At 41.8% G+C, this 131,203-nt stretch overlaps 1 protein-coding gene across 4 annotated transcripts; it reads left to right on the top strand.

The window, feature by feature from the left end:
* The first annotated feature begins 39,975 nt into the window (after positions 1-39,975).
* LOC140691460 (N-acetylated-alpha-linked acidic dipeptidase 2-like) lies at positions 39,976-101,569 on the top strand. 4 transcript variants are annotated; one of them, XM_072955090.1, is made up of 16 exons: positions 39,976-40,127; positions 41,615-41,700; positions 42,168-42,288; positions 42,944-42,982; positions 43,580-43,645; positions 44,443-44,506; positions 45,863-45,930; positions 47,880-48,011; positions 49,417-49,524; positions 51,407-51,517; positions 51,897-51,959; positions 54,185-54,269; positions 65,297-65,422; positions 72,803-72,955; positions 73,710-73,817; positions 101,298-101,560. In XM_072955090.1, exons 3-8 carry the CDS (start codon positions 42,172-42,174, stop codon positions 47,925-47,927), a joined length of 402 nt encoding a protein of 133 aa, XP_072811191.1. In that variant the 5' UTR covers positions 39,976-40,127; positions 41,615-41,700; positions 42,168-42,171; the 3' UTR covers positions 47,928-48,011; positions 49,417-49,524; positions 51,407-51,517; positions 51,897-51,959; positions 54,185-54,269; positions 65,297-65,422; positions 72,803-72,955; positions 73,710-73,817; positions 101,298-101,560. The 4 variants fall into 4 exon arrangements, 3 of the variants coding, with proteins under 3 accessions (XP_072811191.1, XP_072811190.1, XP_072811189.1); XM_072955089.1 differs by lacking the exons at positions 39,976-40,127; positions 41,615-41,700; positions 65,297-65,422; ... (1 more) ...; positions 73,710-73,817; positions 101,298-101,560 and adding an exon at positions 57,174-57,356 and having other exon boundaries at positions 42,003-42,288; positions 51,453-51,517; XM_072955088.1 differs by lacking the exons at positions 39,976-40,127; positions 41,615-41,700; positions 65,297-65,422; ... (1 more) ...; positions 73,710-73,817; positions 101,298-101,560 and adding an exon at positions 57,174-57,356 and having other exon boundaries at positions 42,003-42,288.
* The last annotated feature ends 29,634 nt before the right edge of the window (positions 101,570-131,203 follow it).

The following is a 131,203-nucleotide window of genomic DNA, read 5'->3' as shown; positions in this document are numbered from 1 at the left end:
TTGGCCAATGCTCCTTAAGCTAAAGCCCTTGCCTGCTACAGCCTTGTACCCTCTGCCATTCATTCCTAATTGCAGTTATGTTTAACCCAGTTTGTGAGATTTTAATTAATCCTTCAAGCCTTCCTTCAAGCAAACATTCCTACTTGAAGTATTAATTTACTTGTGTTTGTAAGATTTTAATTAGATCTCCAAGGTTGCTTCTTTTGAACTTTCTCTTTGACTTCTTATTCTGCTGCCATTTTTCTTAGATTCTAAGATGCCCTCAACTGTAAGATGCACTGTAAAAAGAAAAAAAAACTTTTTTATGTGGGAGATTGACAGGATTGAATTAAATGTCTATATTTCCTTTTATAAAATAAATGCACTGCCAAAATAATGTATTTATCCTTATAATTGCATAGCACTTTCTTTTTTAATATGACAATTAAAATTTTGATAAGAAAATCTTTTCTTTAGACAGAATCCAAAAAGTCTTTTCAGTTTCTTTTAGTCACTGACAGTTAGGAATAGCCTCAGAGTAGCAAGATAATATTCATAACCTGTGCTTATGTCAGTTTGGAAACTTCTTTGCTCTGATCTTTTGTATGTATTCTGTTCATGTTTGAGTTTGGTATGCATGTGATAAAATGTGCAATAAATAAATTTTGGAAATGTTACTTCTTTTCCTATGCTCTGAAATAATTTCATCACAAAAACAATTTCTTGCAGATTTCATGGAAAAACACCAATAACAGTTTGTAGGGTGATGTCTAGTCGTAGAACTTTTCAGTTTTGTTTTCTGGTTATTTATTAATCATATGTCTAGTATTTTTGTTCCATTGTTTTCCTTAAAATGGGTCATTTAATCTAGGTGTCTAGATTTGTTGATGCAAATTCATATAAGTAGTATCTTATAGTCTTGTTGCCAGGCCAGCATTTCATTTTATTTTTCAAGTGTATTTTCACTTTTTTGCCTACAATATTATGTTTTTTCCCCTTTATCAATTCTTTCCTTCTACTCCTTTTCATATTCTCTCTTTACCTTATTTCATTGTATACTTAGCTTATTTATTTTAAGCTAATTTTTTTGTTTGCTAATGTGGTGGGAAAAATTTGCATTATTTTTTACATGTGCATGCACTTACGTGTTTTTGCACACACACATACACACTTCATTCATCAGAATGGGACTGCTCAGTTTAAAAGCTAAATCAAGGCTGACACACATCCATGGAAATAACAAGAACAAATATTACAAAGCTAATGAAGTTTGTTATTATTTAAACTTGATCTAATTTAAGCAGATAAGAAATCAGAGACACCACAACATAGCAATGAGGTTCCACAGACCCTTAAGTTCTTAGTAGGTTTCACCTAATAAACAAAATACTATTTTCTTGGTATGGATGCTACCTAAAAAATCTTGCACATTAATTGGAGCCCATCCTCATCTTCATCCGCCTCCAAAATGTGTTCAACTTGGGGTAAAAAGCATTACTGTTTGCCCCACAAAAGCTGGACACCCTTCTAGGCTACAAGACTTCACCACATGGAGCAAAGAATGGCACACATACAACCACTTCATCTTAAAGGAATAAAGTTTTCCTACAGGAGACACATGGACTTTGGCAATGAAATAAATTAGAGAAAGATAAAAGTTCTGTGATCTCACTTATATGTGAAATCTAAAATTAAAACTACAATTACACAAAACTGAATTTTACCAACACCCCAAATGAGTTTGGAAGCAAATTCTTTCCAGAGTCTTTAGATATGAATCCAGGAAGCCAACCCTTTAATTTCGGCTTTGTGAAACTCAGAGCAGAGAAACCAGTGAAGCCTACTGGACTTCTCACTTACAGAACTATGAGAAAGTAAATGTATGTTGCTCAGAGCAGCTAAGTTTATGCTAATTTGTTACAGCAGAAATAGAGAATTAACATAGGCACTAACATTTTTTTGAAAATTTACTTATGCAGCAAGTACTTTCTGTGTATTATCTCATTTAATACAAACAACCTTCTGAAGTAACAGCTAGCTTTATTTCAATTCTGCAAAAGAAGTTAATTAGCTTAACTACTGTTGCACAGCTAGTAAGTGGCAAAGCCAGGATTCAAACCCAGGAAGCACAACTCTAAGATGCCTCTTTTGGAATAAAGACAGTCTCTTCAGCAAATAGTGCTGGGAAAACTGGACAGTAGCATGTAAAGCAATTAAGCTAGAACACTCCCTTACACCATACACAAAAATAAACTCAAAATGGATCAAAGACTTAAACATAAGACAAGATGCAATAAACGTCCTAGAAGAACATATAGGCAAAACATTATCTGACATACATCTAAAAATGTTCTCCTAGAACAGTCTACTCAAGCAGTAGAAATAAAAGCAAGAATAAACAAATGGGACCTAATGAAACTTACAAGCTTCTGCACAGCAAAGGAAACCATAAGTAAAACAAAAAGACAACCTACAGATTGGGAGAAAATTTTTGCAAATGAAACCAACAAATATATAGGCAGCTCATATGACTTAATAAGAAACAACCAAACAACCCAGTCCAAAAATGGGCAGAAGATCTAAACAAGCAATTCTCCAAGGAAGAAATGCAAATGATCAATAGGCACATGAAAAAATGCTCAGTATCATTAATTATCAGAAAAATGCAAATCAAAACTACAATGAGGTATCACCTCACACCAGTCAGAATGGCCATCATTCAAAAGTCCACAAGTGACAAATGCTGGAGAGGCTGTGGAGAAAAGGGAACCCTCCTACACTACTGGTGGGAATGCAGTTTGGTGCATCCACTGTGGAAAACAGTATGGAGATTCCTCAAAATACTAGGAATAGACTTACCGTATGACCCAGGAATCCCACTCCTGGGCATATATCCAGAAGGAACCCTTCTTCAAAATGACACCTGCACCCCAATGTTCATAGCGCCACTATTTACAATAGCCAAGACATGGAGACAGCCTAAATGTCCATCAGCAGATGACTGGATAAAGAAGAAGTGGTATATTTATACAATGAACTACTATTCAGCCATAAAAACTGACAACATATTGCCATTTGCAGCAACATGGACGTTGCTGGAGAATGTCATTCTAAGTGAAGTAAGCCAGAAAGAGAAAGAAAAATACCATATGAGATCACTTCTATGTGGAGTCTAAAAAAACCCAAAACATAAATACCAAACAGAAACAGACTCATAGACATAGAAAACAAACTTGTGGTTGCAAAGGGAGTGGGGAGTGGGAAGGGACAGACTGGGATTTCAAAATTAGAATAGATAAACAAGATTATATTGTATAGCACAGGGGAAACATATACAAGATCTTGTGGTAGCTCACAGTGAAAAAAATGTGACAATGAATATATATATGTTCATGTATAACTGAAAAATTGTGCTCTTCACTGGAATTTGACACAACATTGTAAAATGACTGTAACTCAATAAAAACAATGTTTAAAAAATAAATTAAATTAAGTTAAATTAAAACAACCAACCAAAAAATGACAACAACAACAAAATAAAACATAACTCATAGAAATACAGTGTAGAATGGTAGTTTCCTGGGACTGGGGTGGGAAAAATAAGGAGATATTAGTCAAAGAGTACAAACTTTCAGTTACAAGATAAATACCTTCTGAGCATCTAAGTTAAAGCATGTTGACTATAGTTAATAATACCATTCTTGAAAGATACTAAAGGAGAAGTTTTAAGAGCTTACTACACACTCACAAAAACTATGTAAGGTGGCGTTAATTGACCTTATTGTGGGAATCATTTAGTAATGGATACGTGTATCAAATCATCATGTTGTACATCTTAAATTTACACAATGTTTATGTTAATTACATCTCAGAAAAGCTAAGGGAAACAATATCAACTAAAAAAAGCTAGATGTAAAAAAGAAAGTACCTTGGGTTTCACCTTCAGGTGTTAGGTTAGGGGTGAAATGTACTGAAAGGATACATACTCCCAGTCTCTAAGTGCTTTTCTGTTGAGTTTCAAGGAAAATAACCCTAGTTACATATTTTTTTCATCATCAGACAGTACCTCCAGAAATACATGTGTTTGTTAATATTGGTAACTTGGGGCTTAATAAAAGTATCTTAAAGACAATGACATGGAGGCTGAATCTTGAAAAAGTAGTGAGTTTTACCGATGTGGATGAGGAAGAAAAGGCCTAGGAAGAGGAAAGGTACAAACAAAGGTGCTTTCATCCACTTTGAATACAAATTCGACTTGGAGAAAGCAGATGGAGCCAGAAATAACAGCTTTATTCTGATGGGAGTGATGTAGGTGAGGTGTGTGACCATGAAACACCTTCTGGTGCTCTCATGGGGCAGACAGCTTCTAACGTGGCTCCCAGTGGTGCTGGCGTACATCCCGTGTGCTCCTGGTATTCTTGCCCTTGTGTACTTCCCTGCTTTGAGGGTAGCCTGGACAAGTGGCCTGCCTCTAGTAAATGGAGTCCAGCAACAATCAGATGTCACTTCAACTGAGTTGTAGGGAAGCTCTGACTCGCATATGCTTTTATTCTCCCCTTTTTTTCCTGGCTCTTCTCTGCTTGCTCGCTCTGTTGGAAGAAGCTGCCTTGTTGAGCGCTGTCCTATGGAGAGACACACATGGGAAGGACTTGACAGCAACTTCTGGCCAACAGCTGGCAATGGTATGACTAAGCTAGGGAAGGAATCCTTCCCCAATCAGCTTGGAGATGACTATAGCCCTGGCTAATACGTTAACTTCAACCCCTGAGAGAGTGAAGCAGAGGATAAGCCAGACCTGGATTACTGAGCTCCACAAGACTGTGAGATGTTAAATGTTGTTTCATCGCTAAGCTATAGGCTAGTTTATTAGGCAGGAATCCACAGCTAATGAAATTCTAGAGAGCACAGTCTCACCCTGAAAATAAAGTTTATGTACAAGGCGAGAATCCCTATTACCAAGGTGAGACCGGGTCTGTTGGGGAAACAAAACAAAATGACTTAGAAAAACAAACAAAAAACAGAACACGTCAAGCCAGGTTCCTACTTCCCAAATTCACCAATTAGGTAAATATTGCCTTATCCTCCAGGAAATCTTATTCAAGGAGTAGAATTGCCCAAACATGACCCTACGTTGCTTGGACAAGAGGCCAGCTAGAATTTGGGAGCTCACCTTTCTCCCAGCTAAAAGGGAAACCTCCAAGTTTAAATTTCTAAGAGATCAGGACCATTCTCTTCATGGTCTAAGAGACAGCAACACCCCACCGACCTCAAGTTCTAGGTGCAGGGTAGCTGGCTTGTCTACACAATATTGTAAACATCAAGCACTACAAATCTAGCATGCATACTGCTAAGTAATGTGTGCATTTTTCCACTGACAATGCAATTATTGCTTTCTTGTCCTATAAGAAGAGGCATTCCTGGGGTTGGGGGCATGGTTCCCCTGAAGCAGGACTCATTCAGGGTTTAGTAGATGCCCAGGCTGACAGGCTTCTTACTGGGATAATGAGAACTTCACACAAAACTCTGTCTTTTTGTCCCTGGCTTATGAGCTGTCCTTTTTCCTAATAGAGTCTATTCCACAATTTGTGCTGTGTTAAGTTACAGAATTCTTCCAACCAGTTGGATAACTCCCTCCTCACTCTCAGCAAGACAGAGAGGAGTAAGAGATGAAGATATGTCAGAAGTGCTTCTTCTGTATTTTTCCACCTATTAGAGTGGAAGTGTGAGGAGAGACAATGAAGTACCCCTTCCCCATCTCCCACACACATGCATGTGCGCATGAACACTGTATTTCCACCTACACACGTCAATGGAAAGTAGGGAAATATGAAAAATAGGACAGATTTGGGAGATGCAGGTGGGTCTGCAGGATAAGATGAAAGGTTAAGTTCAAGGACGTGGTGTGGTAGAGTGCCAGAATGCCACATTAATAGGGCCAACCTGTTGCAAAATTCCATGTTGCCCACTCCAGTAGGAGTGGTGCCCCTCGAGCTGTACAACGCGGTGGCCTTACTGAACCCTTCAATGATATCAGTCACTCATACCTCCTTCTCTTTTGACCTGTCTTATTTTAGGGGTGGCAGTTTATAGGCACAACTGAAACACAAACAAACAAAACAAATCAAACACAAAAAGTCTAAATGAGTCCAAGACCTGCCACCACGGCACTGAGTTGCCTCTCACCTTCCTGTTGTATTTGTGGGCTGCCCAAAATAAGCATCAGGATGATTCATCACCGCCTCTGGGAGCTGTCTGACAGCGCTCTATTCTGGTGTCTGACTGAAGCCACTTATGTCGTGTGTCACTTTCTGAAGTGACTCAGTTTCAAGCAAAGATGAATGAAGTTGGAGCATTTTGCAGAAATAGTAAATCACCCCTGCAGCTGATTGCCACCTCGGAGCGGCCTAGCCTGTGAGTCATTCAGGGGGCTCTCCAGCATTGCCGTCATAAACAGATATTGTTTCACTGATTGCTAATTATCCCTTTGGAAGTTAGAACAGGCCCAATGCCAGGCAAATAACAAGGTTTTATCCAAAGGAGCTAAAACTTTGCAAGATGCACAAAATGTCAAGCTGTTCCCAGTGCCAGACTTTTTCATACAATGACGAACACCGAATGTATAATTAGGAAGTTTGTATTTAAAGCCACTATCTATCTAACTCATCTAAGCAGTCATTTTTGGTAATCAATTGACTAAATTATTTAATTTTTCAGAAGTCTCTCTTTTACCATGTTGGCTGAATTTAGCAGTGATATCTTCCTGTGTCCAAATAAATGATAGCCACACAAGGAAACATCATAAGGAGATTTACCAGGAAGACTAATCTCTCTTCACTTCTCTTATTACCTATTCCCAGAAGATGATGCTTCTATAAAAAAAATAAATTTTAATTTATAATAACCCAATCAAAGCTTTGCCTGTTTGTTTTTTTAACCATTAAAGATCTTTTAACCAAAAGCCCTTTTAGAAAAGTGTGCAGTACATGGGGAAGACTCAAAAGGTCTATTGAATAGTTGGCTTCAACAGTCCAGTAGGACCACATGACTTTGAACTTTTCAAGGATGCTCATTTAGAGGTGAGAAACTTTACCTAATGGTAATAGATAAAGAAGTCATTTCACCTGAAGCCCTCATCGCTCTCACTCCTGGACCAAGACTATTTCGAGTTCCAGCTTCTTTATTAGATTCAGTGCTCCCAAGAAAATTTGTATTTCAAGTGCTCAATCAATCTCTGAAACAAAGTAGAGAGGAATCATCCTTGCAAATATCAACCTAAAAAACTGACCACATCAGACACCCTTTCTTGCTTGGTTTAGCACAGCCAAGATGTTAATGAATCAGTCCCAGTCAGGCGAAATGTCTTGAGCATCTCCTTCTCTTGCTTGCTGTCTCAAGAGGCTCAGTGGCTAACTGTCTAGTTGAAAAGGGGCATGACTAGACAGGTGAAGGGAGAAGAGCTGCCCTGGTAAACCACAGGCAAAAGACTTCAGAGAAATATTCATGTCCATCAGCTACCATAGGTTACATCCATAATGTCTAAGTTTGCTTCCGTTGTTGTCATTCCGTCTTCTCCAACATCAAGTCTTCTGTCTTTTCTTCTCCATAGTTGCAGAGTTTGAATTATGTGCCCCATTCCTCTTCCCTGTAAACTGGGGGCAGACAGAAGGGTGGACAAGGCTGGGGCACATTACATAATGGGTCCAGCGGGCTTAAGGGGGTCCGCCTCTTCTTCTTGATTATCAAATTCAATTTAAGACACGTACCCTTAAAACTGTCAAGTTCAACTGGCAAAACACAAATTCCCTTGCCAGTGCAAAGGACCTGCACAGATCGGAGGAACTGATGCGCGGGACCGAGATATTTGAAGAGCTTAGGGGCAGGGTGGCTAAGTGAGCAAATGGAGAGTGACTTGAAATGATTCCAGATGTATGCCAGACACTCCCTGAAGGTTTCAGTGCGGTAACCTGTTTGCTATAGACTGAATGTCTGCGTCCCTCCAAAATTCATATGTTGAAACACTAATTCCCAGTGTGATAGCATTTAGAAATGGGACTTTGGCAGGTAATTAGATCATGAGGGTGAAGTTCTCATTATGATTTTACTGCCCTTATAGGAAGGGACACAACAGAGCTTGCTTTCACCCTCTGCTGTCCACCCTCTGCTGTCCACCACGTGACGGTACAAGGAGAAAACAGGCATCTGCGAACCAGGATGCCAGCCCTCACCAGTGGATCTGCTGGCATTGGTGCCTTGATCTTAGACTTCTCAAGGTCCAGAACTCTGAGAAACAAATAAATGTTGTTTCAGTCACCCCGTCTAATGTGATTCATTATAGCAGCCTGAATTGACTAAGATACCATTGGAGTCCATTGCTTGGTTGGTCTCATTTAAAGGACATGCTAAAAAAGCATTTATCATTACAGATAAATCAGTCTATGGTGTCATATAACTTACATTTTAATCATTCTTATTTTATGTATCTAATACAGAAAGAGGAAAGCAGTTTTTATATCACATTAGTCTTTGTTTCTTATTTGTTTGAGTTTTTTAACTTGGAGCAGTAAAGATGGAACAGACTTGCCCTTGAAAACTAAGGCAGAATAATTTGTAAGTAGCACCTCTACTTTTGTACTGTCTGAGAATGAACCATGGCTTCAATATTGTACCTGAACGATCACCAGGAAGCTAATGTACTTACTGCATAAAACCTAAACAACCTGACAACCTGTAGCAGCACTGTTCAATATAACTTTCTGCAATGTGGGGAACAGTCTATAACTGCAGTGCCCAATGTACGACTATCAAGCATTTGAAATATGGCTAGTGTAGCTGAGGAAATGAGCTTTAAAGTGTACTTAATTTCAGTGAATTTAAATTTCAACATCCACTTGCCTAGGATATATTGGACAGTGGCAGGTTTATGGTTTCAGTATTGTCTTTTGAATTATTCAAGCCAGGCAAAGTATGTCTTAGGCCAGTTCTTCACCATTGTGCTGGCTGATGAACCCAATTAAGATACCAGATTTATTCTACCTTTGACTCTCATTTGAAACATATTTACCTTATACACACGTATATGCATGAGCACGCACACACACACACACACACCCTTCCATCTTACTTCCCAACATGTTTATATAAAAAACACACAGTCTTACTGTTTAATGTTGAAAGAAAAATATCCATAAACTTCAAAGGAGATCTTACAGTATCTAGGCAGCTAGAGCTTTCACTCCTGTTTATTTTGGAAAAAAGCTATTATTGTCAAGACCAACATTTATTCAGTAAATTTCTATTCTAAACTAGCTATAAATACTAGCAAATCATATGGGAAATTGAGTTTGTTAAGAAAGCTACAGCAGAAAAAGTGAGAAACGAGGCTTTGTAAAAAGTATATATGTATTGTGGTTCCTTGTGGAAGTACCTGTGGAGAGCCATCGTGGCTCAGAGAATCAGTGCACCCCTTCCTCAGGAGCATGATAGCCTGCATTCCAGCCCAATTCTACCACCTATGATGTGTGTGATGACATTGGCCAAGTTAACGAACTTCTCTGAGTCTGAGATTTCTTATCCGTACAAAACGATATTAGTTCTGAATCTTAAAATCATTAGAAAGATTAAATGAGATAATATATGCAAATATCTTCATATCGAGTAGACTTTAAGTATAGTCATTCTTTGCATTTCTATTTAAGGCAAATATTTTGAAACATCTGAAGATTAATTGAAGTGATGTTCATTCCAGAAATATCCAATCAGTCAGAAATTTCTGTGAAATAAAAGTTCAGTGTGACTTTGCAAGTAGGCTCTATAAAATCAGAATATCTCCAGGCCCCAGGCAGATGGTCACATTCTGAGGGGGAGAAAAAAGCTGCTTTTTCAGAAAATCCTTTTTGGTTGATTCCTGCATTATGATTTGGCAAAATGCCACCTACAACAGATGGACATGAATGCAGGCAACCAAAGAGGCTGTGCTTGCTCTGCAAGTCTTGGCATATGACACGGATGCTCTCTTCAGGCTGTCAAAACAGCTGTTGTCCATTCTCCCCACAAGCAGTTACAAAGCTCTGCCAAGAGCATCCCAGCTTGGAGAAGAACCTGCCGTTAGGAGGGTCTCCTGGATTAGAAGCCATACCTATTGCCTCTTGAGCCCTTTTCAAATTTTTCTTTACACTCTTTGGGAATGAAGGGATATTTAACCATGCAGGTACATTTATCCTTTCATTAATACTAACTACTATGAATAAACAACAAGTATAGCACAAGGAACTCTATACAATATCTTCCAGCAACCTATAATGAAAAAGAATATGAAAACAAATATATGTGTATGTATGACTAAACTATATGCGATACACCAGAAATTGACACATCATTATAAACTGACTATACTTCAATTTAAAAAAAAGGAAAAAAATAACATTGAGGAGGCAAGTCTTGGTAGAAAAAAAGTGGACAGAGAGGCATTCAAATCACAACCAACAATTTACTTGCAGTTCAGTAAAGTTGTTTAACATCTTTGATCTGCAGTTGTCTCCTTTTCAAGTGGAAATAAACAATACTTGATGGAAGGGTAGTGATGATTTGGAATACTGATGCAGAGGAAAGTCATGGTGGTCACAGAGCATCAGTGGTGGTTACAGGTGCAATAGCTAACATTTGCTGACTGTTTATTATACGTGAGATATGGTTCTAAATGTCTTAGAAATGTTCATCATCCTTTTGGCCCCCTTACAAACAGATGAACTGATAAAGAAATAGATGAAGAAACTGAGACAGAAGGAGTTTAAATAACATGTTCAAGACTATAAAGCTAGAAAAGAATAGAACGGGGATTGAAACCCAGGCAGGCTGGCTCCACAGGCTGCACACTTACACACTTACACACTGCAGGTGTAAAGGGAATGGTAACTATTCTTACGGGAAGGGAAAAGAGTCACAGGAAATTGAATATGTTAATGAAATCTCCATTGGTGAAAAGCAAATGACAGCTATAGAGTCTGTGAATGATTTCTAACTGGCACTTTTTGCTTAGGCAGGAAAATCCGCTAAGAGAAGCATAATTCAAAGTCACTCCTTTTTATGAGAAGCCAGAATTAGCGCTACAAAAGTCAGAAACTTAACAGGCATATTACAAAGAAGTAGTGTAATTTAAGCAATTGAGCAAATCCCCAAAGAGTTGTTTTTATATTTTAATTGCTCACGGGATAAATTTAGTTAATGGGTTTTATATTTTTAAATGTACATTTGATATTAATGCTACTCTGTATTTATATGTAATTTTACATACAGCACATTAAACACAGCCTGATCAGATGAAACTGATTTTATTAAATCTGGTAAAAATTAACCACTTGTTGAAACCAGATTGATCTCACACATATATGTGAAATGTTTTTTAACCAGGTAGATTTCTTTCTTTCTTTCTTTTTTTTTCTCTTATCAGGGACCATAGACCTAAGGGCAGAAATATCAATTGAGAGCTAAAACAAAGTTAAGAGTAGATATATTTAGACATTTTTTAAACCTACAGAAATAAAATCTTCACTGTGCTACTTTGAATATTTAGATAATGCAATGCATCCTTTATGTTATAAATGCAACAAGTCTTAAAATACATACTTTGGTGCATATAAACCCTGTTATGAGAATGTTAGGTAACTGGAGATAGATTGAGATAGAAACCCATACAAGTAGGCAAAGGGACCTTAAGAGATAAAGGGAACAGATGAAAGAAAGAAGATAAAGATGCAACACAGAAGAAAAAGACCTCAACCTCTCCAATTTCTGTTCTCTCTTTGTTCAGTTCAGATCTGCTTGAGTTCTCCCTCCCTCTGCCTCTGTCCAGAAAGTACATCTAAGCAGAGACCTAAGGCAATTGTAGGGTCACCTTCTATGAAACAAGACCTCACTCAGAGGTCTCATTTCTGCCTTGCCTCTCTCATAGTGTCTGCATGTTGCTGGATCATACACTTTACATAGGTTCGTAGCTATTTATGCTGAAAGGTGTGATAAGCCAAAGATGTCTGTGTCCTAACTCTGAGGACTTTGACTGTATTACCTCAAGTGACAAAAGGAAAATTGCACATGTGAATAAATGAATGATCTGGAGATAGGGAGATTATCCTGCATTATCTGTGGGCCCAGTTCAGGGTCTTCATGAGAAAACAAAGGAAGGTCAGAGTCAGAGAGACAGAAATGTGACAAAGGATGCAGAGGCCATGAGCCAAGGAGTATGGGCTACCACTAGGAGCTCAAAGAAGGCAAGGGGACAGATTCCTGTACAGAGCCTTCAGAATACATGTGGACTTACTGATCCATTTTGGACTTCTCACCCTCAGAATGATAAAATAATACACGTGTTATTTTAAGTCACCTAAGTTTGTGGTAATTTATTATAGAAGCAATAGGAAATTCCTTAAGAAGGGCTAATCCATGATCAATTCTCCATCACTACAAAATGTGGAAATCTCTGCTGATAGAATTGTATTTGTATTGAAGTACAGTCAGCTACAATGTGTCCATTTCTGGTGTACAGTGCAATGTTGCAGTCATGCATATACACACATATATTCATTTTCATATTATGTTTCATTAAAGATCATTACAAGTTATTGAATATAGCTCCTTGTGCTATACAGAATAAATTTTTTAAACCTATTTTTATATATAAGTGGCTAAAATTTGCAAATCTCAGACTCCCAAATTCGCCCCTTCCCACTCCTTTTCCTCCCGTATCCATAGGATTGTTTACTATGTCTGCAAGTCTATTTCTATTTTGTAGATGAGTTCATTAGTGTCCTCTTTTTATATGAAACAATAGATGTCAATTGTTCACTAAATCAGTAACAGTCTTTCTTCATCTCAATCACAAAAAGAATCCTAACACATAAGAAAAAAAATGGATACATGCCGAAGGAGATATTGCAAGTGATACATCCATCCTGGGGAATCTCTGATAACACAATAGTAAAATCATTACTGAGACCATCATCTATTATTTCAAGGACTCAAATATTGGGCTCATTATAGCTAAAGTTTCAGAGGATTCGGTAGAAAAATGTCAGGTGTTGGAGTCTGTTGGCTCTTTCCTGTGTCCTTTGGTATGGGGAAGACAGGTTAGCACTACTGACTGCAGACAGAAAAGAGCAGGAGAACCAATCTGTTGACTTTTCAGGCTACAGTCAATGATCCCTGACCACCTAGAATCACAGAATTGTGTGCCTGTTAAATTGCACATGCCGTGTTCTCTTCTACATTCTAAATGGGTGTGCTACCCAGAAACGTAGTTACCAAAAGAGCCAGAGGAATTGGCAAAGCCTGATCTCAGCAGACATCTACCAAGCAACCCCTGCCAGGCAGAGGCAATAATGCCTGGCTGCGCATTGCACTGAGAGAGCTGGGTGCCGCCTAGGGGCAGAGTGCAGGTTAGCTCTGTGCCAGTATCCCAGTCAAGGCACAAACAGAGGCTGAGGCACAGAGAAACACTGTTAGGACAAGGCTGCAAGGACACAGGCATGTTCCTGGGGCTGTTACTATTTCAAAGAGTTAGTGAGGTAAATTGAATCGGGATGAAAGATTATGGTTAAGTAATAATTGGTAATTTGTCATCTGCCAATTGAAACTCATACAATGAAGTCATCTCACGTTTAAGTTGGGTTTGAGACGGTTGGATTGCCAGCAAACCTCAGACTTGCCAAGGCACGTGTATGATTACTCTCCTGGCCCAAGGCAATCCCCAGACTTTTCTCTGCTCATTGAAGGAGTGAGGCTGATGAATCCAAAAGTAAGGCTCTGGGATTGCACTACTGATATGGCAGCTAAGAGCCACTTGTGGGTATTAAATTTATTATTTTTTTAGTTTTAAATATTAAAGAATCCATTCTTCAGTTACACTAGTCACACTTCAAGTACACGTGACTAGCGGCTAACACATCGGTCAGTGTGAGAGGACAGTTCTAACATTTTCCTCTGCTGGATAGTACTGCTCTAGGAAGTAAATGGCCAAACCTCCTGGTGGCTGAAGACAATGAGAGCCAGCACACAAAGTGTCCAGCCCAGAAGGTGGGATCTGGGATAGCCACACTGGCTCAACATGTACTCAGCCCAGAGGCAGGACAGGTTCTCAGCAGGGTCTCTGCACCTAAGGCCTCCTAGCCTGATTGTTCGCAACACTCTCCCAGGCCAGGGGAATATGATGATATATGTTCTGTAGTAACTACCATTACAAGCTCCTTTCTCTTTCCCTCTTTTGTAACAGGGAAATCTTACTTGGATTTTTTTTTTTTAATTTTCTCCACTCAAATATTTGGGAGGCAATGCAAAGTCAGGAAATACGGGAAATGAGTAAGAATTGACAAGAAGAATCTAATCAACCAGAAGAATGTAGGGGGACAAGTGGGTCAAAGAATCATATCCTGGCTACTGACAATTACTACATCACCAAAAGAAGGGAATAGAGAATTCTACCTTCTCCATTAATTGCAAGAGTACTGTCACAGTTTTCTGATAAGTAGATGCCAGTGAGCAGCAGTTATGAATGAGCCCAGCTGTTAGAGAAAGGAAATTCAAATGCAATCAATATGTAGAAAGATAAAGCTCCTGGAGAAAACAGAGAAACTGGAACAAAGAAACACAAAAGGAAAGACAAGACGAGATCACTTACAGAGACTCAATCAGAGCATAAAATAGTTTTCTGGAAATATATAGTTATATGTTTATCATTTAAAATATAGTTGATAATACAAAGGAGAGAATATCCACCAAGACCTGAGTTAGTGTCCTGCAAGATAAAGCAGAAGAAATATTTCAGAGAAGATAGCATGAATTCAAAGTAATGGTAATAATAAGGGGAAAGAATCAGATACCTGAATGCATTTGATCAAAACCTAACTGATCAAAAAAATAAAAAGGATTGCAGAAGAATAAAAAGGAACTGATGGGCAACAGAATATTATTAAACAAGTATAAGAAGGAAACGTCTCTAAGTTGAGGAAAGATATGCATCTACAGTTTTAAAGGATACAATAAATTCTGCGCAGATTTGAAGAGGGGAAAAACACTACACAGCTGGGTAAAATTCCTGAATTCCAACATAAAGGAAAATTCTAATAGTTTTGAGAGGAAAAGCACAAAGTATTTATGAAAAAAAGTAATTCTGGTACCAAATTTTATAAATCAAAAATATATACTTTTATTTATTTATTCTTATTTTTTACAAAACCTTATTCAGTCACCTTTTTCAAAAATGTTCCATACAGGTCAAATTTCTGGCTTCTAATGTCTAAGGTTTTGTGTGTTTTTTGCTTTTTTTTTTTTTTTTTTTTTTTTTTTGGCTATTCCACTTGAGATCCAGTTTGGGTGCTTATACAATTTGAGCTAAAAATGATTTTTCTTATTCCCTTAAAAGTTATATCTCCACTATCTCCTAGCTTTCCTTTTACTTAGAATGCAGCTTACAGGAGTGATGTCACCAAGATGATGGAGTAGGACATCCCAGTCTCTGTCCCCTGACAAAGAAAATCACATAGACAGCTATCCACGAACAGCAACAGCTCCAGAAGCACACAGGAGTCCCCTTAATAAGATTCTGCAACACAGTGGAGCAAAAGCAAACAAACAAACAAACAAAATAAAAATGAGAACAAAACTCTTGCGAATAATTACATAAAGCCTGTAGGAAGGATAGTTCTTTTTGCATCCTGCCATCCCCAGGCAGGCAGTACTGTGTGACAGGATGGAAATTTTTCTCACTAGGAGAAGGAAAACAGGGTGAGCAACCAGCTTCCTCAGCTTTCTGGGGCACTGCACCAAGGACCTGCCTCAGCTTCCCACCACCCAGAGACCAGCTAAGATGCCTAGTGACTCACAGGGACAAGGAAGAAAGACAGGGACTGTGAGTATCAGGCATGCGGTGGAGTGGCTGTGGTTCCCAGTGGCCTGCTCAGCAGAAGACCACAGCATCCTTTGCTGCTGAGGATCTTGGTAGCCTGTGTGGGTGGCGTGGACTCCCACAGCTTACACAGTGGGGACCCTGTTGTGGAACTCAGTGTACTGTTCTGCAGAGGACCCCAGTAGCTTTTGCCACTGAGGAAACCAACGGCCAGCATAGCTGCTCCAGATACCCTGAAGATTTCAGCACTGAGGGCCCCACGGGTTTCTGTGTTCACAGACTCCACCTGTTTGAGTCCATCCCCACCCTGCCAGCCAAAGCTACTCCAGACAGCAGTGCCATGAATGCCCTGGGACCTGGAGTTCATGTCTGAAGACATTCCTGGCTTCTGTGGCTACACAAGTGCACAATGCTGGCTCAGGCCTCTGTGGGGAACCCCCACTGCCATGCATGCATGCACCTGAAGCTAGCCCTGCAGTCACAGGTGTGCACACCAATAGCCCAGGCCCCTGAAGCTGCTCAAGCACCCAGAGCCAGCCCCAGCTTCTGTCATTGGTTTTCACCGTATGGCACACCTGCATGTCACCAGCCCAGACTCTCATCACCAGCCTCCCACATGCTTGTGACTAGCCCCTGCAGGCACATGAGTGCATGCTGACAGCCAACTCACCAACAGCCGCTCGTTTACCAGGAGCTGGTCCCAGTCACTTTCTAGACCTACACCAGCATGCATGCCTCCAGCTAGCATCTGCTGCTGCACAAGTGCACACCAATGGCTTGGGTCTCCACAGCTGCTCATGCACCTACAGTTAGCCTGACCTCCATAACTGGTCCTGACACTCACTACTACACATGCTCATGCAACTGGTCCTTGCTGCCATGTGGGAACCCACAGCCAGACTCCACAGTCAAGTGTATGCACACCACCAGTTCCAGCCACCACTGCCACCTGCCGTGTTCCCTGGCCACTGAGACTGGAGGTGACACCAAGGGCTTCAAAAGCCCTCACCATGGACCTGCTGCATCTCTCACCACTAAGGACCATGCAGTTACTGATGTCATGGGCCCCAGCTGTCTTAGCCAACAAGGCACTATGAGGTGACTGCTTCTTCAAATATACAGACAACTGCACAAGGCAATGGAGGCCACAAAGAATCAGGCAAACATGATAACACCAAAGGAACACAGTAAACTTCCAGGAACTGACCCCAAAGAAATGGAGATCTATGCATTGCCTGACAAATAATTCAAAATAACTGGCTAAAAGAAGCTCAAAGAGCTCCAAGAGAACACAGATAAATAATGTAACAAAATCAGGAAAACCGTACAAGAACAAAAAAGTTCAACAAAGAAATAGAAAACATAAAAAAGAACGAAACAAATTTTGGAGCTGAAAATCAGGAGTAAATTAAAAAAGGCAATAAAATACTTCAGCAGAAGACTTAATCAAGCAGAAGAAAGAATCACTGAACTCAATGATAAGTCATTTGAAATTATCCAGTCATAGGAAAAAAAAACATGAAAAGAAATAAGAAAGCCTATGGGTCTTAAAGGACTTCAGCAAATGAAATCATATTTGCATTATGGGAGTCCCAGAAAGAGAAGAGAGAAAGGCAGAAAGTTGATTTCAAGCCATACTGGCTGAAAACTTTCCTAATTCAGGGAAAGATATGAACACCCAGGTACATGAAGCTCAAAAGTTCCCAGTCAGCTTCAACCCAAAGAAGATTTTACTGAGACATATTTCGATAACTTTGATTCAAAAATCAAAGACAATGAGAGAATCTTGAAAGCAGCAAGAGAAAAAAAAGGCTCATCACATACAAAGGAATCCCTCCTCCTACCCAAGGATATCTGTAGATTTCTCAGCAGAAACCTTGCAGATCAGGGGAGAGTGGGATGATATATTCAAAGCACTGAAAGGAAAAAAAAATGTCAACCAAGAATACCTTCAACAACAAAGCTATCCTTTTAAATTGAAGGAGAGAGAAACACATTTTCAGACAAGCCAAAGCTGAAGGAGTTCATCATCACTACACCTGCCTTACAAGAAATGCTATAGGGAGTTCTTTAAGCTAAAAAAAAAAAAAAAAAAGGATGCTAACTAGTAACTGAAATCATATGAAAACATAAAACTCATTGCTAAGGTAAATATATAGTCACATTCAGAAGACCCTAAGATTGTAACAATGGTGTGTAAGTCACTTACAATTGTAGTACATAGATTAAACAATAAAAGAATTTAAAATAACTATAGCAAGAGTAATTTGTTAATGGATACACAATGTAAAAATATATAAATTGTGATATCAAAAACATAAATATTGGGTGGGTAAAGGTATAGATAGAGCTTTGGTATGCAAACAAAGTTAAATTGTTATCAGCTTAAACTATACTATTAGAAGTATGACATATTTTATGCAAGCCTCATGTAAACACAATGCAAAACCCTATAGCAGATACACTATATACTATGGTGTATTTCCTCTGAGAAAGGAATCAAAGCATACCATTATAGAAGACCAACAAATTATAAAACAAGACAGCAAGAGAGGAGACATGATCAAAAGAGCTACAAAACACTTGGAAAACAATGAACAAAATGTCAATGAGTCCTTACCTTCTGCAAAGCCTGAAATCAGTTTCCTTCCCCATATTCTTTGTCCACAGTTGTCACGAAGTTTCTTAAAACTTGCTTTAATCTCTGTTTCCAGCCCAAAGTCATACTAAGTCAGGATACTGGGGGAGAGTGGCCCATATGACCAAGATGTTCAGCATGCTTTCCTTTAATTACGGAAATGTTTAAAGAATGAACTCAGTGATTTATGTTTTCAAATGTCCCCTCTGTGACCAACGGTAACACTTAGTAGTTCTTTCATTAACATTCTATGGATTATAGCTCTGTGGTGTTCACCAAGTTCTATGGCAATTGCCCAGAAACTGTCTCCTACTTTGAGTATTTGTAGATCCTTTGTGAAAAGTTAGTCCTTCTTTCCTATATATGTGTGAGTTTGGATTTTCTCTACCCTTATTTATCCATCAATCCATCCTTATTTACTTTTTTTTTTTAAATTGAACATGGTCATTTTACAATGTTGTGTAAATTTATGGTGTACAGCATAGTGATTCAGTTACACACACACAAACACACACACACACACACACACACATATATATATATATAAATTCCTTTTCATATTCTTTTTCATTATGAGGTATTGAATGTAGTTTCCTATGCTATACAGAAGGATCTTGTTGTTTATTTATTTTATATATAGTAATTTGTATCTGCAAACCCCAAACTCCTAATTTATTCCTTCAACCCTATCTTTTCCCCCATTAATCATAAATTTGTTTTCTATGTCTGTGAACCTGCTTTGATTTGTAAATAAATTCATTTGTGTCATTGTTTTAGATTCCTCATTCTCCATTACTTTTTATCTTTCAGGAATTTTCAAAATATATGGACCATTGATCATGTCTTTTCTCATTTTCTACTGCTATTACTTCTTATCCTTTTAAATTTCTTTTTTGTATCATATAATTTTGCAGGGAAGAAACATAGTTGTAGATGTTTAATTTGATATCATTTAATATTTAGTGCTTCTTTTGGAATGAAAATATGCCTCAAAGGTATTTTCATTTTGAAAAGGGAAATGGGGAAAATTTGTGCGCTTGGTGGTGTTCCCAGATTTGCAACATAGTGGCTTCTCTCTCAAATGCTCTTCTTGGCAAAGATGATATGGCACCTATCAGTAAATCAATTTGCGTGGTGGCTAGATAAAGCAACAGATAATAAAAAGTGCCCTCCGGCATGGAGCTCTCCTCATGCACAAAGCATCCAAAGGACTCTGTGCTGAGGAGAATCCTCTTGGTCCAAGGCTCCTCCTCTGTGGCTCAGCTTTCTGTCTTCTTGGTTACTCACTGATTCTGGCATCTAATCCTTCATCTGAACTGGGAGAATAAGAGTGTCAGAAGCAGAGCGAATACACCCATTCTCTTTTTAATCAAAAATTATTAAGAAGTAAGAGAAACAAAGAAAAATAGGGAACAGTCACTGATAGACAATTTATATTAAAAACATAAGAATGGCCCCAGACATGAAAATACATTCAAACTCACTCATATTCAGAGAAATTCAAATTTTTAAAAAAACATAATTTCTCACATATCAGACTAGGAAAACGTTTTTAAAATATATAACAATATGTTCTGTGGGTGAAAATGTTGGAAAACATGCACCCTTAAGTGGGAAATGTTTCGCCCTTTTGGTAGGAAACTCATCAGTACCTAATAAAATTACATAAGCCCCAACGTTTGATTCAGGAGCCTCACTTTTAGGAATCTACCTTCAAACTAAACCTCCAACACTATAAAAACACACATGCTCTAGGTTATGTATCAAAGCATTGCTTGTAAATGTAAAACACTGGAAATAATCTAAATGTGTGTGTATGAATAAGATACACCCACACAGTGTGAGCTATACAGCTGTGAAAAAATAATAAGAAAGATCTCTATGAATTGATATGGGGTAATTTATAGGACATTCTGTTAAATGAAAAAACAAAGCATAAAAAATTATTATAGCATGTTATTTTTGTGTAAGAAAAGAAGGTGCATAAAATGATACCCCCAAGTACCTGTTTACTTTGAAAAAACAAATACAGGAAGGATATAGCCAGAAACTATAGAGACTATTTATCAGTAGGGGTAGGTAGGAAAGGAGAACTGGGGAGTGGATATAAATATATATACATATATTTTTCCACATTAAAAAAAAAAGGTTATTTCTGAAAGTCTTAGCAGCAAGAAGAGTAACAAAAGGAGAGATGGACCAACAAAACAGAAGGAGGTTGTGTCCTGTAGGACTTGACTTCATTCTTCAATCAAGTTCTTTATAAGAGTGAGCAAACATGACTTTTCACACAGTGGCTCAGTGAGCCTCTGTCTCATGGGGTTCCTCCTGGTCCAGCCTGCAGCCTCCACTGAAGCCAATCCAGGATGGCCACAAGGCATGCCTCTTTTCTCCATCCAGTCATGTGCATTTTGTATAGCTGTGACTTGGAACAACAGTCATGTTTCATAGACCCTTCATATATCTTAAAATATAAATAATCTAAACCAACTGGGATGTGGAGATTATAAACTCTCTCCCCAAACTAAGAAGGAATTGGGCCAAGCAAATCTTTTGTCAATAAAGAATGAAAAGTTAAGTAAACATTAAGCAAATAATTGGTCCTATTTAAAAAGTCAATAGCTTTTAAGAATAAAATTAATTCATGGGTTTTTGAAGAAGTATTAAAAGTCTGTTTCTAAATCCTGCATGCCACAAGAGACTGGAATAAAACTTACACAACATCTTTTTTTCCCTTTTGAAGGAATATTTAATTCAACAAAGGAAAAACAACATGGATTCTCTAAAATAAGTAGGAAACATGGAATGGTCATACAATAGAGAGATATGGAAGGTTTACAGATTATTTTAAAAAAGCAAAAAAAAAAGTGCCATATTAGAACTCCAAATGACATTCTAAAGCACTACATGTAAACCACATCAATATTTGAAATATAAAATAGAAAAAACTGCAACCTGATGAGAGAGTTAAATTTACAGATTGAAAGACCCAGTATAAAAGGCAATGTTACCAGAACTAAAACAAGAAGATAACCTATGGAATGGGAGAAAATTTTTGCAAATGAAACCAACAAAGGCTTGATCTCCAGAATATATAAGCAGCTCATATGACTCAATAATAAAAAAAATAACCCAATGCAAAAATGGGCAGAAGACCTAAACAAGCAATTCTCCAAGGAAGACATACAAATGATCAAAAAGCACAAGAAAAAATGCTCAATATCACTAATTATCAGAGAAATGCAAATCAAAACTACAATGAGGTATCACCTCACACCAGTCAGAATGGCCATCATTCAAAAATCCACAAATGACAAATGCTGGAGAGGCTGTAGAGAAAAGGGAACCCTCCTACACTGCTGGTGGGAATGCAGTTTGGTGCAGCCACTGTGGAAAGCAATGTGGAGATTCCTCAAAAGACTAGGAATAGACTTACCATATGACACAGGAATTCCACTCCTGGGCTTGTATCCAGAAGGAACCCTACTTCAGGATGACACCTGCACCCCAATGTTCATAGCAGCACTATTTACAATAGCCAAAACATGGAAACAGCCTAAATGTCCGTCAACCAGTGACTGGATAAAGAGGAAGTGGTATATTTATACAATGGAATACTATTCAGCCATAAAACCCAACAACATAATGCCATTTGCAGCAACATGGATGCTCCTGGAGAATGCTATTCTAAGTGAAGTAAGCCAGAAAGAGAAAGAAAAATACCATATGAGATTGCTCATATGTGGAATCTAAAAAACAAAAACAAAAACAAACAAACAAACAAACAAAAACAAAATGTAAATATAGGACAGAAATAGACTCATAGACAGAGAATACAGACTTGTGGTTGCCAGGGGGGTGGAGGGTGGGAAGGGATAGACTGGGATTTCAAAATTGTAGAATAGATAAACAAGATTACACTGTATAGCACAGGGAAATATACACAAAATGTTATGATAACTCACAGAGAAAAAAATGTGACAATGAATGTGTATATGTCCATGAATGACTGAAAAATTGTACTGAACATTGGAATTTGACACAACATTGTAAAGTGGCTATAAATCAATAAAAAATGTTAAAAGAAATCCATGTTTACAAAAAAAGCAACATTAATTAATACATAGCTTCTGAAACAGGACAAATTAACTGGGGTCATATGTCAAGCTTAGAAGCTTAAAGGAATTGCCATAAAGCATCTTTTGATTCAACACTGATGCTGAATCACAGTCAGTTTCTCCAACAAGATAGATGCTTAAAAAGAAAAAGCTGGTGTTTCTCAACGAAATCAGTGTGATGAAATGCTACTTTGTTAATTACAGAAGTTAACACTTCACACTACCAACCGTTAGGCAAACATGATTATTTTTTTCAAGAATATCTTATTTTGAATTATTCCACTCTTATGTTAAAGCAATTTTCTTACCAAATTTTGGACTCATTTATTTAGCTGCTTTTAATTTAGACATACACCAAAGGTAATATGTTTATATGTCTTTTCTGACATTTTGATTACTTACCTCTAAAAAAAAAAACTGTATGTTGTATTTCACAGGAACTCTTTAATTCAAACATAACATCCTTTATTGTAAGTTATTTTTAATTCTAACATTGCTCAAAAATTAAAAGCAATAATCACAGACATGGTAATTTATCCAAGCTTTATTAAATTAAAAGCCACTTACGCCAGGCTGTGAGGTTTTGAATACTGGATAGAAAACTGAACTGGGTTTGGGCTTATCATTTAAGCCAATTTCCAGAGGGTGTTTTATTTTATTTTTACACTTCTTTTAATTTACAAAAGCAGGACACTCAGATTCAATGTCTAGTCCCATCAGACAGGCATGCCTTGGATATGACATTAATGTGAGCCAGTAAAAGAAAAACAAAAGGTTGAAAGATCTTAATTGATCACATCAAGGTCCAAGTATCTTTGTGATAAAGTCAATTGAAGCTAAACTAGAAATTCGAAATTACGCTTCACTTCAAAGTTAATGGCATTAACGTGGTGATGAGCTTAATGAGTTACTAAGTGAAAATGTCAACAAATCAGTTATGGCAAATTTAACTCTTGTAAACCCATACCATGCAACAAAGATAATAATTTCAGACCAAAAAATGTCTCAAAAGGAATTTTCATGGTGATAATCAGATCTTGTGCATTTGTCCTGTGCTTTCATAGCAATTGCTTTTCAATGGCTCTCCCTAACTCCAGCCTCCTTCTCCTTACTGTCTGCATCTTGTGATGAGTAATGAATGTATAGGAAATATTTGGTGAGCTAGTGCTTCCTCTCAAATTTTTAAGAAATATTTGGCAAATACTGGTGTTATCCTATAGCAGAGAGGTTATTTTTCATCAAAAGGCCAAATGCTTTAGAGTTTACTTTTTTCCTTTCTTACATATACCAGAAATTAAGCTTCAGATTATTTACTTTTATTACTCAGATAAATAATTGAGAATTTCAAATGTGGGTGTTTCTATTTTGATTAGGCCAGGTCTGATCTGACATGTCCAAGATTTCAGTCTTCAAGCCAGCCAGTATTATGGGACACTCCCACAGCATAATGACACTGTATTTGCTCCTCAAGAGTTAATATAACAAGATCTGTACATGCTAAAAAAAATCATTTTAAAGGAAAAAAAGCTGAAGAGCTCTAGCTCACAGCCTCTTTGTTTGGAGTTTATACTACCTTGTTATCCAAGTTTGCATTCTGAGAATAGGAAAAAAATTACTCTCTAAAGTTCTAAACTAAATTAAAAAAAAAACTTGTCCTGTATGTGATTATTGAACTTACTTCAATTTAATTAGGAGAGTTATAGCTTGATGCCACATTTATCCCATAGCTTCTGCTCCGAGTAATAAGTGGGTCATATCATTTAATTCTCACCCTAGACCCCAATTCAAACCAGTAGCTTGTCTACCCATACAGAACCAGGCACCACTCTGAGAACAGAAATCTCTGTGTTCATACTGCATCACAAAATGATACTTACAAACTTGAGGTTTGGAACCATTCAGATATTTCAAACAACTCCAACCTTAGCTTACGTGGAGAGCTAGAACAATGGAAATAACATCTTAATACCTCTTAATCTTTTATTACATATGAAATAAATTGAAAATGTTAAAAGATAAATAAACAAAAATTTTGGCTGGTCCTGCTCTCTTGATATCCTGCAATTCTGGAAACTTCTGTCTCAATCAGATGAAAGCTAGCCTAGGTCTGAGGGACAACTCTGATTTCAGGGGGATTCCAACAGGGTCCTGTGCATGTGGGCGTTATCCACAAACAAACTGTAGTGCATCATCTAAGCCTGTATAGCTTCTCTAAGTCAGCAATTTTACAAATGCCCTTTTTTGGGTGAGAGGATCATGATAATGAAGATGAACTTGATCCATGGACATTGCTGCGTGCATTCCCCTAATACAGAGAATATACTAAGTTCCCCAATGGTGGTGACAGTGGAGACAACAGAGGTCCTTGCAGTCTGAATAAGACTCAGAAACACAGAGAGACACTGAGTAATAGAGAGACTCAACCCTAAAGCACTATTCTTTTTAGCTTAAAGTTAAGATTAACAGTTATTTGGATTACTGGTCTAGGGGCACAGATGCCCAGTGTCCAATCTAAGTGTGTAACAATATTTATTACAGTGCCTTTGGTACCTAAGCCATGTCAGCCTATAGCCTACTTAGCCTTATATGGCCTAAATCTTAGCCTCTTTTATCCACAACAGAAAGTTGACTGAGGCAATAGCCTAAGTACACATACATTGTTCACTCACATTTGCAGTGAGGCATTTAATAGGTCAGCAGCAGTCCTGGAGCCCAAGACCAGCATCTCAAGACTATGGGCATATTTTACTAAAGGATTTTTTTTTTTAGTAATCTTACTTATTTCATATGCTCTCCCCATATTTGCTCAATCTAAGTTACCAATGGTCATTCTTAGTTACCTGGTGCAACAGTGATACAGAGTTCTGCAGGAAAGAGGAAATAATGGATAATCTAAATATATTAATATTTGCCAATAGAGTAAGTTTTTTTATAGAAATATCAAATCATTTTATAGAAAAAGCAAGTATTCTTCCTTATTTTTATTAATTCATAATTGAATTAGCTTTGAAGTTTTGGACTAATAAAAGTTCTAAATAACATGCCTGAATACTTCTAGAACATAAAAGTTTAATAAATACAGGGATAAGGTGACTATAAATCATTCATAAAATGACAAATTCTTAATTTAGTACTCTTTAAAATGCTTAATAAAATGTTAATGTCAGAGGTAACCATTTTAGAGCCCTGTGCAGTGTGAAATTCTCAGCTTATTCTCAGGATCACCTAATTTTAGAAATGCAGGCAACATGGATGGTCTAGTCCAGGCTTTCTCAAAGTATGTTCCACAGTCCCTTGTAATATCTCTGTGAAAAATGTCCACTGGTTAATAGCTTTGAGAAACCTTGCATAGGATTATTTTCTCGTCAGAGATTTATACAGTAGTAGGTATATTAAAGGAATGGGAAATCTTGTAATGAGGAAATCTTTAACCTTGAAAGGAAATACAGCATAATAGTTTAAAACACCATGGATTCTGGAACTAAATTACATGGGGGAAGCCCAGCTTTGGCTTCTTAGTGGTTTTGCGAACTTGAGGTAGCTGCTTGACCTTTCTGTGTCTGCTTCCTGAAATAAAGATTATAGTAACATCTTCTTCAAATACTGTTCATGTGAGAATTTAAAGGAGTTAATATATATGGAAACAGGCTTAGTATCTGACACATCGTAAAGATCATAGAACATTTTAGTTGTCATTTCTCAGATTTAACTGACCCTGTGTGTGTGTGTCTTAATGGCCCAAAGAACATGAACTTGTCCAAGATAATTTTTAAAAAGGGAAAACCACATTCACACACACACACACACAAATCTTATTACAGGGATTCCCAAGGAGTAGCTGACAGACGGTACTAGGGCTCAGACCTCCTTCATCTCTATCCAGTCCTAGTGCATGGTGTCATTTCCAATTTTCAGCTCGCTGTCTTCTAGACTAAAGCACCTTCTGCCTTATATGTTCCCATTCCTTACAGGGAGTTAATTGATCTGTATGAACTTCATCTTTCCCTAAATTTCAAAACCCCAACATTTTTGAAATTTATGGGCAATATCTTGAAGTTTCAGAAAGGGTTCAAAATCTTCCCTAAAATTTTCATGATAAATTGATATTGTTCAGTATTGGAGAAAAAAATGTATGTCTAAGCTTTGCAGAATTTTCTAGTGTTTATATTATAAATATATTTGGAGAAAAATGAAACCTATGTTTTTTTTTTCTGTGAAGATTTTTTTTTAATAGAAGGGCCATTAAAGAAATGGTTTTGGTTTCATTTTGATTTTCACAAGGTTCCTCAAAGTCTAGTTGCTTTCTTTTCTTTCTGATATTGTTCCTGCTCCTCCTGTACCAGAGACCCAGGCTTCAAATAGCACTGCAGCTTTAAATGAAAACAATGGGAGTCATTGCCCTGGCAACAGAACCTCATAAAGTCCCCACACAGCACTTCTAATTACACAAGGCTTGAAACTCAATAGCATGGAGGTTGGAGATCTGGCCTTGGACACTTTCAGTAAAAGAATTCATTGCAATTGCTATTACAATTAGGCTGTTTCACGTGAGAGCAGAGTGTGGGAACCTCAGTTGTCTACTGTGAATGTGACAAATGTAGATTTGTGCAAATGAATCACATTTTGTCACATGACCAACTCTAGGTAAACATCTGCTCTTTACATGTTTTAATGGAAACTGAGTTTGAGGAAGCCTCACACTTTAGGCTGTAAGGAATAAAATCTGTGATACTGGAAAACTCACCATATGTCTTCCACTCCTAGGCATCTTTCTTTTTTTTTTTTTTTACTTTAGTTCTCAAACTTCCTCTCTTAGGGCATATGACAGAAAATACACAAATTGTAAAAACTTCTTTAGTAGAAGGAACATGAAAGTGTTAGTTCAAACCCCCATTCCTTTTATTATTCAGTATTGTGCATTATCACATAAATTGGAAGTTGAAATTTGGAATTGTAGCCATGTAGTAGCTACTTCCTCACTCCACAGTCAATCCTACTCCAGTGGCTGGAGTTCATTCATTCACTGAGTCATTTGTGCATGAAAGTAAAGTGAAGCAGGTGAGCCTGTTGTGTTTGCTGCTTTAGAGGTTCAACATGATGGAACTGATACAGTAAAATGGGATGCCAGAGGAGAGCTGTGTCCCAGACCTCAGGCGAGTCCCTTGAACATGCCCCATCAGGTGAGGGTCCTTGGCTTTGCACAGGAAAGAATTCAAGAGTGAGTCATGGTAGAGTGAAGGTAGATTTGTTCGGAGGGACACATACTCCATAGACAGAGTGTGAGCTGTCTCAGAAGCCCAGAGAGGCCAAGAGCCATGGGGATGTGTGTTTAGTTTAAAGTAAAAGTGGATACACACTCTAGATAGAACCCAGGTCATCTCAGAAGGTAAGAGAGCAACCACAAGGTTTGGGTTGTCAGTTTTCATGGGCTCCATGACTTCATGAGCTGACAAGTGGGAGGATTATTCTAGCTGCCTTGGGGAAGGGGCTGGGGATTCCCAATTCAAATTAGGGCATCACCCACTTTTTGACCTTTTATGATCAGCCTCAGAACCTTCCTGGTGCCTGTGGGAGTGCCATTTAGTGTCCTAATATGTTACAATGAGTGTACAATGAGGCTCAAGGTCTACTAGGAGTTGAATCTTCTACCCTCTTGGGCCTCAAGTTCTACTGAAGTTGAATTTTTAATGGTTGTGCCCTGACCCCTTCCCTCCTGTCACAGAGTTGTTAATGCTTGGTAATGGTTATATTATAACATTCTTTTGAGGATTTTAGCAAAAAATAAGCAAATGAATATAAATAAAACCCCCATTCTCCCTCCTCCCTTCCTAACCTACTTGAGATCCCTTTGCTACAAATTAAGCTTGGCCTATGAGTGAGGGAGGGAAAAAAATTCTTTGAAGGCAATCAGGGAGTTTTTTTTTTTTCTTCAGATGAAAGCTGTGTTATGAAATTGTTAGCATGAATGAAATTCAAAGGTAAATGAATTAATTAATGTTGATATTCACATAGCACAGGTAATATTTTCGCTTTAATTGATCTAGCTTTAATGGAAATTATATGGTTTTGCTGCACTGCAGTCCAAGTCTTGGTTGGAATAGAAATACAAAATTTATAAGCATTCTGGTAAGAGAAGGGAAAAAATTTCCAGCATGAATTATATGTCACTTCCTCAGTTCCAACTGTGAGAGATGATGATATGACTAGAAAATATGGATAGAAGCAAGCAGAAAACATGAATTAGGGTAGACATCCAATGTGTAGGAACCAGCAGACTTTAAAGGTATAAAGATCTAACCCTAACTCCCACCCTGCCCCATCCAAAGATCATTTAAGTAGAATGTTGTCTATTCTGAAAAAAAAATTAGTTCAAACATATGTAAGTACTGTTATGGAAGCACTGGTAAAAACTGACCCCCAAAGTCTAAAATCCCTCCTCTCTACTCCACCTGCCACAAACCTTCAGACATGCTGAAGTAGGAGTGTCTCACATTTCTCCTGCAATTAGGGAATCAGATCAGACTTAGCCAACAGAAGGATCTCACCTTTCTTTTCTCTTTGGTAACTCTTCCTCCTGTTAATGTTTGGTCTGCCTTTGCTTGGTGTATTAGTGTCCTGTGGCTGCTGTAATTAATTGCAAACCAGGTGGGCTAAACAACAAAGAATGTATTCTCCCTCCTACGGTTCTGGAAATTAAATCTCCAAATCACAGTATCAGCAGGTAATACTCCTATAGGTCTAGAGAAAACTCTGTTCCTTGTCTCTCCTTAGCTGTTGGTCCTTTCAGGTGTCTCTGAGTTTATGACGACATCACCTCAGTCTCTGCCTCGATGTTCATGTCACGTCCTTCTCTCCTCTCTTCTGCCTCTGTCTTACAAAGATGCATGGGATTGCATTCAGGATCATTAGAGCTGCTTTTCTCAAAATCCTTACCTTAATTACACCTTTTGCCATTGTAAGGTAATATTTATTCTTTGGCCATATAAGTGTCACAGGTTCTGGGGATTAAGGCATGGATATATCCTTTTTGGAAGCCACCATTCAACCCACTATTCTTGGATACGTTGCTAGAGTGGAAAAATTAAGATTGCTTCCAACGGAGCACATTGTGGCTTCATACCCCACATGGTGAAGAGGACATCATGGTTTCTGGGCTGCAGTGCTGGACAGTAGCCACAATAGCTTTCTTTGACCACTGGCCCCTTGGAAGCCTGAATGGACAGTGTATCAGGTGCTAAAGTAATTAAAACTGCCTAGAATAATCATTCATGTCGAGGACCCCTCTCTTGTTCTTACATCCCCCTAAAACTGAGTACTAATTCTGTATTTGCTGGGTTTTATGTATTGTATCCCCCACATTAAACTTCTGCAGGGCAAGAATTATGCCTTCTTCATATTGATGTAACTTGTGCCCCAACACATTAGTTGATATTTAGTAAATGTGTGTTGAACTGAACTGAAATCAAAATTAGCAAGACATCTAGTCTTTTGAAAGAAGTACGGCCACTGTGAAGATGACACAGAAGAACCTTTTGTCCTTTTAGTCCACAATATAAGAGTGTCTTTCTTCTCTTCCTAGGATACACATGGCATTAGAGATCTCCTTGTCTTTCTGTGTTGTTCCATTTGTTGAGACTTATTGATTGCCAGTCATTCCTAAATTATATATTTCTCTTTCTTATCAAACACAATCAGTACACACACTCATGAAAATTACCAAGGAGTTTATTGATTTTGTGTTTTCAACATTCTGGGCTGTTCCCTTTAAGTCACTTGGAGGAGTGCCCTTTTTGAATGCTTGATAGTAAAGTGATGTAAACAGGCAGCCAAAGCTATTAGACAGCCCTCCCACCTCCTGCAATCAGCCACTTTATAAATGCCTATAGTTTCTTTAAAAGATGGTAAGGTTTGGGCAGACAAAAGGAATGGACACCAGCTTCCACACAGGGGAAAGAAATCTTGGGGCATTTTCATTCTTTTTTTTTTCCAAATTTTAGATTTATTTTTTACTGAGATAAAATTGATTTATAACATTATATTTCATGTGTACAGCACTTTATTTCTACTTTTGTATACCCGACAGTGTGTTCACCACCACAATTTTAGTTTCCATTTGTCACCATTGAGCTAATCCCCTTTACCCCCAACCCCATCCTCTGTGGTAAACTCTATTCTGCCCTCTGTATTTATATGTTTGTTTGGTTTGGTTTTGTATAACCATTTTCATATATAAAGGATAACATACTTTGGCTAAAAAGGCCTGTCCCTTTTTATTTTTTCCCTCTGCTACTTATTTTAGTGTGCTATTAGGCTCAGCCATCTAATTGGGTAGATTTAATTCAAAAGGAACTGAACAAACAGCATAGCAAGAATTTGAAGTTATTCTTGCTAAAAATCAGTATTTAGAGGCCCTGGATACCTCAAAACATACAATTAGCACTCAGAATAATTATACAATATGCCTGATTTGTGTTTTGCAAGGAATGAAGCACTGTAGTTAGATTTGAGCTTCAAAAAAAAAAGTACACTGACATATTTATTTTTTATTCAATACATTATGCAAACTGCTTTATTGTCCTAAGTGTTTGCTTAGAATGACCCTGCCCCCAACAGAAATGCCATCACCAGAGAAGAGTAATGGATTAAGAAAGCCTGCAGCCCTCACCTCCTCAGCACATCTCGTTTTTATGTCCACACAAAGCTGCAGGCATTTTAACAAGTGGGGAGCTCAAGAAATTCTGTTAGGTGATGCCAATCATTTCTAGGAAGCTTTCCTCATTCATCCATCTCCTCAATTTAAGTTTTTATCATGTGGCATTAAAGACACCTCCTTCATGCTTTATCTACCTGGAAGACCAGGCTTAGGTGGAATGGTCAGGATGGAGATGAGAGAAGAAAAACAAAGATGGAAAGTGTACAGGCAATATTTTGGATGCTATGAGATTGCAGACAGGAATCCAAAACTTAATTCACATAACAAAAGTAGAACTGTGGATTTACATGGGACAATGGTTGTTCCAGAGAGGACAACAGGGTGTAACTGAAATATGCAGGCCACCTTGGATAAAGCCAACAGCAGCTCACAAGAGACTGACATGGTAGCTAGGACTGGGAAGCAATGGATGTATCTAGTAGACCTAGGTTTACCCTGAGCAAACAAATATTGAAGGAAGCACACATTCGTTTGGGAAACTTTTTCTGTGCTTGTGTGTTTTGCTGCTCATGACCCCCAAATCAAACCAGCCATCACCAGTTCACAGAATTTCATAACAGGTGTTACAGCTTAAACGGAGTAGTAAGATTCAAAAGCTCCAAAACTCCTGTTTCATTCCCCATTTCCACCACCCTGAGACCAGACATTTCACCATTGCAAATCCTTGTTTTCAGACAAACTCAAATTACCCTTTTGAGGAAGCTTTACTAATTCAACCATTTTTTTTCTGAGCCTGACCTTTCCCTGTCTCAGCCAATAAAAGACTTTTTGGCTTTGCAATTCAAATAAATCACCCAGAACATAATTGATAAAGAACTGTTAACTGTGGTTCATTAAGGGGTACACTTTTACTCCTTCTTTAGGGTGATTTTCAACTATAGCTTTATTACGCTGATTTTTGTTAAAGAAATTGTTGACCAGTTAGCTAAATATTTTAATGGTAGTGAATCTAGAACATAGTATTTCTTCTGGAGAGCTGTTTTTCAAGACCTGAGGCTATTCCAAATACCTCTTTCTCAAAAGCTCAAGGCCCACAGAAGCAGACTGAAACTGTAGTCAAGATCTACAAGATAACTTGGTTTCTTTTCATTTAAAAATAGGATTCTAGCAGATAAGTGATTTTCAATGACATCAGAGTGAAATTTACCTATGAATAACCCAGCAATGTCTAATACATGGTGACATTTTCACCAATTATTTGACACTTTCTCCTCTAGCTAAATAGTTGGACTTTGGTAACAAGAAATATGCTTTGCTAAAACATACTGTAAGAGCCAAGGCAATGACAGATCATTTGAAGGTCTTGAGATAAGCAAGAAAAAGAATGCTTTGTCAAAGAAAAAAAAAGAAAAAGAAAGAAAGAAAGGAAGGAAGGAAGGAAGAATGGAAGGAAGGAAAAAAAGCCCTTGGAATAGATTAACTACATTGCAAAGAATTGGAATTGGCTATAAGTTTTACCCAGTTTTTAATCAGTTTTATAGAAGCTTTAAATGTTCAAGTTTCTTCTCCTCCACCTTTGTGTGTGTGTGTGTGTGTGTGTGTGCAATCTGATTTGGATGAGAATGCGAAGATGAATCTTAAGAGGAAATGTATTACTTTTTCATATTGTACCTGGACCAATGAATCTGAAAACTCCTGGAAACCTATGAAATTGTTGGGTTGACCTTGCAAGAAAATTAAAAAATATCTATCAGCGAACAAATGTACTTCCATAATATTACCAGTTTCAAAACCAAATTGAGCATGATGCAGGGAATCCTTTTAGCCAAAAAATATTGAAAGTCATTATCGAGGCTTAGATTCAACCTTCTCTTTTTCTGTCATCTGTCAAACGTGTGAATATTTCCTTCATGATTTTTTGTCAACCATCCTTATGATTCACCAGACTCTTTACCCTTGAGGGAAAAAAAAAGAAAGAAAAGACAAACAGCTATAGATTCTTATGTGGACACTAAGATTCTTAAATGCCAACAACCACCATTTGGGTCATTATAGTACAAACTGCTACAGTAATTGCTGTTCAGTACAACAAATGCCATGTTTGCCTTATACATTATGTTAAGCTCAAGGATGAGCATCATCACGTACCGTTTTTCTTGGCCATAACGCATTACTCATTTCATTTCTTAGTGCAATGAGATGACTCCTTTTCATTTAAAAGAAAATTTAAGTGGTTCTGTAGCAGATATTTTAACAACTTATGATTTAAGGTTCATTAGCAGTTAAAACTAAATGAAAATAAAATACTTTTCTGTGAAAAGCAAATCAGCCTTAAGTCTGAAATAGCATTATATGTTAACATGGGAAACATTTTCCCTTCATAGATTAAACATTTTCACTCCCAATCATCTGACCGATTAATTATCATAACTCTCTTAGTCACAAGAACTCACAGTAGGACTTTTGATCATAAGGATATCTCAAAAACTTTGTAAATACATAAAACATAATTCCCCCATTAGCATAAGCCACGTATACCTGTATTCACATATACATATCCCTGGTCAATCTCAAAATTTTGGATGCATCAGTAAAAATTAATATGTAGGTCTTGGGCTAGTGAAAATAAGAGAAAAAGCCCAAAAAGGCAGCAGTGACATTTTACATTCTTTTCAAATTACAGACTCTTAAAATAATTCAAGAATTTAAGAATCAGGGCTTAATCTTTACTTCCTAACCAAAATATGTAATGATCACATTACGAAAATTAAATAAAAATGGGACAGATGGCCTGGTAATGCAATGCAGGCAAAAGATCAAGGATATGTGCAAGGACTTGTTATTTTGATCCAATTACTAGGCTTTGCAGTTAAAAACAAAACACACACACACACACCCCTTCCTTACTCCTTGCCTCTTATATTTCAATACATTCTTTCTTTTCTGACTTCAATATTCAGTTTTTTATTATTTATGGTCCACTTTACACTCAGGTCTACCCATCCAAAGCAGAGCTCCTTATACCAGTTGTTTTCAGATTTGGGTTTATCTGCATCATCTTGTTAAAACACAAATTGCTGGGCCTATCCTAGACACTCTAGATCAGAAATTTGCATCTCTAACAGGTCCCCAGTGATGCCAGTTCTGCTGGTCCATAGACCACACTTGAAGAACCATTCTCTGACATACATCTCAAAAATGTTCTCCTAGGACAGTCTACCCAAGCAATAGAAATAAAAGCAAGAATAAACAAATGGGACCTAATGAAACTTACAAGCTTCTGCACAGCAAAGGAAACCATAAGTAAAACAAAAAGACAACCTACAGATTGGGAGAAAATTTTTGCAAATGAAACCAACAAATATATAGGCAGCTCATATGACTTAATAAGAAACAACCAAACAACCCAGTCCAAAAATGGACAAAAGATCTAAACAAGCAATTCTCCAAGGAAGAAATACAAATGATCAATAGGCACATGAAAAAATGCTCAATATCATTAATTATCAGAAAAATGCAAATCAAAACTACAATGGCCATCATTCAAAAATCCACAAATGACAAATGCTGGAGAGGCTGTGGAGAAAAGGGAACCCTCCTACACTGCTGGTGGAAATGCAATTTGATACAGCCATTGTGGAAAACAGTATGAAGATTCCTCAAAAGACTAGGAATAGACTTACCATATGACCCACTAACCCCACTCCTGGGCATATATCCAGAAAGAACCCTACTTCAAAAGGACACCTGCACCCCAAAGTTCATAGCAGCACTATTTACAATAACCAAGACATTGAAACAGCCTAAATGTTCATCAACAGATGACTGGATAAAAAATAAGTGGTATATTTATACAATGGACTACTATTCAGCTATAAAAACTGACAACATAATGCCATTTGCAGCAACATGGTTGTTGCTGGAGAATGTCATTCTAAGTGAAGTAAGCCAGAAAGAGAAAGAATAATACCATATGAGATGCTCATATGTGGAATCCAAAAAAAAAAAAAAAGAAGGAAACAAAGAAAGAACAAATAAATACAAATCAGAAACAGACTCACAGATATAGAATACAAACTTGTGGTTGTCAGGGGGTGGGAAGGGACAGGTTGTGATTTCAAAATGTAGAATAGATAAACAAGATTATACTGTATAGCACAGGGAAATATATACAAGATCTTATGGTAGCTCACAGAAAAAAAATGTGACATTGAATACATGTATGTTCATGTATAACTGAAAAGTTGTGCTCTTCACTGGGATTTGACACAACATTGTAAAATGATTATAACTCAATAAAAAATGTTTTAAAAAAATAAATAAAGTGGGGGTCATAATTAAAAAAGAAAAAAGAAAGAACCATTCTCCTATACTTACATTGACTATCCTGGGTTTGGGGAGACAGACCTGATTCCAAACATTCTCTCCACATTACCTTCCAAGATTATTGTTTCTTATCAGATTTAAAAATGTTGGGGTAAAGTGGGGGATTCATAAAATAAAGATAGGACATAAATACTTGAACAAATCTGCTTTCCTTCTCATTCTCCCTGTCTTCCCCTCCTCTCCTCACAGAGGATGGCTAATCTCATCAAGCTGATGAAGAAAATGTGGTCTAAATTATACAATTCACACTACCATGTAAATGGCTGGCTTGGAATTGTATTAAGTCAGCTAATCATATTCCCTTGTTAAAAGCAGCTTGTTAAATTAAATGAACGGATACTTTAATCAAAAGCATTTCAGCCAAGTAGATTATCAGAACTGGGAGGCCTGACACAAGTCCAGACTTGTTCTGCTCACCATATAACAGGTCAATAAATCAAGAAACAAGCTGTTGAAGCAAGGAGTCACAGAAAGCCAGAAGACCAAGAAAATGTTGGACTCATGTCCTAGAGAACCATCTTACCCAAGTCAGAATTCAGGTTCCTTTTATATTAAGAGAGGAGGGGGTGTAGTTGGTTGTTACAAATTTCTTGGTGTCAGAATCGTTTGATCTTGCAGCTGTCCAGATAGGTAAGGTCATAATGTTTCTGTAAACCTCCAATAAGACAGATCTTATTCTGTGTTCTGCAACTTTTTGTCTCTATATGAATGGGAAAATGTTATATCCTTGAAGGTCAGAGCCTTGAGAATGGGCTATCTTGTATATTTTCTTATATGTTTCCAAGTTGGCTCCATTAAGCATGACTAAGTACAAGTAACAGAGCAAAAGGTACATCTCTAATATGGAGTCAGATTCATTCTTCCCTATTTCAAGTCCCCACTGTCAATGTCCATTCCACAATCTTGTGGAAAAAGGGGTGATGACTATTCTGGCTACTTCCTTCTGAACAGGAGTAAGGAGGGGGTGATCATGGGATGGAGTTGATCAGCCTTGGAAAGAAAATATTCCTTAGAATCTTTAGTCACTAGTGCAATCTTCTTTGCTTCTTCATCTACAACTACTTGAACCTGATAAAGCCACTTAGTACTATGTTTAACTTCGGGTTTTGGTTCCAGTTCCCAATACAAATCTATTAATTTTACCTTTCTGACTGTGCCATAATTACAATAGATTCCTCTGTTATTTATTTGGAAAAGGTTAAATGAATAGTTTGACCCTTTTCCAGCTATAAAAAAAATTATTTAAGGAGGACATTACCACTCTGGAGGGTTTTTTTTTGCTGGGGTGAGATATGGGTCTGCCCATCCTGAAAAAGAGTCCACAAAACTAGCAGGTACATGAAACTTCCTGCAGCTTGAGGCATTTGAGCCCTCTGTGGGGCAGGTTCCTCTGTGTTGAGTCCCCATTGCGGGAGGTCTGACAGCAATCTTTAGGTTATTTTTAGCACAAATCATGCAATTCTGGGTCACTTGCTGAATGATTTTTTGTAGGTTAGGCCCCTCTTCCATAATTTTGATACCACTGCAAGGTGGCATCTCTCCCATAATGAGTATTATGAATGTGCCATAGTATAGTGTCCAGAAATGCCTCAGGGATCAAGACAATTCCTTGTGCACTACATGGCCAGCCAGGCAAGGCGTGATCAAGAGTGAAACCCCACTCTTAGGCCTTCTCTGTCCTTTTTCTGAATATGCTGCCTGGCATTTTGACAGGTCATTCTGTGGAAGAAGGGATTCTAACATAGCTTGATAGTTGCCTTAGCAAATCACCCACATGTTGGAGTAAAAATCCATCGTATGATATTAATTTTCTTAGCTTCCCTAGCCAACATTTCCCTAAACAGGATAGGAAACTTCTTAAATTCTTGAGGTAGGACTGTCCAGCAATCCTGTTGGACTACTTGTGTTTTGGGGTCCTGCCACTCAGAAGCAAATAAGAATGCAGGAAAAAAGATCTTTCTAGTCCCAAACTGAGAACCAGCCATGTTCTACTGGAATAGTTGTGAGCAGGGTGGAAGGATGAGTCACTACAGGGTGTAAGTCTTGGACCACTTCATCAACAGCCCTCAAGTCTTGGACAAAGTGATACTCTGCAGAGTTTGGTTTTCTGACTGGGAGAATAGGGATGTTGTAGGGGGACCTGCAGGTTGAATCAGTCTTGTTTTTGAAAACTTTTCTAGAATTGGCTGAATTCCCTTTTGGACCTCTTGCCTTTGAGGATATTGATTTATATTGGGTGTCCAATCTTCCCTTTTTAATGGGATCTGCATTGGCCATGTGGTTTTGGCTTTCCTCAGGGTGCTGTCAGCCTACACTTCTGGACTTACCCTGTCATACACCCCAAGGGGAAAGAGCTCTGTCTCCTCCTCTGGGGCTTTCATGAGTGCCATCTGTGGACTTAAAGCACGTTCTGGTGGAACTGTGATGTTAAGCTGTTCTGGTGAAAATGTTACTTAAGCATTGAATTTACAAAGGAGCTCTCGGCCCAGAGAGGGACTGGATATTCTAGCACATATTAGAAACTATGATTCAGGGTGAGGTCTCCTAGATGGCATTCTGGAGGTTGTTAAGAATGAACAATTTTGTAATTCTCAATAGAATAATATATGTACTTACAACTTTATACTGTGAACTTAATTGTTTAATATCTACCTTCATGCATGGAAGAGTTTTTATGTTATTATAAAGTATACTTTAATAAGTGTGATAAAGGAGAATTACATGGTGTTAAGGAATTATGTTAATGTAATGGGCTTTGTGAATTCACAAATTAGCTGAGCAATGAGAGTGATTGGAATTAGATAGGCAAATCCCTTGAGGGGAGTAGGGGATTGATCTGTAAAAGATTATTTCTAAGAGTGAGAATAGCATGTGCATGCCCCTGTAGCATGAGGGAACATAGTTAAGTACGAGGATTGTCAGAAGTATATCTATGGTAATGATCCTGAAGGTGAACAAGGAGTGATTTGAGGCTACTAAGAAGGGTAAGGCCAAATATGTAACAGTCAACATATTATAGCAGGCTGTCTGGCGAGCCGGCCCTCCGCCCGCGCCGCGGGGTGGGCAAGCGCCCCGCGGGGGTCTCGGGCTCCCAGCCCACTGCCCGGCCTCCCTGCCACATGCTATGCGTCATCCGGGGACGCCTCTCGCCGAGAGAGACCCTCAGTCACAAGTCACCCGCCCTCCCCACCCTCCTCGCCGTGCCTTGCAACCCCGCCCCCGAACCGCCCTCCCGATCCCCGTGCAGTACCCCCCGCCCCTCGCCGGGAAGAACGGCAGTGACTCCAGCAGCCGTGGCGGCTCTTTGAGCCCAAGGGGCGAGCGAGGCAGCCATTGGCGGAGTCCGCTGCCTCCGGCTGTCAATCCCGCGGCCCGGCCCCGCCCCACCGGCGGAGCGTGGCAGGACGCAGGGCCGCGGGGACAGTCGGGACGGCGCCAAGATGGCCGCGCGCTTGGGATCCGCACCGGCTGGCGGCCCCGAGCTCCGTTCACTGCCACCGCTGCTGACCGGAGCCCCCGGTCGGCCCGGCGACTCCGGGGGCTGTCTCCGCGTGGCAGGAGGCAGCCATGGCGACCCTGGAAAAGCTGGCGAAGGCCTTCGAGGCCCTCAAGTCCTTCCAGCAGCCGCCCCCGCCGCCGCCTCAGCCCCCTCAGCCGGTAAAGCCGCCGCCGTCTCGACCCCCTCAGCCGGCACCGCAGCCGCCGCCGCTTCAGCCCCCTCAGCCGGCACCGCCGCCTCAACCGCCACCGCCGCCCGCCCAGCCCCCTCAGCCGGCACCGCAGCCGCCGCCGCCTCAGCCCCCTCAGCCGCCACCGCCGCCTCAACCGCCACCGCCGCCCGCCCAGCCCCCTCAGCCGGCACCGCAGCCGCCGCCGCCTCAGCCCCCTCAGCCGCCACCGCCGCCTCAACCGCCACCGCCGCCCGCCCAGCCCCCTCAGCCGGCACCGCAGCCGCCGCCGCCTCGGCCCCTTCAGCCGGCACCGCAGCTGCCGCCGCCTCGGACCCCTCAGCCGGCACCGCAGCCGCCGCCGCTTCGGCCCCCTCAGCCGGCACCGCCGCCTCAACCGCCACCGCCGCCCGCCCAGCCCCCTCAGCCGGCACCGCAGCCGCCGCCGCCTCGGCCCCTTCAGCCGGCACCGCAGCTGCCGCCGCCTCGGACCCCTCAGCCGGCACCGCAGCCGCCGCCGCCTCGGCCCCTTCAGCCGGCACCGCAGCCGCCGCCGCCTCGGCCCCCTCAGCCGGCACCGCAGCCGCCGCCGCCTCGGCCCCCTCAGCCGCCACCGCCGCCTCAACCGCCACCGCCGCCCGCCCAGCCCCCCCAGCCGGCACCGCAGCCGCCGACCCCCCAACCCCTCAGCCGGCACCACATCCGCCGCCGCTTCGGCCCCCTCAACCGGAACAGCCGCCTCAGCCGGTACCGCCGCCCGCCCAGCTGTGGGTCAGGAGCCGCTGCACAGACGGTGAGTCCCTGCGGGCCCCTCCCCAACCCTGCGCGGGTCTCCGTCCCTCCCTCGGCCTCCCACGAAGGCCCCGAAGCGGTCCGGGCCCCACGCCTCTGCTTTCCCGGCTGCGAAACTCGGGAAGGAACGGGGCTGTGTTGTGATCCGAGGCCGCGCGTCCCGTCCGGCTTCCTCTGAGCCACTCCCCACCCCGCTCCTCCTCCAGGCCAAGTGTAACATTTTGTCTTCCCTTTTCAACTGACGGTTTAAAACAGTGTTTCAGATAACTGTCAAAACACTGTACATGCAAAATACTAGGTTAACTTAAGGGAAGGAGTAGGAGAGAAGGGGGAAAGGAGCGAAGTTCACCGGTCACTTCTGTGGGGGTGGGTTAGGTGGTCACAGTGGTGAACGCGTAACTGCTACATGGCCCCGTGAGCTTACCATCATAGTCGTTACTGTTACTAACCCCGGACAGCCCTGGTATTAAGGAGGCATGACCACAGAACATGTGCTCGTTGAGCTTAATTTTACACAAACAGTAAGATTTCCACGGAATCAAGACAGGCAGTAAACGCCAGCTGCAGAGGACAGCTTGTGCAGGGCTGGGAAACAGCATGGCATGATCAGAACTTTAGTTTGACTGGCTTGAAATGTAGAGGGAAAGGGAAACTTCACACTGATGAATCAGAGAGGAGATAGCTGTTTTTTATTAAACTAAAATGGTTGAATGAGCCTTGTTGATTAATGATTTGCCTTAGCAATTTGAATTTGGATTCTGCAAGTATTTTATAAGTTCTGTAAGAAGCTTGTTTTAAAATTTCAGAACTCTTAAGGTATTAGAAGTTCAGTTTTATTTTATAAGAATTTTTAAAAAGTGTTTATTTAACTCAATTAGAACAGAGTTCCTTTAACATAGGAGACTTTATTATCTCTTCTATTAATACCCTCTAGAGGTACACAATGAAAAATGTGATTTATAAACAGATACATACAGACACAAGGAAAACAGAGCATGTAGCTTCAGTAACAGTTTAAGAGAAAAGTCAGAAACAGAAATTTTCCCTGGTCAAAATATCAAAAAAAGCACCTGGGGCATATATCCCTTAATTGATTTGAGCTCTAAATGGACAAATACACATTTTTTAAAAAAAAAATTGCTAAGAACAAGATTCTTTTTCATGTTGAGTAATAATTTTGGAGTTTAAATAAATACCAACAATAGAGCTATGAGGGAGGAAAAATATAAAATACTGATTTTTTTTATTTGATTTCACTGTAAGGTGCATTCTTAAATACATAGGAGACAACTGTCATGATTTGCGCAACTCGCTTGCAAATAGTTCAACAGTATTAACAATGATTGAATTTAGGTGGTGGGCATATGGGAATTTATCATCCTATTAAACAGTTTTCTGTACTTCTGAGACTTATAATAAAACATTGGAAGGAACCTGTTAGACATAATGCTCTATGTGAAGTAATTTGTTCCCTTTGTGAAATTCTAGGAAGGTTAAAATGCATGTTCATAACATCAAGAAAGTCACAAGCATTTACGATGTAATCAGAACTACCTCAGGATCTGTGAAACTTGGTGAGTTGGTGAATTTTTAAAAATGTCTTAAAACATTTTGTTTTTACAAAGATTACAGGAGTAAGAGAAGGTAAATCTTAATCAACTCTTAATATTTTTTTCCTGGTGGATGTGATATAATTAAATGTGGGGAAAAAAAGGTAAATTCTAAAAGGAGACACTACCTTGATGGTTTTCCATGGAGGAAACTCAAGCAGGAGGAAGTTTAATTTAAAAACATAAATTACTGCTCTTTATAATACATTCTAAGTTGTCATTCTTTTGAATGCCTTCCGTTCCAGACAGATGTGTTATTCTGGGAGATCATCAGGACTTCTGGGTATTTGGAGGTATTGACCTAACCAGTGGAACTGCTGATTTATAAGAACTTGTCCAGAATTTTGGAAAACTGATTAGTAGAGGTAAATAATGTTTCCATGGCAAGTGATGACAGAAAGTGACTTCAGTGAATTTTCCTTTGTTTTTAGGCAGATGTACCTAACCATGTATGTTAACAATGATTACAAGCTGGAGACTGAGAAGAACTGCCATTTTTGCCAGCTGGGATGCAGAAAAATTTGGACTTCTGGGTTCCACAAATGGGCTGAGGTAACTAAGACAGTAAACATATCTTCTTGGTCAACATGTATCTCAGGGTAATCACGGATGTGTTCCATTACCTGATACTGTTTTAATTTGGATAAAAACAAGAAAATTTAAGAAATAGAGTTTGGTTTTGCTTTTACATCAGTTTGGCAAAACAGAACAACCTCTTAATTCCTAAGCACAAACCAATTTTTTCATTATTTTTAAAATATTTTAGTTTCTATTTATATTTGTTTTGTGATAAGTAAGTAAAATCTGTAAGCTCAGAAAATAGTCAAACCTAGGAAGCTGCTTCTGACAAGTGAATTAGCCTATTGAAAATCTGATTTAGATCCTTGGCATTAATTTTCAAGTTTTTACAGTTTCCTTGGATTTCTTCTATCCAGGAAAACAACATGCTCTTTTTAGATGACTATACTCTGATTATAGTCTCTCCTTTATGGATTTCACACTAAATTGTAACCATAGGTATATTTTACCATTTACAAAAGTGCCTGGTTGGGAAGTGTAATACAATGATTTTGTAAATTGAATTACTCTAAAATTTCAAGGATTTATTTTTAATTCAATTATGATTAATTTTCATTTGTCACTGGCTCTTAATGCTTTATTTTAAAGTGTCTCTCATAGACCCCCTTCTTTCATCTTCTTCCCTTAGGCTCTCTGTCCAGTAACTCTAAGTTCTTACATGTTCAAGGTAGGCTTGTGTATTTTTTAAAGGCAGGTGCACCAAAAAGCACTTTCCTGTGACTATCCTCTGTTTTGTTCACCATTTATGAGTCCAAATTTTATAGAATTGATTTAAAGAATGTCATATCTTCCTTATTATTGTGAATGGTTTTTAAAATGCTTTCCTTCTGACTCATTTCTGCATACTTTAAAATAATAATATGAATCAAATAAGTATGGAAATAAAATCACAGTTACTTGTATCACATTTGATTCCATTTATATGGCAAAGTCTTATTATTATTTTGGTGTTATGAACATGCATTTCATAATACACTTATTTAGATGAATCAGATCTTATTCATTAAGATCATTTACTTTTAGAAATATGTAATTTCTTGTGAATACATGTATATAGAAATACATGTGTCTTTTTATAATTTAAGCAGCTTAAAATACAGATAAATCCAAGATACAAGATAATATGCCTTGCATTAATTTAAATTCATGTGAGTTAAAAGACAATTTGAATATTGTTTCCCATTTTCTACTAGCTTCTTGATCATATTCGGCAGCACATTTACCTTTACATATAGTTAAGGAATCTTTTTTATTTCTACTGTAGCTCTGTCATAATGGAAACTCTGCAGCAGAATCAGCTGTTATCTATCCCATGTGGTCAAGTGCAGAGGTGAGAATTCTCATTTGTGGGATGACCACTCACAGCTTTAAGTGTTTTTACTGTAACTGCTTTTATAAGGTAGCAAGCTAGAGAGAGAGAGAGAAACAGAGAGAAGAAAAGAGTTCTCTCTGCATATTCCCATGTGTGTGATGGCATTAGTCTTCTTCTGCTATATTTTTCTAGAATGTGTGTGCGTGTGTGCATGTATGTGTGAGAAATGTCTTGTCTTTGTCCTAATAGCCACTCTTCTCTCCCTCTAGTTTTTTCTCTGTCCTCCCCTCCTATATTTTTCTTTTTCATCAATATCTTCTCTTTCAAAAAATTCTTGATAAATCAAATTTCCAACTTCCTCACTTTTAATATGGTAAAGTTACTTGAATCCCCAACATCAAGGGATCTCATACTTTAATGTCTGTAAGGATTGCCAGGGACACCTTTTAAAAATACAGATTTCCAGGCCTTACTTTGAGCAGTCCTCTTCCAGTAGATCCAGGGTGAGGCTGAGCATCTCCGAGCCTTCCCCCTTCATATTATGGTGCAGGGGATCAGGGGCAGTTTTCCTCTGGGTCTCCCTGCTGTTGCTATGAACAGTGGCTACAGCATCACTAATATTTTTCTTTCTTGTTTTAATTGCATTAATATTATCAACCAGTTAATAGCATTTTCTTAAAATTATGGTCAAAAGCATAGGTGTTTGATTTATAATGGTATCTGCAAACCACTCTTTTACTGAATTAATTTGTTTTGCTTGTATTTCCAAAATTGTAAACGCTGTGAATTAAGTGACTGCTTTGCTTCAACTACAGGAGAATGTGAAAACACTCCAGGAGAGAGAGGTTGCATATATCAATGCAGACTCATACACAGAAGGTAAATTTTATTTCAGATTGTCATTAAATAGTATACCAGTATTTAAATCTGTCAACTCCAACTCATAAACTAGGATTATCCTCTTTCTATGAGATGCCTCAATAATACCTCCATTTCTCCATTTTACCAGAGAGAACATTATTATGATTCAAATGAATCAATATGATTCATAACTAAGCTATTGATCCTAATTTCTTTAGTATATTTACCATTTGCCTATCTTGGATTACTACTTAAAACTTTAGTACTTTTGACATTCTTCCTGTGGAGCTATTTTTAAAAGTTGGGCTAAAATATTTCATACAGGAATAGTTCCTATATGTATTGGAACAACTCTGAAATAAGCACCCACTACAGACTTCCTTTTGACCCTGACATGTGGCATGTGCATCTGTAGGCTTTCATTGTATTATGGTTATTTCTAGGTAAGTGTCACAGGACACATGTTAGTTACTGACATGCTCTAGTCTAAAGTCTTGATATTGAATTGAATGAATGAGTAAAAACATGAACATTATGGCCATACCACTTCCTTTGCCAAAGACCCCTAGGTACTGCTGCCGTAATGAGCAATGACCCTTACTGTTACTGCAGGAGCTGCAGCCTTAGCAGCAGAGTCCGCCTCTGCAGTCTCCTATCCTGAGTGTGTGCTGCAGCCTCTCTGGCTCCTGAAGAGTTATTTCCACCTTGTGTTTTAGTTTTAGCCAGACTGTCTGCCTGTCTGTCTATTTATCTTCCTACCTATCTATCTATTCTAAAATTTTATTCATTTCTTTTTACTGAAGTACATTTGATTTGTAATATTAGTTTCAGGTGTACAGCAAAGTTACTCAGTTATATACATATACATATACATATACATGTACATATACATATACATATACATTGTTTTTAGATTCTTTTCCATTATAGGTTATTATAAGATACTGAATATAATTCCCTGTACTATACAGTAGGTCCTTGTTGGTTATCTGTTTCATATATAATAGTGTATATCTGTTAATCCTGAACTCCTAACATATCTCTTCCCTTCCCCCTTTCCCCTTGGGTAACCATAGTTTCTTTTCTATGTCATGAGTCTATTTCTGGTTTGTAAATAAGTTCATTTGTATCATTTTTTTGTTTGTTTACATTCCACATATAAGTGATAGAATGTGATATTTGCCTTTCTCTGTCTGACATACTTCACTGAATATGATAATCTGTAAGGTCCACCCTATTTTTAATTCTCCAGGAATGATGCCTTCAATTTGAAATCTGTTATATATTGTTTATAATTAGAAAATAAAGTTAGAATTAAATACAGGTTTGTAGTCCATTTGGAGGTATTAAAATTCTCTCTTATTTATTTTGCAGGCAATTATACTCTCAGAGTTGACTGTACACCCCTTCTTTTCCAGTTGGTATATAAACTGACAATAGAGGTATGTAAATAGATCTGTCGTAATGATTTCTGATGAGTAGATAAATCAATAACTTTTGTTTTCTAAATTACTAATATTTAAACTGGTGACAGACATAGCTGATTTGTATAAACAAGCAATCAGAACGAGCTTTAATACACTACTTATGTGACATAACTATGAGAACAGTAGTGCTAGTCTCTGTTCTAATAATAGTTCCTAATAATTGTATACATTTGTTAAAATGTGCAGGGTCTATTGTTTCATGGGGCAGTGTCTCTTTGATATAACAGAAAGAATACTGAGCTGGGTTGGGGAAGCCTTGGCTGTGAAGATTGCCTTGGCTATTCATTCATTCATTCATTCATTCATTCATTCATTCTTCAGGAAGTATTTATTGTGTGGTTACTATGTATCAGGTCCTATGAAAGGAACTCTAGCAGCAACAGTGATAAAAGGACAAGGTTACTGAATCCAAATACTTTGTAATCTAGAGAGGCCACAGACCTGTAAAGGAGGACTCATACTTCACTTGAATATTGGATACTATATACCGTGGAGGACAGTTGCAGAAGAGAGAAGTTAAAATCCTGGGGTAGCTGGTGAGGTTGGAAAGCATTAGAAGGTGTTTAGAGAAGGATTAGTGGTTAGGCTGTAAAATGGAAGGATGTGAAAGTGGGGAGAATGTTTCTCCTCAGAGGACACAGGACCTAATAAAGATGTGGATGTGTGAAAGAACATTTCCTGACCTCTGGGTAATGCAATATAACCTCAATGTAAGGTGTTGGTGAAGAAGCTGGTAAGAAATGGGCCTGACACATAGGCCTAAATGTTCATAAATCTGGTGATGGTGAAATTAAATTATCATTTTTATTCGTTAGAAAAATTATTCTGTATCAGTGCAGTGAATACGTTAAGCTGTAGTAAGTCTAAAAGCAAAATGGAAATAATTCCACATACTTATTTAGCACACAGGAATTTATAAATACTAGTTATTGATGTAAAAAGTACTCTGAAAATGCTACTGCACTCTGAATCTCTAAAAATTATGTGATCTACTCATTGAGTATATGTGTGCTTCATTTAAATAACCCCCCATTATAGAATTTAACTGTAGAAATGTTTCTTTCAAGTAGGTATCACTTAGATGACAGTGGGAAGTAGATGTCACATCTCTGTGGTCCTGTTTCCAAATCGCCCTTCATCTTGCCCTGTCCTTTTCACTGTTAGTGTCTTTAACATCTCATCCTCCCAAGTGAGCATCCTCCCATGCGCATCACAACTCCCACCATACTGGGAAGCTTAGGTCCTTGATCCTTTTATTGAAATGTCCCATAAAAACATCTAAAAGCACGCTGAAAAGACAGCCCTTGTTGGGGAATCCTTCTTAGGAGATACATTTACTCTCTGTCCTACAGAGGAGGCTCCTGCCTTTATAGGAGGGGTAATAAGAATTTTAGGGCCAAGAAGGAGAAGCTTAGGTCTATCCCCTTTGTACATTTATTTAATAAGTATTAAATGTGTAAGTGGTTACCATAGTGACAGGATAAATCAAACATAGTTTCTGCTATTAGTGTGTTACCTGTGTAGCCAGGAGAGACTATGATCAAGAATTTTCAAATCCAAGATAGAGATTAAAATCACCAAAGGATATACAGATAAAAGTGTGGGAAGCAAAAAATAAGTATCTTAGTTTATTATTTTACATGTTGGAATTAAACAGCCTGCTTAATGGGAAATTGCAAATTTTTTCCCATTCTAAAGCCTCTTTTACGTTAATTTGAATTTAATTTTCATGCCACTTTAGATACAATATATTTGTCTTTCAGAGTTTTTGTTTCAGGTAGTTTTTTAACAGTTTAACTGGGAAACTAAAATGTATATTTAGAAGTTACATTATCAGGTTGAACTAATGAATTGTCCAGAAGAGAAGAGTGAGATTTTATAATCTTGTTTGATTTGATTGTCAGTGGAAGAATCAGACATCATTCATCTGGAGAAATGCTATTGGTTGCTGAGGGCTCAATCCCAAACTGGATGATTTGATTTAGAGACATTTGGCCCATTGGCTTCACCACCAATTCGTCCATCTCTGAGTGAAGGTGGGAATCCTTCTATTTTCTACAAATGTTCTTTGCTAAACACGTGAGCCTTCTTCCACCTTTGGAGCCTAGTGTAAGTCGGTTTACCTTTCTGCACTTGAATATTCTCATATATAAAATCAGTTTGACCAAGACAATCATTATGAAAGTGTGCTCCAGTGTGGTGCCTCAGCATCTGGTGCAGGGTCAGGGTGGTGGACACTGAATAGGCAAAACTCTAGCTTCCACACATGACCCCACCTCTTCCTCAGCTGAGGAGTGTCTGTTGTATTTCTTTTATATAGAAGAAGGTTCCACTGCTGTATCCTTCCCCCACCCTTAAAAAAATTAAGAAACCACTAGACCATCTCTAAGGTCCCCACTTAGCTCTAAATTTTTCACTACTGTATGTGTATGTGTATATATATATGTATATATATATATATATATATACATATACATATATATATTTTAAATGAGGTTTACAAGGAGCAGTTGTGGGTGATAATCACAAAAACTGTATTTGAAATCTGAAAGCTTGGGTTCTTCTTCTGATTCAGACCTTTTTAAAAAAAATTTCTTACTTTTAGCAAGTCATTTAACTACTTCCTAGCTTCAATTTTCTGCTCTTTGAGGGCACATAATTAGATTCTTGAAATAGACAGTCTGTATTCTTCAGATTTCTAGTGTGTTTTAGAAATATTTATTTGTTAGGGAAGCTAGAACAGACAGGGTTTCCACTTCAGCAGTGCAGTTGTTTTTACCTTTTTATAATTAGAGATTGAGAAATCATTTCATTTGAAAATAAAATGATTCAATTTATTTTTTATGAAAAGTTTAAAAACCACAGGATTAGATTATAAATTGCCCTTTATTTCTGAAATTTAATATATTTAGTTATACAGATTAAGTGGTACAATGAAGACTGCAGTACAAAATTTCTGTCTTTTATAATATAGTGTGTTAGTTTTCTTTGCTTCATGAAGGAGCTGTATGAAGCTCATTAATAACAATACAGTATATCTTTGATAGAGCTCAACTTTTCTTCTTCTTTTTTCCTTTTTCTTCTTAGTCTTTCCAAATTAGGATAATTGTGGTCTCTGACATTTTTCCAGTTAAATTTTTTAAATACATTTTTATTTTTTACATTCTACAATCACTTTTGACTTTTGGAATTAATATAAGATAGAGACAGGTATGCAGACAAAACCAAACACTAAATGATAGTATTTTCTTCTAGGAAGTTAAATTTTGGTTATAATTATGCCAGGGGGGAAAAAAAAAACTTCCTAAGACAGTGGAAACTACTGATAACTTTTAAAAACTAAGTCAGTTTACGTGAGTCATGCCTCCTTTCATAGGCATGTCATTATTAACAGGAAGTTTGTTGGCTGTGATTTATTCTGTCTGTGTTCCTATTTTACAGGTTTATTTAATGCTTTTGGTGAAAATCATGACAGCCACATAGATTTTAAGGAGATATCTTGTGGGCTATCAGCTTGTTGCAGAGGACCTCTGGCTGAAAGACAGAAATGTAAGTGTGTTAAACATCACAAAATTTGGAAGCTATACAGAGAAAAAAATTACCATCCATTCATGTAAAAAATCATCTGATTAAGGCTTGAATTTTCATCCCTTTGGCAAATAGCAATCTCTTGCTGAGGTTTTACTGAGGTCAGTGTAAAGGTTCAATCATCTCTTCTTTTTTACTGTGGAGTAATTTAAGATCTTTGTTATTAATAATGGTTGATTTTCGAGATAAATGTAGAATTCATGATAAATGAACTACATCAGTCATGATGTGTTTGAAAATGTTAAGCATATAGAAAATATTTTCTGGTAGTCTATATAGAAAATTTGTCTTGCTTAACTTGAATTCCAACTTATTTTCTATCACTGTGTATATTGATATTTTATTAGCAAAATTAAATTTATGATAAAACAATTTTATTAAATACTAAATTTATCTTTTAAACCTATCTAAAATATTATGGCATAATTTATAAGCATATTACATTCCTAAATCTTAACCATATTTGTTTAGGAAAATGCAGCAGTTTACATTTAATTGGAACCTAATTCTTACATATTCACTAGGGTCATTATCTCTGCATCTTTCTAAAATACAGCTTCACAAATACTGCATATTTTGGATATGATACTTAATAGTTTAATATTCTTTAGTAATGTTGTACTGTGATGCACTCAGTTAACTTAATAGCATAATTATTACATGGGTGTGTGAAGTAGATAATTATTTAATCTTAAGAATTTAGATTTGTTTTATCTTCCCTGATAGTATACCATTACTCTAACCTGGCTTTGTTATAGATTATTTGTTCACATTAAAGTTCTGGTATTAAAGAGGCTGAAGTCTTTGTTTCTCAATTGAGGTTAATTGTTGTCTTACATTTTTTTTAAATTTATTTTTTTGCCAGTGGACTAGTGGAAGTTAACCAACTAGACTAACTACCAATTTTGCTGATATTGATGTTAATTAGCAAAGTGCTGATATTTTGGATTTTTAGCTTGTTGTATATAAACTTCATTGAAGATTTGAAATTGTTCTTAGGCAAAAATATTGGGTGCACATTAATTACATTGGAGAGGCAAAATCTTTATACAGTCATCTTTCATTATCTGCTGAGGATTGGTTCTGAGACCCCCTCAGATACCAAGTCCATGGATGCTCATGTCCTTATGTAAAATGGCATAGTATTTGCATATAATCTATGCACATCCTCTTGTATACTTTAAATCATGTCTAGATTACTTTTAGTACCTAATACAATGTAATTATTTGTAAATACAATGTAAATGATATGTGAATAGTTGTCAGTGCATAGCAAATTCAAGTTTTGCTTTTGAGAACTTTCTGGGAAAAGTTATATATATATATATATATATATATATATATATTTTTTTTTTTTTTTTGATCTATTGTTTATACCTGTGAATGCAGAACCAATGGATACGGGGAGCTGACTGTACCAGCTTTTTGTTGATTCTTAATGTAGATGGAATATTTTCAACGTTGTAAGAATCAACTCTGAAGTGATCAGTTATAAATATTAGAAATTAATTTAAAAGCTTGAATTACCTTCTCAAAATCTGTGAGATATTGTATAGTAACTTGGCCCTTCTTTTTCAGTTTGCAAGAAATTTAACTTTAGATTTAGATGAAGGATAGAGTTCTCTAAGCTGGCTAATGATATAAGGAGAGAGACTTGTGAAGTGTACAGGAATTCCTACAAGTTCAAAGGACTTTAATGACACAATCTCCTCCAAATAAGAACTTAATCCAGAATGTAGTTGTTTGAGGAACTAAGTAATTTCACTAGGGCAGGTTGTAATAAAATGTATTATACTTCAGAATATAAAAGTAATTTTCCTCCATAAGAGTTTCTTTTCTTTAGTTTGCTTCAAGGTATTTGATGTTGATGGTGATGGAATTCTCTGTAGGGTTGAACTGAGAGACACGTGGTTGCACAGAGGTCTGGAAGGACAACTGCACCGATGATACCCTGGTAAAGTCTGATTGTATACATCTTCTTGCATGTAAACTTCCAACAGGAACATAGAGTGAAGAATTTTTTAAAAGAGGTTGAGAAAAAGATTTCTTACTACTTCTAGGTTCTATATTATGCTACTCAAAATATTCATAGCCAAAGTTGCAAAATTGGGAAGAGAATTTGCCTTAGAAAATTTAATAAACTGAATGTATTATGTAAAAAAAAATGAAACCACTGGAAAATTGTCATAAATTTTTAAGGCAACCAAGCAATCTATTTCTGGAATTAAAAAAAAAAAAACTTGACCGAAAAAATATTTTATACTTCAGCTACTGTCTAATAAAAATGATACCTTCTCTTTCCTAACTACTGATTTGGGTTCCTGATTTTAAAGGAATTACTTGTGGATCTATCCAACATTGTAGAAGACACATAGAATGCACATGACACCACAAAGGTGAGTCTAGCAGAGACTAATTTATTCTTTTCTAAAAATACATTATATTCTGAGTTGGTATACATACCTTACATATACATACTTGAATCTCTTCTGCATCATCCCTGCTAAATGCTTATTTGGACCTGTGGTTACAATAACTCCAAGTTGTCCCTAAGGAAAGCCCATTCGACCTTTAAACAACTCCATTAAGTGTTATTTACATAAAAACATTATATTTTATAAGCTAGGCATTTTGTAAAAAGTAGAGACAGCCCTTGCCATCTGTAGTTTATAATCTTTACTTCTCCCAGTTTAATACATTATGGTAAGACAAAACTTATATTGAGCAAAAGAAGCCACAGAATAAAAGAACACATTGTACAATTTAATTTATATGAAGTTCTAGAACAGAGACAGAACTAATGTTAATAAGTGTTACAATAGTGATTTTGGAGATGGGTGATTTAACTGAGAAGGACCATAGGATATCTGGTATGATGGAAATTATTTTTCATCTCAATCTGGGTAGTGTACATAGTTTTTAAAATTTTTTTTTCAATAATATTGCTGAGGGTCTGTCCTAAGTTCTTTAATAGCAGCCAGAATAAGTGTATAATAGCAGAAACAAGCATGTACTTTACAAAGAATAAAGCCTTGAATTTTTTTAGTTTCACAACATTTTTTAAAGATATTATAATAGGTTTGCCTTAATGTCTATGTATCCCTGTGAAACTGAAGATAATCCATATATGTGAGACACATATGAGTTAATTTGACCCTTTCTATTCAAATGTTGATATGTACCAAGTTGCAGATGGTAGGATGTAGACCATAGTGGCCTTACACAGGCTTAGAAAAATAAGTAACATTTTTTTCAATCAGAAATCCAGAAGAAATCATCATAGTCTTATTAACTGACACTCAATAGAAATAAATAATAGAAATGAATTTTTCAGGGCTTGATCTTTGTTTGGCAATTCAGATAACCGTCTTCATTTACTTTTCTGCCCAAAACTAAGGTAGCCATTTCTACTTGGTATATATGAAAACAGAAACACAGGAAAGTTTCTATTAGGAAATACCTTATGTAGAGATACAATTTCCATCGCCTTTCTTCTGGGTGTTTGATAAGTATGGAGGTTATCATTGCTGTCTATTTTTATACAAGACCGAGTTTCTTCTTATGGCTGTACTTTTGAACATTAAAAAAAAGATCATTTAGCTGCTCCATCTCCGTGTAACCATAATAATGAAATGGTAAAAATTTAGAATAGATTTTGGACCTTTCAACCAAACCTATTACCCATATTCACTAGTGACTAGACGGTGACAATATTACCCATTATTTTGTACCATTACGTTGGTGTTAATATACTTCAATGGAAGTTGCATCGTGAAAGCCAGTAATTACCATCACAGTGCTTTAAAATGTTTTCTTATAATAAATGGTAATATATGTTGAATGAATACATGAATATCATTAATAATAAATATTATTAAGTATCATTAAATAATAAATCATTAGATAATAAAAATATAATTAAGTAATAAAAGCTAAGAACATTATTATTCATCTAGGATTGTTAAGGTGATTGTTCAAAACATGAAGTAAGAAGCATTTGGTTATATTTTTGCCTGCCAAGAAATATTGTCTACTGTATATAAATGTAATTTTTGGTACACTTTGACACCAAAAAAAAAAAAAAATACTACTTTACTCAACTTGTGAATGTAATGTTACATTTTATTTTGAGGAAATGTTAATATAGATACTCATTTATTATATATATTTAGTTCTTTTAAATCTCTTAAGAAGTCTAATAATATTGCCAGATGTTTTAAAGATCTTAGAAAATTGTTAGGGTCAAAGGGCATAATCCAAAGAGTTTGGAAAAATGCTTTCAAAGTTAGTAAATAGTCCTTTTTCTCTACCCAGAACCTTTTGTGGGTTCTGTTAGTAAACTTCACCTTGAACCAGAAGATACTGTGAGTTATTTCCCAGGTCTTACTGGAGGAAGATTTTTGGTGATAAATTGCCCACGTTATGACTGACTACTTCAGAGTTTGGTTACTTTTGAACTTATTCTTGCTGGCCTACTTTCAGATGAATACATAGCATCTACATTAAATCATTAGTTTTCTTTCAGACAAATGACCATTGCAAGTTTAATAAAACAAATTTAATTCAAATAATATAAGAAAATGAAGATTTATGATATTCTTAAATATTGTTTCTCTTTCAGAATGGCCATCTTAACTCTAGAAGAATATCAGATCTGGAGTGTGAAAAATGTTCTTGCCAATGAGTTTTTGAATCTACTTTTCCAGGTATGTTTAAGGTAAATGACAGAGAGCGAGGGCAGTGGTACCAGTAGTTCTACATCTTTTCCATTATGTAGTAGTTAGACAACTAGACTACAAAACCATATATTGTCAAAAGAACTGCATTAACCTGTACACCACCTGCAGATGGTAAGTTAGAGCGTGCGTGCTTCTCAGAGTCACAATGTGCATGATAGGAAAGTAGAGTATAGCTGATAATGTTTATCTTAATAACTCATGATACAGCAGATTGTAGACACATAGAAAAGAATTTAAAATGTAAAAGCCATTATAATTTGCTATTTTTCTTTACTTTTTTTTTAAGACCCTCCCTAACAAGTAAGGCAGTGTGGACAGAGACATAGATCATAAGTTGGCAGCTGTAAATTTTTCACAAAGTATACCATCTTTCCAGTTAGGAGGTTATTTTAGATGCAGAGCTGTTTCTTAATTTTCTTTCTTTCTTCCTTTTTTTCTTTTTTGTAATTTAATTCTTTAGAAGGTCCAATAAAGATTGAAGGAGAAAGGAGGAAAGAAAAGCTGTCAGGGGTGAACATGAAATCATAAAACTTGCCAGATTTTAACTATTTTCCCAGTTAAAGTAGTTCTCTTTGCTCCAATTTAAAGAAACAACTTATAGTTTCCCATTTTTCATAGTTCTTCAAAAATATATGTTGATTTAATAGTATTTTACAGGGGGGAGGGGTGTGAGTAGGGACAGACTGGAAGTTCAAGATTTGTAAATACTGACAGGTATATAGAATAGATAAACAAGCTTATACTGTATAACACAGGGAAATATATTCAAGAATTTGTAGTAGCTCATGGTGAAAAAATATGAAAACAAATATATGTATATTCATAAAGGACTGAAAAATTGTGCTGTACACCAGAAATTGACACAATATTGTAAGTGAACTATAACTCAGTTAAAAAATAAAAGATATAACTGTTAGAACACTATAAAAAAAGTAGTATTTTAGATTTTTCTTATTCTCCTTTTCTTATAAAAGCACCCCTATGAAGATCAATAAGGCTTGATATCTTCATATCAATCATGATCCTCAATTGTGAATACAGAGTAACCTGCCCGTGGCACAGCTATGTTAGAATAAATGAAAATTGAACTCTTCCTGACAGCTAATAACTAATGTATATTTAAAGCATATGAAATCTGATAAGTCTGTGATGCCCATTTAAATCAATCAGTTGCTCCACTGTCAGTTATCTGCCAGGATCTAAGTTGATATGTCTTTATAAAATATAAATACATATAAAAATAATATAAACCTACTGTAAACAGAAATGACTTGCTTAGTAATATGAAAATTGAGCAGCTATTTTTATCTCATTTAAAATGATGCCCTCAATTACTTTAAGTTATCATTAATTATATAGATATTTTGACCACTTAAGTTTGTGTCTGAGTCATCTTGCAGCTCTTACATAGCAAAGCATTTTGAACTTTTATATTGCCTTTCCTATTTTCTCATGCTTATCAGGGACTTGCATAGGCACTGTTTTTTCTATGACTCTATAAACAGATGTATGCCTGAAATTTTCTTTTGTGTCTCAGGGTTTCTAGCATTATATTACTGACAAATTTTTTATTGGTTAGCAATCTAATTTTTTTCTTGGTATATATAGTCCTTTCAGTCCTTTCAAATATATATATATATATATGTATGTAGTCAGTTTTCAATGTTGTGTCAATTTCTGGTGTGCAGCACAATGCTTCAGTCATACATGAACATACATATATTCATTTTCATACTCTTTTTCACCATAAGTTACTACAAAACAGTATTGGATATAGTTCCCTGTGCTATACAGTATGAACTTGTTTATAAATTGGGAGTTTGAGATTTCCAGGTACTAAATATTAACATTACATTTTATGATGCTCACTTTATCCCATATTCAGACATGCTTTTAAAACTTTATTTTCACTTAATATATAAGTAAGCAGACTAAATTGTTTTATTTTCTGTCTGTTTCTAAAATAGAATTAGCTAATAAATTCAGTGATAAAAGCTTGAATTATACTTTTATTTTATTTGCCAAGATCCCACTCCTGGCTGACCATTTTGGGTATTTAAGTATAAAGTAAGTAAATGTCAGTAGAATTAGGAAACCATTCCTGTGGTAATATTATTTTCAGTCCTTTCAAATAAACTCAGTGCCCAATGTTTTGCAGAGGAAGCATTCTAAACATGATCAGGATCTTCTATCTTATACGTTTGTCAGAAAGCATCAAATGTTAAACAGTTTGATAAACAGAATATTGCACCACACTGACCCCTACCTATATCCATGTTCTAATCCTGAAATCTGTGAATATGTTATTTTACATGGCAAAGGGTATTTTGCAGATGTATCAGGTTAAGGACTCTGAGACAGGGAGATTAGCCTGGATTATCTACATGGGCCTAGTCTAACAACAGGAGTCCTTAAAAATTGAAAATCTTTCCCAGATGTGGTCAGAAAGATATGACTTTGGAAGAAGGATTAGAAAGCTGTAAAGCTGTTAGCTTTGAAGATAGAGGAAGGGTCATGGGTAAAGAAATGTGGGTGAACACTAGAAGCCAGAAAAGACAAGGAAATATATTCTTCCTTTGACTTACAGAAGGGCATACAGCCCTGCTGACATCTTGATTTTTAGCCAAGTGATACCTGTTCCTGACTTGACCTACAGAACCATAAAATAATAAGTTTGTGTTGCTTTAAGCTGCAAAATTTGTGATAATTTGTAACAGCAGTGATAAAAATAAGTATAGGGGAGGTAATCCAAATTTATGAATTGGAGGGCTCAACATTTTAAAGATGTCAGTTCCCCTTCAACTGATTCAAAGATTTATATGTGCACATCAAAATCCCCAAAACTTAATTGTTGTTACTGTTTTTTTGTAGAACTTGACAAGCTGATTCTAAATACATAGAGAAGCTTGAAGAGCCAACAATAGCCAAGATGATATTAAAGAACAATGTTAAAGAACTTATTATAAAACAATATTAAGTCTATGTGATAACTACCTAAAGTTAGACCTATAGACCAATGGAACAGTATTGAATTAAACCCTGTACCATACATGAACAGTAACTTTAGATAGATTATAAATCTAATAAATTTGAAACAAAAAGCAAAGCATCTGGGGGAGGGTAAAGCTCAGGTGGAATGTGTGCTTAGCATGCATAAGGTCTTGGGTTCAACTCCCAGTACCTCCATTAAAATAAATAACCTAATCCCCCACCAAAATAAAGCATCTAGAAAATAGTGTAGGAGATATTTTAATGACTTTGAAGTGGCAAAGAGTTCTTAAACAGGACACAGCACTAAACATAAAAGAAGAGTTTTAAGTTGGACTTCAGTAAAATTAAGAATTATTTTTATCAAGAGATACCATTAAGAAAGTGAAAAGCCACATGGTGGGAAAATATATTTGCTATATCTATATCCAACAAAAGACTTGTATCTAGGGCATATAAAGAACAAAAACCAGTGGAGAAAAAGGCAAAACCTCAGTATTAAAATGTGCAAAAAAATTGAACAGGTGCTTCACACACAAAAAGAAAAATCCAAATAAGCTATGAAAAGTCGCTGAGCTCTTTAGTAATAATAAAAATATGTACTAAAACCACACTTGGAACACTATTAGACATCCACTAGAATAGTTAGTTGTTAAGTAATATGAAGCATTGGTGAGGGTAACATGCAATGGGGACTCTTACACATGGCCAGTGGGAATATAAATTCTTACAAATACTTTGAAAGTAGGCTTTTTGAATGAAAGTTATATATGTATATGTGTGTGTGTGTATATATATGTACACACACACACATATACATACATACATACACACACACACTCCCTGTGTACCCTTCAGAAGCTTCTACATCTGAGCACAAAAGGACATCCAGAAAATTCTCATAATCACTATTTGTTATAGCCCCAAATAGAAAATGACCCAAACACCTGTCAACAATAAATACATAACCATAAGTGGTGGCACATGCATACAAGTTGTACACTTTAAAGCAATAAAAATAAATATACTAGTTTACAGAAAACACTAGTGGATGAATCTTACGTAATGTTGAGTGGAATGTACGGGACTAAAAATTTCAAAAGCAAAAAAAAACAATCCATGGTGGCTGAATTTAGGATGGTGAATCCATCAAAGGGGTGCCATAGTATCTGGGAAGAAACCCAAAGTGGAACAGCAATGTTCTGTTTCTTGACTGGATGAAGGTTACATAGATGTGTTTACTTTGTGAAAAATCACTGAGCTGTATACTTAAGATATGTTCACATTTAAGCATGTATATTATATTTGCATTTTTAAAAAAAATGTTTGCTTGCAAAAAAAGATATCCAAAGCCTAAGTATTTATCAGTAGGAGAATGGATAAAACAAATGATAGTATATTCAAACAATGGAATACAATTCAACAATAAAAAAGAATCAACTACTGATACAAGGATGAACCTCAAAAGCCTAATTTATACATTTCATTGTCAGGTAAATTTTAACTCAGAAGGTAGACAAAACTATAAACAGGCATGTGCCCTGGGGGGATGGGTGCTGAAGCCTTTGTCTCCTCACACCTGTGCCATTACTCGCACATCTCGCAAGAAGAGAGGCAGGGCTCAGCCACAGCTACCATCTCCTCCTGTGCATAGTGCCCGGGCGGGGGCAGGGCTGAGACCTGAATCTGCACGTGGGGGCTCCACAACCTTTTAGGCAGGACTGAGACTTGTTTATAGCCTGAGACAGAGAGGATTTTTCTACCCTGACACCTCAGAGAACTTGTGCTGCCAAGGGAAACAAGGAGCTCAGATTTGGCACAGAGTGTAGGCGGGGCTGTTCCGTGTTCTTCCCTGAACCCACCTACAGACCACCTACCCGAGGCAGAGCAGGCAGCTGCACAGAGCAGCGGAGTGACCAGCACCAGGTGAGGGCAGGTGGGCAGCCACCCACCTTCCTGGCAGGAACACAACACCTGACCACGGTGCTGGGACGGGGTGTGATCTGCCCACCTGCTTCCCCCCAAGCACAGCATCTGACTCTGGCATCAGGAGGGGGAGTGACCTGCCCACCCACTGGATAAGAGCTCAGCTCCTGACCTAGTGTTAGGAGGGGGCACAATCTGCTGGCCAACAGCCACTGAGAGCAGCACAGATGAGGGTACCAACAGAAGGCCTATGAAACAGCAAGCTGAGTTCATGAAGCAGGGCAAAGACACAAAGACCTCTCGATAAAATCATTAATGGCACACCATCTCCAGGATAAGTAGGTAACTGCTACTCCTTAAGCCACGGTGCCAGAGAGATATGAGCAATGTGAAGAAGCAGAGAAACCACTCCCAATGAAAAGATCAAGAGAAATCCCCTGAAAGCATAATCAAGGAAATAGACATTGATGGTCTATTAGATCAAGATTTCAAAAAAGAGTGATCAAAGTACTGAAGGAACTAAAAGAAATAGTGTTTAGGTATATAAAATGTATCAAAAATGAAATAGAAACTATAAAGAAGAACTAGGTAGGATTAGTAAACTCATTGGCTGAGATGAGAGCTGACCTAAAGGCTGTGCAAAGCAGACAAGAAAATACAGAAGAATAAATAAGTGGCCTAGAAGACAGGACAACAGAAAGCACCCAATCAGAACAGCTGAGAGAAAAACAAATGAAAAACAAAACAATATACGGGACCTATGGGGTAATATAAACTGTGCCAATGTATGCATAATAGGAGTTCCAGAAGGGGAAAAAGAACAAAGTGGATTGAAAAGGTATGGGAAGGATTCATGACTGAAAACTTCCCAAACCTAAAGAAGGAATCATATCCAAGCACAGGAGGCTCAGATGGTCCCAAGCAGGAAGAACCGAAAGAGACCCACACCAAGGCATATCCTAATCAAGATAGCCAGATTCAAGGATAAAGAAATGATCCTAAAGGTAGCAAGAGAAAAACAAAGAGTGAGTTAGAAGGGAACCCCCATAAGGTTTTCAGCTGATTATTCTACACTATTTACAACAGCTAAGACATGGAAACAGCCTAAAATGTCCATCAACAGATGACTGGATAAAGATGTGGGGTATTTATATGATGGGATACTATTCAGCCACAAAAACTGACTACATAACGCCATTTGCAGAGATATGGATGCTCCTGAAGAATGTTATTCTAGGTGGAGCAGAACAGAAAGAGAAAGAGGAATACCATGTGAGATCACTCATGTGTGGAATCTTAAATATATGCAAGATCTTGTGGCAACTCACAGCAAAAAAAAAAAAGTGACAATGAATATATGTACGTTCATGTATAACTGAAAAATTGTGCTCTACACTGGAATTTGTCATAACATTGTAAAATGACTATTACTCAATAAAAAATGTTTAAAAATAAGTAAAATAAAATATAACCTTTAAAATAGCGTATAATGAGAGGTGTGATGTTCTAGTATCTGTTCTAAGAAGTACGTTAGACACACATAAGAATAGCCAATGGTCAGAAAGATCACATGTTATCAGCTACCACCCCATGCAAATTAATGGCATTTAGCAGATATTCATATATGTGTGTAAATATATAAAATAGGTATTAGTCTATATGTAAATCAAATCAAATATTATATTATAATCTAATGTAAAATCATATCAGCAAAAGCACTGTGCTGACATAAGTGTCGGTGTAAACAGATTACAATTTTTTATTGAGTTGTCATAATGGGGTAATATTGTGAACCAAGTGGAAATTGTAAAAAAAAAGTTATCCAAAAAAAAAAAAAGTCCTGACTACATGAAAAGATGCACAGTTACTATAAGGCCTCTCCGATTATTTACTATCAGTGTCAGAAAGTCTTGGAATAAGTTAGGAGAATTAAAAGCTCTAACAAGACACAAGAATGCACTCTCTGTTAAAGAAAATAAACCAAAAGAAAAAAACAAATGAATAGACAATTAAGGTCCTACAGATAAAAATACCAATTTTTATGGGAAATAGCCTTAAAATAAAAAATAAGGAGATTATATTCTAATTTCACCTTTTGAATAAAGATATACAAAATTTAGCTGAATACCTTCGTATTTTGCACTTATGAAGAAAAAAATGTATTTGCAATGAAAAAGCAGCCATTATCCTGCCTTTTGAGTATTCTAAAGTTTTAGGTTTGAATATATTTCATCTTAAATGATCTTAAGCACTATGCAGTGGTTGGTGTTTTAAAAATACCACTGTGTGTGGAACTTCTAAAAGTGCTTCAAAAAATTTATATTTTTGTAATAATTTAGTAATGGCCTGGATATTATTTTTAACAAGACAACTCACCATGGAACACTGCAAGATTTTTTCAATGAGTTTATATTCACACATGTTTAAGATTGTCACTGTATTATGAGAAAATGTCAACCGTGGCAGTATTTTGACTTGAAAATGAGATAAGCTGAGAAGCATATTTTAAGTATAAACTAAATGATTGCATTCCTTTAAAGACAAGAAAGTAAAAGCATGATAAACTCTGACTTTGACACACTTAAAGTATAAAAATTAACATAATGTGATTTTACACACTTCTCTTTAACTCTCAGTACTTTCTCAGCCCCTTTCCCATTACACCCGCGTCCCCGCTCCTGACCCTTGGTGTACACACCTCCGTTCACACGGAGGAAGGGGGGACCCGGGCAGTGAGGACCAGGGGCGCGGACATTCACACCCGCATCCCCGTTCCTGACCCGCGGTGTACACACCTCCGATCACACGGGGGAAGTGGGGACCCGGGCGATGAGGACCAGGGGCGCGGACACCCCAGCGGCCCCGATGGACACGGACACTCACCCGCTCCCGGCGGGCGAGGAGAATAGTCAAAGCGGGCCCGCCAGCGCACCCGTCCCTTCCTGCCCTGCTGGCCGGGGCCTCAGCTCGGTCAGGTCCACACACACCCCAGCAGGAAGCGAGCTCAGGCCGTGGGAAACCGGCGTAACTTCAGACAGAGAGCGGGGAGCATCCTCCCGCAGACACGCAGGCAGCGCTGTCCCGGAGCCTCCTTGGCGCCGCCCGCTCAGCCCTGAGGAAAGCAAGCTCCGCCCCCAGGGAAGACGCTGGCTGCTGACGCGGACTGCGCATGCGCACCGCCACCTAAGACACGCTGACTTCGTTCGCCCCCTGCAGGTCCTCGAGGGCGGTGCAGGATACTCGGAACTTACTGTAGAACACATGACCCCTCCCAGCCATGATGCCAAATCACTGGAAATCTCAGTGCCCTGGACTCTTTTTTAATGGCACTGGTGATGCTCTCATCCAGCCATGCCTGCTCTCTTGCCTGGCACATGACTCAGTCCTTGGAATTCCGCCTGAATCAGATTCTGTTCTGGAGGAAGGACAGGTGCAGAAGAATCTCAAAATTCCAGACTTAGAAGATGACCAGGAACCCAAACTCAACTCTGTCAACTCCCTGGGGTCCCCTGAGGAGTGTGGTTTTCTCAGAACCATCTGCCCTGTGTCAGGAGCAGACCAAGCCTCAGGTAGCTTAGAGAGGCTATCATGAAGCACATGCTTTGGATGGTTCTCAGTTCTGACCTGCATGATCTTGAGACCCTTTTGTAACTCCTAACACTCTGTTTTCTCAAACCTATAGTGATATAGATATATATAGATGACGACTGAGTTAATCCTCTTACAATGCTGAGGTGCTATTTTTCCTTGGATAACAGAATATTTTGAAGGGATCAACTGTTTATCACTTCCCCCCTAATGAAATATGTTTTTAAAACTAGAAATGTTTCAGGGGGCACTCAGGTCCTCCTCTTGCACCAGTTCCTGAGGTGTTGGCAGTTTCTGCTCTGAGCTCCAGATCCTGATCCTGCCGGTGGTCTATGGTGATGCCAGTGTGTACATGCTTTTCCTTTGCACCGGTATGGAAAGGAGACAGTCCTTCCCCTACATGAGGCTGCAACATGCTGACACTCAAAGCAGGCACAATGAAGAACCAGCTAGAGTCCCCGGTACCAGCTGTCCCAGGTAGAAACGTCACCTTCACCACAGTGTTCCTGTGCTCCTATCAGGCCTTCACTACTCCCAGCAGGCCATGCATGAGCAGTGTGACAGGTGACTGTCTGTCCCAGCATGGCATGGTGGTGATGATCCCACCTTATCTGTTTGTTTTTGGAATGTCCCCACACCTCTCTGAGCTTCACTTTGCTCTTCTCACAGGCAGAGTTGTACAGGCATGAACCTCACAGGGTTATGGTAGGTAGTCATGGTAGCTGCTCACCCAGTGGCAGGCTCTGCCGAGAGGGCTGCTGGGAGTGCTGTGTGTCTTCACACTTGTCCTTCACTCTCCCCAATGAAAACACTCTTGGTCTTATCCTTCCCTGGCCTGCGGCCTTTCTGTGCTTGCAAATGAACATGGAAACAATCTACAAAGAAGTTTTGAGGTTCTGTCCATCTGGTCCAGGAAATGCTGACTCTGCTAGATGTGCTGTTGGGTGGGCTCTCATGGGAGGCTCTCATGGGCAGGACTTCCCTTTGCAATAAGCTGCCCCACCCAGGCCTTTCCATGATCCAGACTCCTGGGACCAGGGTGCAAATCCCCAGCTCCCCACTTGTCAACCATGTGACCTGGGCAACTTTCTCAAACCCAAGCTTTGTCCACCCAAGGTCAGCAGAGATGGGGGATAACAGGATGTCCTGCACAGAGTGTCTGTGCAGATTAAGTGAGGTAGAACAGACAGAACAGTGGTGGGGCCTGGCCCATTGGTTGGCAGAAGGGAGCTCACCATGTGCAGCAAGTTCCGCGGGTCACCCAGCAATCTGCCCAGAGGCTTAGCCACTCCATCGCTATCATGCATCTGAAGTCCACTTAACCACATGGGAGAGAAACAAACACACATTCTGAGTGTAGCTGCCACAGGGAAAATTGCATCTGAGCGGGGAGTAATACCAGAGGGTGATCAGGATGGCAGAAGATGCCCCCTGGGTTTGAGCAGACTGGAGCTGCCCTCCAGAGCCTGGGGTTATTGAGGATGGGCTTGTAGAAATGCCCCTCTCCTTTACCCACCAATGCTGGGTCCTGCGGGTACTGAGTCCCACAATCGGTGTGCTGCTAGTGCCCTCAGCACAGAGAAAAACCCAGGGGTTCCCACAAGGCTTCGGCCACGTCCTCTGCTTCCTGAACTCCCACTCTGGTGACCCCACCTGGGATGCAGAGATGAGGTGAGGCAGGGACCTGTGCTGTCAACATCACTGCTCTACCCTGGGAATCTGGCACACAGTAGGTGCTTGGTAAGTCATTGTTGAATGAACAGCAATACTGGGCCAAGTTTCTGTGGGTGTCTGTGCCCCCAGATCAGGGACCCCTCAGGGCCCACCTCACAAGTGACATGAAAATAATGATCCCACCAGGAGCAATAACAGTTCCTCAGAATAAATGGGCTTTTCCAAGCACTCTCCACCTGTTGCAAAGGCCTCCCAGCAGGGAAGTGGGCTGTCAGGGGCAGAACTGCACTCTCCACTGTAACAAGGAGAAAGCCAAGGGCCACAGAGAGGAGTGCCTTTCCAGTGTCACTGCTCACTTTCCCACCTTTTGGGAGACCAGGAGGCGTTTCTACTACATTCTGGCTCTGAAGCCCCAATACTGTGTGGACATGCCTCCCTCCCTGGAGCAAGGAACCACTAAGTGACCTGTCACTTGTCACCAAGCAGACAGGCTCATTCCAGCTCATTGTGCCACCAGCAGGTTGTGCTAGAAGCAGGATCATCTGGGAGACATCACACTCTCCCAAGCTGGAAACAGGTGAACAGCTCACAGGTTTCCTGGAGAGGATGGTCACATGGCCTTGATCTGGCCAATCAGCATTTTCCATCCTCCCTGGCCACTGTGATTGGCTCAGGGCTGGGCACCTGCCCAATCAGGCTCCACGGAGGTCAGGCCTAGTTGCTGGAATCCTGGGAGCAGAGAAGTTCTATTTCAGTTGGGAGTTGAGGGGTGGTGATGTCAGCCTGTGGCAGTTGGTGACTATCTTGCTTTCATAAAGGCAGAGCCATGTGAAGATGACACCAGTGGCAGAGCCCAGAGGTGGGGAAAAATGACTTCTGTTGATGTCACTGAGCACCAGGTACAGACCTGCCTGAAGCTATCTCCCTTTGGACGTCTCAGTTAGGTAAGTCATTCTCTCCTGCCCTGTTTGCTTCTTTAAGCCACTTTGGTTTTCTGTCACTGGTTTTAAGAAAAGTTTGACTATTTCTTCAAGCTGGCTAAATGGAGACCCTGGAACTACAACAGTGAGGTGAGAGGCAACAATGTGGCTAATAGACTCCAGAGGCCTCTGTTCAAACAGGGGATTGTAAATGACAAGGGAGAGTACACATGGCCTCAGTGAACAGATTTGCTACTGGTAGCTCCCAGTTCCTGGATATTAGAGTGCATGCACTCAGCCAAGTCTCAGCTCTGCTGTCACACCTGCTAACCCACACCTCTCCTCTCCCACCTGCCAGGCCTATGGGGGCTGGAAACCCCCGGGCACCTGAAACAGCCCAGGGCTTTGTGTTGTAATTTACACAGGCTGCCCCCAGTTCTGAGGGTGAGGGTGACTGGGTTCCAGTTTACAGATAAAACAGACTAGACGGTCTCACTGGTGAGATGTGGGGGTGGGACCCCAATCTACCATCTGACCTATGACTTCAGAGTGGACAGCCTCCCCACCCTCAGCCAGGATGCTTGCTAAGCCTAGTTTCTCAGGAGTCCTGCTCCCTCCAGCACCCCTCCTGTAGGTGAGAGGTGGGGGCTCTTCTGTATACAACATTCACCCCTGCAGGGGCACACGTGTGACCTCACAGTCTGTCATCCCTTTCTTATGACCTGGACCTCCTTGATGTGTGAGCACTGCAGATCATGGGTGCACACGTGGGCAGGTGCACCATGACTGAGAGGACAGCACTCCAATTTAAGCCCCCTCCATGCTCAGATGATTACATCCTGGAATTGAGGGGTTCCCAGGGGTCAGGTGGCCAATTCTGGCCTTAGGGGCAAATTCTTATCACCCAGGTGGCTAATTTTTAAATTAAATTACACATTTACAATTCAATAGTCAAGCCCCTTTCTAGGCAGCCTTGTAGCCTCTCAGCTTTTACGCCTCTCTGTGACCATGTTCTTAGCTTCAAATTGAGTGCCATTATGGACATTAACATGTCCCTGTCATGTGTCACCTTCACAGTAAGCAGCCACCCCAAACTCCCCTCCCTTCCCCTTGTTGATATCTCCACACAGGGAGTAGGGCCCTTTTGATGCAGTTGTGCAAATGTGTGAGCTAAGGGTTTAGAATGTCCAGGCTAGGAGGGGCCTGCCCCACATGGCAGGGCAGGTGGGCTGGCAGGGGGTGATGGTTCACTTGTAAAACCTCAGCTGGTTTCAGGCGGTGACAACAGACTGGCAGCCAAGGGCTCAGCTGGTGCAGAGTAAGCGGATTAAATGTGTTCACCCAGACGCCTTGGGAGTGGCAGCCCTGGAGTATGACTACAAGTGAGGAAGGTGGAGGGTCCCCAGTGCCTGGACCTCCACCTTCTAAAAATCAGGACTGAGATGTGGCTTTGAAATCAGAACACTGGAGTTCAAAGCTTCCCCCACCACTTTGTCAATAATTCAAAGCAAATGAGCCTCAGTTTTCTCATGTGTAAAATGAGAACTTTGAAGCCTCTCCCTCTGAGGGTGTGGAGAGAGGTAAATGCGGTGACAGCAGAGCACAGGAGCTGTCTGGGCTGAGCCTGCACACAGGCAGGCCGTTGTTGCTGCCATGACCACTGTCTTCCAGGGCAGGGTCTGCACTCTCTCCCTGTGAAGGTCCAGACAGTAAACATTCTAGGCTTTGAGGGACCTACAGTCCCTGTCGCAACTACCACCCTCTGCTGTTGGAAGGCAAAGGCAGCTCCTGCAGTAGGTAGTCCAGTCTCGCACCCCCGCTTCCTGACATAAGTATTCCTGAGATACAATTTTCACATAGCTTTGTTGGCTTTAGGTGTGCAGCATAATGACTTGTTACATGTGCATATTGTGAAATAATCACTGCATTAAGTTTACTTGACGTCTGTCATCACCCATAGTCACACACTATTTTCCTTGTGATGAGAAATTTTAAGAGGTACTCTCTTAACTGTCAAATGCACAACGCAGTGCTGTTAACTACAGTCACCTTGCAGTACATTATGTCCCCAGGACTTGTTTATCTTCTAACTGGAAGTTTGTACATTTTGATTATCTCCCCGAATTTCAATCGCCCCCTGACTCACCTCTGGCAACCACCAACCTGATCTCTGTTTCTATGGGTTTCGGTTTATTTTGTAGATTCCACATATAAATGAGATCATAGGTATTTGTCTTTCTGTCTTATTTATTTCACTTAGCATAATACCCTGAAGGTCCACCCAAGTTGTCACAAATGGCAGTATTTCAATTTTTTAATGTCTGAATAAGATTCCATTTTATATACATATATATGCATCACGTTTTCTGTACCCATTCATCTGCTGATGGACACTTCGGTTGTTTACATATCTTGGTTATTGTAAATAATGATACAGCGAACATGAGGGTGCAGTTGTCTCATTGACATAGTGATTTCATTTCCTTTGGATATATTCCCTGCAGTGGACTTGCTGGATCATATGGAATTTCTAATTTTAAATTTTGGGGGAGCCTTCTTGCTCTATTCCCGAGTGATGGCACCAATTTACATTCCCACCAACATTGCACCAGTTTCCCTTTTCTTCACACCACCACCATCACTTGTTATATCTTGTATTTTGATGACACCCACCCTGACAGGTGTGACGGGGTATCTCATTGTGGTTTTGACTTGCATTTCCCTGATGGTGTGTGATGTTGAGCACCTTTTCATGTACCTGTTAGACATCTGTGTGCCTTCTTTGGAAAAATGTCTATTCAGTTCCTCTGCCCACTTTTTAAATCAGATTGCTTTTTTTTTGCTGTTGAATTGTAAGTGTTCTTTATATGTTTTGGGTGTTAACCCCTTATCAGATATATAGTCTGAAAGTACTTTCTCCCCTTCTGTCTGTTACCCTACCCTCTGCTTTCTGGATGACAGGGGTCCAGGCACTTGGGAATCTCTGCTCCTCACGTCTTTCCAATGGTGGGTGGGTGAGGGCTGTGTTCTGATAAAACTGTGCACAACCGTGGGTCACTACCCCTTATTTTAGAAGGTGGTCTCAGAAGAGTGCAGTGTGGGCAGGGATGTTTCCCTGAAGTCATCATTTGGATGGTCATGTGCTCTGGAACTCACATCATCTAGCCCGGATGTGATGGGGCAATTTGCAAAGGGAGGACCTTGCAGCTAAGACACTGACCAGGTGCTCTTGTGTCTTGTTGGAAGGACCTGGAAACAAAGTTGTGTGGAACAGGGACTCCTCCAGGTCACAAGGCTCAGTTCAGACTTCTGGGATGCAGAGACCTGCTCTGAGCCACTGTCACTGAGGAGGGAAGTGCCTCAGGCAGGAGGGAGGGGTTGCTGGATTTCACTTGCCCTGTTTGTCAAGTTGCAGCTCTGGTGATGTGTGGAACATGGGCTTAGCTTTGGAAATGTAAGAGGAGAGGTTCCTGGGGAAGGGCTGGCTTTTTCCTCTGATTGAGGTCCTACTGTGTGCCAATCACAGCAGTCCTCTGAGTCAGGGCTGGAAAGCCAGGCACAGAGAGGTCAGGGAGTTTCCAGGTCACACAACATTAGGGGCATCATTAGGGTCTGATGCAGACCTGACTCCCAGCCCACATTCTCTCTCCTTTCCCAGGACCATCATGATCCCACATGCCAGAAACACCCAGAGAGGCCCAGGTATGGGCCCTGGGACCTTTCCTGCCTAACATGCCAGGAGCCTTAAGAGGGACTACAAGGCACTTCCTGAGTCCATGATGCCCAGAGGCTGCTCTTAGCAAGAGGCTCAGCACACACTCCTGGATGAATCCTAGCTCTGTCCTGAGTTACTCTGTCCTCCCTGCCTCAGTTCTTCTGCCCAAATGGGGCTGGAAACAGCAGCCACTTCACAAGGGTCTATGGAACCTCCAGGATCCTGGAAGCAGCACCCTCACACAGGGAGCACGGTCTCCTTAACTTTTCCTCACCTCTTTGCTGGATGAGGAGTCCCAGCGGGGCCCTGTCTTGTCCCAATTCTCACCCCAGATCAGGGTCCAGCAGGGGGTGGTGTCCAGGCTGGACTCTGTCCTCTGCCCCTTTTGGGGACCCTCATTCATTGCACCTTGGCTGCCTGGACACTGTCTTCCAGGGGCCACTCTGTGCCTCCCACACCTACCTAGCATCCACCCACCCTGGGTTACTCCAGCGCCCTCTGGCCCTTGGCCACACACCTACTCTGTTTTGAGTGGAAATGAGGTGACCGACATGCTGGGCCTCCTGGACAGTCTGGAGGAGCCCGATATCCCCAACCTGCCGACCACCCGAAGAGCCCAAGATGGGGAGAGGGTGTGCCTCCATACATACTCTGATTTGCTCAGATTCTCAGCACCTACTTTGCTGGGTGGATATGGGGACAGAGTTATGATATAAAAGCAGGAGACCTGGACAGCAGACCATGAGAAGGGGGCTAGCCCAGGCTGGTCTCATAACCCCCTTAGCTTTGGCTTTATCATCTTTAAAGTGGGACAGACTCTTGTGAGGTGAGCAGGATCCTGATCCATAGCCAGGCACTGTCCTACACGCCTTAGAGAAGCTCACTGACTCCTCATGAAAATCTGTGGGGCAGGGACAGGCATTATCACCCATTTCTGCAGAAGTAACTGAGGCAGAGAGAGAACATCTGAGGTGACCACCCCAGATTACAGAGCCCAGGTCATCTGGTTCCAGTGTCCAGGCTCATGGTCAGTGCCCACTCTGGGTTTTCCTCCTCCCTTCATCCTCCACTGGGACCCATGGCCGCAGCCTCATCTCAGTGTGATTGTTCATGGGGAGCAGGATGGGTGCACTGAGGGCCCGTTTCTCTGAGGACTGCTTTCCCAGAAGGCTCAAGGGGTTGACTGTATTCACTACTGGACACCCAGGCCTGGGCCCAGGCCAGCCACACTGCAAAGCCTGAATCAATGATTGTTGAGTGAATACCTGAACCTCTGCCTATACCTGCATGTTGCCCCCATTTCCTCATCTCCACAGCTGGCTACCCGGCCAAAACCTCGTGTAATCAGGCCTGGGCCAGGGACAGTCAAGGGGACCAGAGCTGCTCAGCTGGGGACAGGAAGCCTCAGGGGCCCTGTGGCTGTCCCAAGCATCTCCTGGGGCAATTCACAGAGAAGCCCAGCCAGCTTCCAGGAACAGCAATCAGGTCCCAATCCCAGGGGTATAGGGTAGGTCTTGAGGGGTGTTTCCTGAGACTGACTTTGTGTATGAAGGGGGCCTGGGGGTCAGGCTGCTTTCAACGTCCATTCCATACCCACACCCCTACTGGCAGCATGGAGCTAGTCATAAAGGACACAGGCCGTGGGGCCAAGGCTATAGCAGGGCTCTGCTCCCTCTCTGTGGCTCAGTGTCCTCATCTGTAACAGAGAACTAGTAACAGGGCCATGGGAGGGCTCACTGAGACCCTCCTCTGTGGCTTTGGTTGGACACTGCCCTCTCTCTGCTCAGTGCCCTTCTCTGTAATAGAGAACTAGTAACATTTTTCTTAGCCCCTTTTGGCCCCATTTTTCTGAGTCTCTTTCTACATTGGGCCCAGGGCTTTCACAGAGATCACAGACTTGGGATGTAATCAGAGTGTGGTCACAGCCCTAGTGGTCCCAATTGAAGCCAGAGGAGCTTCAGGGGGGGTGGGAATCCAGAACTGCTTCATGGAGGAGGTGAGATCTGAGCTGTGTCCCCAAGGATGAGCTGTCATCTAGCTGAGGCCTGGCACTGAGCAGGACCCATGTACATGGTTAATGAGGGTGTGAATGAATGAAATGGCACCCCTCTAACAGAGAGTGAGGGGGGAGTCCCCTAGGCCAAAGCAGGAAACACAGGGCACCCTGGGGGAGCAGAGGGCGTGGCTGCAGTGTGATGCCTGCCTCACCCTTTATGGGTGTCTTGCCACCACTTTAGCGTGTGTTCTGGTGGATTGGGAGCCTTTCCTCTCCTCTGCTTCAGTATCCTGCTCTTCATTCCCAGCAACACCCGCCTGTGTCACCTCAGTGTCCCCACGTGGACCTGGACCTGTCTTGTGGGAGATTGTGAAGAGGGATTTGGTGTGCAGCCCAAGACTGAAGTGGGAGGGAGAGGATAATAGGGACCTCCAGAGGGGATCATGGGCTGGGAGACATCGGAGGGGTGGGGAAGGCAGAGCCTCAGAGCTGAGGATCCTGCTAGTGGTGGCTCCTTCACGAGGGGCTTCACAGGGAGGAAGCAATCATGGGGTAAAGGCAGAGCTCAGTTTGGGGCTTGCTGACATGGAACAGCTCATCACAGAGACGTCCAGAGGAGCTGGATGTAGGGAATGAAGATGCCACTGATGTCAGGGTCAAAGCCTGAGACCCAGATGAGCTGGGGCGGTGGTGCAGGGGAAGGGGCTTGAGGATATCAAGATGTTCATTCATTGGGGTCCTCGGGATGGGGACCTTCATGTTCATTTCACAGCTACCTGGTGCCTGACAGAGCTAGGCTTAGGGAGGTCACTGAGTAGACACGTGCCAACAACCTAGATTCTCCTCTTTCCACAGAAAGTCCCTGGTGTGAAGCCAGCAGGCACTCTTCAGAGTCATACACCCTCACCCCTGGGCTCTCTGTGTGCCTAGAGCCCAGTGGCCCCTTACCTCCCACTCCCCACTGCAGGACCCTTTGCACACCTGCATTTCCACAAGCTAGAAAACATCTTCTCTTGCTGTGTGTTTACCCTATGAAACCTCATTGCCCCAGGAAGAGAGGCCTCACATCCTTCCCTTATTAAAATGGTAAAGCCTTTTGTTCAGAGAAGCCCCTGACAGATCTCACAACCAACCAGGTACCTGTGCATGAATTGATCATGCAGCCCCCTCCTCCTTGTGTGCACAGCACCCCCCCAATAACAGACCCCACACACTCAACCTTGGCGCTCGTGTAGGCACCTCTTGCCTGTGTGGCCTGATGTTGTCTATAGCAGTGTCCCTATTGAACTTTCCTAAACCCTTCTCAGACGCTGGTAATTCTTTACCAACCCAAGTAATTAGCCTGCCATTGTGCCCACAACACCTGAAACAGAGTTGGCTAAATTATGCAGATAGATGATGCAGGTTAATTTGCTATAAAGGTGAAATCAAGGTTTACAAATAAAAGCAACATACATACTCAAGGCAGGACTAAGTACTCACACGGATAACTAAGACCTTCCACATACATCCCACTTTGCCCTTAGGGCCTTTGCGATGGCTGCTCTTTCAGCCAGGATCTCTCTCCGCCTGCTTCTTAAACATCTCCAGGAATCTGCTCAAATGTCCTCCCTGACCTTATTTTTCTCCATGGAACATATCACCTCCGGACGTTGTGTATATTTTACTTAATTTTCTCTGTGTCCCCCACCAGGCTGTCTGCTGCATGAGGATGGAGACCTGACTGCTTCACTACCTGCTGTGCCCGGTATCTGGAACCCACCCAACACACAGTAGGACCTCTGAGATTGTGTGACGGGTGTGTGATTACTGTAGGCCACAGGCAAAAGTCTTCCCAGCAGTCATGGTAAGAGTCATTCATTCTCTACTTACTGAGCCCTACTGTGTGCTGGATACTGACCTGGGTGGGAGGCATGCAGTGGATTAGACACAGTGAGCACACACAGCATGTTAGGAGGGACATGTGCTCTGGAGAGCACACAGGGCTCAGGGAAGTCAGGAGTGTAGGAGTGGAGGAGAAGAGGGCCAGGTGGAGACAGTGGTGGCAGAGGAGACAGAGAGGTGGGGCCCAGGTCGTGCAGGGCTTTATGGCTCCTGTGAGGGCTTTTCCTCAGGGCAGCGGAACCATGACTGGGTACGGAGCAGGGGCCCGGGTCCTGAATGCTATGCAGGAAATGGAGCAGGTGTCTGCTGGGGAGATGTGCGTGGAGGAGGCTGTCCCTGTAGACTGTGCAGGCAGAGAAGGCTCCTCTGAGGAGGTGACATCTAAGCTGAGCCCTTGTATGGACCGTGTTTCCACCTTCTGTAGACTAGCTTTCATCTGCCCTGCAGCCCTATGCAGGACACACTCTGTTCTCAGTCACCTGGACTTGGCCTCCTGCCTCCCTTGTGGGCCCTCCCACCCCAGAAGGAGTCCTTCTAGATCTAACTCACTACCTCCTCCACTGGACTTGGACTCACACTGAGCCACTGTCCACCTGCCCAACTCACCCAGAGTCAAGTCCAGACACTTGGGGGAGCCCCTCCACCCCAGAGCCCATGAACTTACTCAAATGGCCAGTCCTCAGCCTGCTCACATGACTCACACTCCCCTCCTGCAGAAACCCTGTGACAGATCATGTCCACAGCACCCTGCTCCTCCGATCCTGACCCCAGGCTTTCCCATGGGGTGTGACCAAGCATGGGTTGCAGTCCCCTCCTCCAGTCTGGTGAGTAGAAACTACCTTTTCTTTTTTCTTTTGTTAATATATTTATTTTTTAATTTTTATTTTATTGAGTTATAGTCAGTTTGCATTGTGTCAATTTCCAGCATAGAACATAATTTTGTCAATTGTGTTTACTCTTTCAAGAAACCATCTCTTGGCTTGATTTTTTCAAATGTTCCTTATATCTCTATTTTATTTATTTCCTCCCTGATCTTTATTATTTCCTTCCTTCTGCTTACTTTTGTTATTTTTGCTCTTCTTTTTCTAATTCTTTTAGGTGGTAAGTTTGTTTATTGCAGTTGTTCCTCGTTTTTGAGGTAGACCTGATTCTCTCGTTATAAACTTCCCTCTAAGCACTGCCTTTTCTGGATCCCATAGGTTCTGTGTGGTTGTGTTTTCATCATCATTTGTCTCAATGTGTTTTTTATTTCTTCTTTGATTTCATCATCCACCCCTTTTTTTTTAAAGTAGTATGTTGTTTAACCTCCATATTGTCATTTATTTCTCCTTTATTTTTCTGTAGTTAATTTCTAGTTGCATGGTATTGTGGTCAGAAAAAGTTGCTTCAAATATTTTCTGTCTTCTTCAAATTGTTAATGCTTCTTTTGTGCCAAAGTATATGATGTATCCTAGAAAATGTGGTATGTGCACTTGAGAAGAATGTATGTTCTATTTTAGGGAAATATAATGTTCTGAAAATATTACCCAAGACAAATTGTTCTATTGTATCATTTAATTTCTATGTTGTCTTATTAATTTTATGTATGGAAGATCTGTCCAGTGATGTTAATGGATTGTTAAAGTCTTCTACCATGATTGTATTCCGATCAAATTTTCCCTTTTTATCTGTTAGTATTTTCTTTTTATCTGTTATGTATTTAGGTGCTCCTATGTTGTGTTCATATATGTTAATGAGTGTAATATCTTCATCTATGACTCCTTTAATCATTATAAAATGTCCTTCTTAATCTTTCTTTATAATCTTTGTTTTAAAGTCTATTTTATTTGAAATCACTGTTGATATTCCTGCTTTCTTTTCATTTCCATTTGTGTGGAATATCTTTTTCAATCCTCTCACTTTCAATCTATGTGTGTCCTTCTCCCTAACGTGGGTCTCTTCTATACAGCGTATTGTAGATACTTGCTTTATTATCCACTCTGCACTCTATGTCCTTTGATTAAAGCATTTAGTCCATTGACATTTATAGTAATTATTGATAGAAATGTGTTTATTACATTTTGAACTTTGTTTTGCAGTTCATTTTGTATTTCCTCTTTGTTCCTTACTTTTTCTTTTTGTGGTTTGATAATTTTCCTTTTTATTATCTTGGTGTCTTTTTAGTTTTGTGACTCTATTGTAACTTTTTGGCTTGTGGTTACCCTACTTTGTACATATATTAACCCATTACTATATCTGTTTGTTTTAAACAGATGGTAATATAAGCTCAAACCCATCCTACCAAGAACAAAAAAGAGAGGCAGAGAGAAAGAGATAGAGAGAGAAACCTGTATATTTTCTTGCTCGCCTCTCCCACCCTTATTGATTTAGATGCCTTCCTTTATGATTTCATGTTTATTCTGTTGTAATTCATTGTAGCAATCACCTTTCCAATTATGGTTTTCTCCTTTTTGTAGCATCCTGCTTCTTTTCTATTTAGAGTAGGTCTTTCAATATTTCCTTTAGCATAGGTTTAGTGATGCTAACTTCTTTTAGTTTTTGCTTGTCTGTGAAGTTCTTTATCTCTCCTTCTTTTCTAAAGGATACCCTTGCTGGATAAAGTATCCTAGGCTGCATCATTTTTTCATTCAGGACTTTGAATATACCTTGCTTCTCCCTTCTGGCCTGTACTGATTTTGTAGAGAAATCAGCTGAAAGTCTTATGGGGGTTCCCTTGTATCTCATTATTTGTTTTTCTCTTGCTGCCTTTAGAATCATTTCCCATTCTCAACCCTGGTTATCCTGATTGTAATATGTCTTGGTGTGGGTCTGTTTGGGTCCTCCTTGTTTGGGACGCTCTTTGTTTCCTGTATTTGGATATCTGATTCCTTCTTTAGGTTTGGGAAGTTTTCAGTCATGGTTTCTTCAAATATCTTTTCAATCTCCTTTGTTCTTTCTTCCCCTTCTGGGACCCCCATTATGAGTAGGTTGGCATGCTTTATGTTATTCCATAGGTCCCTTATATTGCTTTCATTGGTTTTTATTTGTTGTCTCTCAGCTGTTTTGTTGTCCTGTCTTCTAAATCACATATTCATTCCTCTCAATTATCCAGCCTACATTTTACAGCCTTTACCTCAACTCTCCTCTCAGCAAATGAGTTTTCCAACTTTCACTGGCTCCTCTTTAGAGTTTCAATTTCGTTTTTTGACATATTCTCTGTCTCTATACACAATCTCTTTTAGTTCTTTCAGTACTTTGATCACTCCTTTTTTGAAATCATCTAGTAGACTATCAATGTCTATTTCATTGATTGCTCTTTCAGGGGGTTTATCTTGTTCTTTTAATTGAGACAGGTTGCTCTGCTTTTTTATCTTGCTTATATCTCTCTGGCACTATGGCTTATGGAGTATCAATTATCTACTGTGGTCTTTTAAGAGTTTATTTATTTATATAAAGTGGATGCAGAATTAAAACTAAGCACAAAGAAATTAGTTTTAAAAGCAGTATAATCAATAACAGAAGAACATATTGAAACAAGATAACAATTGAGTTGGGATGAATTTTTAAAATATTAAAGGAAGAAAAAATATTTGAGAACAGAGTATAATCACAACAGAAGAACAAAACAAGGATACAAATGAAATTGGACAAATTGAAAGATAATAACAACAGTATTTTAAAAGAAAATTTAAAAAGGGATTAAAAATAGAAATATAAAAATTATTTAAGAAGTAACATTTAAAAAGTAAAAGAAAATGGAACAGAAAAAGAAAAGAGTATATTCCCGTGGAGATTGTGTGCCCTTAGTAATTTTATCAAGAGGTCCTTCTTAAATATGTGTAGTTACCAAGTCTTACTTCTGTGCCTTTTGTCTGTTATCCCTTTGGTTAATGATGTGGCCATTAACCTGTTAACCAGCGCCTACCCTGGCTATTGAATGGGGACTCCTCTTTGTTTTGTGGTTGTCACAGCTCCTGCCCTTGCCTTGCTTCATGAACTCAGCTCGTTGTTTCCAGAGACCCTCTGGTCACACCCTTGGTCTGTGCTGCTCCCAGTGCCTGTAGGTAGACATGTCACATCTCCTCCCAGTGCTGCATCTTGGTGCTGCACTCCTGCATGGTAGGTGGGCAGGTTTTGCCCCTTCCCAATGCCGTGTCCAGGTGCAGCAGTCCTCCACAGTAGTTGGGTTGGTTGCTCCCCTATTCAGTGCTACTCCCCACTCCACATCTGTTCCACACTCTGTGGGAGGGCTTGAGGCAAATGGCCACACCAGCCCTAGTCCCTGCTCTTTGCCAGAACATTGCTCCTTGTTCATTTGTCTTAGAAGTGTGAGTTCATAGAGGCACCAGGACAGAAACATCCTATATGTCTGGGGATGTAAACAAGTCTCAGTCCCACCTATGAGGTTGCAGAACTGCCAGGTACATATTCAGGTTTCAACCCCATGTCTGCCTGGGTGGGTATGATGGCTATTGCTGAGCCTCATCTCTCTTATTCTGAGAAATCACCAGTTATGTTGCCGTGAGTCAGCAGAAACAAAGGAAGAAACACCCCTTCCCCCAGGCAAGCCAGCAATATTGCTTTGCTTTATTTTTTTTCTTATTTTATGGGAGTCCCAGGCTGTTCTGATCTGTATACAATCCAAGCAGTTGTCCACAGCACACTGCAGTCCCCCAGGGTTACCTATGTACAGTCAACCAGAGTCTGCCTGGATCCAGCAGCCTGTCTCTTCCCATCCCTGATTCACTTCTAGGTTTGGGGGTTGTTGACACACTTTGTGCCCATTTAACTTAATTCTGTCAGTCAAGGGTGGTTCTGTACACATCTGAGCCTCAGAGGTTCCCTGACCATCCTGCTGACCTCTCCGTTGGAAAGAGGGAGACCCAGTCAACCAGCACTATCCCTCCTTTGCTGCTCCCTCTTCAAAGGACCAACCCCAAGCCATTTTGCATTTTCTTCCTTCTTTTTTCCTTTTCTCCTACCAGATTGGTGGCACATTTTGTCTTTTGAAGATGGCAATGTTTTATCAAAGTTCAGCAGATGTCCTGAGTGGATGGGTGTGTCTGTGAATGTCAGTCTTGGTGAGTTTATTGGAGAGGATAAGATACAAGCATCCTTCTACTCCACTATCTTGGCCTTTCTCCAAGAATATACACTCTTAATAATTTTGTCATAAGGTTATTTTTAACTATGGGTGGTTGCCAAGCCTTCCTTCTATGCCTTTTGCCTGTTATCCCCTTTGTTGGTGGTGTGGCTGGTGTTCTGGTGGCCTGAATCTGCCCTGGCTATTGAGCAGGAGCTACTTTTTTTCCTGTGGTTGTCACACTCCTGCCCATATCCTGCTGTGAAAACTCCACTTGCTGGTTCCAGAGGCCGTCTAGTCGTGCCCCTGGTCTGTGTCCCAGCATCATTAAATGGGTGGTCTGCACCCCCCACCAGATGCCTGGTCCCAGGACCACACTTGTGCAAGGTAGTTGGCAGGTAGCTCCCCTGCCGCATTGGGTCCATACTTTATAGGTGGACCCAGAGGAAACAGCTGCACTAGCCCTCACCCCTGCTCTGTTCCAGAACACTGCTTCTTGTGCATTTGTCTTAGAAGAGCCAACTCAGAGAGGCATCAGTGTGTAATGGTCCCTTCTTCTTGGGACTGTAAACAAATCTCAGTCCCACCTATGAGGTTGTGGAGCCCCAAGGTAGAGATTCGGGTTTTGACCCCTCCTCTACCTGGGAACCATGCACCAGAAAATATGGTGGCTATGGCTGAGCCTTGACTCTCTTCTCCCAAGAAGTCTCCAATAATGGCACTGTGGGTCTGCAGACACAAAGGCTATGGCTCCCCTTCCCCCCAGGGCACACCAGCAGTGTTTTTTGCCTTTTTTTTTTTGTATTTTATGGGGGACCCAGGCTGTTCTGTATACTCTCCCAGCCATGGCACACAGAACATTGCAGTCCCCCAAGGTTTCCTCTGTCGAGTCAGCCCGAGTCCTCTGCTCAACTCAGACAGCCTGTCCCATCCCACCCCTGCTTGTTCGCGTCTAGGGCTGGGGATCGTTGGGACCCTTTGTGCCCAATTAACTTAGTTCTGTCAGTCAAAGTCTATTCTATACAGATCTGAGCCTCTGAGGTTCCATCTCCATCCTGCTGAACTCGCCTTTGGAGTTGGGGAGACACAGTGTATTAATGCTATTCCTCCTTTGCAGCTCCCTCCCCATTGGAATGGTCCAGAACTATTTTCCTTTTTCTTCTTTTCTCCTGTTCTCCCACCAGATTTGTGGAAAATTTTATCTTTTGAAGAAGCCAATATTCTGTCAAAGTTCAGCAGGTGTTCTGGGTGGTGGGTGTGTCTGTGGATGTCACTCTTGATGAATTTGTGGGAGACGGTGAGCTCTGAGCATCTTTTTTACTCCACCATCTTTCCTCCTCCTTCACTCTTTTTCTTTTGATTGGAACATTTAGTCCATTGACATTTATAGTAGTTATTTTATAGATGTGGGTTTATTGCCATTTTGAAATTTGTTTTCCAGTTGATTTTGGTATTTATTTGTTTCTTTCTTTAAATTATTTTTATTTTTGTGATTTGATAAATTCCTTTTCTATTAGCTTGGTTTCTTTTTGGGTTTTATGACTCTATTATATACTTCTGATTTGTGGTGATCTTGTCATTCAAGTATGGTAACCCCTTACTTCATCTGTTTGGTTTTAGTTGCTAGTCATGTGGGCTCAAGTGCATCCTAAAAAGAAAGAAGACAAAGAGAAAAAAGAAAAAAAAAGAGAAAAAAAATATATTTCTCTTGCTCTCCTCTTCCACCTTTTATGATTTTGCTATTCTCTCTTTCTTGTTTGCTTTCTTGTTTTCTTTATTGATTTACTGACTTATTTATATCCTCATGTTTTCCCTTGCAACTCACTGTATTTATCGCATTTCCAATTATGGTTTCTTAATTTCTATAGCTTCCTGTTTATTTTTTATTTAGATTAGAACTTTCAAATTTTTTTTATCATAGATTTAGTACTGCTGAATTCTTTTAGTTTTTGCTTGTCTGTGAAATTCTTTCTTTCTGTTCTAAAGGATAGTCTTTCTAGATAGAATATCCTAGTTTGCAGCCTTTTCTTATTCAGGACTTTGAATATATCTTGCCACTCCCTTCTGGTCAGAAGTTTTTAGGTAGTGAAATCTGCTGAAAGCTTATGGGACTCCCTTGAAACAAACACTTTGTTTTTCTCTCACTGCCTTTAGAATATTTTATTTAACTTTAACCATTTTAACTATAATATGTCTTGGTGTAGGTCTGTTTGGTTTCTCCTTGTTTGGGACCCTGTGTGCCTCCTGTACTTGGATAATTCTTTCCTTCTTAAGGTTTGGAAAGTTTTCAGTCATGATTTCTTTAACTATCTTTTCAATCCCCCTTTCTCTTTCTTCTCCTTCTGGGACTCACCATTATGCATAGGCTGGCACACTTTATATTATCTTGCTTTAATTGGTTTTTATTGACTTTTCTGTCTGCTGTTCTTTTTGGGTTATTTCTTTTATCTTGTCTCCTAAGTCATTTATTCATTCCTCTGCATTATCTAGTCTTCTTTTGATTGCCTGTAGTTGAGTTTTCTATTTTTAACTAGCTCTTTTTATAGTTTAAATTTTCTTTTTAAAGTTTTCTGTCTTTATTGATAGTCTCTTTTAGTTCTTTCAATGAGTTGATCATTCCCTTTTTGAAGTCTAGTAGACTATCAAAGTCTATTTTACTGATTGTTCTTTCAGGGGATTTCTCTTGTTCTTTTAATTGATAGTGGTTCCTTGGCTTCTTTATTTTACTTATATTTCTCTAGGTCTATGTATTTCTTCTAGACCCATTTCTGAGCCGTGATATGTAGTAGGCAGGGTTGGAGCACTTCAGTTTTGAAGAAAAATAGGCAGAAGATGTTCACTGGAGAGTTCTCTCTGTGGTGTTGCCTGTCACTTGTTATGCAGACTTACAAAGTACTATTTGTTAATGTTGGCTTTATCCCTGCCTAGCTATGGGAATGTCAGCCACCTACTCTGGTGCCCCTCAGGTTCTGAGCCCCAGGAAACATCATGCAGATCCAGCAGTGTCAGTCCCTTGGACCTGCCTTAGCAAGTGTGCAGTCACACAAATGAATTTGTGGTCCACTACAGGTTCAGCTCAAACCCCAATCCCGCACCCACATATGGAACCATACACCACCCTGTTGTAAATACCCTCACTGGCCACCCTTCTTGAGTCAGAACTCCACTTACTACCTGTAAGTCTCAGAGGTGTGGATCCACAAAGTTACCAGATACAGCAAATCCACCCTCTCTGCCTGGGGCTGTAAACAAATCTCAGTCCCGCCTGTGAAGTTGCAATGGCACAGGGTATGGAGTCAACATTCAGCTCTGCCTTTGTGCAGCAGTGTTGGCTATCACCAAGCCCCATTTCTCTTCTCATGAGAACACACCAACAATGGAGCCAAGTGGAGAAAGTGACTTTGGCACAGCTGTGTTTCATTCCTCCCCCATTATACCAACATTGGTGCTTTTTTATGAGAGTTTCAGTCTGTTCTGTTCCACACACACACACACACAGCCAGAGCTCACACTGCCCTCTAGTTTCCTGAGGCTGCCTCTCTGCAGTGTGACCCAGCCCTCTGCCTGGGCTCTTCACTGAGTCCAGTAGCCAGTTCTGGCTCATCCCTGCTAGCTCATGTCTAGGTCTGGTCATCACAGGGACCCTCTGTCAGTTTTCCCCAGTTCTGCCTGCCATGCAGTTGCCACTGTCTCCTCCAAACCTTGGAAGCTCTGCTTCTTTCCTAGCTGATCTCCCAGCTAGAGAGGTTGTGTCCCAGTGTGAGGGTGCCTTTCTTCCTATGCTACTCTTTCCCTGCAGGATCAGTCCTGCACTGAATTTTTCTTTTCTCTTTTTATTCCTTACCATATTTTGTGAGAATCTTCCAGTATTTCAAAATAAGAGACACTCTACCAAAGTTCAGGGGGTTTCTGTGTAATTCAATGTTTTTGTAGATGTAATTCTTTGTGTATTAGTGGGAGAGGTCAAGCTGTGAGCCTGTCTACTCTGCCATTTTGGCTCCTTCAAATTTTAAAATAGGACTAGGTCTTTCTTAATTACTCTCAACAAGCTGTTGTAGTTTTCAGCGTACATGTCTTGTAATTTTTCCTTGCCTCTATTGGATGCTGATTCAGAACATACACAACCTTCTGGAGAAACCTGTCCCACCCTGCCATTTACTGCCAACTAGCTGGCCTGTGTCTGAATCACCAAAAGATTTTGTTCTTTATCTGATTCTTTATTCTTTAGAATTTATCATTTTACTCTCATAAATGCTAATTGTACTTGTAACAAATATTTTAAAATAAAAATAATAAACTTTATTCTATAGATGAAATATGAATGAATCTCAAGTAACATATGCTTTTGATTCCTTAGAATTAGTAAAGCAATATAGATACATTATAAATGCTTGAAATGTTGCCTAAAGGAAAAGTGCAGAGATTTGCAAATCCCACTCCCAGAAGTGACCGTCATTAATGGTTTGGTGAACATCTCTCAGTCTCTATCTCTCTCATTCTCTCTGCCTCTGTCTCTCACACACCACAAGATTCATTTACATCTATGATGATTTGACACATATGTGGTCATAGAGATGGCATCTGGGATGTAGATGATGGATTAACAGGCATCCAAACTGAGGGCTTCCTTGACATCAGGGAAAGACCTAGCACTCATTTTTCCAGCTGCACAACATTCATTCCTCCATGTGAACCAGAACTGATGAATCCCACCCCCTCTCCATGAACATTAGTGTTGCTTCCATTTCCCTAGTAGTTTAACCAGGACTGTGATGAACATCTTTGAAAAGACATCTTTGAAAAATTGTGCAAGAATTTTAGTATGATCAACACCAAGCATCAGCACTGCTCGGAAAGTGGTGCACTTGTGGAACTGTGATGCATCCTGCATACTGTTCTCCCAGAGAGGAAAGTCTGCTCACTCTTCCCTCCAGGGGATCTACTGTGGCCTCTGCCTCCTCATGTTGTCCCTAGAGCTGGTTGTCACCAGGCTAAAGGCCTGCCAGTGTGATGTTGATCAATGCTGTCTCCGAAGTGTGAACGTCTTCGTGCATCCTCACTTGAGAGGTCAAGCATCTCTAATATACACTGGCCACCTGCATTGCCTGTTGTTGGAATTGCATGTGTTTGTTCTGTTTCTGTTTAGAACACAGTGTTTCAAGATATTTTTGGACCACAGGGATGTGAAACCTTTCTCTGACTTTAGGTTATGAAAAATGATTTTTCCATGTTGTGGTTTGTCTTTCATGGATTTTGAATATTTTTTTTTTTTATTTTGTTAGGTTATGTTTTGCCACAGGAAGAGCTAAGTATCTCCCTCCTGGCTCTGGTTTCACACGTAGAATAGCAGTGCCTATCTCGAGATTATGCACATAGTTACTAAAAATATTCATTTTGTACATCTCATCTTTAATCCACTTGGATTTCCCTTTGAAATAACCAAAATGCTACTTCAAGTAAAAAAAAAAAACACCTATCCCTTGTTAAAATATGAGAGCAGACACAAACAGCCACCTTTTGTATGATTTCATTGATAGGGAACATCCAGTGTAGGGAAAGACACACAGAGAGAAAGAGGATTAGGGCTTGTCAGGGGTTGGGGGAGGGAGAAAAGAGAATGTGTGCTTTGGACACGGGGTTTTATTTTGAGGAAAGAAACAGTCTGAAACTAGACAGTGACGATGGTTACACAGCATTGTGAATGCACTTAATGCTCCTGAATTGCACAATTTAAAATGGAAAAACATCTAAATTTTATAATGGTAAACTTAAAACATAAAAATAGATGGTACTCTAAATGACATGAAAGAAAACAAGGAAATGACAGAAAAAACAAACAAAAATGATGCCAGGAGAAGGGAAGTAAAGTTCGGATCTGGGAGTGGGTTGATTCTTAGAATTAGATGACAGTGTTGGTGGTTGCAGAGACATCTTAGCCCATAGGGGTGGTGATGCCTGAATTGGCTCTGGGTCTCATAGAAGTATGTGTGTAGGTGCAGGGGGAGCTACAAGATCAGGCTCAGGGTCTCCCTGCAGGACTGGTAATGTAACCTGGCTCTAGGTCTCCTGTAGGGCTAGTCTTACAGTCTGCAGAACTGGTGGGATGTGACACGGTTCTGTGTGTTTTGCAGGTGCAGGCTCGGGTTCCCCATCAGGGTTGTTAGAATGGGACCCAGTCCTGGGTCTCCTGCAGGAGCCAGCTCAGGATCTCATGTAAGACCAGGCTCAGGGTATCCTTGTAAGGCTTGTGGAATGAGACCCCATCATTTTTCTCCTGCAGCAGCAGATTCAGGGTGTCCCTGCCAGGTTTTGCAATTTCACCCCGCTCTATATCTCCTGCAGGAGCAGGCTTGGACTGTCCCTGCTGGGTTGTTGGAATATGACCCATCTCTGATTCTCTTTCAGAAGCAGGCTCATGGTCCCCCTACAGGGCTAGTCGATTTTGTTCCAGTCTTAGGTCCTTTGCAGGTGCAGGACTGGGGTCTCCCTTCAGGGCTGGTGAAATGTGACTCAGCCGTTGGTCTCTTGCAGAAACAGGCAGAGTTTCTCCCTGCAAGCCTTGTGGAATGAGACCCAGTGCTGGGTCTCCTACAGGAGCATGCTTGGGGTCTACATGCAGGGCTAGTGGAATTGGACCTGGCTAATGGTGTCCCTGTAGTGCTGCTGGAATTGTTCCAATTCTTGGGTGTCTTGAAAGTGTAGGCTCTAAGTCTCCCTGCATTGCTAGTGAAATGTGACCCAGTTGTGGTTCTGAAGGGACAGTCTCAGGGTTTCCCTGCAGGGCTGGTGGGTGGGACATAGTCCTGGGTCTCCTGGAGGAGCAGGCTCATGATGCAACATGACCAATCTCAGGTTCTCCTGCAGGAGTAGGCTCGGGGCCTTCCTGCAGGGCTAGTGGAATTGGACATGGCTCATGGTCTCCCTGCAGTGCCATTGGAATTGGTCCAATTCTTGGGTCTTTTGAAGGTGTAGGTTGCAGGCTGATAAATTACCTGTAGGGCTGGTAGAATGTGACATGGCTCTTAGTCTAATGCTAGAGCTGATTCAGGGCCTTTCCACAGGGTTGGTAGAATTGGTCCCAGGCCTGGGTCTCCTGCATGTGCAGGCTCTGGTATCCCTGCAGTGCTTGCGGAATGTGACTGGGTTCTGTTTCCTGCAGGGGCAGGCTCAGAGTCTCCTTGCAGTGTTGCTGGAATGGCACATGGTTCTGAGTTTCCTGCAACAGCAGGCTTATGTTCTTCCTGCAAGGCTAATTGAATATGACTCAGATCTTGGTCACTTGCAGGAGCAGGCTAGTTTTCTCACTGCTGGGATGGTGGAATGGGCCCCTTCTCTAGGTCACCTGCCAGAACAGATTTGGACTCTGCCTTCAGGCTGGTGGAATTGGGCCTGTTCTTGCATCTCCTGCAGGAGCAGGCCTTGGGTATTCTTGGAAGAATACTGTAATATGACCCATCTCTGGTTCTCTTGCAGGAGAAGCTCATGATCTCCCTAGAAGGTTAGCAGAATTTGTCCCATTCCTTGGTCCAAGGCTCAGGGTATCCCTGCAAGGTTGGTGGAATGGGACCTAGTCCTGTGTCTCCTGCAGTAGCAGATTCTGTTCTCTTTGCAGGGCTGGTGGAATGTGACTCCACCCTGTGGTTCTTTTGCAGATGCAGGCTCAGGGACCCCACCAGAACTGATGGATTTTAGTCTCCTATGGGAGCAGGTGAGGGATTCCCTGGAGAGCTGTTGGAATTGGTCCCAGTCCTGGGTCTCTTACGATTGTAGGCTCAGGGTCTCCCTGAAGGGTTTGTGGAATATGACTTGGTTGTGGGTATGCTGCAGGAGCAAGCTCAGTGTTTCCATGCAGGGTTGGTGGAATGGAATCTAGTTATGTCTCTCCTGCAGGAGGAGGCTGGGGTTCTCCCTGGAGAGGCTGATGGAATTGGACTGGGATGTCTGTCTCCTGCAGGAGCAAGGCTACGGATTACCTGCAGAGCTGGTAGAATGTCACACAACTCTTGTTCTTCTGCAGGAGCTGGCTCATGTTCTCTGTGAATGGCTTGGTCTCCCCCAGGAGCAGGTTTGTAGTCTCACTACAGGGCTGGTGTTATGTGACCCGCATTGTGTTTTCTGCAGATGCAGTCTTAGTGTTTGACTGCAGGTTTGGTGGAATGGGACGAAGTTCTGGGTTTCCTGGAGTAGCAGGCTCATGGTCTCCCTTCTGGGGTATTGGAATGTGACCCAGTCATGTGTTTCCTGCCGAAGTGGCCTCAGGATATCCCTGCAGGGCTGTTGGAATTGTACCTCACTGTGTATCACCTGCAGGATCAGGTTTGTGCTCTCCCAGCAAGGCTGGCGTATTTGGACCTATTCCTGGGTCCCCTGCAGAAGCCGGCTTTCAGTCTTCCTGCAGGGCTTCTGGAATATGACATATCTCTAATTTTCCTGCAGGATCAGGCTTGTGGGTCACCCAGCAAGGTTAGTGGAATTGGACTCACTTCAAGGTCTTAGTGCATGATTGATGGAATGGGACCCAGTTCTGGGTCTCCTGCAGGAATTGGCTCAGAGTCTTCCTGCAGGACTGGTGAAATTGGACCAATTCCTGAGTCTCCTGCAGGAGGAGGCCCTGCATCTTCCTGGAGGGATGGTGGAATATGACAGAGATCTGTTTCTCCTGCAGGAACAGGCTCAAGGTCTCCGTACAAGGCTAGTGTAATTGGACACATTCCTGGATCCATTGCAAGTGAAGGCATGATGGTCTTCCTACACAGCTAGTGGAATGTGATTCGGCTCTGAGTCTCCTGCAGGAGTAGGCTTAGGGTCTCCTTGAAAGATTGGTGAAATGGGACACAGTGCTGTGTATCCTGCAGTGGCAGGCTCAGGTTCTCCTTACAGTATTGGTAAAATTGGACCTGGCTCTAATTCTCCTGCAGTAGCAGACTGAGGGTATACCTGCATGGCTGGCTGAGTGTGAAGGAACAGCAAGTCTTAATACATTGGCCCACTCCTGGGAAAAGGATAAACAGGGCTTGGTGCATGGTCTCTTGTATTTTCTGAAAAAGCCCCTTGAGATGTGTTGATTCTGATGACCTCTTCCAAGAACTTGAACACTTTTAGAATCTCTGGCAAGTCATCTTGTTTAGACTGAAGGAATCTGCCTTACATCAGTTCTTGGAATAGAGATCAACACAAAAGGAAAGAGGGAAGAAAAAATTACCAATCTATCTGTTGAGAAATCAGCTGAAGACATTAAAAAGTTCTCTTGCAATGCACTTGTTTCTATTTTGGTGCATTTAGAATCATTTCCTTATTATCAATTTTTGCCATTTAAATTAGAATATATATTGTTGTAGGCCTACTGGGGTTCATTATGCTTGGACGCTCTGTGCTTGCTGTGTTGAGATAGCCGGTTCTATATTTGATTTAAGAAAATTTCACTCTGATTTCTTCAAATACCTTTTCAAACCATTTGTCTTTATTCTTTTCCATGTGGGATCCCTATGAGTCATACACTGGTATGTTTTCTCTTATCCCAGGTTTCAGTTGCATGGCTTGCATTGGTTTTCACTTGCTTTTCTATGTCGTGTTCTGACTGAGTGATTGCAGTTATCCTGTTTTCTAAGTCATTTATTTGTTCCTGTGCATTATCTAGTCCGATTTGGACTGTCTTTAACTTAGCTATTCTCACCATTGAGTTTTCTGATTATATTTGGCTCATCTAAAGTGTTTCTCTTTCCATTTATACTAGCCTGCATTTGTATTCATAGACTCAAGATTTCCTTCAGTGTTTTTATGTCCTCCCTTTTCAAGTCATGTTCTAGTAAATTTTGGGGGTCTAATACATTGGATGTTCTTTCAGGAGACTCCTGTCTTTTGAAAATTTGGAATAGTTCTTTTAACTTTATTATATCTCTCTATTGCTATGGGTTAAGGATTATCAGTTATCTATTATAGACTTGAATGGCTTTTGTAAGTGAAATCATTTCTGTGCACATTTAGTTTTAATGCTGTGAGGATTGTTTTTGGTATGTAATGATGGCATGCATTCCTTCTGTGTCCGTTGCCTGTTATATCTATGATTGCTACTGTGGTTTTTGTTGTGGTGAATATAACCTATTCTAGTAAAGTTAGCAGAGTGTCATTTTGGTTAAATGTTTATCATAGCTCTGACAGTGCTGGGACTAGTAATTTTTGCTGGAATAGAGGTTTCCAAATGGTTTCTGGGCTGCAGGCTGGATATGTGGAGAGGGAATGGTTCCAATACACTCTCATGAAAGTGCATTTGTCCTTACTCTTGCCACGGAAAAGTCAAAATTTTATAATGGGTTCCCTCAGGTTCTCTGCAAGCAAAAACAAAAGTGGAAACAAATCTAATGATGTCACGCATTAGAACCTGCTGAAACAATCCTGCAATGCCACAATCGGGTCCTTAGTGTAGTACTGGGTCAGCACCACAACTATAGTTGCATTAGCATGTGGTAGGCAAGGTTGATGGAAAGCCTTCAAATTCCCCTATTTTTCAGCAGATCTCTGCTCCAAAAACTCTTGTCAATAAGGCATGGGAACTCAAAGGCAAGCATGGAGCATTTCAAAAACCTCTGCTTTGGACAATAAGAAATTTCAATCCTGCCTATGAAAGTTGCAGATCTTTTGGCTATAGAATCTTATTTCAACACTAAATTGCCCTGGATTCTAGAAACCAGATAAAGATGGCTCTGATTGAGACCATTTCTCCTTTATGGATAAAATGAGCAATTATACTGTGGATGTGAAAAGGTTGTGACTAAGGCCCTGGGTTACTAAGCTAATCCACAACACATATGCCAGCAGATTTAATATTAAGAGAGGACCCAGGCAGATCTGTTCTCTAGATAGTACCAACCACAGCCCAAAACAATCTCCAAACCCCTGGGAATAAATTTGTGACATCAGCCACACCCTTAACACACAGATTCCACAGGCACTCCTAGCTCAAAATTGGCAGATGGAGTATTAGTCTGGGAATCAATTGCAGAGAAATTTTGTGATTATTGCTTTCAGTTATGTCAATCAAACGTCCACTATGCACTCTTTTAACCCTCAGCACATCGTCTTCCATCTTAAATGACCTGTCCACTTTAGAGTGTGCATCCCAGTAAAACACAGTTTCCCCTTTACTGCTCCTTCACCAAAGGTCAGGTCCTGCACTGATTTCCATTCTCTACTTTGCCTTCTACTCTTTCCAGGTTATGTGAGAATTCTTTCTGACTTTTGAAGTAAGAGATGTTTGGCCATTATTCAGCAGGGATCCTGAGCCAAGGGCCAGGAGAGTGGATGTTTATCTTGCTGTATACATGGGAGAGAGTGAGCGAAGTTTGCACTGGTACTCTGCCAGTTTGGCATGGATGAATTAACACAATTAAGACATAACTCACAGACACTTGATCCTTGTTTAGCTATTTTTCTCTATATCAATGGTGGAAGGATGTGTTTGAAGATACCAAGTCTGACAATGTGTACATACCTCCATTGCAGACTTTCAAATAGTTAACAGAATTGAATTACATACTATGGGAAGTGTATCAAAATAAAGATAGTTTTAGAAATATACTAAATCTAACTACAAGACAGAGTTGCCATATTTAGGTATCAGCTTGAAATACCCAAATAAGAAAATACACAGAAAATATAAATTAGCAGCCAAAAGTCATGAAGGAGGCAGGTCAACACTTTTCTTGGTGCTTCCAACACTAAGAAAAACAATGAAATAATTCTTAGAATCATTAACAACCACAACCATGGGTTTCCATTGTTCATGTGGTGCCCTTTCCTAATAATGGCACATACTGGTCAATGTTGGCGATTCAAGGGGCAACATTAATATTTAGGAAAGCACAAAGAAACCCAAACAATGTATTTTTATATAGGCTTGGTTTCAATAGCACTTAGAGACGTTATAGATATGAGAACACTGCTGCAGTTTTTCTAGGCTATTGAGAATCATGTGCTCTTCTATGAAAGATGAGAATGTTTAATCGTCCAATTATGTTGAGAAACACAAACCCGACAAATATGGCAACCACATTATATCCTGCACCCTGTACTTGACTGAAGGGAAAAGATGGTCCACAAAAAATGTGTCACTACATATCTATGCCAACAATTACACTTAATTTCAATAACAGAATTATAATAGTTACAAATACTGTTTTGAAAAACTGAGGAGAAATAAATATTCAAATTCAGGCAAAGAATCCACTCACTTACAAAACACCCTTCACACCAAAGTAGATAAAACCCCAGCATGATCTGAATCTGGGGGAAGGTCATCATTTCACAGTGTGAGCTAAGAATTCAAACCAACCTATTTTAGTCGAGAGTAGTTGACCATGGAGGAGTTCACTGTTGTGCACAGAATGTGAAGGTGGAGGAACTCTGATTCTAGAAGGGGCTTCCTGTGCTCCTACTGGCTTCTATGCAGTTCAAGGGCTGATTTTCTGAAATGGATAACTGAGTGAAGGGGAGGGAAAAGCAAGTGCTTGAGAGCAAGGCACAACCCTGGGAAAAGGCTTACCAGGGTTTGGTGCTTGGTGGTCTGAGTGGATTGTAAATGCCCCATGGGACGTTTGGAATTTCAAGACATCTTCCAAGAACATGAGAGCATCTATCATTTCTACCTTCTCTTCTTTTTTGGACGGAAGAAATCTTGGACCCGTACTTGGAGCAGAGAATTCAGTACCTTCCTCAAGTGCATGTTCACATTCCACATGTTACTGACAGTATCAACGAGGCACAATATGTCCATGAATGTCTTCCAAACTTGGTATTCTCTACAGCTGTCTCCATGACAGTATACTTCATTGTAGCAGAACAACTCTCATCAATGTGTTCGCATCTCTCCTCAATCTGTGCAGACAGATTTCGTGCCAGATTCTCTTCGTGTCTCCTATAAAGTCAAATTCTAAAGGATTGAGCAATTCTGAAAATACTTCGGAGACCCAACAGTGAGCTGATGACAGGCAATTCTTCCAATGTATGCTCTTTAAAGTTCTGAAAACTAACACGTGAACACAGGCCATTGGGCAGCAGCAGTATCTCGAATTACACAGCTTCCAAAAAAAGAGACCTAAGCCAAGCTCCACAGAGGGCGGCAGCCCCTCCATCACACGGATCCACCCACAGGGCTCTCTCCAGTGCCATGGATCCACAGGCCACAACAAGCCTCGTGGAACACACCAAAATTCCACCTGGAATCCAACCGGTAACTGCCATCCCCTATGGCTGCTGCATCTTGTCAGTGTTGGGGAGGGTCTGCATCCGACGAGAGGTTCCTAAGGTAAACGTGATTCTACCCACTAGCATCCCATGGGCCTCTGTTCTTCCGTCTTTCCTTTTGTTCAGATCTGTTTGCACAGGAATATCAGAGGGAAGTGTGTCCATTTTAAGTTGATGGTTTCACACGTCTTTAAACTTTCTAACAGTTCACAGTACACAGACACCCACTAAAGGAAACTTATGTTCCTGTAATATCCGTACACCCGGAATACATACCCGTCGGTTGATATCTGCTGAAAACCCCGCACTCTCAGGACATGGATCCATCTGTTTCATGGGGGCTGAAATTCCTAGGAATTAAACCAACCCCAATGTGAACTTTACTGTCTGTTTCCTTTGATCTTAGTACACTTTTGCAGAGCTAATTATCTTTGTTATAGGCTTATGCCATTTCTTCTCAATGTAGGGTAGAATATGGCATTCATTCATTCTGCTTGAATACTTGCAAGTCTATATCACGAAATAGGAATTAATTTGATTCAAAATCGGCATTTGGATTAGGTCACGATATGCTCTTATGAATCAATATTGACGAACATAAATGCACGCCTCTGATTACCGAATACTAGTGTGCTGAGTACATGCAAGCCGCGATACTGGGTCGATGCGTGCTGAATGATCCTTGACATCACCATGGGAATTTTCTTTTGAAAAATAATGGTTCCCTTGGTATATATCAGCCAACCGTACCCTTTTGGTGCTTGTTTGTTTGTTTGATTCTTTGTTGGTCAGCTTATCGTTTGTTTTGCAAACACGTCAGGCCATGCATCTCTTAGTTCGCTTCAAACAATGAGTCACATAAGCTGATTCACTTAAGATAGTGCTTTCAATCACCTACGATTTCCTGTTTCCCTCTCCCGTCTTTAGGGTTTTGATGTCCTTCTTGCCTTCTTCTTGTTTCTTCTATGCCAATCAAACTCTTCTTGCATTTCCAATAATGGTTATATTGTTTCCACTTCATCTTGCTGCTTTTCTATTCAGGGGAGAATTCTCAACCTTTCTTTTATGATAAGTTTCCAACGGCTGAATTCTTTTAAGATTTGCCTGTCTGTGGAATTATCTAACTCTGCCATTATTAGAAATGGCGGTCATGTGGCATAGGCTACGATAGATGGCAGCATTTTGCCATTCAGGATATGGTCTATGTCGTGGCACTCCTCCCTGTCCTGCAATATTGCTGCCGAGATATCAGCTGAAACCCCTCTGGAGGTTCTCTTGTGACTATGTTGCTTTTCTCCAGGCGCATTTAAAATCACTGGGATGCTCATGAACTTTGTTGATTTGAATCCCACAGCTGCTGGTAGGTCTATTGGGATTCCACCTCCTTTGGACGCTGTGTACTTCCTGAATTCGCATAGATGATTCTTTCTTGGCTTTCAGCAAGTTTCAGTCTGAGTTTCCTGCAGGTAACATTTCAGACTTTTTTTTTTCTTTATCTCTTGCTTTTCCATCTGGGACTCTTGCGAATCCTAGTCTTTCATGTCTTTTCTTACCCCAGGATTCAACAGCAATGTTTTCATTGGTTTGCACTTGCTTTCACATGTCTGCTCCTGACCGAGGGATTTCTGATCCCCTGACTTCACAGTCATTCACGCATCCCTCTGCATTATCTAGTCTGCTTAGGACTGAATTTTAGCCCTGATATTATCTCATCCACTGAGTTTTCTGACATTATTTGGCTCGTCTTTAGGCTTTCTCTTCCCCTTTTCTGGTATTCTGCGTTTTGGGATTCTGAGACACTGTTGTTCTTCAGTGTTTCCCTCAACTCCATTTTCAATACTTGCTCTGGATAGCGTTTTGCAGTCTAATTGTTTGAAAGCTTATCTTTTGGGCCTTCAATCTCTTTGGAACTGAATATGGTACTTCCTGTTTCTTTTACTGTACTTCTTCATCTCTCCTGGTCAGGTAATATCAGGTTATCTAATGTAGACTTCTAGGGCTTTGTTAAGTGAAAAATTTAGACTCTTGGCTCTACGCAATTCCATGGGATTTCTGTGAGGACAATTTCTCCTAGACATTGATGCCATGTCCTGTTCCTGTGTGTGTTGTCTGGTATATCTCCGATTGCTGGTGTTGCCTTTGTTGTGATGAACACCCCATACTATTTCGATTAGCATAACCTCATTTTGATTACGCTTATCTCACAAATCTGAAAGTGCACAGGCCACTTCCTCTCGTGGAAATGAAGCTTCTAAAGGTTCTCAGCTCTGCATTCTGCTCTATGTCATTTTGGAGTGTTTCCAAAACCGCCAACTGAGAGTGCGCTTGTGCTTTGTAGTGCCACGGGAATGTCCCAATGAACCAGTTCTTCCCAGAGCTTCTCTGTCTACAGAAACACCAGTGGAAGCATATCTACGGATGTCACACATCAGGGCCTGCTGGAATGATCCCGCAGACCGACATTGGTGTCCTCGGTGCTGTACCGTTCCGGTGCCATCCAAAATGCAGCATCTTCTTCTGGGAGATAATGCTGAAGGAAATGCTTCCTCTTCTCACGCTGTGGACTTGCACCACTCTTCCTTGTCCTCTCATCCTTGTGGCACGGGTGCCTGAAGGTAACCACAGAGCTGTTGCGCATCCTGTGCCTCAAACCAAACCATAATCCCAGCCCAGGTTATGAATGTAGCAGATCCTAAGGCTTTTCATTCTGATTTCAAACCCAAGGCCCCCTGGATCCCTCAGACCAGAGGCACGATATCTCTGATGAAGCCCCACTCGTGCTCTATTGGCAAAATGCCAAATTGGTCCCTGGTCCTGCAGATGCGTTGGGTGTGGCCGTGGGACATATCGATAATCTCAACTGCGCGCGCCAGTGTGGTTGCTTTCTCATTGAGGTCACAGGTCCGTTTCCTCTCTTGATAGGACCCACCGCATCCCACAACGCACTCCAGATCCCTGAGACTCAGCGTGTGCCATCATCCGTAGCCCTATCCCTCACTGACCGCTGCCTCTGCTACCTCAAATTTGGAAGCTCGGATCTTGTTCTCAGAATCAACTGTGGGGATATTTTGCACTGGTTTCTTTGAGTTCTGTCAGCCAAGCATCTGCTGTGCACTCTTCTAACACTCAGCACATCACCTTCAATCCCATGTCTCCTGTCCACTTGAGAGTGTGCTTCCAAGTTAAACAGAGTTTCACATTTGCTGCTCAATCACCAGGGGTCAGACCCTGCACTGGCTTCCATTCTCTGCTTTGCCTTCTCCTGCTTCCAGGTGTTCTGTGGCCTCATCCTGTCTTTGGAAGAAACAGACCTCTCTTCGGCAAGTGTTCTGTGCCAAGGGCTGGGTGAGGGGATGTTTCCATTGATGCGTACATGGGAGCGAGTGAGCGCAGGTTGCACTGCTTCTCTGCCAACTGGGCGTCGATGAATCAACACTTTCTGGATACATTTGACAGAAATGTGATTTTTGTATAGCTCTTTGTTTCTCTACAATCGTTGTGGGAGGGTTTGTCCAAAGAGTCCAGTTTTGACATTGTGTTTATATCTCATTTGCAGTCATTAAAAAGTTTAATAGAATTGATTTACATATTTTGGGAGTCATACGAAAATGAAGTTATTTTCTGAAACATACTAAATCGACCTAGGAGCCAGACTTGTCAATTTCGGTACCATTTTGTCAGCTCTAAGGAAAACATAGACAGATAGAATGCAAACTAGCAGTCCAAACTCTTAAAGGGGTCATGTCAACTCTTTACTGTTGAAGCCTCTGAAACCAACAGGAACCATGAAATACCTATTGGAAACATGAAATAACCCCCAACGTTGGATTCACTTGTGCACGTGGTGCCCTTTACTCCCAATGACACCTAGTGGCCTATGTTGGCATTTCAAGGGGTAACATCCCTCTCTAGGAAAATACAAGAAGAAACAAACCAAACATACACATTTAGGTTTGAATCCAAAAGCACCTAGAGGCATTATAGCTATGAGAACCCTGCTGCAGCTATGCTAGGCTATTGAGAACCAGGGGTTCTTCTATCAGTGATGAGAACGCTTAATCTTCCGATCATGCTGGGTAAAGCAATTGGACGCAACCAAGTCTGCACCCCCTTGATAGAGTGCCCCCGGGGGCTTAACTCAACTGAAAGACGGTCCACATAAGCAGTGTCTTCAATGTCATTGGCGACTTTTGTAGATCAGATCACTATCTGACTTATAATATTTACCTACACTGTCTTGAAAAACTGAGGCCTAATACATATTCAAGTTCAGTCAAAGATTCCCCTCAGTTACCACACTCCCTTCACCCCAGAGAAGACATAAACCCAGCATTTGCTGAATCTAGCGGAAGGCCATCATTTCTTTGTGTGAGCTAAGTTTTCAATTCCTATCTGTTTCAGTCGAGAAAATTTGACCTTTAAGGAGTTCACTGTTGTTCACAGAGTGTGAAGCTGGATGAACTCTGATTCGAGGAAGGGCTTGCTCTTCTCGTACTGGCTTCATTGCAGCTCAGGTACTGATCCTTCCAAATGGATGCCTGAGTGGAGGGGAGTGAAGAGCAAGTGCTTGCAAGCTAGGCCCAAACCTGGGAAAAGGCTTACCTGGGCTTGGTGCACTTTGGTGTGAATGGCGTGGAAATGCCCCTAGGGACGTGTGGATTCTCACAACCTCTTCCAAGGACATGACCGTTTTGATCACATCTGCCATCGCTTCTTTCTTAGACGTCAGGGATATTGGACCCGTTCTTGGAGCAGAGAATCGAGGAACTTCCTCAAGTCCACGTTGGCACTCCGTATGTTTCTGCCAGTATCAGCAAGGTTCAATATGTCTCATTAGTGTCTTTCGAGCCTGGTATCCTCTACAGCTGTCTCCAGGCCACTATTCTCCATTGTTGCAAGACATCTCTCATCAATGTGTTCGCATCTCTCCTCAATCCGTGCAGCCAGCTTTTTGGCCAGCTTCTCTTCGTGTCTCCCATAAAGCCGACTTCAACAGGACTGGGCAAGTCTGAAAAGACCTCGGAGCCTCACCAGTAAGCTGATGACATGCAGATATTCCACTGTCTGCCCTTTCAAGTGCTGGAAACTGACCCGTGAACTCAGGTTTTGGGCTGCAGCAGTATCTCGAACTGACACAGCTTCCCGAAACAAAGACCTAAGCCAAGCTGCACAGAGGGCGGCAGCCCCTCCATCACACTGATCCACCCACAGAACTCTTCCCGGTTACCTAGGATCCACCAGCCACATCAAGCCTCGCGGTACACACCAATATTCCACCTGGAATCCAACCGCTAACTGCCATCCCCAATGGCTGCTGCATCTTGTCAGTGTTGGCGGAGGGGCTGCATCTGATGAGAGGATCCTAAGGTAAATGTGATTCTACCCACTAGCGTCCCATGGGCCTTTGTTCTTCCCTCTTTCCTTTTGTTCAGTTCTGTATGCACAGTACCAACGGAGGGAAGTGTGTCCATTTGCAGTTGATGTTTTACACGTCTTTAAACTTTCTAACAGTTCACGGTACACAGAGACCCACTACAGGAATCTTATGTTCCTGTAATATCCGTACATCCAGAATACATAACCGTCGGTTGATTTCTGCTGAAATACCCGCACTCTCAAGACATGGATCCATTGGTTTCATGGGGGCTGAAATGCCTAGAAATGAAACCAACCCCAATGTGCACTTTACTGTCTGTTTCCTTTGCTCTTAGTACACTTTTGCAGAGCTACTTATCTTTGTTATAGGCTTATGCCATTTCTTCTCTATGTAGTGTAGAGTATGGCATTCATTCATCCTGTTGGAAGACTTGCAAGTCTTTTTCACGGACTATGAAACCATTTGATTCCAAATCGGCATTTGGGTTAGGTCACGATATGCTCTTATGGATCAATATTTACGAATATAAATGCACGCCTCTGATTTCCAAATACAAGTGTGCTGAGTACATGCAAGCCGTGATACTGGGTCGATGCGTGCTGGATGATCCTTGACATCACCTTGAGTATTTTCTTTTGAATAATCATGGTTCCCTTGGTATATGTCAGCCAACCGTACCCTTTTGGTGCTTGTTTGTTTGTTTGATTCTTGGCTTTTCTGCTTCTCGTTTGATTTGCAAACATGTCAGGCCATGCATCTCTCCGTTTGCATCAAACAGAGAGTTTTATCAGCTGATTCACTTAAGATAGTGCTTACTATCAGCTATGATTTCCTGCTTCCCTCTCCCATCTTTAGGGTTTTGATGTCCTCCTTGCCTTCTTCTTGTTTCTTCTTTGCCGCTCATGCTCTTCTTGCATTTCCAATAATGGTTCTCTTCTTTCCATTTCATCTTGCTGCTTTTCTATTCAGGGGAGATTCTCAACCTTTCTTTTAGGATAAGTTTCGAACTGCTGAATTCTTTTAAGATTTGCCGGTCTGTGGAAGTCTCTAGCTCTGCCGTTACTAGAAATGGTGGTCATGTGGCATAGGCTACCGAAATGGCAGCACTTTGCCATTCAGGTTTGGTCTATGTCCTGACACTCCTCCCTGTTTTCCAGTATTGCTGCCGAGATATCAGCTGAAACCCCTCTGGAGGTTCTCTTGTGACCATGTTGCTTTCCTCCAGGTGCATTTTAAATCACTGGGATGCTCATGAACTTTGTTGATTTGAATCATACAGCTGCTGGTAGATCTATTGGGATTCCACCTCCTTTGGACGCTGTGTACTTCCTGAGTTCGCATAGATGATTCTTTCTTGGGTTTCAACAAGTTTCAGTCTGATTTTCCTACAGATAACTTTTCAGACATTTTTTGTTTCTTTATCTCTTGCTTTTCCATGTGGGACTCTTAGGAATCCTATTCTTTTATGCCTTGTCTTACCCCAGGATTCAACAGCAGTGTTTTCATTGGTCTGCTTCTGCCCGAGGGATTTCTGTTCCCCTGTCTTCAGAGTCATTCACGCGTCCCTCTGCATTACCTAGTCTGCTTAGGACTGAATTTGAGCCCTGATATTATCCCATCCTTTGAGTTTTCTGATATTATTTGGCTCGTCTTTAGGCTTTCTCTTCCCCTTTTCTGGTATTCTGCCTTTTGTGATTCTGAGACACTGTTGTTCTTCAGTGTTTCCCTCACCTCCATTTTCAATACTTGCTCTGGATAGCGTTTCGCCGTCTAGTTGTTTGAAAGCTTATCTTTTGGGCCTTCAATCTCTTTGGAACTGAAAGTGGTACTTCCTGTTTCTTTTACTGTATATTTCATCTCTACTGGTCAGGTATTATCAGGTATCTAATGTAGACATCTAGGGCTTTGTGAAGTGAAAACTTTAGACTCTTGGCTCTACGCAATTCCATGGGATTTCTATGAGGACAATTTGTCCTTGACATTGATGCCATGTCCTGTTCCTGTGTGTGTTGTCTGGTATATCTCCAATTTCTGGTGTTGCCTTAGTTGTGATGAACACACCATAATGTTTCGATTAACATGACCTCATTGTGATTACGCTTATCTCACAATTCTGAAAGTGCACAGGACACTTCCTCTTGTGGAAATGAAGCTTCTAAAGGTTCTCAGCTCTGCATTGTGCTCTATGTCCTTTTGGAGTGCTTCCAAAACAGCCAAATGAGAGTTCACTTGTGCTTTGTAGTGCCACGGCTATGTCCCAATGAAACCAGGTCTTCCCATGGCTTCTCTGTCTACAGAAACCCCAGTGGAAGCAGATCTATGGATGTCACACATCAGGGCCTGCTGGAATGTTCCCGCAGACCAACCTTGGTGTCCTCGGTGCTGTACCGTTCCGGTGCCATCCAAAATGCAGCATCTTCTTCTGGGAGATAATGCTGAAGGAAATGCTTCCTCTTCTCATGCTGTTGACATGGACCACTCTTCCTTGTCCTCTCATCCTTGTGGCATGGGTGCACGAAGGCAACCGCAGAGCTGTTGCGATCCTGTGCCTCAAACCAAACAGTAATCCCAGCCCAGGTTATGAATGTAGCCGATCCGAAGGCTTTTCATTCTGATATCAAACCCAAGGCCCCCTGGATCCCTCAGACCAGAGGCACGATATCTCAGATTCAGCCTCACACGTGCTCTGTTGGCAAAATGCCAAATTGGTCCCTGGTCCTGCAGATGCACTGGGTATGGCCATGGAACATATTGATAACCTCAACCGCGCGCGCCAGTGTGGTTGCTTTCTCATTGAGGTCACAGGTCGGTTTCCTCTCTTGATAGGACCCACCGCATCCCACAACGCACTCCAGATCCCTGAGACTCAGCGTGTGCCATCATCCGTAGCCCTATCCCTCATTGACCGCTGCCTTTGCTACCTCAAATTTGGCAGCTCGGTTCTTGGTCCCAGAATCAACTGTGGGGATATTTTGCGCTGGTTTCTTTGAGTTCTGTTAGCCAAGCATCTGCTGTGCACTCTTCTAACACTCAGCGTCTCACCTTCAGTCCCATGTCTCCTGTCCACTTGAGAGTGTGCTTCCAAGTGAAACAGAGTTTCACATTTGCTGCTCAATCACCAGGGGTCAGACCCTGCACTGGCTTCCATTCTCTGCTTTGCCTTCTCCTGCTTCCAGGTGTTCTGTGGCCTCATCCTGTCTTTGGAAGAAACAGACCTCTCTTCGGCAAGTGTTCTGTGCCAAGGGCTGGGTGAGGGGATGTTTCCATTGCTGAGTACATGGGAGCGAGTGAGCGCAGGTTGCACTGCTTCTCTGCCAACTGGGCATCGATGAATCAACCCTTTCCAGATACATTTCACAGAAATGTGGTTTTTGTTTAGCTCTTTGTTTCCATACAGCCGTGGTGGGAGGGTTTGTCCGAAGACTCTAGTTTTGACATTGTCTTGATATCTCATTTGCAGCCTTTAAAAAGTTTAATAGAATTGATTTACATGTTTTGGGAGTTATACGAAAATGAAGTTAGTTTCTGAAAGATACTAAATCGACCTAGAATCAAGACTTGACAATTTTGGTAACATTTTGTCAGCTCTAAGGAAAACATAGACAGATAGAATGCAAACTAGCAGTCCAAACTGTTAAAGGGGTCATGTCAACTCTTTACTGTTGAAGCCTCCGAAACCAACAGGAGCCATGAAATAACTATTGGAGAAATGAAACAACCCCCAACCTTGGAATCACTTGTGCACGTGGTGCCCTTTACTCGCAATGACACCTTCTGGCCAATGTTGGCATTTCAAGGGGTGACATCCCTCTCTAGGAAAATACAAGAGAAAACAAACCAAACATACACATTTAGGTTTGAATCCAAAAGCACCTAGAGGCATTATAGCTATGAGAACCCTGCTGCAGCTAGGCTAGGCTATTGAGAACCAGGGGTCCTTCTATCATTGATGAGAACGCTTAATCATCCGATCATGTCGGGTACAGCAATGGAACGCAACCAAGTCTGCACCCCCATGATATAGTGCCCCCGGGGGCTTGACTCAAGTGAAAGACGGTCCACATAATCTGTGTCTTTAATGCCATTGGCGACCTTTACAGTTCAGTTCACTATCTGACTTATACTATTTACCTAGACTGTCGTGAAAAACGGAGTCCTAATACATATTCAAGTTCAGTCAAAGACTCCCCTCACTTACCACACTCCCTTCACCCCAGAGAAGACATAAACCCAGCATTTGCTGAATCTAGCAGAAGGCCATCGTTTCTTTGTGGGAGCTAAGTATTCAATTCCTATCTATTTCAGTCGAGACTCTTTGACCTTTAAGGGGTTCACTGTTGTTCACAGAGTGTGAAGCTAGAGGAACTCTGATTCTAGGAGGGGCTTGCTCTTCTCGTAATGGCTTCATTGCAGCTCAGGTACTGATCCTTCCAAATAGATGCCTGAGTGGAGTGGAGGGAAGAGCAAGTGCTTGCAAGCTAGGCCCAAACCTGGGAAAACTCTTACCTGGGCTTGGTGCATTTTGGTCTGATTGGCATGGAAATGCCCCTTGGGACGTGTGGATTCTCACGACCTCTTCCAAGAACATGAGCGTTTTGATCACCTCTGCCTTCTCTTCTCTTTTAGACGTCAGGGATCTTGGACCCGTTCTTGGAGCAGAGAATTGAGGAACTTCCTCATGTCCACGTTGGCGCTCCGTATGTTTCTGCCAGTATCAGCGAGGTTCAATATGTCTCATGAATGTCTTTCGAGCCTGGTATCCTCTACAGCTGTCTCCAGGCCAGTATTCTCCATTGTAGCAGAACATCTCTCATCAATGTGTTCGCATCTCTCCTCAATCCGTTCAGCCAGGCTTTCGGCCAGAATCTCTTTGTGTCTCCCATAAAGTCGAATTCAAAAGGACTGGGCAAGTCAGAAACTACCTCGGAGCCTCACCAGGTAGCTGATGACATGCAGATCTTCCACTGTCTGCCCTTTCAAGTGCTGGAAACTGACCCGTGAACTCAGGTTTTGGGCTGCAGCAGTATCTCGAACTGACACAGCTTCCCGAAACAAAGACCTAAGCCAAGCTCCACAGAGGGCGGCAGCCCCTCCATCACACTGATCCACCCACAGAACTCTTCCCGGTTACCTAGGATCCACCAGCCACAACCAGCCTCGCGGTACACACCAACATTCCACCTGGAATCCAACCGCTAACTGCCATCCCCAGTGGGTGCTGCATCTTGTCAGTGTTGGCGGAGGGGCTGCATCTGATGAGAGGATCCTAAGGTAAATGTGATTCTACCCACTAGCGTCCCATGGGCCTTTGTTCTTCCCTCTTTCCTTTTGTTCAGTTCTGTATGCACAGTACCAACGGAGGGAAGTGTGTCCATTTGCAGTTGATGTTTTACACGTCTTTAAACTTTCTAACAGTTCACGGTACACAGAGACCCACTACAGGAATCTTATGTTCCTGTAATATCCGTACATCCAGAATACATAACCGTCGGTTGATTTCTGCTGAAATACCCGCACTCTCAAGACATGGATCCATTGGTTTCATGGGGGCTGAAATGCCTAGAAATGAAACCAACCCCAATGTGCACTTTACTGTCTGTTTCCTTTGCTCTTAGTACACTTTTGCAGAGCGACTTATCTTTGTTATAGGCTTATGCCATTTCTTCTCTACGTAGTGTAGAGTATGGCATTCATTCATCCTGTTGGAAGACTTGCAAGTCTTTATCACGGACTATGAAACCATTTGATTCCAAATCGGCATTTGGGTTAGGTCACGATATGCTCTTATGGATCAATATTTACGAATATAAATGCACGCCTCTGATTTCCAAATACAAGTGTGCTGAGTACATGCAAGCCGTGATACTGGGTCGATGCGTGCTGGATGATCCTTGACATCACCTTGAGTATTTTCTTTTGAATAATCATGGTTCCCTTGGTATATGTCAGCCAACCGTACCCTTTTGGTGCTTGTTTGTTTGTTGGATTCTTGGCTTTTCTGCTTCTCGTTTGATTTGCAAACATGTCAGGCCATGCATCTCTCCGTTTGCATCAAACAGAGAGTTTTATCAGCTGATTCACTTAAGATAGTGCTTTCTATCAGCTATGATTTCCTGCTTCCCTCTCCCATCTTTAGTGTTTTGATGTCCTCCTTGCCTTCTTCTTGTTTCTTCTTTGCCGCTCATGCTCTTCTTGCATTTCCAATAATGGTTCTCTTCTTTCCATTTCATCTTGCTGCTTTTCTATTCAGGGGAGATTCTCAACCTTTCTTTTAGGATAAGTTTCGAACTGCTGAATTCTTTTAAGATTTGCCGGTCTGTGGAAGTCTCTAGCTCTGCCGTTACTAGAAATGGTGGTCATGTGGCATAGGCTACCGAAATGGCAACACTTTGCCATTCAGGATTGGTCTATGTCCTGACACTCCTCCCTGTTTTCCAGTATTGCTGCCGAGATATCAGCTGAAACCCCTCTGGAGGTTCTCTTGTGACCATGTTGCTTTCCTCCAGGTGCATTTTAAATCACTGGGATGCTCATGAACTTTGTTGATTTGAATCATACAGCTGCTGGTAGATCTATTGGGATTCCACCTCCTTTGGACGCTGTGTACTTCCTGAGTTCGCATAGATGATTCTTTCTTGGGTTTCAACAAGTTTCAGTCTGATTTTCCTACAGATAACTTTTCAGACATTTTTTGTTTCTTTATCTCTTGCTTTTCCATGTGGGACTCTTAGGAATCCTATTCTTTTATGCCTTGTCTTACCCCAGGATTCAACAGCAGTGTTTTCATTGGTCTGCTTCTGCCCGAGGGATTTCTGTTCCCCTGTCTTCAGAGTCATTCACGCGTCCCTCTGCATTACCTAGTCTGCTTAGGACTGAATTTGAGCCCTGATATTATCCCATCCTTTGAGTTTTCTGATATTATTTGGCTCGTCTTTAGGCTTTCTCTTCCCCTTTTCTGGTATTCTGCCTTTTGTGATTCTGAGACACTGTTGTTCTTCAGTGTTTCCCTCACCTCCATTTTCAATACTTGCTCTGGATAGCGTTTCGCAGTCTAGTTGTTTGAAAGCTTATCTTTTGGGCCTTCAATCTCTTTGGAACTGAAAGTGGTACTTCCTGTTTCTTTTACTGTATATTTCATCTCTACTGGTCAGGTATTATCAGGTATCTAATGTAGACATCTAGGGCTTTGTGAAGTGAAAACTTTAGACTCTTGGCTCTACGCAATTCCATGGGATTTCTATGAGGACAATTTGTCCTTGACATTGATGCCATGTCCTGTTCCTGTGTGTGTTGTCTGGTATATCTCCAATTTCTGGTGTTGCCTTAGTTGTGATGAACACACCATAATGTTTCGATTAACATGACCTCATTGTGATTACGCTTATCTCACAATTCTGAAAGTGCACAGGACACTTCCTCTTGTGGAAATGAAGCTTCTAAAGGTTCTCAGCTCTGCATTGTGCTCTATGTCCTTTTGGAGTGCTTCCAAAACAGCCAAATGAGAGTTCACTTGTGCTTTGTAGTGCCACGGCTATGTCCCAATGAAACCAGGTCTTCCCATGGCTTCTCTGTCTACAGAAACCCCAGTGGAAGCAGATCTATGGATGTCACACATCAGGGCCTGCTGGAATGTTCCCGCAGACCAACCTTGGTGTCCTCGGTGCTGTACCGTTCCGGTGCCATCCAAAATGCAGCATCTTCTTCTGGGAGATAATGCTGAAGGAAATGCTTCCTCTTCTCATGCTGTTGACATGGACCACTCTTCCTTGTCCTCTCATCCTTGTGGCATGGGTGCACGAAGGCAACCGCAGAGCTGTTGCGATCCTGTGCCTCAAACCAAACAGTAATCCCTGCCCAGGTTATGAATGTAGCCGATCCGAAGGCTTTTCATTCTGATATCAAACCCAAGGCCCCCTGGATCCCTCAGACCAGAGGCACGATATCTCAGATTCAGCCTCACACGTGCTCTGTTGGCAAAATGCCAAATTGGTCCCTGGTCCTGCAGATGCACTGGGTATGGCCATGGAACATATCGATAACCTCAACCGCGCGCGCCAGTGTGGTTGCTTTCTCATTGAGGTCACAGGTCGGTTTCCTCTCTTGATAGGACCCACCGCATCCCACAACGCACTCCAGATCCCTGAGACTCAGCGTGTGCCATCATCCGTAGCCCTATCCCTCATTGACCGCTGCCTTTGCTACCTCAAATTTGGCAGCTCGGTTCTTGGTCCCAGAATCAACTGTGGGGATATTTTGCGCTGGTTTCTTTGAGTTCTGTTAGCCAAGCATCTGCTGTGCACTCTTCTAACACTCAGCGCCTCACCTTCAGTCCCATGTCTCCTGTCCACTTGAGAGTGTGCTTCCAAGTGAAACAGAGTTTCACATTTGCTGCTCAATCACCAGGGGTCAGACCCTGCACTGGCTTCCATTCTCTGCTTTGCCTTCTCCTGCTTCCAGGTGTTCTGTGGCCTCATCCTGTCTTTGGAAGAAACAGACCTCTCTTCCGCAAGTGTTCTCTGCCAAGGGCTGGGTGAGGGGATGTTTCCATTGCTGAGTACATGGGAGCGAGTGAGCGCAGGTTGCACTGCTTCTCTGCCAACTGGGCATCGAGGAATCAACCCTTTCCAGATACATTTCACAGAAATGTGGTTTTTGTTTAGCTCTTTGTTTCCATACAGCCGTGGTGGGAGGGTTTGTCCGAAGACTCTAGTTTTGACATTGTCTTGATATCTCATTTGCAGCCTTTAAAAAGTTTAATAGAATTGATTTACATGTTTTGGGAGTTATACGAAAATGAAGTTAGTTTCTGAAAGATACTAAATCGACCTAGAATCAAGACTTGACAATTTTGGTAACATTTTGTCAGCTCTAAGGAAAACATAGACAGATAGAATGCAAACTAGCAGTCCAAACTGTTAAAGGGGTCATGTCAACTCTTTACTGTTGAAGCCTCCGAAACCAACAGGAGCCATGAAATAACTATTGGAGAAATGAAACAACCCCCAACCTTGGATTCACTTGTGCACGTGGTGCCCTTTACTCGCAATGACACCTTCTGGCCAATGTTGGCATTTCAAGGGGTAACATCCCTCTCTAGGAAAATACAAGAGAAAACAAACCAAACATACACATTTAGGTTTGAATCCAAAAGCACCTAGAGGCATTATAGCTATGAGAACCCTGCTGCAGCTAGGCTAGGCTATTGAGAACCAGGGGTCCTTCTATCATTGATGAGAACGCTTAATCATCCGATCATGTCGGGTACAGCAATGGAACGCAACCAAGTCTGCACCCCCATGATATAGTGCCCCCGGGGGCTTGACTCAAGTGAAAGACGGTCCACATAATCTGTGTCTTTAATGCCATTGGCGACCTTTACAGTTCAGTTCACTATCTGACTTATACTATTTACCTAGACTGTCGTGAAAAACGGAGTCCTAATACATATTCAAGTTCAGTCAAAGACTCCCCTCACTTACCACACTCCCTTCACCCCAGAGAAGACATAAACCCAGCATTTGCTGAATCTAGCAGAAGGCCATCGTTTCTTTGTGGGAGCTAAGTATTCAATTCCTATCTATTTCAGTCGAGACTCTTTGACCTTTAAGGGGTTCACTGTTGTTCACAGAGTGTGAAGCTAGAGGAACTCTGATTCTAGGAGGGGCTTGCTCTTCTCGTAATGGCTTCATTGCAGCTCAGGTACTGATCCTTCCAAATAGATGCCTGAGTGGAGTGGAGGGAAGAGCAAGTGCTTGCAAGCTAGGCCCAAACCTGGGAAAACTCTTACCTGGGCTTGGTGCATTTTGGTCTGATTGGCATGGAAATGCCCCTTGGGACGTGTGGATTCTCACGACCTCTTCCAAGAACATGAGCGTTTTGATCACCTCTGCCTTCTCTTCTCTTTTAGACGTCAGGGATCTTGGACCCGTTCTTGGAGCAGAGAATTGAGGAACTTCCTCATGTCCACGTTGGCGCTCCGTATGTTTCTGCCAGTATCAGCGAGGTTCAATATGTCTCATGAATGTCTTTCGAGCCTGGTATCCTCTACAGCTGTCTCCAGGCCAGTATTCTCCATTGTAGCAGAACATCTCTCATCAATGTGTTCGCATCTCTCCTCAATCCGTTCAGCCAGGCTTTCGGCCAGAATCTCTTTGTGTCTCCCATAAAGTCGAATTCAAAAGGACTGGGCAAGTCAGAAACTACCTCGGAGCCTCACCAGGTAGCTGATGACATGCAGATCTTCCACTGTCTGCCCTTTCAAGTGCTGGAAACTGACCCGTGAACTCAGGTTTTGGGCTGCAGCAGTATCTCGAACTGACACAGCTTCCCGAAACAAAGACCTAAGCCAAGCTCCACAGAGGGCGGCAGCCCCTCCATCACACTGATCCACCCACAGAACTCTTCCCGGTTACCTAGGATCCACCAGCCACAACCAGCCTCGCGGTACACACCAACATTCCACCTGGAATCCAACCGCTAACTGCCATCCCCAGTGGGTGCTGCATCTTGTCAGTGTTGGCGGAGGGGCTGCATCTGATGAGAGGATCCTAAGGTAAATGTGATTCTACCCACTAGCGTCCCATGGGCCTTTGTTCTTCCCTCTTTCCTTTTGTTCAGTTCTGTATGCACAGTACCAACGGAGGGAAGTGTGTCCATTTGCAGTTGATGTTTTACACGTCTTTAAACTTTCTAACAGTTCACGGTACACAGAGACCCACTACAGGAATCTTATGTTCCTGTAATATCCGTACATCCAGAATACATAACCGTCGGTTGATTTCTGCTGAAATACCCGCACTCTCAAGACATGGATCCATTGGTTTCATGGGGGCTGAAATGCCTAGAAATGAAACCAACCCCAATGTGCACTTTACTGTCTGTTTCCTTTGCTCTTAGTACACTTTTGCAGAGCGACTTATCTTTGTTATAGGCTTATGCCATTTCTTCTCTACGTAGTGTAGAGTATGGCATTCATTCATCCTGTTGGAAGACTTGCAAGTCTTTATCACGGACTATGAAACCATTTGATTCCAAATCGGCATTTGGGTTAGGTCACGATATGCTCTTATGGATCAATATTTACGAATATAAATGCACGCCTCTGATTTCCAAATACAAGTGTGCTGAGTACATGCAAGCCGTGATACTGGGTCGATGCGTGCTGGATGATCCTTGACATCACCTTGAGTATTTTCTTTTGAATAATCATGGTTCCCTTGGTATATGTCAGCCAACCGTACCCTTTTGGTGCTTGTTTGTTTGTTGGATTCTTGGCTTTTCTGCTTCTCGTTTGATTTGCAAACATGTCAGGCCATGCATCTCTCCGTTTGCATCAAACAGAGAGTTTTATCAGCTGATTCACTTAAGATAGTGCTTACTATCAGCTATGATTTCCTGCTTCCCTCTCCCATCTTTAGTGTTTTGATGTCCTCCTTGCCTTCTTCTTGTTTCTTCTTTGCCGCTCATGCTCTTCTTGCATTTCCAATAATGGTTCTCTTCTTTCCATTTCATCTTGCTGCTTTTCTATTCAGGGGAGATTCTCAACCTTTCTTTTAGGATAAGTTTCGAACTGCTGAATTCTTTTAAGATTTGCCGGTCTGTGGAAGTCTCTAGCTCTGCCGTTACTAGAAATGGTGGTCATGTGGCATAGGCTACCGAAATGGCAGCACTTTGCCATTCAGGATTGCTCTATGTCCTGACACTCCTCCCTGTTTTCCAGTATTGCTGCCGAGATATCAGCTGAAACCCCTCTGGAGGTTCTCTTGTGACCATGTTGCTTTCCTCCAGGTGCATTTTAAATCACTGGGATGCTCATGAACTTTGTTGATTTGAATCATACAGCTGCTGGTAGATCTATTGGGATTCCACCTCCTTTGGACGCTGTGTACTTCCTGAGTTCGCATAGATGATTCTTTCTTGGGTTTCAACAAGTTTCAGTCTGATTTTCCTACAGATAACTTTTCAGACATTTTTTGTTTCTTTATCTCTTGCTTTTCCATGTGGGACTCTTAGGAATCCTATTCTTTTATGCCTTGTCTTACCCCAGGATTCAACAGCAGTGTTTTCATTGGTCTGCTTCTGCCCGAGGGATTTCTGTTCCCCTGTCTTCAGAGTCATTCACGCGTCCCTCTGCATTACCTAGTCTGCTTAGGACTGAATTTGAGCCCTGATATTATCCCATCCTTTGAGTTTTCTGATATTATTTGGCTTGTATTTAGGCTTTCTCTTCCCCTTTTCTGGTATTCTGCCTTTTGTGATTCTGAGACACTGTTGTTCTTCAGTGTTTCCCTCACCTCCATTTTCAATACTTGCTCTGGATAGCGTTTCGCAGTCTAGTTGTGTGAAAGCTTATCTTTTGGGCCTTCAATCTCTTTGGAACTGAAAGTGGTACTTCCTGTTTCTTTTACTGTATATTTCATCTCTACTGGTCAGGTATTATCAGGTATCTAATGTAGACATCTAGGGCTTTGTGAGGTGAAAACTTTAGACTCTTGGCTCTATGCAATTCCATGGGATTTCAATGAGGACAATTTGTCCTTGACATTGATGCCATGTCCTGTTCCTGTGTGTGTTGTCTGGTATATCTCCAATTTCTGGTGTTGCCTTAGTTGTGATGAACACACCATAATGTTTCGATTAACATGACCTCATGGTGATTACGCTTATCTCACAATTCTGAAAGTGCACAGGACACTTCCTCTTGTGGAAATGAAGCTTCTAAAGGTTCTCAGCTCTGCATTGTGCTCTATGTCCTTTTGGAGTGTTTCCAAAACAGCCAAATGAGAGTTCACTTGTGCTTTGTAGTGCCACGGCTATGTCCCAATGAAACCAGGTCTTCCCATGGCTTCTCTGTCTACAGAAACCCCAGTGGAAGCAGATCTATGGATGTCACACATCAGGGCCTGCTGGAATGTTCCCGCAGAACGACCTTGTTGTCCTCGGTGCTGTACCGTTCCGGTGCCATCCGAAATGCAGCATCTTCTTCTGGGAGATAATGCTGAAGGAAATGCTTCCTCTTGTCACGCTGTGGACTTGGACCACTCTTCCTTGTCCTCTCATCCTTGTGGCACGGGTGCACGAAGGCAACCGCAGAGCTGTTGCGATCCTGTGCCTCAAACCAAACAGTAATCCCAGCCCAGGTTATGAATGTAGCCGATCCTAAGGCTTTTCATTCTGATATCAAACCCAAGGCCCCCTGGATCCCTCAGACCAGAGACACGATATCTCAGATTCAGCCTCACACGTGCTCTGTTGGGAAAATGGCAAATTGGTCCCTGGTCCTGCAGATGCACTGGGTGTGGCCATGGGACATATCGATAACCTCAACCGCGCGCGCCAGTGTGGTTGCTTTCTCATTGAGGTCACAGGTCGGTTTCCTCTCTTGATAGGACCCACCGCATCCCACAACGCACTCCAGATCCCTGAGACTCAGCGTGTGCCATCATCCGTAGCCCTATCCCTCATTGACCGCTGCCTTTGCTACCTCAAATTTGGCAGCTCGCTTCTTGGTCCCAGAATCAACTGTGGGGATATTTTGCGCTGGTTTCTTTGAGTTCTGTCAGCCAAGCATCTGCTGTGCACTCTTCTAACACTCAGCGCCTCACCTTCAGTCCCATGTCTCCTGTCCACTTGAGAGTGTGCTTCCAAGTGAAACAGAGTTTCACATTTGCTGCTCAATCACCAGGGGTCAGACCCTGCACTGGCTTCCATTCTCTGCTTTGCCTTCTCCTGCTTCCAGGTGTTCTGTGGCCTCATCCTGTCTTTGGAAGAAACAGACCTCTCTTCGGCAAGTGTTCTGTGCCAAGGGCTGGGTGAGGGGATGTTTCCATTGCTGCGTACATGGGAGCGAGTGAGCGCAGGTTGCACTGCTTCTCTGCCAACTGGGCATCGAGGAATCAACCCTTTCCAGATACATTTCACAGAAATGTGGTTTTGGTTTAGCTCTTTGTTTCCATACAGCCGTGGTGGGAGGGATTGTCCGAAGCCACTAGTTTTGACATTGTCTTGATATCTCATTTGCAGCCTTTAAAAAGTTTAATAGAATTGATTTACATGTTTTGGGAGTTATACGAAAATGAAGTTAGTTTCTGAAAGATACTAAATCGACCTAGAATCAAGACTTGACAATTTTGGTACCATTTTGTCAGCTCTAAGGAAAACATAGACAGATAGAATGCAAACTAGCAGTCCAAACTGTTAAAGGGGTCATGTCAACTCTTTACTGTTGAAGCCTCCGAAACCAACAGGAGCCATGAAATAACTATTGGAGAAATGAAACAACCCCCAACCTTGGATTCACTTGTGCACGTGGTGCCCTTTACTCCCAATGACACCTTCTGGCCAATGTTGGCATTTCAAGGGGTAACATCCCTCTCTAGGAAAATACAAGAGAAAACAAACCAAACATACACATTTAGATTTGAATCCAAAAGCACCTAGAGGCATTATAGCTATGAGAACCCTGCTGCAGCTAGGCTAGGCTATTGAGAACCAGGTGTTCTTCTATCAGTGATGAGAACGCTTAATCATCCGATCATGTCGGGTACAGCAATGGAACGCAACCAAGTCTGCACCCCCATGATATAGTGCCCCCGGGGGCTTGACTCAAGTGAAAGACGGTCCACATAAGCTGTGTCTTTAATGCCATTGGCGACCTTTACAGTTCAGTTCACTATCTGACTTATACTATTTACGTAGACTGTCGTGAAAAACGGAGTCCTAATACATATTCAAGTTCAGTCAAAGACTCCCCTCACTTACCACACTCCCTTCACCCCAGAGAAGACATAAACCCAGCATTTGCTGAATCTAGCAGAAGGCCATTGTTTCTTTGTGGGAGCTAAGTATTCAATTCCTATCTATTTCAGTCGAGACTCTTTGACCTTTAAGGGGTTCACTGTTGTTCACAGAGTGTGAAGCTAGAGGAACTCTGATTCTAGGAGCGGCTTGCTCTTCTCGTAATGGCTTCATTGCAGCTCAGGTACTGATCCTTCCAAATAGATGCCTGAGTGGAGTGGAGGGAAGAGCAAGTGCTTGCAAGCTAGGCCCAAACCTGGGAAAACTCTTACCTGGGCTTGGTGCATTTTGGTCTGATTGGCATGGAAATGCCCCTTGGGACGTGTGGATTCTCACGACCTCTTCCAAGAACATGAGCGTTTTGATCACCTCTGCCTTCTCTTCTCTTTTAGACGTCAGGGATCTTGGACCCGTTCTTGGAGCAGAGAATTGAGGAACTTCCTCATGTCCACGTTGGCGCTCCGTATGTTTCTGCCAGTATCAGCGAGGTTCAATATGTCTCATGAATGTCTTTCGAGCCTGGTATCCTCTACAGCTGTCTCCAGGCCAGTATTCTCCATTGTAGCAGAACATCTCTCATCAATGTGTTCGCATCTCTCCTCAATCCGTTCAGCCAGGCTTTCGGCCAGAATCTCTTTGTGTCTCCCATAAAGTCGAATTCAAAAGGACTGGGCAAGTCAGAAACTACCTCGGAGCCTCACCAGGTAGCTGATGACATGCAGATCTTCCACTGTCTGCCCTTTCAAGTGCTGGAAACTGACCCGTGAACTCAGGTTTTGGGCTGCAGCAGTATCTCGAACTGACACAGCTTCCCGAAACAAAGACCTAAGCCAAGCTCCACAGAGGGCGGCAGCCCCTCCATCACACTGATCCACCCACAGAACTCTTCCCGGTTACCTAGGATCCACCAGCCACATCAAGCCTCGCGGTACACACCAACATTCCACCTGGAATCCAACCGCTAACTGCCATCCCCAATGGCTGCTGCATCTTGTCAGTGTTGGCGGAGGGGCTGCATCTGATGAGAGGATCCTAAGGTAAATGTGATTCTACCCACTAGCGTCCCATGGGCCTTTGTTCTTCCCTCTTTCCTTTTGTTCAGTTCTGTATGCACAGTACCAACGGAGGGAAGTGTGTCCATTTGCAGTTGATGTTTTACACGTCTTTAAACTTTCTAACAGTTCACGGTACAAAGAGACCCACTACAGGAATCTTATGTTCCTGTAATATCCGTACATCCAGAATACATAACCGTCGGTTGATTTCTGCTGAAATACCCGCACTCTCAAGACATGGATCCATTGGTTTCATGGGGGCTGAAATGCCTAGAAATGAAACCAACCCCAATGTGCACTTTACTGTCTGTTTCCTTTGCTCTTAGTACACTTTTGCAGAGCGACTTATCTTTGTTATAGGCTTATGCCATTTCTTCTCTACGTAGTGTAGAGTATGGCATTCATTCATCCTGTTGGAAGACTTGCAAGTCTTTATCACGGACTATGAAACCATTTGATTCCAAATCGGCATTTGGGTTAGGTCACGATATGCTCTTATGGATCAATATTTACGAATATAAATGCACGCCTCTGATTTCCAAATACAAGTGTGCTGAATACATGCAAGCCGTGATACTGGGTCGATGCGTGCTGGATGATCCTTGACATCACCTTGAGTATTTTCTTTTGAATAATCATGGTTCCCTTGGTATATGTCAGCCAACCGTACCCTTTTGGTGCTTGTTTGTTTGTTTGATTCTTGGCTTTTCTGCTTCTCGTTTGATTTGCAAACATGTCAGGCCATGCATCCCTCCGTTTGCATCAAACAGAGAGTTTTATCAGCTGATTCACTTAAGATAGTGCTTACTATCAGCTATGATTTCCTGCTTCCCTCTCCCATCTTTAGGGTTTTGATGTCCTCCTTGCCTTCTTCTTGTTTCTTCTTTGCCGCTCATGCTCTTCTTGCATTTCCAATAATGGTTCTCTTCTTTCCATTTCATCTTGCTGCTTTTCTATTCAGGGGAGATTCTCAACCTTTCTTTTAGGATAAGTTTCGAACTGCTGAATTCTTTTAAGATTTGCCGGTCTGTGGAAGTCTCTAGCTCTGCCGTTACTAGAAATGGTGGTCATGTGGCATAGGCTACCGAAATGGCAGCACTTTGCCATTCAGGATTGCTCTATGTCCTGACACTCCTCCCTGTTTTCCAGTATTGCTGCCGAGATATCAGCTGAAACCCCTCTGGAGGTTCTCTTGTGACCATGTTGCTTTCCTCCAGGTGCATTTTAAATCACTGGGATGCTCATGAACTTTGTTGATTTGAATCATACAGCTGCTGGTAGATCTATTGGGATTCCACCTCCTTTGGACGCTGTGTACTTCCTGAGTTCGCATAGATGATTCTTTCTTGGGTTTCAACAAGTTTCAGTCTGATTTTCCTACAGATAACTTTTCAGACATTTTTTGTTTCTTTATCTCTTGCTTTTCCATCTGGGACTCTTAGGAATCCTATTCTTTTATGCCTTGTCTTACCCCAGGATTCAACAGCAGTGTTTTCATTGGTCTGCTTCTGCCCGAGGGATTTCTGTTCCCCTGTCTTCAGAGTCATTCACGCGTCCCTCTGCATTACCTAGTCTGCTTAGGACTGAATTTGAGCCCTGATATTATCCCATCCTTTGAGTTTTCTGATATTATTTGGCTCGTCTTTAGGCTTTCTCTTCCCCTTTTCTGGTATTCTGCCTTTTGTGATTCTGAGACACTGTTGTTCTTCAGTGTTTCCCTCACCTCCATTTTCAATACTTGCTCTGGATAGCGTTTCGCAGTCTAGTTGTGTGAAAGCTTATCTTTTGGGCCTTCAATCTCTTTGGAACTGAAAGTGGTACTTCCTGTTTCTTTTACTGTATATTTCATCTCTACTGGTCAGGTATTATCAGGTATCTAATGTAGACATCTAGGGCTTTGTGAAGTGAAAACTTTAGACTCTTGGCTCTACGCAATTCCATGGGATTTCTATGAGGACAATTTGTCCTTGACATTGATGCCATGTCCTGTTCCTGTGTGTGTTGTCTGGTATATCTCCAATTTCTGGTGTTGCCTTAGTTGTGATGAACACACCATAATGTTTCGATTATCAAGACCTCATGGTGATTACGCTTATCTCACAATTCTGAAAGTGCACAGGACACTTCCTCTTGTGGAAATGAAGCTTCTAAAGGTTCTCAGCTCTGCATTGTGCTCTATGTCCTTTTGGAGTGTTTCCAAAACAGCCAAATGAGAGTTCACTTGTGCTTTGTAGTGCCACGGCTATGTCCCAATGAAACCAGGTCTTCCCATGGCTTCTCTGTCTACAGAAACCCCAGTGGAAGCAGATCTATGGATGTCACACATCAGGGCCTGCTGGAATGTTCCCGCAGAACGACCTTGTTGTCCTCGGTGCTGTACCGTTCCGGTGCCATCCAAAATGCAGCATCTTCTTCTGGGAGATAATGCTGAAGGAAATGCTTCCTCTTCTCACGCTGTGGGCTTGGACCACTCTTCCTTGTCCTCTCATCCTTGTGGCACGGGTGCACGAAGGCAACCGCAGAGCTGTTGCGATCCTGTGCCTCAAACCCAACAGTAATCCCAGCCCAGGTTATGAATGTAGCCGATCCTAAGGCTTTTCATTCTGATATCAAACCGAAGGCCCCCTGGATCCCTCAGACCAGAGGCACGATATCTCAGATTCAGCCTCACACGTGCTCTGTTGGCAAAATGGCAAATTGGTCCCTGGTCCTGCAGATGCACTGGGTGTGGCCATGGGACATATCGATAACCTCAACCGTGCGCGCCAGTGTGGTTGCTTTCTCATTGAGGTCACAGGTCGGTTTCCTCTCTTGATAGGACCCACCGCATCCCACAACGCACTCCAGATCCCTGAGACTCAGCGTGTGCCATCATCCGTAGCCCTATCCCTCATTGACCGCTGCCTTTGCTACCTCAAATTTGGCAGCTCGGTTCTTGGTCCCAGAATCAACTGTGGGGATATTTTGCGCTGGTTTCTTTGAGTTCTGTCAGCCAAGCATCTGCTGTGCACTCTTCTAACACTCAGCGCCTCACCTTCAGTCCCATGTCTCCTGTCCACTTGAGAGTGTGCTTCCAAGTGAAACAGAGTTTCACATTTGCTGCTCAATCACCAGGGGTCAGAACCTGCACTGGCTTCCATTCTCTGCTTTGCCTTCTCCTGCTTCCAGGTGTTCTGTGGCCTCATCCTGTCTTTGGAAGAAACAGACCTCTCTTCGGCAAGTGTTCTGTGCCAAGGGTTGGGTGAGGGGATGTTTCCATTGCTGCGTACATGGGAGCGAGTGAGCGCAGGTTGCACTGCTTCTCTGCCAACTGGGCATCGAGGAATCAACCCTTTCCAGATACATTTCACAGAAATGTGGTTTTGGTTTAGCTCTTTGTTTCCATACAGCCGTGGTGGGAGGGATTGTCCAAAGCCACTAGTTTTGACATTGTCTTGATATCTCATTTGCAGCCTTTAAAAAGTTTAATAGAATTGATTTACATGTTTTGGGAGTTATACGAAAATGAAGTTAGTTTCTGAAAGATACTAAATCGACCTAGAATCAAGACTTGACAATTTTGGTACCATTTTGTCAGCTCTAAGGAAAACATAGACAGATAGAATGCAAACTAGCAGTCCAAACTGTTAAAGGGGTCATGTCAACTGTTTACTGTTGAAGCCTCCGAAACCAACAGGAGCCATGAAATAACTATTGGAGAAATGAAACAACCCCCAACCTTGGATTCACTTGTGCACGTGGTGCCCTTTACTCCCAATGACACCTTCTGGCCAATGTTGGCATTTCAAGGGGTAACATCCCTCTCTAGGAAAATACAAGAGAAAACAAACCAAACATACACATTTAGGTTTGAATCCAAAAGCACCTAGAGGCATTATAGCTATGAGAACCCTGCTGCAGCTAGGCTAGGCTATTGAGAACCAGGTGTTCTTCTATCAGTGATGAGAACGCTTAATCATCCGATCATGTCGGGTACAGCAATGGAACGCAACCAAGTCTGCACCACCATGATATAGTGCCCCCGGGGGCTTGACTCAAGTGAAAGACTGTCCACATAAACTGTGTCTTTAATGCCATTGGCGACCTTTACAGTTCAGTTCACTATCTGACTTATACTATTTACCTAGACTGTCGTGAATAACGGAGTCCTAATACATATTCAAGTTCAGTCAAAGACTCCCCTCACTTACCACACTCCCTTCACCCCAGAGAAGACATAAACCCAGCATTTGATGAATCTAGCAGAAGGCCATGGTTTCTTTGTGGGAGCTAAGGATTCAATTCCTATCTATTTCAGTCGAGACTCTTTGACCTTTAAGGGGTTCACTGTTGTTCACAGAGTGTGAAGCTAGAGGAACTCTGATTCTAGGAGGGGCTTGCTCTTCTCGTAATGGCTTCATTGCAGCTCAGGTACTGATCCTTCCAAATAGATGCCTGAGTGGAGTGGAGGGAAGAGCAAGTGCTTGCAAGCTAGGCCCAAACCTGGGAAAACTCTTACCTGGGCTTGGTGCATTTTGGTCTGATTGGCATGGAAATGCCCCTTGGGACGTGTGGATTCTCACGACCTCTTCCAAGAACATGAGCGTTTTGATCATCTCTGCCTTCTCTTCTCTTTTAGACGTCAGGGATCTTGGACCCGTTCTTGGAGCAGAGAATTGAGGAACTTCCTCATGTCCACGTTGGCGCTCCGTATGTTTCTGCCAGTTTCAGCGAGGTTCAATATGTCTCATGAATGTCTTTCGAGCCTGGTATCCTCTACAGCTGTCTCCAGGCCAGTATTCTCCATTGTAGCAGAACATCTCTCATCAATGTGTTCGCATCTCTCCTCAATCCGTTCAGCCAGGCTTTCGGCCAGAATCTCTTTGTGTCTCCCATAAAGTCGAATTCAAAAGGACTGGGCAAGTCAGAAACTACCTCGGAGCCTCACCAGGTAGCTGATGACATGCAGATCTTCCACTGTCTGCCCTTTCAAGTGCTGGAAACTGACCCGTGAACTCAGGTTTTGGGCTGCAGCAGTATCTCGAACTGACACAGCTTCCCGAAACAAAGACCTAAGCCAAGCTCCACAGAGGGCGGCAGCCCCTCCATCACACTGATCCACCCACAGAACTCTTCCCGGTTACCTAGGATCCACCAGCCACATCAAGCCTCGCGGTACACACCAACATTCCACCTGGAATCCAACCGCTAACTGCCATCCCCAATGGCTGCTGCATCTTGTCAGTGTTGGCGGAGGGGCTGCATCTGATGAGAGGATCCTAAGGTAAATGTGATTCTACCCACTAGCGTCCCATGGGCCTTTGTTCTTCCCTCTTTCCTTTTGTTCAGTTCTGTATGCACAGTACCAACGGAGGGAAGTGTGTCCATTTGCAGTTGATGTTTTACACGTCTTTAAACTTTCTAACAGTTCACGGTACAAAGAGACCCACTACAGGAATCTTATGTTCCTGTAATATCCGTACATCCAGAATACATAACCGTCGGTTGATTTCTGCTGAAATACCCGCACTCTCAAGACATGGATCCATTGGTTTCATGGGGGCTGAAATGCCTAGAAATGAAACCAACCCCAATGTGCACTTTAATGTCTGTTTCCTTTGCTCTTAGTACACTTTTGCAGAGCTACTTATCTTTGTTATAGGCTTATGCCATTTCTTCTCTACGTAGTGTAGAGTATGGCATTCATTCATCCTGTTGGAAGACTTGCAAGTCTTTATCACGGACTATGAAACCATTTGATTCCAAATCGGCATTTGGGTTAGGTCACGATATGCTCTTATGGATCAATATTTACGAATATAAATGCACGCCTCTGATTTCCAAATACAAGTGTGCTGAATACATGCAAGCCGTGATACTGGGTCGATGCGTGCTGGATGATCCTTGACATCACCTTGAGTATTTTCTTTTGAATAATCATGGTTCCCTTGGTATATGTCAGCCAACCGTACCCTTTTGGTGCTTGTTTGTTTGTTTGATTCTTGGCTTTTCTGCTTCTCGTTTGATTTGCAAACATGTCAGGCCATGCATCTCTCCGTTTGCATCAAACAGAGAGTTTTATCAGCTGATTCACTTAAGATAGTGCTTACTATCAGCTATGATTTCCTGCTTCCCTCTCCCATCTTTAGGGTTTTGATGTCCTCCTTGCCTTCTTCTTGTTTCTTCTTTGCCGCTCATGCTCTTCTTGCATTTCCAATAATGGTTCTCTTCTTTCCATTTCATCTTGCTGCTTTTCTATTCAGGGGAGATTCTCAACCTTTCTTTTAGGATAAGTTTCGAACTGCTGAATTCTTTTAAGATTTGCCGGTCTGTGGAAGTCTCTAGCTCTGCCGTTACTAGAAATGGTGGTCATGTGGCATAGGCTACCGAAATGGCAGCACTTTGCCATTCAGGATTGCTCTATGTCCTGACACTCCTCCCTGTTTTCCAGTATTGCTGCCGAGATATCAGCTGAAACCCCTCTGGAGGTTCTCTTGTGACCATGTTGCTTTCCTCCAGGTGCATTTTAAATCACTGGGATGCTCATGAACTTTGTTGATTTGAATCATACAGCTGCTGGTAGATCTATTGGGATTCCACCTCCTTTGGACGCTGTGTAATTCCTGAGTTCGCATAGATGATTCTTTCGTGGGTTTCAACAAGTTTCAGTCTGATTTTCCTACAGATAACTTTTCAGACATTTTTTGTTTCTTTATCTCTTGCTTTTCCATCTGGGACTCTTAGGAATCCTATTCTTTTATGCCTTGTCTTACCCCAGGATTCAACAGCAGTGTTTTCATTGGTCTGCTTCTGCCCGAGGGATTTCTGTTCCCCTGTCTTCAGAGTCATTCACGCGTCCCTCTGCATTACCTAGTCTGCTTAGGACTGAATTTGAGCCCTGATATTATCCCATCCTTTGAGTTTTCTGATATTATTTGGCTCGTCTTTAGGCTTTCTCTTCCTCTTTTCTGGTATTCTGCCTTTTGTGATTCTGAGACACTGTTGTTCTTCAGTGTTTCCCTCACCTCCATTTTCAATACTTGCTCTGGATAGCGTTTCGCAGTCTAGTTGTGTGAAAGCTTATCTTTTGGGCCTTCAATCTCTTTGGAACTGAAAGTGGTACTTCCTGTTTCTTTTACTGTATATTTCATCTCTACTGGTCAGGTATTATCAGGTATCTAATGTAGACATCTAGGGCTTTGTGAAGTGAAAACTTTAGACTCTTGGCTCTACGCAATTCCATGGGATTTCTATGAGGACAATTTGTCCTTGACATTGATGCCATGTCCTGTTCCTGTGTGTGTTGTCTGGTATATCTCCAATTTCTGGTGTTGCCTTAGTTGTGATGAACACACCATAATGTTTCGATTAACAAGACTTCATGGTGATTACGCTTATCTCACAATTCTGAAAGTGCACAGGACACTTCCTCTTGTGGAAATGAAGCTTCTAAAGGTTCTCAGCTCTGCATTGTGCTCTATGTCCTTTTGGAGTGTTTCCAAAACAGCCAAATGAGAGTTCACTTGTGCTTTGTAGTGCCACGGCTATGTCCCAATGAAACCAGGTCTTCCCATGGCTTCTCTGTCTACAGAAACCCCAGTGGAAGCAGATCTATGGATGTCACACATCAGGGCCTGCTGGAATGTTCCCGCAGAACGACCTTGTTGTCCTCGGTGCTGTACCGTTCCGGTGCCATCCAAAATGCAGCATCTTCTTCTGGGAGATAATGCTGAAGGAAATGCTTCCTCTTCACACGCTGTGGACTTGGACCACTCTTCCTTGTCCTCTCATCCTTGTGGCACGGGTGCACGAAGGCAACCGCAGAGCTGTTGCGATCCTGTGCCTCAAACCAAACAGTAATCCCAGCCCAGGTTATGAATGTAGCCGATCCTAAGGCTTTTCATTCTGATATCAAACCCAAGGCCCCCTGTATCCCTCAGACCAGAGGCACGATATCTCAGATTCAGCCTCACACGTGCTCTGTTGGCAAAATGCCAAATTGGTCCCTGGTCCTGCAGATGCACTGGGTGTGGCCATGGGACATATCGATAACCTCAACCGCGCGCGCCAGTGTGGTTGCATTCTCATTGAGGTCACAGGTCGGTTTCCTCTCTTGATTGGACCCACCACATCCCACAACACACTCCAGGTCCCTGAGACTCAGCATGTGCCATCATCCGTAGCCCTATCCCTCATTGACCGCTGACTTTGCTACCTCAAATTTGGCAGCTCGCTTCTTGGTCCCAGAATCAACTGTGGGGATATTTTGCGCTGGTTTCTTTGAGTTCTGTCAGCCAAGCATCTGCTGTGCACTCTTCTAACACTCAGCGCCTCACCTTCAGTCCCATGTCTCCTGTCCACTTGAGAGTGTGCTTCCAATTGAAACAGAGTTTCACATTTGCTGCTCAATCATCAGGGGTCAGACCCTGCACTGGCTTCCATTCTCTGCTTTGCCTTCTCCTGCTTCCATGTGTTCTGTGGCCTCATCCTGTCTTTGGAAGAAACAGACCTCTCTTCGGCAAGTGTTCTGTGCCAAGGGCTGGGTGAGGGGATGTTTCCATTGCTGCGTACATGGGAGCGAGTGAGCGCATGTTGCACTGCTTCTCTTCCAACTGGGCATCGATGAATCAACCCTTTCCAGATACATTTCACAGAAATGTGGTTTTGGTTTATCTCTTTGTTTCCATACAGCCGTGGTGGGAGGGATTGCCCGAAGCCTCTAGTTTTGACATTGTCTTGATATCTCATTTGCAGCCTTTAATAAGTTTAATAGAATTGATTTACATGTTTTGGGAGTTATACGAAAATGAAGTTAGTTTCTGAAAGATACTAAATCGACCTAGAATCAAGACTTGACAATTTTGGTACCATTTTGTCAGCTCTAAGGAAAACATAGACAGATAGAATGCAAACTAGCAGTCCAAACTGTTAAAGGGGTCATGTCAACTCTTTACTGTTGAAGCCTCCGAAACCAACAGGAGCCATGAAATAAGTATTGGAGAAATGAAACAACCCCCAACCTTGGATTCACTTGTGCATGTGGTGCCCTTTACTTCCAATGACACCTTCTGGCCAATGTTGGCATTTCAAGGGGTAACATCCCTCTCTTGGGCAATACAAGAGAAAACAAACCAAACATACACATTTAGGTTTGAATCCAAAAGCACCTAGAGGCATTATAGCTATGAGAACCCTGCTGCAGCTAGGCTAGTCTATTGAGAACCAGGTGTTCTTCTATCAGTGATGAGAACGCTTTATCATCCGATCATGTTGGGTACAGAAATGGAACGCAACCAAGTCTGCACCCCCATGATATAGTGCCCCCGGGGGCTTGACTCAAGTGAAAGACAGTCCACATAAGCTGTGTCTTTAATGCCATTGGCGACCTTTACAGTTCAGTTCACTATCTGACTTATACTATTTATCTAGAACTTCTTGAAAAATGGAGGCCTGATTCATATTCAAGTTCAGTCAAAGATTCCCCTCACTTACCACACTCCCTTCATCCCAGAGAAGACGTAAACCCAGCATTTCCTGAATCTAGCAGAAGGCCATCATTTCTTTGTGGGAGCTAAGTATTCAATTCCTATCTATTTCAGTCGAGACTCTTTGACCTTTAAGGGGTTCACTGTTGTTCACAGAGTGTGAAGCTAGAGGAACTCTGATTCTAAGAGGTGCTTGCTCTACTCGTAATGGCTTCATTACAGCTCAGGTACTGATCCTTCCAAATAGATGCCTGAGTGGAGTGGAGGGAAGAGCAAGTGCTTGCTATCTAGTCAAAAACCTGGGAAAAGGCTTACCTGGGCTTGGTGCATTTTGGTCTGATTGGCTTGGAAATGCCCCTTGGGACGTGTGGATTCTCACGACCTCTTCCAAGAACATGAGCGTTTTGATCATCTCTGCCTTCTCTTCTCTTTTAGACGTCAGGGATCTTGGACCCGTTCTTGGAACAGAGAATTGAGGAACTTCCTCATGTCCACGTTGGCGCTCCGTATGTTTCTGCCAGTATCAGCGAGGTTCAATATGCCTCATGAATGTCTTTCGAGCCTGGTATCCTCTCCAGCTGTCTCCAGGCCAGTATTCTCCATTGTAGCAGAACATCTCTCATCAATGTGTTCGCATCTCTCCTCAATCCGTTCAGCCATGTTTTCGGCCAGAATCTCTTTGTGCCTCCCATAAAGTCGAATTCAAAAGGACTGGGCAAGTCAGGAAGTACCGCGGAGCCTCACCAGGTAGCTGATGACATGCAGATCTTCCACTGTCTGCCCTTTCAAGTGCTGGAAACTGACCCGTGAACTCAGGTTTTGGGCTGCAGCAGTATCTCGAACTGACACAGCTTCCCGAAACAAAGACCTAAGCCAAGCTCCACAGAGGGCGGCAGCCCCTCCATCACACTGATCCACCCACAGAACTCTTCCCGGTTACCTAGAATCCACCAGCCACAACAAGCCTCGCGGTACACACCAACATTCCACCTGGAATCCAACCGCTAACTGCCATCCCCAATGGCTGCTGCATCATGTCAGTGTTGGGAGAGGGGCTGCATCTGACGAGAGGTTCCTAAGGTAAATGTGATTCTACCCACTAGCGTCCCATGGGCCTTTGTTCTTCCCTCTTTCCTTTTGTTCAGTTCTGTATGCACAGTACCAACGGAGGGAAGTGTGTCCATGTGCAGTTGATGTTTTACACGTCTTTAAACTTTCTAACAGTTCACAGTACACAGAGACCCACTACAGGAATCTAATGTTCCTGTAATATCCGTACATCCAGAATACATAACCGTCGGTTGATTTCTGCTGAAATACCCGCACTCTCAAGACATGGATCCATTGGTTTCATGGGGGCTGAAATGCCTAGAAATGAAACCAACCCCAATGTGCACTTTACTGTCTGTTTCCTTTGCTCTTAGTACACTTTTGCAGAGCTACTTATTTTTGTTATAGGCTTATGCCATTTCTTCTCTACGTAGTGTAGAATATGGCATTCATTCATCCTGTTGGAAGACTTGCAAGTCTTTATCACGGACTATGAAACCATTTGATTCCAAATCGGCATTTGTGTTAGGTCACGATATGCTCTTATGGATCAATATTTACGAATATAAATGCACGCCTCTGATTTCCAAATACAAGTGTGCTGAGTACATGCAAGCCGTGATACTGGGTCGATGCGTGCTGGATGATCCTTGACATCACCTTGAGTATTTTCTTTTGAATAATCATGGTTCCCTTGGTATATGTCAGCCAACCGTACCCTTTTGGTGCTTGTTTGTTTGTTTGATTCTTGGCTTTTCTGCTTCTCGTTTGATTTGCATACATGTCAGGCCATGCATCTCTCCGTTTGCATCAAACAGAGAGTCTTATAAGCTGATTCACTTAAGATAGTGCTTACTATTAGCTATGATTGCCTGCTTCCCTCTCCCATCTTTAGGGTTTTGATGTCCTCCTTGCCTTCTTCTTGTTTCTTCTTTGCCGCTCATGCTCTTCTTGCATTTCCAATAATGGTTCTCTTCTTTCCATTTCATCTTGCTGCTTTTCTATTCAGGGGAGATTCTCAACCTTTCTTTTAGGATAAGTTTCGAACTGCTGAATTCTTTTAAGATTTGCCGGTCTGTGGAATTCTCTAGCTCTGTCGTTATTAGAAATGGTGGTCATGTGGCATAGGCTACCGAAATGGCAGCACTTTGCCATTCAGGATTGGTCTATGTCCTGACACTCCTCCCTGTTTTCCAGTATTGCTGCCGAGATATCAGCTGAAACCCCTCTGGAGGTTCTCTTGTGACCATGTTGCTTTCCTCCAGGTGCATTTTAAATCACTGGGATGCTCATGAACTTTGTTGATTTGAATCATACAGCTGCTGGTAGATCTATTGGGATTCCACCTCCTTTGGACGCTGTGTACTTCCTGAGTTCGCATAGATGATTCTTCTTGGGTTTCAACATGTTTCAGTCTGATTTTCCTACAGATAACTTTTCAGACATTTTTTGTTTCCTTATCCCTTGCTTTTCCATCTGGGACACTTACGAATCCTATTCTTTTATGCCTTGTCTTAACCCAGGATTCAATACCAATGTTTTCAGTGTTCTGCTTCTGCCCTAGAGTTTTCTGTTCCCCTGTCTTCAGAGTCATTCACGCGTCCCTCTGCATTACCTAGTCTGCTTAGGTCTGAGTTTGAGCCCTGATATTATCCCATCCTTTGAGTTTTCTGATATTATTTGGCTCGTCTTTAGGCTTTCTCTTCCCCTTTTCTGGTATTCTGCCTTTTGTGATTCTGAGACACTGTTGTTCTTCAGTGATTCCCTCACCTCCATTTTCAATACTTGCTCCGGATAGCGTTTCGCAGTCTAGTTGTTTGAAAGCTTATCTTTTGGGCCTTCAATCTCTTTGGAACTGAAAATGGTACTTCCTGTTTTTTTATTGTATATTTCATCTCTACTGGTCATGTATTATCATGTATCTAATGTAGAAATCTATGTCTTTGTGAAGTGAAAACTTTAGACTCTTGGCTCTATGCAATTCCATGGGATTTTTATGAGGACAATTTTTCCTTGACATTGATGTCAAGTCCTGTTCCTGTGTGTGTTGTCTGGAATAGCTCCAATTTCTGGTGTTGCCTTAGTTGTGATGAACACACCATAATGTTTCGATTAACATGACCTCATTGTGATTACGCTTATCTCACAATTCTGAAATTGCACAGGACTCTTCCTCTTGTGGAAATGAAGCTTCTAAAGGTTCTCAGCTCTGCATTCTGCTCTATGTCCTTTTGGAGTGTTTCCAAAACAGCCAAATGAGAGTTCACTTGTGCTTTTTAGTGCCACGGCTATGTCCCAATGAAACCAGGTCTTCCCATGGCTTCTCTGTCTCCAGAAACCCCAGTGGAAACAGATCTATGGATGTCACACATCAGGGCCTGCTGGAATGTTCCCGCAGAACGACCTTGTTATCCTCGGTGCTTTACTGTTCCGGTGCCATCCAAAATGCAGCATCTTCTTCTGGGAGATAATGCTGAAGGAAATGCTTCCTCTTCTCACGCTGTGGACTTGGACCACTCTTCCTTGTCCTCTCATCCTTGTGGCACGGGTGCACGAAGGCAACCGCAGAGCTGTTGCGATCCTGTGCCTCAAACCAAACACTAATCCCAGCCCAGGTTATGAATGTAGCCGATCCTAAGGCTTTTCATTCTGATATCAAACCGAAGGCCCCCTGGATCCCTCAGACCAGAGGCACGATATCTCAGATTCAGCCTCACACGTGCTCTGTTGGCAAAATGCCAAATTGGTCCCTGGTCCTGCAGATGCACTGGGTGTGGCCATGGGACATATCGATAACCTCAACCGCGCGCGCCAGTGTGGTTGCTTTCTCATTGAGGTCACAGTTCGGTTTCCTCTCTTGATTGGACCCACCACATCCCACAACACACTCCAGGTCCCTGAGACTCAGCATGTGCCATCATCCGTAGCCCTATCCCTCATTGACCGCTGACTTTGCTACCTCAAATTTGGCAGCTCGGTTCTTGGTCCCAGAATCAACTGTGGGGATATTTTGCGCTGGTTTCTTTGAGTTCTGTCAGCCAAGCATCTGCTGTGCACTCTTCTAACACTCAGCGCCTCACCTTCAGTCCCATGTCTCCTGTCCACTTGAGAGTGTGCTTCCAAGTGAAACAGAGTTTCACATTTGCTGCTCAATCACCAGGGGTCAGACCCTGCACTGGCTTCCATTCTCTGCTTTGCCTTCTCCTGCTTCCAAGTGTTCTGTGGCCTCATCCTGTCTTTGGAAGAAACAGACCTCTCTTCGGCAAGTGTTCTGTGCCAAGGGCTGGGTGAGGGGATGTTTCCATTGCTGTGTACATGGGAGCGAGTGCGCGCAGGTTGCACTGCTTCTCTGCCAACTGGGCATCGAGGAATCAACCCTTTCCAGATACATTTCACAGAAATGTGGTTTTGGTTTATCTCTTTGTTTCCATACAGCCGTGGTGGGAGGGATTGTCCGAAGACTCTAGTTTAGACATTGTCTTGATATCTAATTTGCAGCCTTTAAAAAGTTTAATAGAATTGATTTACACGTTTTGGGAGTTATACGAAAATGAAGTTAGTTTCTGAAAGATACGAAATCGACCTAGAATCAAGACTTGACAATTTTGGTACCATTTTGTCAGCTCTAAGGAAAACATAGACAGATAGAATGCAAACTAGCAGTCCAAACTGTTAAAGGGGTCATGTCAACTCTTTCTGTTGAAGTCTCCGAAACTAACAGGAGCCATGAAATAACTATTTGAGAAATGAAACAACCCCCAACATTGGATTCACTTGTGCATGTGGTGCCCTTTACTCCCAATGACACCTTCTGGCCAATGTTGGCATTTCAAGGGGTAACATCCCTCTCTAGGAAAATACAAGAGAAAACAAACCAAACATACACATTTAGGTTTGAATCCAAAAGCACCTAGAGGCATTATAGCTATGAGAACCCTGCTGCAGCTAGGCTAGGCTATTGAGAACCAGGTGTTCTTCTATCAGTGATGAGAACGCTTAATCATCCGATCATGTCGGGTACAGCAATGGAACGCAACCAAGTCTGCACCCCCATGATATAGTGCCCCCGGGGGCTTGACTCAAGTGAAAGACGGTCCACATAAGCTGTGTCATTAATGCCATTGGCGACCTTTACAGTTCAGTTCACTATCTGACTTATACTATTTACCTAGACTGTCTTGACAAATGGAGGCCTGATTCTTATTCAAGTTCAGTCAAAGATTCCCCTCACTTACCACACTCCCTTCACCCCAGAGAAGACATAAACCCAGCATTTGCTGAATCTAGCAGAAGGCCATCATTTCTTTGTGGGAGCTAAGTATTGAATTCCTATCTATTTCAGTCGACACTCTTTGACCTTTAAGGGGTTCACTGTTGTTCACAGAGTGTGAAGCTAGAGGAACTCTGATTCTAGGAGGGGCTTGCTCTTCTCGTAATGGCTTCATTGCAGCTCAGGTACTGATCCTTCCAAATAGATGCCTGAGTGGAGTGGAGGGAAGAGCAAGTGCTTGCTATCTAGGCCCAAACCTGGGAAAAGGCTTACCTGGGCTTGGTGCATTTTGGTCTGATTGGCTTGGAAATGCCGCTTGGGACGTGTGGATTCTCACGACCTCTTCCAAGAACATGAGCGTTTTGATCATCTCTGCCTTCTCTTCTCTTTTAGACGTCAGGGATCTTGGACCCGTTCTTGGAGCAGAGAATTTTGGAACTTCCTCATGTCCACGTTGGCGCTCCGTATGTTTCTGCCAGTATCAGCGAGGTTCAATATGTCTCATGAATGTCTTTCCAGCCTGGTATCCTCTCCACCTGTCTCCAGGCCAGTATTCTCCATTGTAGCAGAACATCTCTCATCAATGTGTTCGCATCTCTCCTCAATCCGTGCAGCCAGCTTTTCGGCCAGCTTCTCTTCGTGTCTCCCATATTTTCGACTTCAAAATGACTGGGCAAGTCTGACAGTACCTCGGAGCCTCACCAGTAAGCTGATGACAGGCAGATCTTCCACTGTCTGCCCTTTCAGTTTCTGGAAACTGACCCGGGAACTCAGGTCTTTGGGCAGCAGCAGTATCTAGACCTTACACAGCTTCCCCGACCAAAGACATAAGCCAAGCTCCACAGAGGGCGGCAGCCCCTCCATCACACTGATCCACCCACAGAACTCTTCCCGGTTACCTAGGATCCACCAGCCACATCAAGCCTCGCGGTACACACCAACATTCCACCTGGAATCCAACCGCTAACTGCCATCCCCAGTGGGTGCTGCATCTTGTCCGTGTTGGGGAGGGGCTGCATCTGAAGAGAGGTTACTAAGGTAAATATGATTCTACCCACTAGCGTCCCATGGGCCTTTGTTCTTTCCTCTTTCCTTTGGTTCAGTTCTGTATGCACAGTACCAACGGAGGGAAGTGTGTCCATGTGCAGTTGATGTTTTACACGTCTTTAAACTTTCTAACAGTTCACAGTACACAGAGACCCACTACAGGAATCTTATGTTCCTGTAATATCCGTACATCCAGAATACATAACCGTCGGTTGATTTCTACTGAAATACCCGCACTCTCAAGACATGGATCCATTGGTTTCATGGGGGCTGAAATGCCTAGAAATGAAACCAACCCCAATGTGCACTTTACTGTCTGTTTCCTTTGCTCTTAGTACACTTTTGCAGAGCTACTTATCTTTGTTATAGGCTTATGCCATTTCTTCTCTACGTAGTGTAGAATATGGCATTCATTCATCCTGTTGGAAGACTTGCAAGTCTTTATCACGGACTATGAAGCCATTTGATTCCAAATCGGCATTTGGGTTAGGTCACGATATGCTCTTATGGATCAATATTTACGAATATAAATGCACGCCTCTCATTTCCAAATACAAGTGTGCTGAGTACATGCAAGCCGTGATACTGGGTCGATGCATGCTGGATGATCCTTGACATCACCTTGAGTATTTTCTTTTGAATAATCATGGTTCCCTTGGTATATGTCAGCCAACCGTACCCTTTTGGTGCTTGTTTGTTTGTTTGATTCTTGGCTTTTCTGCTTCTCGTTTGATTTGCAAACATGTCAGGCCATGCATCTCTCCGTTTGCATCAAACAGAGAGTCTTATAAGCTGATTCACTTAAGATAGTGCTTACTATCAGCTATGATTTCCTGCTTCCCTCTCCCATCTTTAGGGTTTTGATGTCCTCCTTGCCTTCTTCTTGTTTCTTCTTTGCCGCTCATGCTCTTCTTGCATTTCCAATAATGGTTCTCTTCTTTCCATTTCATCTTGCTGCTTTTCTATTCAGGGGAGATTCTCAACCTTTCTTTTAGGATAAGTTTCGAACTGCTGAATTCTTTTAAGATTTGCCGGTCTGTGGAAGACTCTAGCTCTGCCATTATTAGAAATGGTGGTCATGTGGCATAGGCTACCGAAATGGCAGCACTTTGCCTTTCAGGATTGGTCTATGACCTGACACTCCTCCCTGTTTTCCAGTATTGCTGCCGAGATATCAGCTGAAACCCCTCTGGAGGTTCTCTTGTGACCATGTTGCTTTCCTCCAGGTGCATTTTAAATCACTGGGATGCTCATGAACTTTGTTGATTTGAATCATACAGCTGCTGGTAGATCTATTGGGATTCCACCTCCTTTGGACGCTGTGTACTTCCTGAGTTCGCATAGATGATTCTATCTTGGGTTTCAACAAGTTTCAGTCTGATTTTCCTACAGATAACTTTTCAGACATTTTTTGTTTCCATATCTCTTGCTTTTCCATCTGGGACTCTTTCGAATCCTATTCTTTTATGCCTTGTCTTACTCCAGGATTCAACAGCATTGTTTTCATTGGTCTGCTTCTGCCCGAGGAATTTCTGTTCCCCTGTGTTCAGAGTCATTCACGCATCCGTCTGCATTACCTAGTCTGCTTAGGGCTGAATTTGAGCCCTGATATTATCCCATCCTTTGAGTTTTCTGATATTATTTGGCTTGTCTTTTGGCTTTCTCTTCGCCTTTTCTGGAATTTTGGCTTTTGTGATTCTGAGACACTGTTGTCCTTCAGTGTTTCCCTCACCTCCATTTTCAATACTTGCTCTGGATAGTGTTTCGCAGTCCAGTTATTTGAAAGCTTTTCTTTTGGGCCTTCAATCTCTTAGGAACTGAAAATGATACTTCCTGTTCCTTTTACTGTATATGTCGACTCTACTGGTCAGGTATTATCAGGTATCTAATGTAGACATCTAGGGCTTTGTGAAGTGAAAACTTTAGACACTTGACTCTACGCAATTCCATGGGATTTCTATGAGGACAATTTGTGCTTGACATTGATGCCATGTCCTGTTCTTGTGTGTGTTGTCTGGTATAGCTCCAATTTCTGGTGTTGCCTTAGTTGTGATGAACACACCATAATGTTTCGATTAACATGACCTCATTGTGATTACGCTTATCTCACAATTCTGAAAGTGCACAGGACACTTCCTCTTGTGGAAATGAAGCTTCTAAAGGTTCTCAGCTCTGCATTCTGCTCTATGTCCTTTTGGAGTGTTTCCAAAACAGCCAAATGAGAGTTCAATTGTGCTTTGTAGTGCCACGGCTATGTCCCAATGAAACCGGGTCTTCCCATGTCTTCTTTGTCTCCAGAAACCCCAGTGGAAGCAGATCTATGGATGTCACACATCAGGGCCTGCTGGAATGTTCCCACAGACCAACCTTGTTGTCCTCAGTGCTGTATTGTTCTGGTGCCATCAAAAATGCAGCATCTTCTTCTGGGAGATAATGCTGAAGGAAATGCTTCCTCTTCTCACGCTGTGGACTTGGACCACTCTTCCTTGTCCTCTCATGCTTGTGGCACGGGTGCACGAAGACAACCGCAGAGCTGTTGCGATCCTGTGCCTCAAACCAAACAGTAATCCCAGCCCAGGTTATGAATGTAGCTGATCCTAAGGCTTTTCATTCTGATATCAAACCCAAGGCCCCCTGTATCCCTCAGACCAGAGGCACGATATCTCAGATTCAGCCTCACACGTGCTCTGTTGGCAAAATGGCAAATTGGTCCCTGGTCCTGCAGATGAACTGGGTGTGGCCATGGGACATATCGGTAACCTCAACCACGTGCGCCAGTGTGTTTTCTTTCGCATTGAGGTCACAGGTCGGTTTCCTCTCTTGATAGGACCCACCGCATTCCACAACGCA

The sequence above is a fragment of the Vicugna pacos genome, chromosome 35, assembly GCF_048564905.1.
Source record: "Vicugna pacos chromosome 35, VicPac4, whole genome shotgun sequence".
Taxonomy (NCBI): Eukaryota; Metazoa; Chordata; class Mammalia; order Artiodactyla; family Camelidae; genus Vicugna; species Vicugna pacos.
This window is presented reverse-complemented; position numbering and strand designations above follow the sequence as displayed.

Bases quoted from the DNA above. Each gene is read 5' to 3' on its own strand.
- LOC140691460 (XM_072955089.1), top strand. From the start codon at position 42,109: ATGTTTCCATGGCAAGTGATGACAGAAAGTGACTTCAGTGAATTTTCC. The intron at 44,507-45,862 runs GTAAATTTTATT...TTTATTTTGCAG, and splicing joins TGCAGACTCATACACAGAAG to GCAATTATACTCTCAGAGTT. The intron at 45,931-47,879 runs GTATGTAAATAG...TTTGATTGTCAG, and splicing joins TATATAAACTGACAATAGAG to TGGAAGAATCAGACATCATT.